At 48.6% G+C, this 101,173-nt stretch overlaps 5 protein-coding genes across 6 annotated transcripts; 1 reads left to right on the forward strand and 4 right to left on the reverse strand.

Annotated features, from left to right (window-relative positions):
- Positions 1–947: 947 nt before the first annotated feature.
- PGAP6 (post-GPI attachment to proteins 6) lies at positions 948–42,553 on the reverse strand. Of its 2 annotated transcripts, none has more exons than XM_067551177.1 (13): positions 42,032–42,553; positions 34,247–34,424; positions 28,428–28,635; positions 26,214–26,347; positions 25,472–25,731; positions 22,767–23,116; positions 17,643–17,736; positions 16,887–17,010; positions 14,462–14,598; positions 9,713–9,891; positions 8,246–8,392; positions 5,383–5,499; positions 948–4,646 (listed from the first exon to the last, which is right to left on the reverse strand). In XM_067551177.1, exons 1-13 carry the CDS (start codon positions 42,135–42,137, stop codon positions 4,350–4,352), a joined length of 2,331 nt encoding a protein of 776 aa, XP_067407278.1. In that variant the 5' UTR covers positions 42,138–42,553; the 3' UTR covers positions 948–4,349. The 2 variants fall into 2 exon arrangements, with proteins under 2 accessions (XP_067407278.1, XP_067407279.1); XM_067551178.1 differs by lacking the exon at positions 948–4,646 and adding an exon at positions 4,666–4,827.
- Positions 42,554–59,561: 17,008 nt separating this feature from the next.
- LOC137155320 (hemoglobin subunit alpha-D-like) lies at positions 59,562–68,148 on the forward strand. The gene is made up of 5 exons (XM_067551507.1): positions 59,562–59,605; positions 60,498–60,557; positions 62,027–62,142; positions 66,270–66,492; positions 67,905–68,148. Exons 3-5 carry the CDS (start codon positions 62,045–62,047, stop codon positions 68,046–68,048), a joined length of 465 nt encoding a protein of 154 aa, XP_067407608.1. The 5' UTR covers positions 59,562–59,605; positions 60,498–60,557; positions 62,027–62,044; the 3' UTR covers positions 68,049–68,148.
- Positions 68,149–78,427: 10,279 nt separating this feature from the next.
- Positions 78,428–79,880, reverse strand: LOC137155141 (hemoglobin subunit alpha-A-like). Its single transcript, XM_067551179.1, has 3 exons — positions 79,727–79,880; positions 79,439–79,643; positions 78,428–79,117 (listed from the first exon to the last, which is right to left on the reverse strand). Exons 1-3 carry the CDS (start codon positions 79,819–79,821, stop codon positions 78,989–78,991), a joined length of 429 nt encoding a protein of 142 aa, XP_067407280.1. The 5' UTR covers positions 79,822–79,880; the 3' UTR covers positions 78,428–78,988.
- A 3,950-nt stretch (positions 79,881–83,830) lies between these two features.
- LOC137155143 (hemoglobin subunit alpha-D) lies at positions 83,831–84,870 on the reverse strand. Its single transcript, XM_067551181.1, has 3 exons — positions 84,729–84,870; positions 84,312–84,516; positions 83,831–84,034 (listed from the first exon to the last, which is right to left on the reverse strand). The coding sequence occupies exons 1-3, from the start codon at positions 84,818–84,820 to the stop codon at positions 83,906–83,908; spliced, it is 426 nt and encodes a 141-aa protein (XP_067407282.1). The 5' UTR covers positions 84,821–84,870; the 3' UTR covers positions 83,831–83,905.
- A 4,373-nt stretch (positions 84,871–89,243) lies between these two features.
- On the reverse strand, positions 89,244–92,368 carry LOC137155142 (hemoglobin subunit pi). The gene is made up of 3 exons (XM_067551180.1): positions 92,240–92,368; positions 90,224–90,428; positions 89,244–89,487 (listed from the first exon to the last, which is right to left on the reverse strand). The coding sequence occupies exons 1-3, from the start codon at positions 92,332–92,334 to the stop codon at positions 89,359–89,361; spliced, it is 429 nt and encodes a 142-aa protein (XP_067407281.1). The 5' UTR covers positions 92,335–92,368; the 3' UTR covers positions 89,244–89,358.
- Between the last annotated feature and the right edge of the window lie 8,805 nt (positions 92,369–101,173).

Consider the following 101,173-nt stretch of genomic DNA (forward strand, 5'->3'; position numbering starts at 1 on the left):
ATGTAAACAGCAGATTTGATCTGGAGTCACTGGGAGACAAACATACAATCCCATTTATAGAAAGAGACCTCTCAGGGCAGTGCTGCATTTTCACCATCACTAGTGAGCGAATGATAGGCTTGGAAGTCAATTATGGAGGATGCTTTAGGAATAATGCACTGTCTAACCTCCTGCGCACTGTCTAACCTCCTGCTACAATGCTGGGAGATGGACCCTGCTCTAGGAGGCCCCCTTAACAACATTCAGTATGTTACACTATAAGGAAGCAGTTTTATTTCGCACCATGACTCTGCCTGCAAGTTCTTATCCAGCAGGCTAACAAATTCCCTCCATGCTCCCTATACCTGGCTTGACTTAAATTATCCCTAATTTTGACCCAGGTATATTCCACCTACTGCTTCATTGACTTTAAAGGGGCAGTGGCTTCTATCTTTTTTTTTTTTTTTTTTAAACAATAAAATAAATAGAACATTTAGCAAGAAACAGATGATGGGGCATGTCAGCGCTAACATACACAAGCAATTGCAGAGAAACAATTCCAGAGTATTATATAGATGTTTGGTCAGGGTTCCCCATATGAGAAGGGGAGATCATGGTTTAACTTTTCTGCCAGTAACCCTGGCAGGAAGTGACCATTTCTTTGCCTGCCTGCTCAGTGCTCTGTGCAATGAGGCTGGTGCCCTCAGACTAGTTTTACTGGATAGTTGTGTACACCACAAAAGCCTCCAGCATGAGATGCCAAGGACTGAATGGGCCACAAAGGCTGAATTCCCTTCTTACCTGCACAGAGGGTTTCTACAGCCAGGAAGAGGGCTCACTGGTGGGGAAGGGGAAACATGCACTATTGCAGAGCTTGTTCTATAGACAGATTACTTCAGCCTCTAGGGCACCACCACCACACAATCTTCACTGGTCCCTATGAAAGAAGAGTGACTCGGACCACAGAACTTTATTTTGCTTTTAATTTGATTTCCTGCCCTAGACATACACGTCTAAAATCCCATTCCAGAAAGTGCAATTGCAGATTGGACAATCTCAAGTACAATTACATTTATTAAATTATAAAAACAGTAAGCTTTAAAATTCATTATATAAAATAAAATTAAACCACAAATATTACAGCAAAATATTAAATCTTTAAATATTGGCATCTGCTCAAATGCTACCCGAGGTAATTGACAAAATATTTATTTTTCCCAGTAAAATGATACAAGATCATTCTTTCCGATCGTAGTGTTGGGGATAAAGAGGAATAAGACTAGCAAAATAACGAGAGATTTATCCCCCCACCCATCCCAAATCTCAATGTGCTTCATAGCACTGAAAAAGATATTAAAAAGGCATAAATTGGAGTATTATTGCTCCATCTAGTTAATACGCAGAATCCTAAGAGGAAATGCAGCACTATAACGTACGAAAGAGTTGCAAATAATGTATTACAGTCCTCTAAGGCCAAGTGCTCAGCTTACAACTAAGTTGTAACAACTGAAGGGAAAGTGCCAAAAACTGGATAAAATTATAGGAATCCCAGAGTGTGTGTAATCCTGCTCCAGTGAGGTACAAAATTACTAACTAGGCATTGCTACAAGAGATGAAAGGAATAGTAAAGACAGAGCCTCAAACCTATAGCAGCATGACAAAGACCTACGGATTTGGGACATTATGTCTCAATATGAAAATCCTGTTTTCATGGTGTTTGGAACAACTAAAAAGTCAGACTGCCACAACACACAGTTTTACCACCCAGCCTCTTCTATACTAATTCATACCACCTGTAGCATGGAGTGGAGAGATGTAAGTGTTTCTAAACAGCTTGCAATAGCCACAACCATTTTTTCCTTCCATCTGTGGCTTTTTCATCTAGGTCCAATGAGCATTAATCACTCATCTGTATGTCTGTTTTAAAAAAAATTCATTTGTAAAGAAATATGGCAACCAATGTGAAGTCCTCATCTCTGCTTTTACTCCAGGAGCAAGATGCAGGTCAACTCAGCTTGCAGGTCTTCCCCCAGTTTACCTGCCCAAATCCAGCCCGGCACCCCTGAAGATAGTTTGTTGGAACTTTAAGTTCGCTGGTGACTGGATTAGTTGCTAGAGAAGGTTAAAGCTTGAGCCTGCAAGCAGCTGGCAACAAGCTGGCCTCCTTTTGGTAGCCACAAATTGCACACACAAATAGTCGCAGATGCAATTTTGCTCCTGTAATTTAGTTTGCTGAGGTGTCTGATCCCCTGGTTGGTACATGTACTTAGACATCAGCATGATCTCAGCTGTGGATGCAAATAATTTAACCTGTAGAAAGGGAGGCCTAGTTAAGGGCAGATTGAAAATCTGTCCCACCATGTTCAACAAGACACAGCTGTCTACTACGTGGGATGTCAAAGTCTCATTCCGCCCCCTCCTCCTAAGTCAGACCCTTTCCAGGACTCACCTACCCTCTCTCCACTACCTACTGCAATCATAAGAACTGCTATAGACACCAAGGGCATTTAACCAAGCTCCAGCAGCTGCTGACCTGACACTTAATAGAAACAGGAGTGAAAAGATGCCAACTCCACAGCTCCTTCCGCCTGCGGGCAAAGCACCAGCACAACGTTGCAGGCTCCGGTTCTTCACTGCCTGAAAAGTTATTTTTAATTCCCCTGTCTCTCATGCATGCTCTCATGACCACGCACCGCTCTGTTCACATTGGGGCCTAGAGGAAACTGCTGCCTTGTGTTTAATTTCTCAGAGTGAAGGAACTAAACCCTCCAAAGGGCGCAGACACACACTCAGATAGAATTAAGGTAAACAAACAAACAGGCCCTAAAGCCTTTAGTTGGTAGTTTCCAAACTTTTGGGGGCAGCTACCCCAGTTAACAACCAAGATGCCAGCTGTACTAGTCAGTGCCCACACCTGCCATTCAGTGTCATACTGTGCATGGCACCCTAACTCCCTGGGATCTTCGATTGCTATAAACCCATCTTGCAGCAGGTATGTGACAAGGTCCAGCTCCATCTCTTCCTTACAGGTAGGTGGGGAAGCAGAGAGCTCCAGTGACTGGGAACCATGACAGGGTCTTAGCAGTGTGCACGTCTGTGTGCACATGCTCACAGGTCAAATCTAATTTCCTTGTTAATGATGCTCTGTACCACAAGAAAGAAACACTGTTGGGGTAAGAACAGGCTCATTTTTTTAAAAAGCAAACCAGGGCTTGTGTCCTAAGGGTACTATAAGATTTGGCGCAAGCCCAAATCCAGGGCTGCCCAGGGGCCTGATCCCAGCCTTGTGCAGTCATGGATTGTGCAAGGACACCTATTCGTGATACAGAAACCTGGCATTCCCCTGCACTGCATGATCTGCCCACTAACTGGAATGCAGCTGGCTGGATTTACAAGAGAATACAACAGGATATGATCATTCCCTGATACTACAAGAGGTGTGCAGACAGCCTTGCCCGTGGAGGGCAGCTTAACCCACATGCCTTCTCAAAGCACTCATGATGCTTCTCACCTGTAAATCTTCCTCACTGGAATCCACGTTGCTCACACAGAGCTGCCACCTGTCACCGAAGCCAGAGGGAAGAAGAGGAAGGAAGACAAGTGCCTGAACATCAACACCCCAGAGGGAAGGAGTATTATGGCAACTTCATGGCTCTCCTCGAATTTACCGAGATGGGCCAAAATAGAAGCTTAAATACTAGACCTCCAGAGTGTCAGATCTCTGCTCCCGCATCCACCTTTTTGGTTCTGGGTCAGGTCTATTTCGCCCCTCTGGTTTGGATGTCACTGAAGTCTCAAGAACAGATACGTTATGGTGCCATCAACTTGGATTCTGAACTATAGCCCTAATTCTTCCTCCAACCCAAGCCCCAGCCTCCTCAGGGCTCAGCCCTGAACACCCCTTGTCAGCCCAGCTGGTAATGCTCACCAAAGAGCAATAAGACACCGTTCACCCACAGGACCCTGGCGTGGGGAGCAGGCCAGCAGTTATAGGGACCAATGATCCAGAGCGGACACTTTGAAGGATGGCTCATTACTGCCCCCACAAAGGGCACACAGCAGTACTCGAGATCCCACCAGCTCCAGCTCATACACAGTTGGGGTAACTGCCTTTTCCATGGCAAAGCGAGGTGAGATCACAGGAATTCAAGTGGAAACACAGCCAGGCACCATCCTGGAGCCCTGTGTGAGATGTTCTGGTGCCGGAGCCCTTGCTATGGTTCATAACAGCGAGCCTCAGCCCGGCTGCCATGGCAGGAAGGGAATGGAGCTCTCGTCGTCTTGGTGGTGTGTGGATGCAGGCTATTCCTTTATTTATAAAGGATATTGGAAGCCCCTCCCTGTTCCATGGAAGGGCACACCAGCATGACTCAGGTCACTGCATAGAGCTCCTCGCGGTCATTCTGGCATATCTGATAGCGACAGATGAGCTTCTGTGACCAGGCCCAGGGCTTCTTATGCTCGTCGCGAGGTGGAAGCAGGAAAGACACACTGCTGGCCACCAGGATGTGCCAAATGCTGTGTGTGTAGTAGTAGTTGTCATTGGTTTCCATGAATGCATACACTGATATGGCGACGAAAGCCAAGGTGATCCCAGGAATGAGGTAGAAAACCCAGCGCTTCCATGAGGTGGGGTAGCAGTTCCGGCGCTTCACTCCGTGGTAAACCTAAAGGTATAATACCAGGAAGGGTTAGAGCAACACAAACCCATCTCTTCCATGGGGACCAGCAGATGCTGTACTGACTATGCTCGCACTGTTACCCGGGGATCCAGCCGGGATGGGAACAAACCGATAACTAAGAGGTCTACACTTCCCAGCAAGAGCGGTCACTTGTACCATCTCGGTCCTGAGGAAGGAAGCAAGCCCAGAGCCACCCCAGCATGATGCAATGCCTGGACCTTTTTTTTTTTTGGTATTCAAGGCTCTAAATTCCTTCAGTTAATAGAACAGCCAAGTGACACACTTGAACATGCAAAGAGCAAGGCAATGCCCAAGTCACCGTTGCTGTATCTTTAAAGACACAAAGCACACATGTAGCTGGCAATCACAGCTCGGCCATGAGACGTGCCAGTGAGTTAGTGCTAACACGGCAGCTGGGCTGAGATCTGTAACCTGAGAATTCTTCAGTTAACGTATGGTAACAAGTTAAGGAAGAGACAGAAGGTGAAAGCCCCTGACTCTTCCCCTGCACCTTCCCCTTCACTAGGGTCAGTGCATCCACAGATCCATGAGCTGAGGCAAGTTTGCCTGAGGTCTGCTCTGCAGGGCAGTCAGAGATCTGGTCCCACTCAGCCACTGCAGCAGCTCCTCCCTGCCGCCACCTTGTTGAAAACACGTTTCTCAAAGGAGTAACAAATGGGGCAAAGTCCCAGCCAGATGCCCCTACCCAGCAGTCACTTACCCATGCCATGATCATGATGATAAGAGCAAAAAGACAGGGGCCCATCATGTTCCAAATGCCTCGGCGGTCCAGCTGCAGGGACATGGCAATTAGCAGGGTCCCCAGCACAAAGAGAACCTAAGCCAAGATGAGAAGACAACACTGACATCAGAAACGTACTGACCAGATCGCCTTACAGAGTGCGACACAGCACTGTAGTCACATGGCTCCTCTGGGTGCCAACATCATAACTCAAACACAGGGTGCCTGGCAGGGAGAATCCTGTGGAGAGGTGCCGGAATCTGGACAGGATATGATAGCACAGCATAAAAAATGTCACTTGGTCCTGGCCAGACAGAAGCTCCAGACCCGCCCCACTAATGTGGCTCTGGAACAGCAGGTTCAGTGCTGAGCACCCTGGGATAATGAGAAACTGGAAAGGGTCAGAGAAGAGCAACAAAAAGCTCCTTGGGGCAGGGACTGTTGTGTGTCTACATGGCAGGGCCTGGCCCAGGGCTGCACTCCACAGCGTTTCCCCACACAGATAGTTGGGAAGCTGCAGGAATGGAGTTCTGAGTAGAGATTCCAAGGGCTAAATCCACGGTTTAGCTCAGTGACAGTGAAGAAAGGAGATGCGAACTGAAGGGGGATGGTACAAAGGAGCTAGGGTGAACAGAACCAGTCCGGAGGGGATGATTTGGCTGAATGTATTGCAGCAGCACACAGGCCCCCCATCAGGCTCTGAGTGCTGCACAAATACAGAATAAAATGCAGGCTTTGTCCCAAAGAGCTCACCAGTGATCCTGGGTGCCCAGCCTGAGACACTCGGCCTGCCTGAGGTGCAGAGCCCCCCAGCCCTGTCTGCACCCAGCAGGGCAAGGGCGCTCTAGCTCTGACTAAGCCAAGTGTCTCACTCTGGGCACGCAAAACCATGGACCACTTTGGAAAGTGCCTTGACCCAGGTCACACAGACTGTCAGTGGCAGAGCCAGAAACAGAAGCCAGCTCTCCTACCTACCCCCACCTCTCAGCTTTCCCCCACAGCCCAGCTTTCTGCTCTGGGGCTAGCAGGAAAAGGAACAGGTAAGAAGCCAGTCTCCAGTCAGTTGTGATAAGCAACTTCCTGCCACAGCAGCTCTCCCCCACAGGTCTCAGCCTCAACATTCCCCTGGATTCTTCAGTTAAAACTGAACTCGGCAGTACCAGGGCAGGAGGAAATGTGCCCTTCTCCCCACTCTGTTAGTTGGGAGGGGGAGGTTGTCGGTGTCTTAGGAGAGGAATCACAACGCTCCTGGTGGGTCAGTATCATTTACAAAGAGCCCAGGATTTACAGTCCTGACTTAGCCACACATTCTGACATTCACACACTGAGGCACTGGTGCAGGGAGAATTTGTTTTGAAGTTAGATTAAAATCCTTTCAGCCATTGTAGAAAAGGTTTTTTTTTAAAAAATGGGTGAAAAATACCATTTCCCCACTTCAGAAGACAGCCCCTGGATCTGGTTCTTTGCTTGGTGAGGCCAGGTGTCCCACCGACAGGTGGGCTGGAGGGGTTAAACCGAGCAGGCGTGTTGGCCTCTCCTAGCTGAGCGAGAAGCCAGGCAGTAGCTAGCCCAAGCCTATCAGCCCTTATCTTTCTGCATGCCAGGGATAGCAGCAAAGCACATCACAATGTGGATATTTGAATAACCAATCCTTAGGCCCCATCCTCTAGAGATGAATGAGGCAGTTCATCCCTCTCAGAGCTGTTGCTTCAGGGTCTGCAAGGAGCCTGAGACAAGGGCTGAGAGGATGGAAAACTGCCTATTCATCTCTAGGAGTTAGAGTCTGAAACCTGCTCTGGAGGGCCAGACACTGGCGCAGCTGAGAGTTCTGTGTGGGGAAGGTCCTGCTTTTCACCCCCTCAGCACAGCTCTGCTGTGGTAGCATTGGCAGGGCCCCTACCCAGACAGATCCCAGCCTGCCTGAGGACAGGGAGCCATGGTCAAAGAACAGGAAGGCCCAGTCTCGCCAAAGAGAAGTAACGGCTTTCCCCCTTAGCCCAGCAGATGGCTCACAGGGTGGCCCCATCATTCCAAACAGGGCAGGCTCATGGCCCAGTGGCAAGGCCATAAGAAGCCGGCACCCCAAGCTGGGCTGTGCCAAGAGCCCCAGGTTGCCTTAACTGACATCAAACCAAGTACCAGGGACATTCAGGGGTTTTACACTTATGAACACTGAGAACTGGCGAATCTTTATCACTGACAGTGGTACAAGGGCACAGAGCAGCACACAGCAGTGGGCAGGTATCCTGCAACGCAAGTCAGCCTTTGGCAAGCCACATGCTGCTGCATCACCCCGGCCTGATCCAAAGCCCAGCGAAGTCCGTGGGAATCTTTCCATCAACTACAGCAGCTTTTGGCTTGGGCCCCAAGAGCACCATGGACTTTGCTAGTTTTGACCTGTTCATTATAGAAATGGGGCTCTCTCAAATCGCCTACGTTTAAATGCAAAAAGTCAAGCCCACAACACTGATGCAGGGGGCAGGCTGCTTAGCCCAGCACTCAGGAAGGCAGGAAACACCAGCGTTGCAGTTGAACATGCAGCCTTAGTGCTTGTCTGCATTAGAAATGTTGCACGGGCTTTTAAACTGATCTTGTGAAACTGATTCCCTTTTGTATAGGGCAGGCCTTTGAGCCATGTTGTGTACACATTACAGGAGAACCCCTCCTTGTGAGATAACGGGAATGGAGAGCCTTCGGGTCTATGGCTGTAGGAGATGGGTCAGACTGGCCGGTGGACCGTGAATAAAGAGCATAACAACAGCCCCTTTGGCACGTGCTGATCCTTGAGTGCTTCACGTTACAGTGTGACGGGTGCTTTGTGCACTGAATGCCCGTTACTCACGTATTTTAAGATTTTCTTCACTCGGGCCATACACAGGATCGTCACCCAAATGGCAACCACGGAGCCCAGGAAGTCGCAGTACTGCAGAGTGTCATAATCCATGATGCACATCACAGCGACTCCTGGCTGGTCACACGCATGGTAGAACTAGAGGCAGGGAACAAAAACGAGGAAGTTAAACAGAAATTAAAAGATGCAGTGCCAAATGTGAAATCCCTGCAAGCTGCATGGAAACTTTTTAAAGACACCATAATAGAGGCTCAATTTAAATATATACCCCAAATTAAAAAAAACATAGTAAGAGGACCAAAAAAGTGCCACTGTGGCTAAACAAATAAAAGGAGCAATTAGAGGCAAAAAGGCATCCTTTAAAACGTGGAAGTTAAATCCTATTGAGGAAAATAGAAAGGAGCATAAATTCTGGCAAGTGAAGTGAAAATATAATTAGGCAGGCCAAAAAAAGAATTTGAAGAACTAGTAGCCAAAGACTCAAAATAGAACAGCAAAAACATTTTTTTAAGTACACCAGAAGCAGGAAACTGGCTAAACAACTAGTGGGGCACTGGACGATCGAGATGCTAGAGGAGCATTCAAAGAAGATAAGGCCACTGCAGAGAAACTAAATGAATTCTTTGCATCAGTCTTCACAGCTGAGGATGTGAAGGAGATTCCCAAACCTGAGCCATTCTTTTTAGGTGACAAATCTAAGGAACTGTACCAGACTGAGGTGTCATTAGAGAAGGTTTTAGAACAAAATTGATAAATTAGAGAGTAATAAGTCACCACGACCAGATGGTATCCACCCAAGTTCTGAAGGAATTCAAATGTGAAATTGCAGAACTTCTAACTGTGGTATGTAACCTATCATTTAAATCAGCTTCTCTACCAGATGACTGGAGGATAGCTATTGTGACTCCAAATTTTATAAAAGGCTCCAGAGGTGACCCCAGCAATTACAGGCTGGTAAGTCTAATTTCGGTACCAGGCAAATTGGTTGAAACTACAGTAAAGGACAGAATTATCAGAAACATAGATGAACACTATTTGTTGTGGAAGAGTCTATATGTTTTTTAAAGAAGGGAAATCATGCCACACCAATCTACTAGAATTTGAGAGGGTCAACAAGCCTGTTGACAAGGGTGACCCAGTGGATACAGTGTACTTAGATTTTCAGAAAGACTTTGACAACGTCCTTCACCAAAGGCTCATAAGCAAAGTAAGCTGTTTTAATGGGTCTGTCCTCCACTGGAGGTGCCTGGTTGATGGCAGCGAGCATTCCCAGGAACTGTGCAGGTTATGCGGAAAGAACACCCTCCTGCTAAGCCTTTCCTTCTCAGGTACAGAGCAGCAGGCTACAGAAGTCTGTCACTTTGGGGGTGGATGCAGTGGAGTGGCTATGGCCTCTGGGGAGGGCCCAACACCCCATCAGCTTGCTGCTGGGTGGCAGAGCAAGCGTACATAACCTACCGTGGAGAAGAACATGGTGTAGGTGTAAACAGAGGCCTCCACCAGGTAGTAGCGATACAGAGCAACTGCAATGGCTGGCAGGAACATGAGGTTACTGAGCGTGAGCAGAAGGGTGGCCAGATTCTGTGAACCGATAGACTGGGCTTTAGTGTCATCCGTGCAGCTCCATCCGCCCCAACCTGGCACACAGCAGAGAGAGGTTACATGCCGCATCGGAAACCAATGGCACGTCTCCAGGGCTTCTATAACATGCCAACAGCTGCCCAAGGATTCCCTAGCAAAGGCATACACAACCTATCCCGTGTGACAAATTCCATATCCTCTTGATCTCCTCTCTCCATATCCTGTGGGGGACCAGCTGCACTTGCTGCATTAGTCATCTGTCTACTCCCCTGCTCCTGCCACCCCAGGCTCTGTTGCAGCAGTTCAGCTGGCAGGCAATGAGGCAGACTGCACCTTCGTGAAGGATTCCTGCACTGGGGCGATTCCAATAGGCAATGCGCATTGGTTGGCCAAGTCCAAACTAACAAGAGACAAAGGGACACTATACTCCTTCCTGCTTAGTCAAGGGTCCCAGCAAACATGGCTCCAACTGCACATCTCAAACCTTCAGCCAGTGACACTCCTGCTCTCAGCCCCAGGAGAAGTGGGGTCTCCAATTTACACTAGCACTGCGCCAGTCCCCAAAGCCCAGTGAACATCCCTGCGGATGGTATTTTGCAGAGGTTTCCATACAGCTCCTGTGCAGCAGGGGCTATCGAGGATGGCTGTAGATGGGCTGCACTGGGTATGTCAATCCCTCCTGGAGGTCAGGGCTCTCTCCACCTCCAGAGTGATTCACAACATGCATTCCCTACTCACTAAGCTATATTTCAGACACTGATCAGTGGCTGGGAGCTCAAAGAGAGAGATTCCCACAAAGCCAGGGAACTGGACTGAAAACCAATGCCACAGTTTACAGACGGGGCTGCGTTCTTGTTCCAGGCCCACATGGCTGCAGCCAGACAGTGAGAAAGGAACTGGCTGGAGTTTGAGAACAGCAAGAAGTTTGGGGCAAATTTCACCTCTGTGTCTGTGAGGAGCTTGACAATCTGAGAAAACTGTCAAGATCTGGAAGGATGTCAAGTAATTATGGCGACACCCCGGACTGCAGTGCGTTTGCCAGCCACTTGCTCTGAGCAGTTGAGAGTTCCAGGTCCAGCAGTGTGGTTTAGTTTTGACTGAAAACTGATTCTGTTCATTGACTGGAGCGTGGCACCCATCCAGAACAGGTTTGTGGGGTGAATGCTCAGTTAGGAATTGCAGAGCTCAGGCTAACACTCTCCAGTATTCATTGGCCCTGCTGGGCCACTCATGGAAAGCAAACACAAAGGTCCAAGAGGTGCAAAATGTTATTTGTTCGGCCTCCATGTTTTCAGAAGACGTGGCAGGTTCACCCAACTCTGCAACTTAGGAGGAAAGTCTAGAAGCCAGTCTGTGAAGTCCAAGTGCTGACCCCATTAGAATACAATGAATAGTGTAAAGAGGCAGTACCTATGTCTCAGGAACTGGCTAAGAGCTTCAGGGACATGGCTCTATCCCATTCACTCTGTAACTCTTGGCTGTTCCCTGACTGTTGCAATATGGCTATCCCACAATGGCTACATGGGGCCTAAACACACAGGCAACCAGCCAAGTCATCCTGCATTTTCCTTGGGCTATTTTCTGATTAAGTCACTTGGGAGTCAGGAAATGCAGGTTCTACCCTCAGCTCCACCAGACCATGTGTCCTGGGACAAGTTACCTGCCTTTGCTGGGTCATCTAGTGCATGGGACATGCTGCCTGCCAGGGAAGCTGGGAGGATTGATTCACTGATATCGCAAAATGCTTTGAGAACAACAGAGCCAACTATGTCTAAAGCCAGTAAGGGCAGAGCACTAGCAGCTGGTGTTCTGCATGGCTGCATTACCCCAGCTGGGCAGTCTGGCTCTTCACCACCACCACCACACAATGAGACAGGCTCATCTGCTAGCTGGGAGGCGACTTTTGCCATACAGGACAGGCCACAGCTTTTACCGCCCTTCCCCCCCTTCGCTCCCCCACTAAGATACACAAACATGCAACATTTCCCTTCCCTAAACCAGCCCCTGCCGAGATGTCCCATGCTGAGCTAGGCTCATGACCCCTGCCTGCAGCCCGGCCATGCAGCTAACATACGGCTGAATTGTTTGTACGAGGGGTTGGGCATCTGAGATTTGTTACTTGAGATCAACTCACCCCAGATGCTCTCTGGGGGAGGCACCTGCAGTCCCTCCAGAAGGCTCATGCAGCCAGCCCAGCCAGGCATGGTGGGCTGCTCCTGAAGTTTGTTGGCCAGCACTCTCGGAAGAGCTCTGCTCGCAGGAGCCCAATGAAAATCACATCTGTGCTGTTCTCAAGAACCAGGTGGAAATGAATGTTGGGTGGGGCTCGGCAGCTCTGACTACCTGACACCCGCCACCAAGCAGGCAGGCAGTCTCCACGCAGTAGGTGATACCTGACTGCTCGCTCCTAACACACAGCTAGGGCAGCCCAGCTTCTGCTCAGCGACGGCATGAACATTTCAGCAGAAGGCTGCTGCGGCTCAGCATTTCCCCGAGGCTGCCTTGTGGGTCCCAGAAACCAATTCCTCCCTGGGGAGGGCGGCCTCAGAACCAGGGATGAGGGCCTCCATCTCCCCTCGCTCACGCCAGCGTAACTCCACCACCGGCAGCATCGGCACTCCGGGGCTAGGCCAGTGCAGCAGAGAACCAGACCCCCTGTTCTGCATGGTCTGTGGGGACAGGAGGTGCCAATCAGCCATCCCTGCACCAGGGGTTAGTGTCTCCCCCACGACCTACCTGGGACCCAACCCCTCTCCCCCACCCGAACAGGCTGGGGGCTCCTGCACCATATCTCCTGTGGCAAACGGCTGGCTCCACCCTAGTGGGTCTCACACTCTTGCCTCTCGTAGTGGGCCAGGGCGTCTCCAGTCACCCCGTCTTCCCCGAGGAGGGGGGCAGGGACCCGGGCCCACCCACTCCTCCAGGTCCCAGCCCAGGGGCCCTATGAGAAGCAGCTGTGCGCTGCTGGCACCGTGTTCCCAACTGCAATCTCTTCCCCTGGGCTAATTTTCTCCCTCCTTCTGGATTCTTCAGCCCGGTACCTTCCTCCTGTCTGCTCCTCCACACAACTCAGCGCTCCTGTACACAACCCAACCCAACTCAGCTCAGCTCGGCACGGCACTCCTCCTCCTCCGGCTCGTGCTCTGTCTCTCTAGAGCAGAGGGTTTTTATCAGGCACCTAGCTGGGTCTTAATTGGTCTCAGCTGCTCCCAACTGCCCTCTAGTGCAGTGTTTCTCAATTGGTGTTCAGCGGAACCCTGGGGTTCCCCGGGAACACTGTTAGGGTTCCACGAGAAAGTGACATCACGCCGCTGAGAGCAGCTGTTCTCCGTGCCACCGAAAAAGGGAAGATGTCCCGGATTTTTCGGCGGAAGGTATTGAGTATGAGTGTAATTTCTCTGCGGAGCCTAAAGGGTTCCGTGGGGAAATTTAATTGAGAAACGCTGACCTAGTTGTTTGTATATAATTTGCTTATTTTGACATTTTTTTTGGCCCCATATGTAAAAATACTGTTAAGAGTTTGGGGGGTTCCACAATTATTTAACAAGTTCAAAAGGGTTCCGTGGCCAAATTTAATTGAGAAACACTGCTCTAGTGACCCTGCCTAGTCTACCTGGAACAGGGCCCTGAGCATTCTGGGGCTTACATACCTCCTTTCCACCACTCTCCTACTGCCCTCTGCCCTTGCTATATCACACTCTTCATCTGGTTAAATTGATTAGCACTGATGCCTCAAGACCTCCACCAGTGCACTGGCTGAGTTTCCCCACCCAGGAACCAGCACAGGTTGCCTGAAGCCAGATACCCCGGGGGCTACATGGCAATTGTGTGACCCCCAGATTGCCTGGCTAGCCTGGCACAAGCGTGAGGAAGGCTGAGAGAGGTTTGGGACTGCTACGCTGGGGGCAGCCGCGCTAGTGGACAGCAGCCAACTAGCCAGGCCTATTTCAGCCCTTTGTAATAAACTGCCCTGGGAGTTATGGAAGAGACCTGCTAGAGCAGGTGTCTGTGCCCGGGCCTCTCACGTCCCTGGAGCAGGCACTGTCACGGAGCTGCTCCCATGGCCATCCATGCACAACGTTCACACAACACGCTCACAAACCCAGCCACAGCCCAAGCGGTCTGGTACCATGGCCTGATGCATGCTGCAGCTCAGCTGCTCGTTAGTGACTATCTCGGGCCTCCTGAGGCCAGGAAACACCCAGAAGCTCTTTGGGGAATCATGGGCCTCTCACCCTGAGATGTGCCTTGTCTTGCTGCCAGCAGCCTGGCCCAGGAGGGCCTGCATTGCTGTCCTTTAGTGAGGCTGAGGGAAGATCACTGTTCTGGTACTACTTTCATAAGGAAAGGGAAGCTGGGCTCAGAGCAGCAAGTGCTGCAACCCTTCCCCAGGTGTTTCAAGCTGGAGGGGACTGTAGCCACTGCAGGGGGGCTAGTCCAGTGCTCCTCACTAGCACAGGGGTCTCTGAGCACTGCCTGTGCAGGGCCTGCACAGGGGCTGTAGTTACACTCTCCAGCTACAGCAGCCCCAGCACTCTGCTACCTGCACAGTAGAGTCCCTGCACACAGAAGTGGCCATGCAGGCTGCCGTAAGGCTGGCCAAGGCTCCGGAGAGAGGGGACTCACCAGCTTTACAGCTGCAGCTGGCGTAGAGGTAGCCATGTCTTCTCAGGAGACTGCACTGTCCGTACGTCCCACAGTCATCAAAGCAGGGGGTGAGGTATGCGGAGACGGTCACTTTGGCTTTCGCTTGGTTACATTCACTGCAGCCAGAGGAGATTCCACTGTCAGATGAGCCTGAACGTGCCGAGGTGTCTGCATGTTAATCCCCTCCCCAGGGTAACACACAGCTTGGAGCCCCTTCCCTGCCCTGAGGCCAGGAGATCTTGGGGTTAACGTCCACCAGGCAGTCCACCCGCTCAGCGTACTGGGCTGCCAGTGACCTGATCTCTGCTCGGAGACTCACTCCTCTCCTGGGGCTGGAGAAACGCTGCAGACCGTGGACACCTCTCCAGGAAGCCAAACCCCCTCCCCACTCCTCATGCTTTTTAGCCGCCATAACTGTCTCCAACGGAGAGATGTGCACAGCTTCCACAGCCTCGTAGACCGCAACGATAAATGGGGGTGGGGAGGGTGTTTGGGGGGTTCCTCAGCTAGCTGGGTAGCGAAACCTCCTCTCTGGGTATCACGGAAGAGCCTGACCCCAATTGACCCATCCCTCCTGTCCCCACCAGGAACCCAAAGCAGGACCGGACTCTACAGAGTACTTTTGAGAGCTCTGGACAATCTCCTCTGAAATCTCTCTGGGAAGAACACTTCCCCCCAGTCCCTGGCTGCACGCAAGAGTGACATTAACATTCCAGCACCACCCCGCCCCAGGTACCTCCCACCTCCAGCTACTTCCTGTTGGTATCCGCAGAAGCACAGCAGGAATGGGAGGGTTGCGCAGCACTCAGTGTGAGGGTGGGGGCTTCTCTTCCATTGACCTAGACATAGGACATGCTGGAGGGTTCTGGCCTGGCCGATGCTTAGTGACCTGCTCACTGGCCTTAATTGGTTCTCAAGGACCTTGGCCAAAGCGTTCAAACCTGGGGGCCTGAATCCATCTGGAAGGGACCTGGGCTGGCAGGAGGTTCCATCCAGGTGCCAATCCATGGCCATGGGACCCTGGTTGCAGGACCCCAACTTTGGGCATCTTGGCCACGGTGCCCCTTTGAACCGTGCTCACCCTTGTTTCACAGAGAATGTTTTGCTGTTGACAGAGAGAAGGACCTGGCTGGGACACTGATTGCTGCATGGGGCAGAAAGGAGTTGATGGGGCACTGGCTGCATGCCCAGCAAGTGGGCAGAGCAGCCATTTCACACTGTGGACAACTTGTCAAGCTGGAGATTGACTAGTGAGCTGGCTGTATGGCAAAGGAACACAATCAAGCTAGGGTGAATCTACCCCAGGGTGACTGGCTCAGCTGCCTGGCTCCCATCCTGTCCATCTGGGCAGAGCAATTGCTTCCCTTTAATCCCATTTCCCCTCACCACCTGCAGCCCCTGCCTCTTTGGTCTCATCCCCTGTGTATGCACTGTTCCTCCACGGTGAGATCAGCAGCAGAGCAGGTTAATTTACACCAGAGAAGTGAAGCAGCTACACATCCTGTGCAGACCAAATTCAGCTGGCCAGAGCAAGACAGTAGACACCCTGAGGTCCACCATCCTGCTAGCTGGGAGAGTCAGTGCTCAGTGACTGGGACATGAGTTACCACTGAGGTGAAGCAGCACAGCCAGCTACCTGGACAGGTCTCACAGAGCCCCATGATCCATCCAGGGCAGAGTTTATTTGACAGTGATTGGATATTTCTGACCAGCAGCTGCACTGTCCAACTCTCAGTGAAGGGACAGTGACTTCAGCCTCTGCAGGTCTCAAACGACAGAGAAATACTCCCAACCTAAGGCTGCAGAGGCCCCTGCGGAGCTGTAGGGCAGTGGTTTTACTTTCATTTAGAGCAGCAGTTCTCAACCTTTTTTTCCCCCGAGTACCACTCGGGTCAGGTACAGTCAGGTCAAGTACCACTTTACCTGACTGTACCTGACCCGAGTACCACTTGGGGAAAAAAAAGGGGGGGGGACTTTCGGCAGCGGCGGGGTTTCGCGGGGGGACTTTCGGCGCGGATTCGGCGACGCAGTACAGCTCGCATACCACCCAGCCTTCTTCGAAGTACCACCAGTGGTACGCATACCACCGGTTGAGAACCGCTGATTTAGAGCATGGATGTTTGCAGCAACTCTGCCCTATCAGGTGAAAGCCAGACTCCATGGCCACTAAGAGAAATCTTTCTTGCTTGCAAGAAAGCAAGCCAGCATCAACCTCCGCCACTGCCTTCTCCAGGTGGGAGCAAAGGGGCATCCTGATCCTGCTTCACGCTAGTGGCTTTCTGGTGCCAGGTAGGGTACCCCGCAGCAGAGCACTAGGCTGCGCAGTGCTGCATTTTGTCTGCATGGTGGCATTTGTCGAGGGGAGCAGAAATCGGGGGTGCCCAGCCAGCCATGAGACACTCACCCCTGGCCCTGTGGACAGACGAGCTGCAGGGAAAGGAACCAGTTGTCCGTCTCTGGGTAGGGAATAATTAGTGTTGCTTCTGTGGAGGACGCAGTCACATTCATAGGGTAGCCCTGGAAAAAAGCTTCAAAGAAAGAGGGTGTTTGCCATTAGTTACAAAATGTGGCTAAGAACTCCCAGGGTCTCCGGAGCTTTGGGGGGGTGGAGGACGAGAGAGACACAACAAGTCCCATAGAAATACGAGGCGGAGACCAATCCCCTGCCCTGCGGAGCAGTAGGAGATACATTCCCCATGGCAGCCTGCATCTCTCCTCGACTGATTATTCCCTCGAGATCAGAGCACACCAAGGAGCCAACCCTCATTACTGGGGATTAGGGGCAATGGGAAAGGCCCATACCCTACACCTGAGCACTCTCCAAGGCCCCAAACCCCACGAAGGACACTGTCCAAAGAGCCCCACTAGTTCAGCTCCGCTGGTCCTCGCAGCATTGGGAGCACAGGTGCAGATGGGCTTGGGTGTCTCTGCTGTATAACGCTGTATGATGCAACCCTGCTCATAGTGGGAGGAGTCAGTGCTTAAATCACGAGGAGCAGCCAGCTACCCACTGCAGCAGCATCCCCGACGCAGCAGTACATGAAGTGCTGCCAGGCTCCAGCGCCAGCCACAACATCCTGCTGCTAGAACCCTAATAGTACATAAGGAATACAAGCAGATGCACGCAGAGCCCCAAGCTGGGTGCCCGCTGTGCCTGTACCTGTGTCGCAGTTGTGTGTGGTATTGAGGGTCAACACTGGAGAGGCAGCACTCACACATGCGAACACGCTAGCATTGCCTATGCTCAGGAGAGTCTGCAAACAAAACACACAGGGTCTGAAACAACATTAAGATGACCCCTCCTCCCAAAGTTACCCCTCCCACATCACCACCTTGCCCCTTCCCCCGACATTACCCAGCTATATCTCCTCACACCTCCCCTAAACGGAGCACTGGGCATCAGAGTTTGTAGAACAAACCCATTTGGCAACATTTCACTGGTCTCTGTGCCAGCCAGGCTGGGACACAAGTAGGGACTCTTGCTAAAAAGACCTATTTGCGAGTCACAGACACCCACGTGAGTCACAGACACCAACGGTTTTGCTGACTTGATGTTCCTGCTCTACACAAATGCACATCATACATCATTTGAAAGCTTAGTGCATCTGCTTTAAGATGAGATGTGATGTGGAGCTGTCAAGTGGTGCTGTTACCACAGAAATAGGGCTAAACAATGACATTATCAGCAAGCTAACATGGCCACTTTAAATTAACTAACAAATGCAAATATTTCAATGACTCTATGCATCATTTCATGACATAAAATTGGATTTCTTTGTGACCTCAAAGCATCACAACAACAATTCAAATGGGAAAACAACATCTAATACTAAATTTCTACCGGTATCATTGAAATATAATAGAAGCGGTGATATTTCTAGTCAATACTGTCATCTTGTTCATCATGACAATCTGTGTTGAGAATGCATGGTTACCATTGCCTTGGCATGTACAGGGTTCTGTGCAGGGAAGATTGTGTGAACCACAGACAACTGGATACTAGGAAAAACTTTTTCACTAGGAGGGTGCTGAAGTACTGCAATGGATTACCTAGGGAGGTGGTGGAATCTCCATCTTAGCGGTTTTTAAGGCCCGGCTTGACAAAGCCCTGGATGGGATGATTTAGTTGGGGTTGGTCCTGTTTTGAGCAGGAGGTTGAATTGATGACATCCTGAGGTCCCTTCCAATCCTAATCTTCTATGATTGTGCCTGTACCAGGAAGGGTGCAGCACAAATAAGGTTATGGAGAAGCTCAGATGCCATTGGCCCTTGAAGAATATAAGAAATAGTTCATCATCCACATTTTTCTAGCCATGTTGCAATAGTGACCCAATACCTGGTTTCCCTTTGTGCAAAAATATCCAAATCTTTGTTTGCCAAAATGCTCTTTTGACATGTTCTTCAAAACTGTCCACCCATGGACAGTGGTTGTAGTGGTACCAGACATGGTGGTAGTTCAGCTGGTGACTTGTCCTTTTTGATGACTAGATTGAGGCATAGACAATTCAGGTTTCTGTGGGATCTCCTTTTCTCTCTCTCTGGTCATTCAGCACTGATACTAACCTCCTTGCTGCAGAAATTGAGGCTTGTCCATCACTCTCCCCCGACATGTCAGATATCTTGATGGGGCGGAAGAAGCTGTGTCCGCTCAGAGTCAAGTGCGCCTCTCACAGTTCTCTCTATTTGTTCTTCACCAACATCTGCTATTTTCAGTAGAGTCTGTTGTACATCTGATGTGACATGCAGTCCAGTAGATATATTGATAAGCATCTGTGGACACAATTCAGGGTTTATCATATTTTTGCTGACATGGTTGTTAAGAGCTGCAACATGCTCTTCATTCCTCTTTAGTGCAGATGCAAGGACTTGTGTGTGGAATGCTTCTTGTTAAGCCACTTCTCTCTCTCACAGCTTTTGCATTTTCACTCAAGACATGTCTTGTGAGGGTCCATCTGACAAGAGCTGGCTTCTTGTCAGTCCTACAATTCCACTGCTGCCCTTTGAGTCTTTGATGACCACTTTCTTTGTTCCCACGTCACTTCAAATTCCACAGACAGAACCAGGAGTCTGACGTACAACAAATGCCCCAGATTCAAAGGCACTGTGTACTTCTTCAGGGAGATTTAACATATCAAGAACGTAGACTGGTACCCACCTATATACTTGGGCGTGTTTGCAATAAAGTATGCAATGCTGTGCATGTAGGTGAAGATTCCAATCATCCTCTCACACTGCATGGACATTTAGCAGCAGTATCTGCATAACCTGGAGAAAATGATCCCAGAAGTTGACTGTAAGAGGGTTGGCATACTCCCATGTCTGAAATTCCACCAACAGCGGTTGCATATGCGGAATCACAACATCATCAAGCTCTTTAACAATATGTTGTAAGGACTCAGTATCTTCAGACTCAAACACCTTTTGAATGTCAGCCAACATTCACCAGACAAATGCTGGAACTACATAGAATCATAGGGCTGGAAGGGACCTGGAAAGGTCATCTAATCCAGTCCCCTGCACTCATGGCAGTACTAAGTAATAGCTAGACCATCCCTGACAGGTGTTTGTCTAACCTGCTCTTAAAAATCTCCAATGATGGAGATTCCACAACCTCCTTAGGCAATTTATTCCAGTGCTTAACCACCCTGACAGTTAAGAAGATTTTCCTAACGTCCAACCTAAACCTCCCTTGCTGCAGTTTAAGCCAATTGCTTCTTGTCCTGTCCTCAGAGGTTAAGAAAAACAATTTTTCTCCCTCCTCCTTGTAACAACCTTTTATGTACTTGAAAGCTGTTATGTCCCCTCTCAGTCTTTTCTTCTCCAGGCTAAACAAACCCAGTTCTTTCAGTCTTGCCTCATAGGTCATGTTTGCTAGACCTTTAATCATTTTTGTTGCTCTTCTCTGGACTTCCTCCAATTTGTCCACATCTTTCCTGAAATGTGGTGCCCATCTGCTTTGAAGTACTGCCTCCCTTAGAATGGTTGCTCTCTCCTAAGTTTTTTGTCTTTCTTGTGTGGTTTTCTCAAGCAAACAATGCAACAGGATGTGTCGCTGGAGAACGTTCTTGCTCTGGTGGCTATAGACACAGGTGAACATGATGCTTTGTCAGCTTCAGAGTCTATTTTCTTTCCTGTGTTCAATATAACTCTGATATATACCAAAATTGACTTGTTTATGTATTTCTGAAAACAATTCCTGTGAGAGTATTGGTAGCAAATCGGCTAAACTAGAAAACTCATCCGGTACCTGCCAATGAATTACTCTCTCCTGGAGTCTGCTGCCTCTGTCACAGAATTCTGTTCAGCACTGTTAGCTTTGGATGGTATAAAACATTTTTCAAAATTTGCAGACAGCCTTTTTCTCTTTGATATAAAACTTTAAGGGGCTAGTATTCTCCATGTCTTCATATACTGTAACTTCCCTGTAGAGATAAAATTCCTAAAGTATATTGCAAGCATTCCCACACTCTCTACCACCATTTTTCATTTTGTACAACTATACAGACTTGTGCTAAATTAAATCTATGTTAGGATCAAAATTGCCATTTTTGTTTAGTGAAGATTTTGATTGGAGCCCAGTATGAAGCTATGTATGATCATCTAACACTAATACTGATCTGTGCATAATCGCCACTGAATTAAAAAGCTATTTTCTAGAATATTTCAACAGCTAGCACTGCATCCACAAGCAATTACAAATTAAAACTGTCTACCAGGCAGACTAAATGTTACATTATATGCATAACAGCTTACAAAAAAGGAGAAGCATTACTTTAGGAACTCATGTATGTTTATATCTGCCCACTATACAGTGCAAACATCAGGCACACAATCTACTGCTACTGGTGCACAACCATCAGTGCAAGATTGATCTGATCAGCAAATTTCAACTGAAAATAGAGAAAACTATTATAATCACTTGTGAGAGACTGACAATTAAGCATATGTGATGTGAACACATTTCATGTCAGCATACTGCAAAACATTGATACTTGCTATTTTTGCCAAATGCTAAACAGCTTCATCATTTCTGGGGGGGGAAACACAACAACAAAAAACTTGCCCATGCTAAACCAATAAAAATCTTCTCATGCGCTGTCATTTGGTAGCTTTGACTAATAAATACCACATTAAGGTGTTGAAATTAACAGTAAAAGTTGCAATCAGTCATTTTGCAGCATTTCTGGAACTGAAAAAGTTACACTAATTTTGGGTACTGTTTCACATCATCTACAGGCTTATGGCACCACTTAACAGCTCCCCATCATGCATCATCTAAATGTACTTAAAATAAGCTCTCAAATGATAAATGATGTCTGTGTACATAGGGTGGGTACAATAAACTCCAAAAACATGGAGTTTTTTGGAGACTTGCTGCATGCCTACCAGTCATGGAACCCGGAGACTGCACCAGGGCAAGAGGGAAGACTAACCAGGTTGGAGCATTAGGAAAGTTGCCACTCAGGTGCTGCCAGTTACACAGCATGCATTGTCACGTGTGTATTACATGCTCACTGAAAGGCTCAGAAGTAGCTGCCTGAGTTGTTCAGCAACATGTCAGGATGAAGCTCCCCCAGAGGGTGGATCTGACCTCCCTGCCCGGCTGTTCATTCGAGTATATTGTTTTGCCAGGTCACAAAGCTGGAGAAATGCATGTGGGTTGCCATCACCCAACAGAGAGGTTAAATGACTTCCCAAGGTCATCTGTCCCTGGTAAAGCTGGGACTTGAATCAAGGTCTCTCAAGTCCCAGATCTATGTCTTAGCTAGTGAACCATCCTTCCTCCCCTGCTAATGTGAACAGTCCCCTGCTTCTCTCAGCTGTTGGGCAGGCTCTGCAACACAGCGTTTTCAGTGATGGCTGGGGTAGGGCTGTTGTGAATGCACAAATCCTTTCCCACTGCCTCTTTCCATTAGGCTGGGCTTTTCTGCTATGCTCTGATGTGACTAAGAGACACCGACTATACAGTTCTTGGCCTCCCCAATCAGGGAACTTTTCTCCCCAGCTGTTCCAGAGCCAGCTGGCAAGACACATTAGATACAGAAGGGCAGATTTTTTAAATTATTTGTGAAACTGAAAGATGAAAAGCAATGAATAGTGAGGTTCTCCCACTGCTCTGCAGCTCCCCATGAACTCCCAGCCTCCCCAGACCTGCCCCTGCAGCTCTACTAACACCAACACTCCCCACACAGCACACAATCAATGTATGTGCATGCATGGCAGGGCAACTATGTAGAGAAGATGCCAACACAGAAGTGACAGACTACAAGGGAGCACACTATACCTGGTTCAGCAGCAGATTCACCACCAGGGTGCCTCCACTGTCCATGCCAGTGTTCAAGTTGAAGAGGAGAAGCGTGGGGAATTCAGAATGGACAGGAACGCTGGGCCCATTTATGACTCTGAACCTCAGAGAGGCAACGTCCAGGTCTTCCCGGATGACGGGCTGATTCTGGAGGCAGAAGGTCCCTAGGTTGGATGCATTGTTTGCAGCACCCACTGTGGGCAGAGTGGTGTTCCCCAGCATTCCTGGGGTGCTAGCTTTGGGACCCTCACCCAGAGCTGGAGTACTCTGGCTCTGGTTCAGGCTGGTGTAGAAGTTAAGGAATGAATTGGTGCTCCCCGGCTTGCAAGCTGCAGAGCAACAAGGAAAGGAGGGACTGTTAGCGTGGCTCAGACCAGCGTGAGCACACAGCGCTGGGATGTTCCCGCTCGTTGGAACGAGAGAACTTTGCATTGGGGTCTGCTAGGCCATCAAAGCACAGCACTGCCAAGCAAAGCAGTTTGATCCTGAGGCCCGAGCGGGGAACCAGGCCTCACTCCTCCAGGTCCAACAGGCTGAGATTTGTAGGGCTGCACACACTAAGTGGGTGAGATGCCTAGATTCCAGGCATTTGAGTGACAGGGCCAGGACCTGTTCGTTATAGCTGTTTTAGACATACCAGCACTGGCAGCGTCTCTTTCAGAGCCCAATTGTGACTGGAAAATCCCTGTATCAGAACCTCTGACCCAGGGGCCGGACAAAGGCCGGACAGCCAGAACTGCCATGTCCCCCCCCACTTGTGAGCAGGACAACATGCACAGGCAAGGCGCTCAGGATAGGGGGTTGCTGACACTTCTCATTATCTGCTCATGTCAACTGGGCACAGGGGGCACTGCCTGGGCACCTGCACTAACCGCTGCCACACAGGAATGGCCCACTGACATCAATTCTGGGCCCCAGGGCAGAACAGTCAATGGCTCCCCTAGAAAGGGATGGCTGAGGTTTACCACCATGGGTGGGGTGGGTGAAGCTTCCCCTGGGGAGGCTTGCTCCACATCCCGCCTCTTCTGCCTGCAGCCCCACTCCAGGCCCTGACCCCTTTCCCACTCAGTACATCCCTCCTTCCCTTCTCAGCCCCCCTCCTCTCTTCCACACCCCTTCCTTTCCCCAAGTCAGCAAGCGAGGGCAGAGGGGCTGACTGGGGGGGAGAAGGAAGAGGGACACGTGGCGAGTGGGCTGAGCGGGGCGGCAGGTGAAAGATGCAGGATGGGGAGCTAGCCTCCCCGAGGGGAAGTTTCACTCCCCCATCCCCCCCCCATGGATCTATCCCATCTGCCTGGGCCCTTTTAAATTTCCAGGCCCCATGGCAACTGACCCCTTTGCCCCACTCCCATCAGCAGGCCTTGGCCCACTAGTGCTGGGTGTCTCATAACCGCTCCATGTGCACAAGGCACCAGAGCTCTCCACGGGCCTGGTGTTGCTGCTGCACTGAGCAAGGGGGTGGGTTAAATCTGCCTTGAGCCCAGTTACAGAACCAGGAATGAACCCCAAAGTGCAGGGGTGCAATCTGAACTGACACACTCAGTGCTCTACCAGCTTTGACAGCAGGGCACCATGACCTGGCACTCGCCGGGGCCAAAAGTGCCCCATTTCTGAACTAAGCTCCTGCCTCCCACCCCCCAAGCTCAGTCTCCTACAGTGGCTAGAGACACTGCTACTCTACAAGCACCCAGGATTATGCTCTTCTCCTGCAGCAGCTTGTGGGATCTCACAGCAAGAGAAGTCAGAGCCCCCACAGCCCTCCTGCCGGGCAGGAGAAAAGGGTTTCTAAAAGCTAATTTGTTAAGAATTTTCCAAGAGTCAAATACTCCACAAAGTGAAACCCAGATCCGAGAGCCAGGCAAGAGACTTTTGGAACCCAGCGAGAGCCTCAGGAGGCCCATAGGGGAGCCACTGGGACCTTGAGAGCATGGGAGCTCTAGCCCAGAGCATGCCAAGGGAAAAGGCCGTTCTGATGTGTATCTGAAATGGGTTCAAGTCTTGAGAGCACTGTGAGGCAGGAGGGGACAACAGGTCGGCTCCCCCACGGACAGCAGCCTCTCAGCACTTGCAGTCCAGAGCCAGACAGGGTTTCAGTCTCCATGGCACCATCCGTTCTCAGCATTTACAATATGTCACTGGTCTGCCCCACGCCGCACTGAGCGCCCCGGCTCATTGCAGAGCCGCCAAACAGCCAGTTTGATTGATTATCGTCTCAGTGCTGGGGGGAGGGGAGGCAGGGAGAGGCTGCCTCTCTGACTGCAGTGCCCTGAGCTAGCCTTTGAAGAAACCTGTGGCTCAGATACCCTGAGCTCTTCTGAACTCCCACCACCAGCCACCCACTCAGCCCGAGAGAATTGGTGGTAAGTACCCGGCAGGGAGGACTCCACAGCCCGCAACTAATCATGTAACAAGCAGCAGCACACATGAAGGCATGACTAGATCCCAGCCTCCAGGAAGCATGAACAGCCTAGCCATGCCAGGCAGCAGCCACTGGGGACAGTGACACACGATGACGTTGTCACATTGCATAAGCTGCCCCACCCTACCTCAGTAAACCTGTTTCCACCCTGTAGGAAGAGCACAGGAGCAAGCCAGCCTGTGCTGGTGAAAGCCCAGTGGAGACATGGCAGACTAATGGGCACACTGGCCCTCGCACACATGGCCGGCGGCATCCAAGAGCGCACCTGTGAAGGAGGCAATCATCTCAAAGGAGACAGTGGCGGTGCCCAGATTCTCTGCCTTGATCTGCAGCCACTTCTCCCATGGGGGCGAATCGAGAACCAGGCTGCAATTCGCTCTCCCCCGGCAGTTGAGGGTTTTCTGGAAGGACTGGGGCAGCGTGGTGGAGCCCAGCACCAGCTGCACGGCACACGCCTTTGTGTCGTACACCACACAGCTCCGCAGCGTGAACCGCATCTTGGCAGTGTACTCGGGGATGAAGATCCTGCAGGAATGGGAGCGAACAACACCTCAGTACATGCCCTGAACACAAGCCAGCCTGGAGTGCTAGGGGCAGAGAAGGTCTGTAGCCCTAGAAAGTGACCACAACCCCCCGACTCCCACCCTGGTGAGTCCAAAGGGGCTTTGGAGCCCAGCACAAGGGCACTTTGGTTTGCATTACTACAGTCTTGTCCAGGATGGTGCATCGTAAAGCCAATAACTGCATCTCAAAGAGAGCCAGGAAGGAGCTCGTGTTTCCCTTTCTTGGGGGAACAGGGCCCTATTTCATACAACCCCCCACTCCCCGACACAGACCTTTTGGCTCCAGGGGAACTATCACAGCTCCAGGTCACCGCCAACATGCAGGGCACCCAGGGGCCCTTGGTGAGATTTGTGCGCGCCTGTACTAGACCAGCACCTGTGGGAGATCTGAACTCCAGCCCCACAAGGGAAAGTCCCGCAATCCCGGCTGCCACGCTTGCTTACTTGACATGCAGCGGCCTCGCAGGAGAGACAATGGTTTGCTGTAGGGGAATGTCCGGCTCCAGGACAGGGACAGCAACAACTCTCAGCACAAACATGTCCGGCTGGAACAGGTAGGCGCATGGAGTAGAAAAACCCTGCCGGGAGAGCAGGAGGGCAGCTCAGCATCAGCTGCCAGGGAACACCCCTCCAAAACCTGCTCTGTTGGGCAAAGGATTGGCCAGTGGAGAGCCCAGCTGTCACCAGGGAACCAGCACCCAATGCCATCCCTTCCTGACTCCCAGCCAGTGCTCTCCTTCCCCTGCCATTGCCTGCACACACAGCGACACCCTTGCCCAAGCGGTGGCAGTACAGCTGGTCTGCCTGAAGGTGCGTCTCACTGCGCTCCATGAATCAGTGCTACATACCCCCCTACCCCCAGCGCGTGCCCCACTTTCTGCGCCTCTGAAAGCCCACATCTCCCCCACTGCAGCCCTGCCCCAAAGCATCCAGCCACTTCTCTGCAGTGCTTCCACCTGCCAACCGTGGCGCACTGCATGTGGGTCTCTTGCCTTAAGCAACAGGCATACCACACAGCAGAGCGCTGCATTCAAGTTGGCCCAGGTAAGCAAGGCGGGTGAGATACTTATTAGCAACAGGCTCTAACTAATACCAAGAATTACTGCTCCTGGAATTGCCCCACCTCCGACCTGCTCTCCTTCCAATGGACGCATTGCCAGAGCCAGGCACTGCTCCACAGCTCCAGCCTGCGTCAGAGCAGCACGCCCCACCTAGCAGGCCATTCTGACACACTCCTGCCTCCTACTGGAGCCTTCAGGGCAGGAGAGGGTGCCAGGAGCAGTTACCAGGCAGCACATCACACAGTGTCTTCACTTTCCTTGGTGGAGTTCCCATGACATGGGGGGCTTGAGCGAGACAGAATGCTGAGAGGCAGAAAGGAAGTGAAAAGGTGGAAGACAGGAGGTGCCAAGCAGATGATGGGATGCTGGCAGCCATGCCAAGGAAGGATGGGATGGGATGGGGAACAGTGCAACAGGCACCAAGCCACCAATACCCTTTTTGACAAGAAAATTTGACTCTGTCCAGAGAAAGTTAGCGCATAGCAAGCATCTCCCAGCAGGTGGCAAGCACAGTCTGGGTCCCCAGCTCTCCAGGCACAGGCAGTCACCCCTCCCAGAACGGCTCATCAAAGAGCAGAGACCATTTGGTGAGGAGGATGCCCTACCGGAGCCTGCGAGAGAAAACAGGGTGAGCTCCCAGGCAGGTGTGCCTGAGCAGAGTGGAATCTGGATTCCTCCAGCAGCCAGTTTGTATTAATGGAAGCTGAGCCTAGCACATGCCACTAGAATCCGCCAAACAGCTGACAACCAGAACCAGCTGAACTGGGCCTGCAGAGACCATGGCCTCTTCCACTATTACACAGAGCAGCCCTAATGCCACCATCCCCAGTCCCTCAGGGTACCTCTCCCTGGTGGAAAGCGATCTCCAGATGCCTCCCTAGGGCAGTGTCTCTGGACCCTGCTATCTCCGGGTAGAGTGGGGAGAATGGTGGAATTTCTCAAGTCAGTCTCTGGCCAATGGGCCTAATCATCTGGCATTGGCTGCATTTTTCAAGTTCTTCCCCAGTGAATGTTCCCTTGGCATCTGCAGCCGGTCTGGCTCCTGCAAAGACTGTCAATCTCTCAAGGGAGATTCACAGATACCAAGGCCAGAAGGGAGCACTGTGATCATCTAGTCTGCCCTCCCACAGAACACAGGCCAGGGAACTGCCCCACAAGGATTCCTAGAGCAGAACTTCTAGGAAACCATCTCTCCTCAGAAGCAGAGGGCTGTAGCTCCCCTACTGCCTTTTGCTCTGTGGCCTGGCGCCCTGGTGGAGGAGGAACCAACTCACAGCCAGGCTGGATGCCAAGTGGGCTCCCACTGACCCAGAGAGCATAGACACGGTCCCAGCGTGTCTGGACAGCTCAAAGTCCACCCCATGCAACCCCAGCCCCGTTCCCACATCTCAGCTGCAAACACCGAGAGCTCAGAACGACTCTCCTATGGCTGGAACACCAGTCCATGCCCAACCCCTGGGGTTCCAGAGAGCTGCACAGGCAAACCCTCTGCCACGGTGAACAGTTACCTTCTTCCTCACTAGAGGCAAGGGCTTCCCTTGCTGGAGGCCTTGGACTGGTGAACGAATTCTGCACTCAGGTCCCTTGCAGCCCTTACCTTCACTTCAATCTTGCCTGCAGCCTCAGGCAGGTGTGCAATGATGAACCAGTCTCCAGCAGCAGGGGTGGTGATGTTCACAAAGGTGCTGTTCTGCAGAGCGGCGCTCAGAGTCAGGGTTCTGTTGTAGGAAGGACGGACAGTCGTGTTCGAGGGAAACCGAGTGCCAAGTGGGTTAATGATGGGAGGGGCTCCGTAACGAAAGTGGCTGCAAGATAAAGCAGGGAAGGATGCATAAAAAACATCAGGCCTGTCCTCCAATAGCACAAACATCTGCAGCAACAGCCAGGCTGGATCAACTGGGGAGCAGAAAGGAGACAGCAGCCTGCTCCCAAGGAGAGCACAGAACTGCAGGCTGGACTCCAGAGTTTGCCTTGCCCCCTCCCTCTCCTGACTTGCTGGCAAATCCTCCTGAGGAAAAGGAAGTGGGAACATTTCATTGGCCTGGAAAATAATTAAAGCAGCAGAATGTGCTCAAGGGGTCTGAACTCAGGGACCACCTTTCCCTCTAACCACCTGTGTCCTAAGCGTGCAAACCGACATGGAGGAGACATTTCAGCCAGCGCAGGACAGAGATCAGAGCAAGAGAGCAACCAGCATGCATCCCCAGCACCAAAAGAAGCTGGTTCCAGACACTGGCACAGGCAGGAAGTTGAGCTGCAATAGCAAAGGAACAAAAGAATTGCCAGGCTGAAGCAGACCCAAGATCCATCTAGTCCGGTATCTGGTCTCAGACAGCGGCCAGTACCAGATGTTTCAGCTGAAGGTGCAAAAACCCTGCAGTACCCTTGTGGGATAATATGCCTCTTTTAAAAATCTCCTCCTAGCCCTAGTAGGAGATGGCTTGAGCCCTAAAGTGGGAGGGTTTATAGCCCTTCCAAAACTATAAACAACTGGATATTCTCATTACCCATTAAGTGTCCAATACCTCTCTGAATCTTGTGAAGTTCTAGGCCTCAACAAAGCCCTGTGGTGATTACCTGTTGTATGAAAGATCATTTCCTTTATCAGTATTGAATATGTTCCCGTTTTAAAGTCATTGACTGTCCTCTTGTTCTTGTGTTATCAAACAGGAAGAACAGAAGCTCCCAATCATCCCCAGACAATTATTTGATTGACTTAAGTCACCTCTTCTCGGTCTCGTCTCTAAGGGAATAACCCCAGTTGTTTCAATCTTTCCTCACTGGAGAGTTTTTCCAGTCCCGATCATTCACACTATCCTTCTCTGAACCCCTCTAATTCTGCAGTTTCCTTTTTCAGAGGGGGTGGCCAGTCCCGCCCATAGAATTCCAGAGGCAGCAGCACCGTTCATTTATATAATGACATCATCACACACCAGCAACATGGACCGGAGGGCTTTACCACAGAGTGCTTGGGATGAGGGAGGTAAGTGGCAACAGTGACAGAAATAAGTGGGGTACTAGAGATGCATCCAGTCTGGAGTGCAGGAGGGAGCTGCATGCATTTCAGTGGAAGAACAGCATAGTGCAGCCCAGCTGGGTCCAAGGGCATGGGGAAACTCACCTACCAGCACCACTCTCTGCCTGAGAGCAAGCTGTGAGAGAGCATTCACAAGGCACTTCCCCAAGCCCCAAGATAGGCTATGGTCATGGACGTGGAGTTATAAAGTCGGCCTAGTGGGGCAGTTACATCGACGAGAGCAAAACTGAAATGTAGACACTTCCCTAGTTAGGTTGATGTAAGCTGCCTTGCATTGACCTAACTCTGTGGTGTAGACTCAACCTAATAGCCTACTTGGCTCTCCTCCCTCACCCCCACTGTCTGGAAAACACAACCAAAAATACAAGAATAACAGTTCAGTGAACTTGTGCCTATGAACATAGGGCAAGCAATGCTGGCGGAGGCAAGTGCAGTTGGTGCTGCAGCTGTGCAAGCTTCCCCTGCTCAGTCACTTAGTGCACCACCATTCTGCATTCCCCACCCCACCATTCATAGCTCAGCCAATGTACCTCTTTTACAACCTGCAGCAGCCACTCCTGCTCCCAGCTCTGCTGATGCATTTCAGTGAGCCTTCTTACAAGCTTGTGACGTGCATGTCACAGCCTGCCCACCCTCCCCCACTGCGCCCATCTTGGGCATCTTGAGAAAGTTGTGTCCAACCAGCCAATGGTTTCACAGGTCCTGAAGAAAGGCCTGGACGCAATGGCTGCTTCTTGGGTTCCTACTGATATTGAAGACCTGAAGGAGAGCTCTTTGTAGATCAAAAACTTGTCTCTTTCACCAACAGAAGTTGGTCCAATAAAAGATATTACCTCCCCCACCTTGTTTTGCAACTCAAGATTAGCATTCTTTAAACATGCGAACTAGAGATTGGGGTTTATTGCATAGCCTGCCAGGCACGGACTATGGTGAGCAGGCCTCATTCCTATAAGTGGACAAACGCCCAATACTTATATCCTTCATCAGCACTTCAGCAAAAAAAACTTCAGTCTTCAAGAGGCTAGTGCATCAACTCCTACATACCAGAACCCTGCTTGCTTGATTCATAGATTCCAAGGCTAGAAGGGACCACTGTGATAATCTACTCTGACCTCCTGTATAACATACACTAGAGAACTTCCTCAGAATAATTCCTAGAGCAGATCTTTTAGACAAAGAGCCAATCTTGACTTAAAAATTGCCAGTTATGGAGAATCCATCACCACCTTTGGTAAATAGTTCCACTGGTTAATTATTCTGTTAAAAATGTACGCCGTATCTCCCATATGAATTTGTCTAGCTTCAACTTTCAGCCATTAAATCATGTAATACCTTTGACTGCTAGATTGAAGAGTCCATTATTAAATACTTGTTCCTCATGCAGATACTTATAAACTGTGATCAAGTCACCTCTTAACTTTCTCTTTGTTAAGCTCAATAGATTGCGCTCCTTAGGTCTATCACTAGTATAAGGCATATTTTCTAATCCTTTAATCATTCTCATGGCTCTTCTCTGAACCCTCTCCAATTTATCAACAGCTTTCTTGAACTGTGGTCACCAGAACTGGATACAGTATTCCAGCAGCGGTCACACCAGTGCCAAATACAGAGGTAAAACATCAGAAGAATAGCCATACCAGGTCAGACTAATGGTCCATCTAGCTCAGGATCCTGAATTCCAACACTGGCTGGTGCCAGATGCTTCAGAGGGAATGAACAGAACAGGGAAAGTTATTGAGTGATCTATCCCGTCATCCACTCCCAGATTGATGGACCTATCCTCCATTAATTTATCTAATTCTTTTTTTTAACCCAGTTATACTTCTGACCTTCTCCCCTGGCAATGAATTCCACAGGTTGACTGTCCATTGTGTGAATAATTATTGCCTTATATTTGTTTTAAACATGCTTCCTATTAATTTTATTGGGTGACCCTTACTTCTTATGTTATATGAAGGGGTAAATAACACTTCACTAGTCACTCTCCACACCAGTCAAGATTTTATTGACCTCTATTATATTCCCCCCCACCTTTACTTCTCTTTTTTAAAATGAACAAACTTAGGCTTTTTAATCTCTCCTCACATAGAAGCTGTTCCATACCCATAATCATTTCTGTACCTTATATGTACCTTTTCCAATTCTATTATATCTTTTTGAGATAGGGAGACCAGAACAGCACACAGTATTCAAGATGTGAGTGCGCCATGGATTTATATAATGGCATTACGATATTTTCTGTCTTATATGTCCTTTTCCTAATGGTTCCTAACATTCTGTTAGCTTTTTTGACTGCTGCTGCATATTGAGCTGATGTTTTCAGAGAACTATTCACAATGACCCCAAGATCTCTTTCTTGAGTGGTAACAATTAATCACTGTATATGCATAGTTGGAATTAGGTTTTCCAATGTGCATTACTTTGTATTTATCAACATTGAATTTCACCTGCCATTGTGTTGCCCAGACATCCAGTTTAGTGATGTCTGTTCATAAGTCCAAAGCTGAATGCGAAAAGTTATCTATCTTGAGTAATTTTATATCATCTGTACATTTTGCCACTTCTATGTGCCCAGCTTACCAACCGAACCAGATCACTCTGTATCAATGACCTGTCCTCTTCGTTATTTACCACTCCCCCAATTTTTGTGGAAACTGACAACTCTACCAGTGATGATTTTATATTTTTTTCCAGGTCACTATTTAATAAAAATGTAAATGGCACAGGGCCAAGAACTTATCTTTGTGGAATCCCACTAGAATCGCACCCCTTTGATGATGAGTCCCATTTACAATTACATTTTAAGGCCTATCAGTTAGCCAGTTTTTAATCCATCTAATGTGTGCCAAGTTAATGTTTCTAGTTTTAATTTTCTAGTTTTTTTAATCACAACGTCATGAAGTAACAAGTGAAATGCCTTAAACAAGTCTATTACATTAGACATTTATCTGTTATACATCTATTATCAGACAAACTTGTAATCTCATCACAAAAAGATATCAAGCTAGTTTGATAGGATCTATTTTCCAAAAATCCATGTTGATTGGTTTTAATTATATTACACTCCTTTAATTCTGTTGTAATGGGACTGCAGAGGGTTAGAATGATAGGTATTACACACGGTGGTCTGTGGAAGCCTGCTATCCTCTCACCACAGTACTGATCACGACAGCACTTGGGGGATGCTGCTTAATAAGCAGCATACCATTCACTGACAGAGACAGATCTATTAAATCATCCAGTCCAATCACAGTTACCAGACTAAGACCTCAGCTGTGCCAGCCAGTGCCCAGTGCCTGCCATTCAATGGTGCATTGTGCCCAAACTTGCAGCCGAGTTTATTGGAGCTGCCCAAGTTCCACTGTGGGTCAGAGTTCATGCAGTTGGCTGGGAGGCGGGTGGCAGCAGTGCAGTAACATCTAGCTCAGAGGCTAATCAAGATCAGGAGAAGCCCAGACTCAAAGCAGCAGCCCCAACAGCCTGAACCTGCAGTGGTGGACACCACCGGCTGCCAGCCTGCTTGTCTGCCCAACCACACGGGATCCTTTGCCTTTGATGAAGTCTTGCAAAGTTACAATGTTGAGAGTTTACAGCTTTCCTGCTACAGCAACACTTCTCATGGAAGCAGACAGGCCCTGTGTGACCCCAAATGCAAGAGGCAGTCAAAGGAGGAGTGGGGACAGGCGATAGTTGTGACAGACCAGGGCCACAAGCATACAGGGAGCATCTCTCTCTCCCTCCTGTTGAGCCTGCTCCACTGTGTATAAACACAGTCAGTGGGCCAGAGAGAGTGAGCAAAAATTACTCTATAGTCTGGTGCTTAGGGCTCCCATTTGTGAGGTGAGACACCCAAGTTCATGTCTCTGTTCCAATGACTATTTATTTATACACAGTGGAACAGTTTCCACAGGAGAGATTGTGTCCCATATCAGAACATCCCACAGCTCTGTGGTTAGGGCACTCTCCTGCAGTGGGAAGATCCAAATTCACATTCCTGCTCCACATCAGGCAGAGGGAGGAATTGAATTAGGGTCTCCCATATCTCAGGCCAGTGCCCTAACAACGGGGCTGAAGCTTATAAGGGACACATCACCATCACCTCCTCATAAAAAATGGTTTTGGCCAAAACTATTTGGTGAGTGTATGTCAAATTCACAAACAATTTCAGTTTGCCAAAAATGCAATACATATATAAAGCGCAACACACAAAGTGAAAAACTAATCCTTGAAAAATCAGGAAGCTACAGTTCAGGCAAATTCCTCTCTGGGCTGAGACCAACCCCAAAGGAATTTAAAGGGGGGCGGAGGAGTTAGAATGGCAGGCATGCCTGGGCTTTGGCACTAGGGGGTGATGCCCATGCATGCCAGGTTATACGTACATGGTGATCTCCATGCTGGTGCACTCAGGTCCTTTTCCCTTGGACGCCTGCAGGAGCCAGCGCAGCAGAACCGTGTCCTCTGGCACATGGAAGCGGAAGAGTTTGGCGTTCCCATACCAGCTGTAGAAGGACAGCTTCTGGGCACTCTGAGAGAAATACTCAGAGACGTAAAGCAGGTCTGGGAGGGAGAGAGCAGAGCATAGGTTAGGGACCTTTCATGCAGATCCTACCCAGAGGAATGCATGGGCATTCTAGTGTCGCTGGAAAGGACCCCGTTACTTCATTGCGTTCTCACACAGTGTCTCACCTCTTGACACAAGCCAGTTAGTCACCTATGTCCCACCTTAGCCCTGCTCATGTGAGGGGGGCAGTCAATACTGTCAGCATCAACTAGACGCAGGTGACAATCTCACTATTCCTGTCACACTGCAAGATCACACTCATGCAGGCCAAGCCTTTGGTAGCCAGGATATGCCAGAAGAGGAGAAATGGGCACCCTCAGCTCTGCCCCGCTGGATAGACATAACACACCCCAAGCAGTCTAGTTATCAGATCACAAGGTGGTCAGGGGAAAAGGGGAGGGACCAAGGACCGAGAGAGCTTGGAGGGACCCTCAGGAAGGGACAGGGAGAAGCCAGCCAGGGAGATGACAATGGCACAATCAGACATGATGGAGGCAGAGAAACCACCAATTAAACAGCCACAAAAGCCCAGCAGGATGAGGAGGAAGCAAATAACTGGGCCAAAATGAGCTGGCTAGACCCAGGAGGATGAGGCTGGCACAGAGGCCCTTGGACGTGGCATGGGGAGGTCGTTAGTGGCTTTGGGGCATGGACTGGACTTTGCATCTCAGTGACTGGCTGTAGAGTCACTAAGAAAAGAGCCACGTCTTACTCCCCTGGATTGCACCGTGGTTTCCATCTCTTGGCTGGCTGCGAAGGTATCTGTGTTTTGCAGTACACTGTCACACTTTCTTTGAAATTTAAGACCACATTTAGAATGACCAAAGTTGATACAATCCTCAGCCTCACCTCTCTCCTTCAAATGCTCCTTTCAATGCCTGACCTTGCCTCCCAGCCCTGAAAGGCCAACAGGACATGGTCAGACACAAGGTGACTCCCCATCACTCAGGAGACTGCACTAGCTCACACGGCCAGGCACTTACTGTCCATAGCCAAGAATTCCTTCAGAGTCTCCTGGGTCGGCCGGGCTCTGAACTGGTGGGCCAGACCATCCTCTCTACTGGCCTGCATATTACACCAGGGAGGTTGAACAGAGCAGTCCGAGTCATGCCGCCCAAGACAGCCATGGAGATCAAACTCAAGTTTCTCTTGCCCAGTAACTAGGGGACACGTTCAGATGAAAAGTTCAACCCTAACCAAAGTTTGCAGGACACAGCAGCCAGGCGCCTATTGTGGATACACAGTACTTAGTGTACATCTACACTGCAATAAAAGACCTACAGCATAATTGCAGCTGGCCTGGGTCAAATGGCTCGGGCTGTGGGGCTACAAATCTGCAGTGTAGACATTTGGGCTTAGGCTGGAGCCTAGACTGGGTGCCAAGGGTTTCCAACTGCAGTCTAGACACACCCTAAATGACCAGTGCTGTCAGTCTTGCGAGCAAGAAACTGGAGAGTCTGTGACTCAGGGATAGCAGCAAAGAGAAAGAGACCAAGACTGGGAAGAGAGCATGGAGGCAGAAAATCAGCAGACAGCGCTCTGGTTTTTGCCCAGATGGGTTGGAACAAGAGGCCCAGGCCATACTATGCCTGCATGGAGCCCAGCCTTCCTAACATCCAGCAATGATCTGGGGAGAGAAGAATAAGGCACCTCTTCACACTCCTCCCAGATTCAATGGCTGTTTCTTTCTACCCTCCCAATTTCCTAGCATCGGAGAAGACGGCCCCTTCCAGACCAATTTCACTTCCATTGGGAAATAAGCAGAGCCAGTGGGTGCTGTTTAGCAATTCAAAAGGCTGTGGCAGCTTCATCAAGGTCCTGCTTAGAGCAGAACACAAGCTGGTCTGGTCCCCTGGCGGTGTTTGGACCCAGGGTACCAGTTGCCTGAGAGAAGCCTATTGCCAACAGAACTCATACATGATTGACAACTCAAAGCAGGAGCTGTCCTGGCCTGCATTTGAGGGATTGCAATTAGACAGGGTAATAATGGGTTTAATTTCTTGGCACATAAGCTCAGACAAGGGCCTGCAGGTGCCTCACAAATCCAGCAAATAAAGCAGTAGCCTAAATATACCACAAAGCATGAGCAGGAAACACTGCTCCAGCTAGCCCTCCAACCCCCTGCCACTGTGGAGAGAAGCCTCCGCCTCCTCCTGTGCCAGATGCTGTTCTGTTGCACGGACTGCCCCAGCCCCTCGCTCGGGCAGGTTCCAATAGAGGAAGCAGCTCCAGCGCCTCTCAAGGCACAGGGTGCCAGGCACTGAGAGAAGTCATCTGCTATTCAGGACACCAGGAAGCCCAGCCACTGACCAAGAGGCAGACAGAGCAGGCATCAGTGCGGGTGCCTATGGCACAATCACACCTCTGAAAAGGCAGCAGCAGCATGGGAGCCCCAGCTACACTGGCACTGAAGTCCAGGCTAAAAAGCATCGCTGCAGACAGAGACTCACACACAGCAATCAGGGCTGCTGTTGGCCGTGCATCCACAGGAGTAGAGCTGGTGAATCTGTCTACACCTGGCTTATTCTGTCATCTTTGTTTGGGAAATTACCAGATTAAACTGGTTCAAACCCCTGCTAGTGAACCAATTTTAAATACAACTGTAGATAAACCAGCGTGACCTGTGTGTAGTCAAAGCCCATCACAGATAGCTTTTATTTTAGGACCATTCCAAGCCCAACTAGGGTGCAGGCTCTCTGTGCTGGCTGTTGTACAAACACAGCAAGGGAACAGCTGCCCCTAAGCGCTCACAGTCCAGGTCAGTGATGAAACGCACAGGGAGATGAAATTAGACGTGGGGAAGGACAGGATAACCACTGGCATGAAAACACACTTCTCCTTGTAGTCTAGCTACATGCACAGCACAGCTCAGCACCTGCCGGACTACATCCAGACAACAGGTCGGGCCAGTGGCATTTAAAGGAGTTGCAGAGAAAAGAGATGGTTTGGGACAAACCATTGTGAGCAGAACTACACTGTACACAAAGTGAGCTGGACATGGAAGCAATTGGGAAGAATGACAAATTCCCAGACAAGTGAGAAGCACCCTTCCCCTCCCCCAGCCTTTGACTGAGCAAGGGGGGAGATCCCAAGGCAGCTCCCCCCAACAGTCACAGCACATCAGTGTGTGGTGAGATGGTGCTTGCCTGGCTCAGGAACAGTGCAGCTGTATGATGGACTGTCTGGCTGTTTAAAATAAGGGAAACCTCACTTCCTTAGCTCATGCCTTCAGGAGGCTGGCTTCCTCATGACATCATCCCTGGAAATGGGGCAGCCCTGCTGGGAAAGTCCATTCATTTGGCCCTTAGAAATTCCCCTTTGGCTCTCAGATCAGAGCCCGATTTCCAGCTGTGTGTTTTAATGCAGGTCTAATGCACTGATTGCCCAGCTGACACCTCCAGGAGTGCACTGTGCCACAGGGTGGGTGGCAGCAATGAGAGAATTGACACTTGAACCCTCTCTTCACACCCACCTGACATTGTTTTTAATGGAGCCATTAGCTGCCTGATGTGTTCTGCATTGAGCTCCCACTGGTTACCCAGTAGTTGTACAGTAGTTGATCTAGCCTCTGTGCTCTCTCTCTCTGACTCTTAACTCCCATGGCTGTGGTACAGCGCAGCCACTCTTGCCTTGAAGAGCCCAGAGTGGGCTGACTGCCATGAGTGCAACAGAGCATTTGCTGTCATTGCTGGCACCGGCTCTTAAGGAAGCTGCTCCTTTCCGGTGTGCCTTTGGCCTGGTTATCCTTTGACAGAATTATCTTTTGTGCTTCCCTGGCTACTCCCTCATTGCTTGCTATCTCTAGTGCAATGTTTGTTCAAGCTGCTGAGCACACAGAGCCAGCTCTTGGTAGATCTGCCCCACCCTCACTGGGCATGCTGCTTGGTTGGTTAACCAACCCAGCCCTTATGGAGGCTGCCACCCACCCTGTGGCACAGTGCACTCCTGCACGGGCCAGGTGGGCAGAGTGCATTACACCTGCCTTCCCCTTCCCCTCCCCCCAAACCCTCCCCCCAAAAAAAACACAACACATGAGAGAGAGAAGCCTCCCAGATTTAGTTTTAGACTGTAAATTCTTAAGACAGGGATTGTGTCTTTGTTCTGCATCCAGCGCCTATAGCACACTGGGGCCCTGGTCTTAAATTATCTATTTATATTGTGGTAGCACCTATTTATGAATACCTTAACCCCAAATGACTTAAATGGACACTGTCTATTTAAACATCATACCTCCTGCTGTTTCTGTGAGTTATAAGCAGCTCTCTAGGGCAGGGTCTGGGCTATCTTGGGGTCAGCACAGTGCCTAGCAGTTCTGAGCACCACCTTTTTTCTTTTTTTTTTTTTTGGGGGGGGGGGGGGAGTGGGGAGACTGACTAGATTTCAAGTTGATGGTGTTTTGTATACACTTTAAATTGAAGATTCACTTTACACGAAAAGGAGCTGAAGCACCTCAAAGAGAGAAAACAAAGGAGACTCCAGCATGAGCCAACACCATTATTGGGTTTCTCTACACTTGGTTCAATGCCACAACTCTTAAAGTGTAGGCAATCCCACCGGTACCATATCTCATGGACAGACCCAGGCACAAACTCAACACAGACAGGTGGTCGCAAACGTCAGAACAATCCCTTCTTCCCCAGACCTAAGATTGGAAGGAAGTGGTCCCATTTCAATGAACCTCTGTTATAACTTGCTACCCTCTGCATCCTGACTCAGGGCAGAGTCACTGCCTTCAGGACACAACTGAGGGCAAGGCAACTTCAGGCAAGGTGAAAATTAGAATGACGTGGACGGCAAGGACAAGGAAACCTGGAGCATTTACACGATCACAGGGGTGAACTACACAATAACCAGCCACAGAGAACAGCAACGAGCAAAAAACCAGAAGACCTGGTTCTGTCCTGCTTGTCACCAACCCACTCCAAGGACAAACTGCTACAGAGGGAGTGACTAGAAGAACTTTCTGTAGGGGCTAGGCTCTGCAGTCAAAGAAACTTTTGTAACCTTTTATCCATGAGGATCTAAGGAGATAGGTCAGTCCTGCCACTTTCAAGCTTAGTGTCTGGCTATGTTTATTTTATTGTTTGGGGCTGCCTTTATTACAAGCAATGGCACAGAGCTATTTGTTTTCCACTGCTCTGTAACAGATTCAGAGAATACAGCCCGTCTGCCCTTTCAGCTGGGACTGCTCTGCGAATCTGCTGGAGTTTTACCACAACAGAAGTATTTGAACAATGATCCATGCTAAGGGATGGCAGCCACAAGACAGGCGTGGGTTTATTACTCCAGCAAATGCTATGCTGGGAGGGTTGGCAGCCCTAGGACAGAACTTTCATAGCATCACTGACATGCCTCCCTAACTGATGAAGTTGAGCTGGAGAATGGCCTCTGGCAGCAGGGAAGGTATGCATGATCCAACTCAGCGTGGGTGGAGAAGGATCTTGCATTGAAACATGGCCTCTAGGAAAGGAAGTATGTGGTCTCAGCAGGGTGTACGCTCCTCCCAAACAGTACCCAAAGAAGGGCACGCATTCCCAGGATGCAGGCCAGCTAAGCAAAGCTAGGTGAGGGGTGCAGACAGCCCACCTGGAGGGGACTTCCCAGTAGAAGTGTTTGGGAAAGCACCTCATATATGACCTGGGAACAACTCACCTTGATCTTTTGGATAATCCACTCCTGAGACTTCTCAGACAAGCTAATTTGTAGCCAAAATAGGGCAAAAAAGAACAATTTTGAAAAGTTTTTGAAATGATGTTCCACATTTTTAGAACAGCTTCTCCATGTAACCTGGAGTGTGTGGAAAGTCTGCTAACACAGGGATCTTGGTGCAAAGGGGACTTTCCTTTTAGCTCCCTGACCTTCAGTGTAGATCATCTTCCCTTCTGCTTAAATGCTCCTTAAGCAGGCTGAGCAAAAGCATTCCTAAAATCTTATTAATTCCATTTCACTGATGAACTCACAAATAGAACTAGTGATCAGTGAAGTCAAAAGCCTCATCTGTTGTACTAACCTTTTACTCTATTGTCACACTTCCACTCCTTGCAAACACCACAAGGCATCAGAGTATGACTCACTCACCATGGAATCTGATTTTGCTAATCAGAGTCTCAACTGATAGAGCATAGGGATGGAAGGTTTTTTAATACACTTGTCTCTCCAATATCCTGGGACCAACATGCCTACAACAAACACTGCAAATAACTTTTACTAGATATCCATTTCCCACTGATTCTGAAAAATCTGCCTGTTGCCTACACAGATGAGGAAGCAGCAGTGGTGAGCATCAGAATGAAATCTCTTACACACCCAGACAGAATTCTGCAGCTCTGAAACTATGCTGTAGGTAAACCATTATAGAGCTTCTGACAGTGCTAATAAAGATAGATTATAGCTTGAGTGACCTTTCTGAGCGGCAAATTCAGTCTAATGTATTTAATTCAGGCAGCAGAACTTGCCAGGTGGAGAATTTGCCAGCACATGCAACAGTTGCAAGGAAATCATGGTTTGATGTGCCCACAGATGCAACTCCTAAATGAGAGAAAGGCAAGCTGCACAAGCCAATGGCCATCACCATCACCAAACTCCACCAATGCTCACAGCATTGGTACAGAAATGTCTGGCTGTGATACCTCTACTGTTGTGATGCCTCCACAGGGATAGAAGTTCAGAAATCGCACCCTTTTCCAAGAAGGATGGCACACAGTTAGCATATGGGGCTTTAGGTCAAGAGAAAGCCACCCCCACAAGGGCCAAGAGCCCAGCCAAGGCAGCATACTCATCTCCTCACACACACCTCTCCAGTGATGACCTGGCCATCATTCAGGTTAAGGGGCTGAAACTGGGAGCCAAATCCCACAGAGCCCCCCACTTCCAAAACTCAAGCACTGAAAGACTGAAGAAAAGAGAACAGCCGCTGCCTCGACTGACGAACTGCTCAGAAAACAGAGCAGTGGCCCCTGGATTCTCCCTGCACAGCTGGTCAACAAGCTCTGAGTCTAGGCCTCTCAGCAGACCGCCATAGCCGCCCCGTTTCCAAGCCTAGGCTGCACTGGCAGCTGGGTGAGGAAAGCAGCACCTGAGAGTCTGATTCCCCTGCTCCAGCCCTGGGGAGAGGCAGGCTGCAGGCAGCGCTAAGCGGGTATTTAGGCTGTTTCCACGGCCGCCCCCCGCCCCCCCACCACAGGGAATTAGTCCAGGCTGTCAGCGCTGCCCCTCCGCAGCCAGCGCCTCCGTTCGGGAGCCGGGACCAGGCACCGGGCGGCTCCCGCTCCCTTCCCTACGGGTGAAGCGCCGCAGCCGGCTGGCCTAGCGTACGGGCTTCCCGGGCCTAGGGCTGCCCCTTGGAGCTGACAAGCACTCGGCCCGCGGGCAGCGGCCGCTGAGCCCCACCGACTTCCCAGGGCAGCTCTCTGGAGACGGGAGGAGCCCCCTGGTGCCCAGCGCCCGCTGAGGGCAGCTGCCCGCCCCTGCTGCGCCTCTGTGCCGGGGGAGCAGAGCGAGCCGGACGGGCAGAGCGAGGAAGCAGGGCTCAGCCCCACACGGCGAGGCCCTGCCGGGCGGACGTCTCCGCTCTACCCCGCCCCGTTCCGTTCCGTTCACTCACCGTGGGGGCCGCCAGGCCGGCTGCTGCGGGCGGCGGGGAGCGAGAGAAGCTGCAGCAGCAGCCGCAGGAGGAGGAGCCCAAGCGCCGGGCCCGCTGCCCGCGCCATGGTACCGACCGGCCGCGCTATCCCGGCATCGCCCTCGCCGCCAGGGGCTGCGGTCGCCGTCCGCCGCGGGACCGCATTGCCAGCCTCCCGCCGCGGCTCTAGGCTGGCTCTGGCCAACGCCAGTCCCGCCCCGCCGGCTTCAGTTCTACGGCTCGGGCTCGGCCGCGCCGGCCCCGCCCCAAATGGAAGGGCCCAGCCTCAGCCAGTTCGGGGCGCGGCGGGAGGTGCTTCCTCAGTCCAGTGAGTGAAGTAGGAATGGAAATGACCCCTACCTCATCGAGCCCCTTGGAGAGACGCAACCCAGAGACTCCCCATACACCTCGACCCCTGAGATCTACCCCCCCAATGACCCGTTGTCCCAGAATGACCCAGCCCGCCCAACGACATCTCCCTGTGCACCCCATACCCTGGAGAGCTCCCCAAAGTGATGACTCCCTTAGAGCGAGCACATCACCCCGAGGGACCTCTCCCCCCCAACCTACACATACCGAGGGCCCCACACAGTGACCGGATCTTGCCCCGGAACTAGCCTCGGGATCAGACGTGTGGGTGTCCCCAGCTCACACTATGATCATCGAGGTGAGGACACACACCAACCACAAGCCCTGTAATGACTACTGCATCTGTAGGTACATGTAAATTAGGTTAGGTTAGTTTAGGCCTTGTCTACACTAGCATTTATGCTGGCAAAACTTTTGTTGCTTAGGGTTGTGAAAAAACACCCCCTTGAGCAACATAAATTTTGCTGGCATAAGCACTTGTGTAGCTGTGTGATGGGAGAGGTTCTCCCACCAACATAATAAAACCACCTAAATGAGTGGTAGTAGCTATGTCGGCTCCCGCTAACATAGTGCTGTCCACACAAGCGCTTATGCCACCAAAAGTTATGTCACTAAGTGGGGGGTGTTTTTTTCACGCCCTGAATGATAAAAGTTTTGCCAGAATAAATGCTAGTGTAGACAAGGCCTCAATTTTGTAGTGTAGACATGCCCTCTCATTCAGAATTGAAGTGGCCTTAATTTGATTTATTTTATTCATGATGAAACCAAATAAAGGCCATGTGAATTCTGAATGAGAATGTCTACACCGGAGTTTACTGCAGTTTAACTAATCCACTTTAAATTCACACCTGTTTTGCATGTGTACATTTTAGCTCTTTTCCTAAAGAAAGGTTGATTCTCATTGTTGGTAACCATTAAAACCTGTTAATTTGCAACTAAGTATAGCTTTTACACTAAATGTGGTGCTTCTTTTTGCTAACCAGAAGGATACACTATGTCAGTACACATTTATTTGAGCAATTATATAGTTTAATTTACATTTATTCAGTCTTAATTTTTACATTTTTTGTCTAAAAATGTTGAATGATAATCTAGAGTAAATAAATGTATGTTTAATTTTTTACTTGTGATTTGTGTCAAACTGTTTGGATGGAAATTCAAATTCAGTTAAAAAGCACAAAACCAAAAAAAATTAAATAAAAGTACCTTATATTTGCTGGAAACAGAACAAAAAGATTTATCAAAAAAGCTTACCAAAGCATGTTTTCCATTTAAAATTTATTTAAATATAGTACTTCCTTTCTTTAATAGTGAATTTCAACGATTATTTCTGGACACTGTCGTTAAAGATTTTAACACTAGTCGAGGTCATCCCCCCACACCTCATTTTTATTCATAGATTGGAAGAGAAAAATTACTTTCCTGCTTTTTCAGCTCAATTGTTTTTTCAGCATTGAAAGAATTAGTAACTGAACTGAACTAGTTGAATAAACTGAAGTGAAGAAAATATTTTCTCTACACCTGCAGAAGAGGCTATTACTGTCAAAAGCTGGGTTAGCTCATCAACTCTAGTTCCAGGTGCTTAACCAGTGACTTCCACCAGTTTAGTGCTTTCTTTAACACTGGGCAAGAAATATGTATTGCTTAATATTTTTTAATTTAATTTAAAATTGTTTTAATATATTAAAATGCATTTAGGCCTTAATATAGGTTTTCAATTTCAAATTTAGTTTTAAATAGTTTTTTTTTTAATAAATCTGTATTTAATTTAAATTTTAAAAAATCTGCTTTTTAAAAAATTGTCAATATGAATCTACTCTGGCTCAGGCTTTACGGAAATTTCTCAGGCCTACTTCCAAAATCTTAGGGCCATTAGTACCATGGCTGCAGCAGTCAAATTCTAGAAAGGTTCATTAGGTTAGAGGAGGTATTGGAGAGCTCAGTTCTGCCCAGAGAGGATGACTGCTCTTGCGCTTGAGTCTTGATGCTGCCAGAATTCATGCATATCAAGCAGAGATTTTAGTTTCCTGATTTAAAAATCAAACATGCACATTCTTAGGTGCTAATATTTGTTTGACTGGCAGAGTGTTCACGGGTGTGTGTGGAAGGTGCTGGGGACAGCCAGGAGAGCAGTCCCAGACTTTTTTGCGGGTAGCAAAAATCCATTCTTTGCCCACATGCAAAAATTTGGGAGATGCGGCTGGGGAAGCTGCAGGACAGGACAAAGGCAGATTTTGGGTTATAGATTGTTGCAGTGAACCATAAATCCAGTATCTTTACCAAATCCATGATTTTTAGTGTCTAACAAAGTTATGAATTTAAGTTCCCAGGATCATGACAGATATGACAAACAGACATATTTTGAGACCATTGTATTTAACGTTATGGATGTTCTGTATGTGAGAGCCGCCCTTTGTAAGCATGAAAACTCCATCCATCTGTGATTTTTAGTGTCTAGCACAGTTATGAATTTAAGCTCCCAGGCTTGTCTTTTCAAAATGTTATGCAAGTTCCCTATGACCTGAAGAAGAGCTCTTTGTAAACATGAAAGCTTGTCTCTCTCGCCAACAGAAGTTGATCCAATAAAAGATATTACCTCACCCACCTTGTCTCTCTAATATTCTGAGACCAATACGACTACAACACTCCATACAACAATGGAAGATATTGAAGTTTGTCATCTGAAATGGAAACTCCACAACATGATGAAAAAGTAAGCAAAACCTACCAGCAACATCTACTTCCTGAGCAAATGCAAGAAACAAATCATCATCTGCAGAGGTCTCACCATCTGTAACTCTCTGACCACTACATACAACTCCAAATATGCTGAACAGCTCTGCAGATGGATTTTGGAGAAACTGAGGAACCTCTTACTGCATTTCACATACTCCAACAGGGACCACCTCAAACAAGAAATCATCATTTGCTCCCATTCACGGGGGGAGGGGAAAAACAAAAAAACAGGGAAGTTACCTGGAAATCACACAAGAAATCCAAAACAGCTGTAAAAAAGCCTGACAACACCAATCCAACTCCAAAAGAGAAAATGGAACCAACTACTGCTACTCCACACCCCACAGAACACTGCATCTAGGAGAAACTATGGCACTAGTACCCACCACATAGACACTACCCAACACCCAGTCATCATCAGTTTATCAACCCTGCTCCTCACTGGAGCTGAGTTATCTGTATTCTAAGAGACTGAACGTCTGCCCCACCACACAACTTGATACCATATTAACGTGGAGAACTGAAGAATTCATCCACTGTTTCTGCCTCCAAGAATTTTCACAGCAATGACGACACCACTCACAATTACCACATACCCACTGACAATCATAAGAAAAAAGAATCATCTGATTGGACACCACAGAGTAGATGAAACCACACTCTTGATCATTACGTTGATTGCTTCAGGAAAAAAATGCACTGTGAAATCCTTAGCAAACATCATGTCTACCATAATCTCTCCACCACCAAGAGGACCGCTATATGGTTCCTAAAATCTAACTACCAGACAGTGATCAAATCAGCAGATAAAGGGTGACATCATAGTTCTTAACCGTGATGACTACATTAATGAAACCAACTGACAACTCTACAATGCCACCTACTGTAAAGAACTCAAAGATGACCCTGCACCACAATTTACTCAGGAATTTAAGATCATCAATTCTTTCCCCAAATGACTCCAAGAGAAACTCTACAAACTCATCCCCCCCAGACTCACCCCAAGGACCTTTTACATGCTTCCCAAAATACACAAACAAGGGAGCCCAGGCAGACTCACCATATCTGGCCATAGCACTCTGATTGAAAGAATATTGGGATTCATAGAAACCATCTTCAAACCACTCACCACACAAAGGGCCAGCTTCCTCTAGGACACAACCGACTTCCTCCACAAACTGCACAACATTAACAACCTCCCTCAGAACACCATCCCTGCCACCATGGATGTCACCTCCCTATACACCAACATCCCTACAATGACGGCATAACTGCCTGCCTCAAATATTTGCAAGACAATGGACAACCCTCAGATAGCCACCCCAAACACATCGCCAACCTCATCCATTTCATCCTCACCCATAAACATTTTACATTCACACAACAAACTCTTTGTCCAAACCATGGGAACCATGGGTACTAGGACGGCTCCCCAATATGCCAACTTCTTCATGAGCCACCTTGAAGATAACTTTCTGGACAAATGTACCACAAAACTAATGATGTACCTGAGATACATCAATGATATTTTCATCCTTTGGACAGACCACTTAAAGTCCCTCGTGGATTTCCACCATGACTTTAACAACCACCATCCATCCATTAAACTCTCTCTGGAACACTCCTACACTAGCATCAACTTCCTGGACACCACGATCAGCTTCAGCAATGGAACCCTACAGAAAACTATATACAAGAAACCTACAGATCACCACACCTACCTTCATAGATCCAGAAACTACCCCAAATACAACAAGAAATTGGTTATCTAGAGCCAGGCATTCTGATACCACATAATAGGTTCCGAGGAGAAAGTCCAGGATATACATTCTAACATGCTCCAAACTGCCTTCACCAAACAAAGACACTCCACCAAAGAAGTAGATATAATCATGGAACAGGCCACCCAAATACCCAGAGAGAACCTGCTTCAATACAGAAATAAACCCCCCTCCAACCACACACCCCTAGTTCTCACCTAACACCCCACACTAGAACCCATACAGGATATCATCAAACAACTACAACCCATACTCAGTGGGACACCATTCTGTAAGAAATCTTTCATGAACCCCCTCTTCTGGCCTTCAAACAACCCCCCAACCTCATCATCAGAAGCAAGCTCCCCACAGACCAGGACACTCCAACTCAAAGTGGCACCAGACCCTGCCAGAATAGATGCAAAACCTGCAGAAATATCTCCACTGCTACAATGATCAACATACCCCATGACAAACCTTTCAAGATTCATGGGTCCTACACATGCCCATCACAACATGTGGGGTACCTTATCCAGTGCAGTAAATGCTCCAATAGCAACTATGTGGGTGAAACCAGACAATCACTGTGCTCTTGAATGAACTTGCACAGAAAAATGATAAGAGACAAAAAACACCCTATCACTTGGGGGTGAACACTTTTCATAAAGCGATCACTCTATATCTGACCTATCAGTCCTCATTTTCAAAGGAAACCTGCACAATACTTTCAGAAGAGGAGCCTTGGAGTTTAAATTCATAACTTTGGAATATACTCAAAATCATGGACTAAATTGAGACGCTGGATTTATGGCTTATTACAACAATCTGTAACTCACTAACACTTCCCACCCCCAATTTCTTTCTCCTCTCCCCTCCCACCCCACATGACTGGAGGAGTGTTATTGGGATAGTTCACTTGAATGATCCCTTGAAATATGTGTGAACTACTTATGCTAAACAATCTGTTCCACCTTGTATTTAGCAGTAACACTCTGAGGGCAGGTCTACACTACAAACTTGCAAGGTTTCAGCTGCACCTCTTAGTGAAGACACTAAGCCAACAGGAGAGAGCTTTCCTGTTTGCTATGTGGTGGAGGTGGAGTTATTAAACTCTGTCTACACAGAGGGTTAAGGTTGGTATAACTACATCTCTCACGGGTGTGAACTTTTCACACCCCTGAGTGAGATAGTTATACCGAAGCAACTGTATAGTGTAGATCTAGCCTGAGTTAGTTTCCCAGACCTGAAGAAGAGCTCTGTGTAAGCTCAAAAACTTGTCTCTCTCACCAACAGAAGTTGGTCCCATAAAAGCTATTACCTCACCCACCGGTCTCTCTGTCTGGAAGGAATTTTCCCCTGCATATGATGGGTTGTTTCCTTTTAATTCTGAGTTCAGTTCCACTACCAATATGGAAACAATATTATCAGAGTAAATATCAACCACCATACTAGTTTTATTCCCTTCTTGATTCTCATTTCTCTCTTTTGTTTGAGCCAGTTCCTAAAAACTGCAGTTTTTTCTATTAATAATCAGCTCACACTTTATGCTCCTGGTAAGTTTACTGGTTGCCTTCAAATGAGTCAGAGAAATTTTCTAGGTGAATTTTTCCCCCTTCCATGGAGGGAATCTACAAAACCTCCACTACCATTGGCACTAATTGGCAATCTCAATAGAAAGGCAATGGAGAGTGAACTATACTCACTCTCCTAGAGAGGATCTCTCCAGATCTGGGCTAAGCCCTTTGGGGTAGTGTGGGAAACTTGCACCGCCTTTACCTATGCCGGTGGTTCTCAACCTTTCCAGACTACTGTACCCCTTTCAGGAGTTTGATTTGTCTTGCATACCCCCAAGTTTCCCCTCACTTAAAAACTACTTGCTTACAAAATCAGACAAAAATACAAAAGTGTTCACTATTACTGAACAATTGCTTACTTTCTCATTTTTACCATATAATTATAAACTAAATCAATTGGAATATAAATATTGTACTCACATTTCAGTGTATAGTATATAGAGCAGTATAAACAAGTCGTATGAAATTTTAGTTTGTACTGACTTCGCTAGTGCTTCTTATGTAGTTGGCTGTAAAACTGGGCAAATATCTAGATGAGTGGATGTACCCCTGGAAGACCTCCCAGGGGCACGCGTACTGCTGGTTTAAAGCCATTGGCCTAAGCTGTGCTCAGAGGTCAGTGTAAAGAAACCAAAAGAAGATGCCTTGAAAACTGCCTCCTCTTGTGGCTCTAATAAGAATTGCAGCAACTCATAACTCAGCATGACATTCTGGCCTCTTTGAAGTCAATGGGAGTTTTGTCACCGACTTCACTGGGACCAAGCTTCATCAGCCCAGTTACAACGCTAAACAAAAACAAACAAACCACCAAATGGACCATGGACATAACTGTGGGGGTGCCCCTCGCACCTGATGGATGTATGTGTGCCTGGTTAGGGCTGAATTGCTGCCTAGCTAACCATACGGTGTCTGCGTACAGGATTTTTCAGGTATTTAAACAGAAGTTCAAACAACATTTCAGAGCTGAAGCTGAGCAAAGAGAGCCTTGTTCTTGAAAGAACATTTTTTTACAAAATTTTAAATATAGCTAGAGGGCAGCTACGCTTATTTATTGAAGTTAAATTCTGAAGAATAAGTAAATAACTATATAAATAAGACAGTGGCATCAGATGCCTTTGAATAGCTCCTATAGAGTTTAAATGGACTTCCCCTTGGTGGCCAGTTTGGCTCCACAAAACATGTTTTTCCTCATCTCCCAATAATGAAAATCTTCGGCTCACTGAAACTGCAACTACAGGAGGTGAAGAGACAGCTCTCAGGCTAGGCTTCTGTGCTGTGCTGCTTTGCCTCCTTCCTTGTCTCAAACACCCAGTACATCTTAAACCAGTTCCCCAGGTGGAATAAACTATACCGGCAACGGATTTTGCTGGCATAACTGTCTACACTAGAGCTTTTGCTGGTATAGCTGCATCCATGGGGGGTGATATTTCACTCTCTGACCGACATAGCTATGCCAGCAACACTTTCTGATGTAGCCCAGGCGTATGTTAAAATGGCTTGCTCCTTGTGGCACCATTGCTCCGCGACTCTGATCTGTCAGTGTGTTTCTCCCATATTCTAGGCTCATCAGGCCAGTTCAAATCCCAAACTTTAAAACAGGATTTCCAACCTTCGCAGCCTGTGGGCAGAACATGTTATTTCAAACTGGCATGGTGGGGGAGTCCCCAGGGAGCACAGAGCAGGCATAGCCGGCTCCTAAGCCTCCCTCTCTCCAGTTCTGATACTGGAGTGGGGAAGGGGCTGTGCTGGAGTGCACATCACCTGCTGGCATATGGGCCCTAGACAAGGCATCCAGCCTGTGGCCCAGAAGTCAGTTGTGATCCTTGAACCTCTAAAATGTGGTCTTGGAGGGCAACTGCATTAAGAAAATGTGCATTTGAGGATGAATTGAAAATGTGCTCCCGACTCCCTGGCCTACACTCTGCAACTACTCCAATCTGCTGCTGTCCCTCCCTCCCTGCTGCAGCAGCTCAACAGTACCCCCACTGAGCTCCTCCTGCATGGCAGGGCAGGAGGGAGAATAGCTCTGCCTGCTCCATGGCCTGCTTCTATGCCAGGGGCTCAACAGGCTCTGGCAAAGAACTGGTCTCCTCCCCCACACAGCTACCTGGGGCATCTCAGGGGAAAGTAAAAGGAGAAGCTGAGAACCACCAGGTAGTAATAGCTGCAGCTCCCTGATTCTCTGCCCCAGGCTTGTGGATACAAGAAAAGTCACCTATCCTAAACAAGTGAAAAAAGAAACTTTGATAAAATCACAGCTCACAGTTTACACAATGAGGCCCTCTAATGAAGCACAAAAGTCACAAAAACAATTGAAGAACGTTTTGGAGGGGTTTAACAATGCATAGTCTGATCCTATTGTCTCAATCTCAGTGGAAATTGGGCTGGATCTAATTAGCAGCAAACTACTATTAACTAAAAATTAATGGTAACTTAAATATAAGCAATCATGACTTGATCACATTTGTAATGTGCAAACAGAATAAAGTCCTGACCAGTGACAGACAAGATAAATAGATATTTGGTGCTTTGAAAGGGCCCATTTCACAAAACTCAACAATTATGAGCCATACCAGCTCAGAGGAAGAATTTAAGCAGAAAACGTGAATAATAATTGGGAATTGTTTAAGAACACTTTATTAGATGTTCCAAAAGCCACAATCAAGGAAGAAGGCTGCATTGGTTATAAAACCAACCTGGGCTAGAGGGTAAGTGAAGGCAGCTATAATATTTTTTTAAATTATCTAAGATATGGAAGCAAGAGGAAGTTGATAGCAATGAATATAAATCAGAAGCTAAGAATTGTAGAAAATTGATAAGGGAAGCAAAGGGATACAAGAAGAAATCTATGGCCAGCAGAGTTAAAGACAATAAAAAGTTTTAAAAATATATTAGGAGCAAAAAGAATTTTAGCATTAGTCCATCACTAGATAGAAATGGTAGAAACATCAATAATAATGCATAAGAGTTGAATAAATATTTCTGTTCTGTATTTGGGGGAAACACATGATGGAGTCATAACATATGGTATCACTTTTCATTCCACTAGTATCTCAAGAGGATGTTAAACAGCAGCTACTGAAGTTAGACATTTTTAAATCAGTGGGCCTGGATAACTTGCATCCAAGCATTTTAAAAGAGTGGGCTGAGGAACTCACTGGACTATTAATGTTCATTTTCATTAGGTCTTGGAATACCAGGGAAGTTTCAGAAGACTGGAAGAAATCTTAGGATGTGCCAATATTTAAAATTTAATTGTGTGATGGGGTACACTCACTTCTAGGCACCTCCTTGTGCCTGGGTCTGGGGATATAGGTTGCCAACAGCACGGGATGTCCCTTATTTTTTCATCTTTGTACAGGTTGCCAGATGGCCAGTTCTTAACCAGCCTGGTTGGTTTTTCCTACTGCCTTGCCAGTTGCCAATGAAATGTGCTGGTTCCTCCCCCTCACTTGTAAGATGTGCACGTGTGCACATATGTGCCATGCTACAATCTTGTGAATACCATGTGCAGGTCACATGGCTAGGAGCTCTGCGGGTGCAGCCCCTGGGTCCAGCTCTGCATGCTGGACCCTCAGTGTGCTGAAACCACAGTGGCTGAGGCTCCCGCTCCTCTCAGTGTCAGGGAAGCAGAGCAGACAGCAGGGAGGGTAAGGAGCAGGGACCAGGATGGGGGAGGCAGAGGTTCCTTGGAGGGGATGTTAGGGGGCTTCCTCAAGGGCGGAGGCCCCCTGGGCAGGGTGAGTGTAAGGGCTCCTCGGCTAGGGGGTCAGGCTGATTGGTGGGGAGGAGCAATAGCTGGTTTCTCTGCATCTTGGAGATGGCTGACTCAAGGAGCAGGGTCAGTGCTGATGACAACTGGTAGAGCAGGGCAGTGTGCGTACAGGCTGAATCAGAGACGAGGGGGAGGGGGTGCCCAGTAGCCCATGGCAGAGGTTCATAATTTGCACCTTCTCCCTGAAAAGTGCTGATGTGCTCAGTTCCTATTGGGAGCTTAGCCACAGCATCCCCATTTGCCTATGATTAAGAGCTGGTCTAGAGTAGAGAGTTTTGTCGACAAAACAGGGGAGGTGTATGCATTCACATGCTCCTCCCAGTGATGTAACTCCTCTGCTATGCCGACATAATAAAACCACCTCACTGAGAGGTGTAGGGCTTATGTTGGAATAGAGAGGGTGATGCAGTGTCAGATAAGGTAACCAGATAGGAGCAGGGGAAAAGCCACAGGCATCCAGACCCTGGGGAACAGGGCAACCCACCAGCATCAGGGAAGCCTGTGGGTGCTCCCTGCAGAGAGCTGAAAGCCATGTCTCTCAGCACCCCACAAGGCCCCTTATAGGTTGGTGGAAGTGCTCCTGTTGAGGACACACTCCACTGACCCACGGAGGGTAGTGTGGCTGTCACGCACCACAGTAATTACTTTTCAAGTGTAGACCAGGCCTTAGTGGATGAGGAATTGGGTCATCTGATAACCTTCCCTCCTGACACATAACTTGATCGGTTTTTGCAATGGCCACAGTGCTCCTGGGCAGTTCAGATCAGCAGTTGCTGCAAAATGCAGTAAGAAATACTCCTGGCAAATGATAATGATAATATCAGGAGGAGAGGTGGGGCAGTGGTGCTAAGAAAACAGTCCCTTATTTTTTAAACAAAACATTGGCAACCCTAGGGATTAGCTCTCACCTGGTCTGGTGCCCCCCACCTCTCTCTAGGTCTCAGAGTGCTCTCCCTTTGTGAGCCAGCCCTCCTGCCAGCTCCTATTTAGTCCTCCCTTTCCAGCATATACAAATCCCACTGGACAAGCGGTTTGTATGCCTTGTCAGGCAGGCTTCCAGTCCAAGTCCAGATTCAGTGCCACTTTCCTAATGGCTTGTTGGGGAGCCCAGGCCCACCACTACTCCTGCAGAGGGACCCTATGCCTAGCAATCAGGAGCTACTCAATCTCAGACCCTGCTGTCATTTTACTGGGCTCCTTCCTACCTAATTTCTTTGTCTCCTGGCCCACCCATCCAGGGTTTACAAGCCTGAGCTGTCTGCTCCCACTGGCTATTTCACCTTTCTCAGCTACTTGCCAGACTCTGAAGTCCAGGGCAGCATCCCAGGGCTTACTCTCACCCTAGAACACTGCCTTATCCCTAGCAAATCCCTTTCTCTCTAGGAAGGGACTGAAAAACTCCTCACTGCAACCCTCTCCTTCTCTCAACTTCCTGGCTTTATACAAGTTCAGCCTGTACCTGCCCCCTCAGTTAGCTTTTATCAGGCCCTCTCTCTCCTCCAGGTGCAGCCTATAAGGTTAATTGGCCTTTTTTAACCTGTTCAGGCCTTTATGGGGTGGACATCCTATCACAGGCAGATTGGGCATTGTGTAATATCATAAAAACATAAGAGCTGCCATACTGGGTTAGACTATGGTCTTTCTTGTCCAGTATCCTGTCTTCAACAGTGGCCCATACCAGAGCTTCAGGGGAGGGTACAAAACAGGATAATTCTGGAGTGTTCCACCCCTATCATCCACTCCCAGCTTCTGCTAGTCAGAAATTTAGGGTCATCCTGAATATAAAGTTGCATTTTTGACCATCTTGGCTAACAACCATGGATGGACCTCCATGAACTTATTCAGTTCTTTTCTGCATCCAGTTACACTTTTGGCCATCACAACATTCTGTGATAATGAGTTCCACAGGTTAGCTGTGCATTGTGTGGAAAAGTACTTCCTCTTGTTTGTATTAAACCTGCTGCTTATTAATTTTATCAAGTAACCTCTCATATTTTTATTGTATGAAAGGGTAAATAACACTTCATTTTTTCCACATCATTCATGATTCTATAGAGCTCTACAGCCCTTTTATAGACCTCTATCATATCCCCATAACTAACTAAATGAGACTCATATCTTTTTTCTAAGATGAACAGCCCTAATCTTTTTAGTTTCTACTCATATGGAAGCTATTCCATACCCTTGATCATCTTTGTTGCCCTTCTCTGAACTTTTCCAGTTCCAATATATCTTTTTGAAATGGACTGGACAAAATATTCATGGTGTGGGTGCACCAAGGATTTGTATAGTGATATTATGATATTTTATCTTATTTTTATCATGTTTGTGGCTTTTTTGACCACTGTTGAGCATTCAGCAGAAGTTTTAAGGGAACTAGCCACAGTGATTCCAAGATCTCTTGCTTGAGTTGTAACACCTAATTTAGAGCCCATTGTTGGATATTATAGTTGAGATTCTTTTTTCCAATGGACTTTATTTTGCACTTTTCCATGTTAAATTTCATCTGCCATTTTGTTGCCCTGTCACCCGTTTAATTTTGTAACTCTTCACAGTCTGCTTTGAACTTAAATATCTTGAATAATTTTGTATTATCTGAGAACTTTGCCACTTCACTATTCACCCCCTTTTCCAGCTCATTAAGGAACAGGTGGAACAGCACAGGTCCCAGTATAATTCCTTGAAGGACCCCACTCATCTTTCTATCTCACCTTGCCCTGGGTGTAACCATTCTCACTGGACTTTCTCTCCATGCTTGCAGCTTTCCTGGGACCAGCTTTGCACTGGCTTCTGATCCCTGCAATGTTCCTGGCCAGTTCCCTGACAGGTGCACCTTTGTCCCCACCACATATGGTAGTGATAGGACCCCTCACTGGTAAGGCATGGCTCTATCTGTGTGTCTCCTGATCCCTGGTAACCCCTCATGAGGGTTCAGGCTGGTCTGGTGTCAGTTTATTGATGCCCTTTGGTGGGTGTGTGGTGAGACTCCTCTTCCTACTTATTTCTGCATCCTCAGAGAGCTTGGGGTGAGGCGGGAGAAGGTGGCTGCTGCAATGGTGACTGGGCACAGGCTCCTGCTGAGTGGCTGATTGGTTGTATGTGGCTGGCCTAAAACTCAACAGCCGGCATGCAGTGGTCACCTGCTCGCAACTGCAATGGGTAGCATTTTGATGCAAAGTTTTGGGGCTACAATTGCCACTTGTGCTCAGGTGTGGCTCTTTGAAGAGGAACTCACAGGGTGCATTCATCTCATCACACCCCGCATAACACCCCCCTCCCTGGCAGGCATAACTCTGAGGGGCACAACTGACCTTCACCTCCTTTGTACTCTCCTTTGAAAGATGTTCCGCTTGTACGTGTTGGTAAGAGCACAAAAATTCCACTGAAAGGCGCAAATCCTTTGAAAGAATGGCCCATTGCATATCATCAAATAAACTTTTAGCAAAAATATTATCTAATACTTTCACAGTAAACATTCTATTATTCAAAAATATTTTAAAAGAACATTATTAAATTTGTGAAGTCAAGCACCCAAAAGTTAGGAAATTAAGCTAGTAGAACCTTAATTAGACCCTCTTATGCACATGCATTATGACACAGTTTTTAATTAGGCATAAGAGGGCTGAATATTTAAGGAATTAGCTGCTAAAATCTAAGACATCTCTACTGCGATGTGTGACCTGCAATTTGGCCAGATTTTCACAAAGATGCAAAAGGCACATCCTTGAAACAAAGGCCACCCCACCCCTACTCCCAGCCAAATTCCAAGTCCCTGCTCCAAAGCTCGGCATACTACTGCTTCTCAAATAAAAGGTTGCCAGATTTTCTTAACATGGACAAAACAACATATGTTTCCCTCTATCTTTTTCTTGGAAATGATTAAGCTGTTTTGACTGAAATTTTCAAATACAATTAAGTCTGAGGCAAACACTCGGTATGGAAAACATTAGCTCAAACAGTTAAAGTCTAGCAAAGTTAGAAGCAACTGAAAAAAAGGTTTTATAATTGGAAGTTTCTGGCAATATTAATGATAGGCAATACTACCAGCCACTCCCATAATGTAGTCAATGTCATTTGTTGTTTCTATTGAAGTGGATACAATAGGCAGAGAAAACAACTCACAGGATCACATTAGCTATTTTAATGCTTCAATTACATCACAGTGTACACTTTACAAGGACAAATATAGCTTGAAATGAATGGTAATTTATATTAAGGATTGTTCCTTTAATAGAACTTCTGAAAAGTCTATTTGATGTCTAACAAAAGAGTTGGAGAAGATAAAGTCCATTTTATGAAAATATTTTCTATAGCAGATGTAACCAAGTTTAAAGGGGTCAGAGTTAGGGCTGTAACTAGCATTTTAGGTTAAAATATTTTGTGATTATAGGTTAAAGTTACTGGGATGTTACTTTGGTTAAAGGACAGTAACAGATGTTGAAATCACATTCATAGGTAATTTCCTTTCTTTTAGTGTTTGTGGTGTTTCAAATATCACAGGTGCAACTGTAACTGAGTTAATGATGTTTTTTTGTCTGGGAATATACATGACAGATGCAACGTTTAAACAGCACATTTAGGAGCAGTATTTACTCATAGAATCATAGACTCTAAGATCAGAAGGGACCAATATGATCATCTAGTCTGACCTCTTGAACAACGCAGGCCACAGAACCTCACCCATCCACTCCTGTAATAGACCTCTGACTTATGACTGAGTTCTTAAACTCCTCAAATCTGGTTTAAAGACTTTAAGGTACAGTGAATCCACCAGCAAGCGAGCCATGCCCCATGCTACAGAGGAAGGCAAAAAAAACCCAGAGCCTTTAACCAATCTGCCCTGCAGGAAAATTCCTTCTCAACTCCAAATATGGTGATCAGTTAAACCCTGAGCATGTGGGCAAGACTCACCAGCCAGACACCCAAGAAAGAATTCTCTGTAATAACTCAGAAGCCACCCCATCTAACATCCCTTCACAGGCCATTGGCATATCTACCACCAGTAGTCAAAGATCAGCCAATTGCCAAATTAGGCTGTGCCATCATACCATCCCCTCCACAAATTTATCAAGTTCACTTTTGAAGCCAGCTAGGTTTTTTGCCTCCACTGCACCCCTTGGAAGGCTATTCCAGAACCTCACTTCTCTAATGGTTAGAAACCTGCATCTAATTTCAAGTCTAAACTTCCTGATGGTCAGTTTATATCCATTAGTTCTTGTGTCCACATTGGCACTGAACTTCAATAATTCCTCTCCCTCCCTGATATTTATCCCTCTGATGTATTTATAGAGAGCAATTGTATCTTCCCTCAACCTTCTTTTGGTTAGGCTAAACAAGCCAAGCTCTTTGAGTCTCCTCTCATAAGGCAAGTTTTCCATTTCTCAGATCATCCTAGTAGCCCTTCTCTTCACCTGTTCCAGTCTGAGTTCATCTTTCTTAAACATGGGGGATTAGAACTGCACACAGTCTTCCAGATGAAGTCTCATCAGTGCCTTGTATAAGGGTACTAACACCTCCCTATCTCTACTGGAAATACCTCATCTGATGCATCCAAGGACTGCATTAGCTTTTTTCACAGCCACATCACATTGGCGGCTCATAGTCATCCTGTGATCAACCAATATGTCCAGGTCCTTCTCCTCCTCTGTCACTTCCAACTGATGCGTCCCCAGCTTATAGCAGAAATTCTTGTTATTAGTCCCTGAATGCATGACCTTGCACTTTATTAAATTTCATCCTATTTCTATAACTTCAGTTTACAAGGTCATCCAGATCTTCCTGTATGATATTCCGATCCTTCTCTGTATGGGCAATACCTCCCAACTTTGTGTTGTTCACAAACTTTATTAGTACATTCCAACTTTCTGTGCCAAGGTCAGTAATAAAAAGGCTAAATAAGATTGATCCCAAGACCGATCCCTGAGGAACTCCACTAGTAACCTCTGTCCAGCCTGACAGTTCACTTTTCAGTATGATCCATTATAGTCTCCCCTTTAACCAGTTCCTTATCCACCTTTCAATTTTCATATTAATCCCCATCTTCTCCAATTTAACTAATAACTCCCCATGTGGAACTGTATCAAATGCCTTACTGAAATCTAGGTAAATTAGATCCACTGTATTCCTTTTGTCCAAAAAGTCTGTTATCTTCTAAAAAAAGGAGATCAGGTTGATCTGGTATGATGTACCTTTTGCAAAGCCATGTTGTATTTTATCCCAATTACCACTAACCTCCAAGTCCTTAACTACTTTCTCTTTCAAAATGTTTTCCAAGAGCTTGCATAATACTGAGATCAAACTAACAGGCCTGTAGTTACTCTGATCACCTTTTTTCCCTTTCTTAAAAATCGGAACTATGTTAGCAATTCTGCAGTCAAACGGTATAGCCCCCGAGTTTACAGATTCCTTAAAAATCCTTGCTAATGGGCTTGCAGTTTCACGTGCTAGTTCCTTTAATATTCTTGGATGGAGATTATCCGCCCCCCCTCCTCCGGATTTAGTACCATTAAGCTGTTCGAGTTTGGCTCCTACCTCAGATGTGGTAATTTCTACCTCCATATACTCATTCCCATTAGCCACCCTACCACTATCCCCAAGCTCATCATTAGCCTCATTAAAAACAGAGGCAAAGTATTTGTTTAGATATTTGGCCATGCCTAGATTATCCTTAACCTCCACCCCATCCTCAGTGCTTAGCGGTCCCACTTCTTCTTTTTTTGTTTTCTTCCTATTTATATGGCTATAGAGCCTTTTACTATTGGTTTTAATTCCCTTTGCAAGGTCCAACTTTACTTGGCTTTTGAGCGATTGTCATTTGAAACCAGAACGGTTTGCCCAGGTGACCTTGGAACTGCTGGTGGGCAATTGCTAGCTGTGCTGGGCAGCTCTGTGCTTCCAAGCTAGTGACTGTGAGGAGACTTCCTGGGCACAACTCAAGGTGTTGCTCTGTCCCAGGAGGCTCTCTGTGCCCCACATGGGATGATTTGGGGAAGAGTCTGTGAGGAAAACCTTGAACCCCTTCCCCTGGACATTTCCACAGTGGAAGGCTCTGGATCCTGGGCATTCACTGATGTAACTGCACTTTCCCTACCCTCAGGCACCTGGGGCTCCCCTGCTGACTCATTATTTCCCAGACTGCTGTCTGAATTTCTCTCCCCTTCCCCTACTTCCCCTCCCTTCCCTTCCACTCCCCCCCACCACAATTGTTCACTTGTCTCTCCCCTTCCGCTCCCTCCAACTGTCATCCCCAGAATTCTGCTGCTGGAAGCTCTCAAGGCCAGGCAGCCCCCCACGGTTGAGGAGCCCCATCGGTTAGTGAAGCCAGTGGTGCAGTGCGAGGCTGGTGAGAGGCCTTGGGCACAGGATGGGATACGGGAGAGCAGCCTGCCCCAGCCCCAAGCTCCCCCATCTAGGAGGCTGGTGTTTAACTGCATGGAGCTTCCTGACTGTGAGGGCTGAGCTTGGTCCCACAACCCCACGCATGGCAGCAGGGCAGCTTGGCCAAGCGAGAAACCTCCCCTCCATGGTAGCAGCCCCTCCCTGCCCCCCTGGTCTGGATCTCAGCAGCCTCCCCATGGTGAAGCCCCCAGTCAGTCAGCGTGATGCACCGCTCTCAGCGTCGCCCCCTGACTGTGCTGAAGTGACCAGCGCTGGGCATGACACAGCCTCACTGAGCCAGGGGGGAGGCACCCTTCACTTTCTAGGGGCATTTTGAGGTGGGGGAAAGCACACACAGACTCTACTGCCCCACTCCAAGTTCCTAAGCACAAGGGCCTAAATGTCCTCTGACCAACTCAGGTTTCACACCAGCATCACTCCAGTAACTTAACTTTCATGGAGGCACTCCTGATTCTCATTGGGCTGAGCAAGTGGAGACTCAGCCCTACGGCACCGGTGCCCTGGACGTCAGTGGGGTTTCCCCATGGCTTTTGACTGGGCCAGAAGTCAACCATAAGAGATGCTGGTTTGAAAGGCCTGGTCTGTGTTTTTGTAGGTGCCTGAACCTATGGAACACAAACTAAACACGTTTTCTTTTCAAAGGGAGGTTTAATGTAGTTTCCCAGGTAACTCTGGTTTCCTTGGTAACCTTGGTTACTGTTCACATTGAGATGGACAGAGTTGTGAATTGGTTTGGGGTCCAGACTGCAGCTGTGCTAGTGGAGGCCCCTGACAAGAATCCCAGCTTCCCACAAGCTTCCCAATAATTCACTAGTTGTCTCATTTTTGTTTTGCAGTTCCCTTTTGGTCAGACCCTCTCCCTCTTTATTCAGGAGAAACAGGAGTCCAGAACTGAGGTACCTATTCCCTCCTCTGCACCTGCAGAGGGCCCTGCTGCTGGCCTGCCCTGCATGGGCTCCCCCTGCACCACTATACTGCAGGGACTGGCAGTGGGCCAGAGGCAGGACCAGTTATCCTTCAGACATTGGCCCCCCTGGAGAAGTGCCACACAAGGGCTATTGCAATCACAGGGCCTGCAGCTGCCATCATGGAGCAGCTTTGCTGTCACTGCAGCTGGGAGGGGAGCATTCCTTGCCCTCTGCCCGTCTGGTACCTCAGTGCCAAGCAGGCTTGGGTGGGAGATGTGGGGACAGAGAGCTCAGTTCATGCACAGACACCTTCTGTTTTATTGCTGCCTGTCCCTGAAGCAGTGGTAAAGAACACCGTAAAACCGTGACTTTCTTGATAGAGTTCTCTGATCCGGGGACCACAGAGAGACAGACATTGGTGCCATTAAACAGCCCAAGGCCAAGGGGAATAATCCAACATACAGTTTGCCTTGGACATCTCCGCAAGGTAAATTACAGAGGCAGAGCTGAGATTAACTCTAAATCGCTGATAGACAATGATCACTGAGCCTAAAAGAATCAGACTCCAGATCTGGTTCTGCATCAAAAAATCTGAATCCAGCTTTTGGGGGCTCTGCTTTCAGAACTGTGTTACCAGTCTTCCACTCCTAGCAGACCTTGCCTCTCCTCTGCATTGTTGTAGGTCTTCTTGGAGGTGAATTTCAGCAGCCTGCTAATTCTCCCAATGTTGGAACTCATCTCCAAGGCACTACTGGGCAGCTATAACCTGTCTGGGATTTGGGAGTTTGAGAAGTACTTATTGTATGCAATCCCCTTGGCTATCACCAGAAGGAGATAGCAGCTTTTGCCCTTTATCACTGCCAGGTGCCTAGTTGTGCATCCCCACCAAGAGATATGAGGTCTTCTTGTTAACATTGGCCTAAAGCTGTGGAGGCTGAGTGTAAATCAGAATACTTATACAATGCGTTCCACCATCCCAGAATGTTCTCTTCATGAGGAGTATTCATTCCTTTGTCTGAAGAGAGGCCAGCAAGCTTATTCTGTTGAAACTTCACCCAAAATCTGCAGATATTTTCAACTAGAGAAGGGCCAGTCTGCAAAGATCAGATTTCACTCCTTTCACCAACATTCAAAGTTGATCAGAGCCAGAGTTCTGATCAGAAAAACATCTCTTTTAAATTGTGCTGGAATGTTTCATTTGGCTTTTCTTATGCTTTCCTATTTGATCCTTTGTCTCCACTTTCTATTTGGAAGTGAACCCTGCATCTCTCTCTCTCCAAAGTATAGAATAAAAGTAAGCCCTGTGTACACAGAGAGACCCCTCCTGTTGAAGGAGTGGTTTCATGTGAAACATTTATGTCTGTTCTTGATAAACTTAACTAGAATGCTTGGCTTCCTCCAAAAGCAGGGGTTGGAAATCGTAACCTAGTCTGTCTGCTACCTTGTCTCTTCACCAGGGAGCACCCTCCACCTTCATGGCTTTGTTCACTGATGCTGATAAGAACAATATCCAACAGATCTGGGCAAAGTTGTTTGAGAATCCAGAAGACAATGGCAAAACAATTGTGATCAAGTAAGTCATTACATTCAAGGACTTCCTGCTGATCTGGGTTTAGTTCCTCCTGTCATTTTAACTCAAACCCTCGTGTAAATATGCTATAAAATGTAGCTTCTGTGCTTGTTTGTAACATCTGATATCATACCTGTCTGTCTCTACTAAACATAGGTGTTGTGAGATAGCTTTAATTGAACCAACTTCTGTTGGTGAGAGAGACAAGCTTTCAAGCTACAAAGAGCTTTTCTTCAGGTCTGGGAAAGGTCTTCTAAGAGGAAAAGATTGACCAGATAGTTTAGCATAAGTAATTAGCACATATTTTAAGGTACCATTCAAGATGAAACGCCCATTAACATTCCTGATGAGTCTTAGGACAAAAAAGGGGGATGAATGGGTTACAGATTCTTGTAAGTAAGCCACAAATCTAGTGACTTTGTTTAAGACCATGATTTGCAGTGTCTAGCAAAGTTATGAATTTAAGCTCCCATTCTCATCTTTTAAAAGTGTTGTGGGCGACAGTGGACTCCACCTTGGGGGAGGCTAGCCCCTTGCCCCTCTCCCACCTGAGGTCATGCTCCCTCATCTGCCGGCAAAGCAACCCCAGCTGTCCCCCCAACCCTCCCCAAGCCCCAGCCAAAGTGAAGCAGCCCTCACTCCGGTTGGTGCCCAGCCAGAGCAGAGCAGCCGGCCCCTGTCCCCCAAACAGAGTGGAGCAGCACCTCCACGCCAAGACTCAGCCAGCGCAGAACATTCACCCCTTCTCCCCGAGCCCCAGCCAGCACTCACCTGGAGTGAAGCAGGCCCCCAAGCTCCAGCCAGCCCACTGGCACCTGGAGCAGTCCCAGCCGGGCCAGCCCACCAGTGCCTCCATTACCCGCCACCCACCCATGAGGGATGGGAAGAGGCAGAGCCACCATGACCCATGCATTTGGCAGCGCAGCAGCAGCGGCCCAATACCCGCCGCCTATGGTGTTTTGCAGGTTTCCTTTGAGGATGAGGACTGATAAGTCAGATACAGAGTGATCGCTTTGTGAAAAGTGTTCACCCAGAAATTATAAGATGTTTTTATCTTTTATCATTGTCTCCCTAATATTGTGGGACTGACATGGCTACAACACCACTTCGTATAGCTGCTGTGAGTATATTTATATAGTGACCCTGATTGCCCATGAGACAGACTTGCAGATAAAGAAGATAGCAGAGGACTACATATTTGGTTTTGCTTCACTGGAAACTTTTCACTTCTCCTTCCCCAGGAAATACCCCTCTGACTCTGTGCTGCTTGAGAGTGGGGCCTTGTCTACACTAGCACTCATGCCGATAAAGCTTTTATTGCTCAGTGGTGTGAAAAAAAACACACCCCTGAGCGATATAAGTTTTGCCAGCATAAGTACTTGTATGTACAGCGCTGTCAGCAGGAGGGCGTCTCCCACCGACATAGCTACCACCACTTGTTTAGGTGGTTTTATTATGTTGGCAGGAGAGCTCTCTCCCATCAACATAATGCAGTTACACGAGTGCTCTTACAGCAGCACAGTTGTACCGATACATGGGCTGATGGGATGAGACAGTCTGACTGCGCTCTGAGCTCCTCTCATCTTCCGAGTATGGTTTTGTTTCCATTAATAATATGAACTCCAGGTTCAGTTCAAATTCTAGCCCATAGATTCTGAAGCTGAGCCTTTGGACTAAAAGGGCAGAGATGCCTGGTGGACAGTGACAACATGCAGCCTTTTTGTTAAACAGGTTAAACAGGACAGAAAGCATGCTCGCTCTGCCGTTTCCCTTTGCTGCCTGGCCTCTGAGCTGCAGCGGATTATTCAAACTGGAAATATGCTTAGAAACAAAGTTAATTAAAAAATATAACTTTTCCTTTCATTCTGCTTTTTACAATGCTGCTCAGCATTGCTGCTCACTGTGCAGGAGGCCTTTCCCCTCCCACTACATTCCCTGGGGACACAGTGAATTTAACAATTGCTGACCAGACCTGTTCCAGGATAATCTGTTCTTCTAAGAAGTTTTGTTAATGGGTGTGGGGGAGGAGAGGCATCAGCATTCACATCACCGTCCCAGTCAGTATCTAGCCCACACCGGGAAGCTAATGATCCAACCAGTGGACCAAATTGATGAATCTTGGTCACGTGCCACCTGAGGCACACTGCACATACACTAAAGAAGAATGGATGTGCAACAGGTGATCTACCAAAGTGAGTGAACAGCTTTGTGAGTGAATTAGTCAGTTGGTAACCTCTGTAACTGAGCGGTGATATGCCAGGTTCTTTGCTGCAGCATTAAAAATGCTGTCCAAGCTGCTGAACGTTACTCTTTGGTAAATTCCTGGAAGCCCATCTGTTCACACTTGAACTTTTGTAATGTCACAGCTGTCATGCCTCAGCACCCTTTGGAACTTGACTAGCAAAAATAGTGGATATTATAAATACAGGACAGGAGTCACACTCTGAGAGGGGACTAGTTCATTCTGAAAGAGAATAATCTGGATTAAGAGGGGGTCCTCGCCCTTCACATATCCTTTGTTTTTTGCTACCTGAACCTACCCGTAGTTTGTCCTTTTGGGCACCCCAGTAAACAGTTAAGCAGCTGTCACGGTTAAGAGAAGAGGCCATTAAATATATCAGTCTGAAAAATATATAATGAGATAAAACCATTTACTGAACCAAAATACAGAGGTTCTTTCAATGTGTATTTGTCAAACTCTGTATTCAGAAGCCTCAATGTAATGTTTTACCCTGGTTAGATGCCATCTAATTGAACTAACTAGAGGCGTAACTAGACTAAATTTTATGACCTATTTTATACAAAAAGTCAAATTAAATAATCTAATAGGGCCTCTCACCTTAAAATCTACGAATCCTCAGCACTGGCAATGTGTCCCTATTAAACAGAATTGCAGAGTCATCACCATTCACTGTCGTTTTAATACCTTGGAAGAGGCTCCAATGACGTGTTTATCCTGACATTCTGGAGTGTAAAGTTTCATGGTGACAATGATTAGCACCAACCTGAAGGGATTAAGAAATCAGGATGGGAACTTTTTCTGAACATTAATGTGGAAATCAGGCTGGAACTCTCAGGAACAGGCCTTGTTGCCAGATTTCCAGTGCTGATGGTCTCAGACATACTGGCGCACCCAGGCAGACCACAGGGACCTGCACATGGGAGCACCTTTGTTTTGGTGCAAAGTAGCCTTGGTGTAAATGGGCACCAACCCCCAGCCTCTGGGAGGAAATGCATTATTGAACAGTCACATAGCAAAAAAGGTTTTTGTTGGCATATATTTCACTGGCTGCTTTTTCCAGATTTAGATGTGGCTCTTCTAACAGTCTTTTTCTGACACTGGTATCTTTTATACCCATCACAGTTTGATCTCTTATCATTAACTCAGATTGATTCTGGAAATTACAGGTCTGACTTCTTATCTTTAGATCTGTTAAAAATTATTTTAAAAAAATCTCTTCCTCCATTTGATTTCTTGAGTGAAACTGAAACCTTTCCAAAATGTTTCATTTCCTTTTTTGTTAATAGTATTCCTCAATTTTTTCTAAGACAGACACCATCACCTTGTTCTCTATAATTAAGTTCAAATGAATTATATAATGAAATTGCTTCAGTACCTGCAATATTTAAAAAGATGGCAATCTTTTTTTTATCTTATGAGTAGATCTCCAGGCTGTCCAAAATAAATCAAATTCTTGTTTAAACCTTTTCCAATGTTCTGCATCATTTTGCAACATGGTTAGAAACATGGAAATTCTTAACTGATCCATCTTATTTCTTCAAACTTGTTTTTCACTGCTGAGGAACGATCACCTCATGTTTGTTTGTTTTTTAAAATTACTTCCAGTTCTCTTTATCACTTCCAATACCATGTGTTGTTTTATATTCAGATACTCCACTAGTCTTAATAATTCATTGCTAGTAATTTAACAACAGTCTTTATAAATACATAGTTAACATATAGACAGAGCATCTTAACTCAGGTCACTCTATCAGTCTAACCTAAAACCAACAGCCTCTTCCCAGTGTCAGCTCCCACACCCTGGGGAGTATATTCATTCTCTTAAAGCCACAGTGGCTTCGTTTACTGATTTGTGATTTTCAGTCACTATTGTTTCTTCCCAATACAGACTCTTCACAGATTACCCTGAGACAAAAGCCTACTTCAAGACCATCCCAACTGAAGGCAACCTGCAGGAGGACCCGCTGGTACGTTTCCATGGCCGGAGAATCATGGTTGCCCTCAACCAGGTAATTGAAAACCTGGACAACTGGAAGCAGGCCTGCAGAATTCTGGACCGACTGGCAGATAAGCACAAGAACGCGCACCAAGTACCAGCAGTGAATTTCCAGGTACTGATGCATGCAGACATCAAGGACATATCATTTTGTTTAGAGATTACAGCTATTGGTTCTGGCACGGGGGACAGATCAGTATCCCAGAAGCATAGCTATTCATATTCACACACTGCGACACGCCTGTCAAAAAGCACGAGGTTAGCATAGGCATGTGCACTAGACATTAGAGTTAATAAAGCACCCATACCATGCAAGTTTGATTGTTTGTGTGATCAAATGTATGGAAAATGAGATGACAGAAGTTTATTACAGTAACTCCTAGTGGCCCCAACCAAGAACAGGGCCTTGTTGTGCTGCGCTCTGAATATACACATAGTAATAGACAGTCCTCACCCAAAGAGCTTACAGTCCACATACACACACAAGATGGACAAAGAAGGGATAACCCCTGTATTACAGATGGGGAACTGGGACTGTAAGTGACTTTCCCCAAATCACACCAGGAGTCCGTAGCAGACCTGGGAACTGACTCAGATCTCTGCACCCACAGTCAGATCCAGACCCACATCATCCTTCTCTCATCGCAAAGTCTTTACAAAGTATTTGACTTAATTTCTCATGAAAAATATTGGAAAAATCCACTTAAATGGGCTTAGATGCAAACACGGTCACTTGACTTGAACCCTGACTCCAGAAGCCTAAACTAAAGGGAATGATCAATGGGCAGGTGTAGATTTGGGGAAGACGCTTAGTGAGTCCTGCAGGGATCAGCATTAGGTCCAGTCTTAGATAACATCAATGAGGATGCTGAAGAGGGAGTAAACAGCCCATCAGTACAATTACAAGTACAGGTGATAGATGTAGAAATATGGGCAGGAAATAACAAAATGAGGTTCAGCCTCCAGTGGTGGTTTTTCAAATGTTTTCTTAGACTGGATCATGTTTCAGTAGAGAGAAGCGTCTCATGGACACCTCCACTCCTGTTCCTGGCTGCAGCCCACCTCACCTCCCATATGTAATTGTTTGACACCCCTGTAACACCCACAGCAGTACCTACATGGAGAAAGACAGGGCCTGTAGAGGGCTAGTAAGGCCAAGAGGGAGTGCAGTGTCTCCAGGGTAAGGGTGACCCTCAGTTCCTTGGCTCCCTCACATCTGAGCCAATCTCTGCTCACAAGAGGTGCTGCTGTCCAAAACCCACAAGAATTTAACTTTGTGACATAAATAGAGAGGTGAGAGGAGGTAATCCTAGGGGTGAAGAGAATGGGGCAGTTGGGGGTGCTCCTGGCACCCTATTACTCCTGCTCCAAGGGGATTGACAACAGGTCTGCCACTCACTGCAGGGTTACCATATTGCACATAGGAGGTTGTTGTGAATAGGTTCCTTTCAAGCTGAAGAATTTACCAACCTTAAGCTTAATGCAATGCTGTGTTTGTGTCTCACTCGCTCTGTGTTCCTTTAACAGAGCATGTTTCAGGTGATCCTGAATGTCTGCAAAGAGCTCCTGGGAAATGAATTCAGCAGCGAGGCGTCCCTCTCTTGGGAGAAGTTCTTCACTCTGCTCTTTGAACAAATAAATGAAAGTTACACAAGCCCTTCCAAGTCCTGAAGTGGCTACAATCACTCTATGGCTCTGGAAGAAAGGAGACTGTTTGTTCCAGGTGGTGTGTATATAAAGAAATAGTTCTAGATGTGATGGAATAAAGGGAGACTCAATAACATTTTCCTTGGTTAATATTTGATTTAAGAACATGAGAACATAGGAATTGTTAGACAGCCTGCTGGTCCAGTCAGGGTCCTACCTCTGACAGATGAAGAAAAGGATAAGAGTCCTACAGTAGGCAGATGTGGAATAATCTTCCCTCCACATTCATAGATTCCAAGGCCAGATGTGACTATTGTCCTCATCTAGTCTGACCTCTTGTATGACACACGCCAGAGAACTGCCCCACAATAATTCTTACAGCAGAGCTTTTTGAAAAACATCCAACCTTGCTTTAAAAATGGTCAGTGATGGAGAATCCTCCCCAACCTTTGGTAAGTTGTTCCAATGGTTAATTACCCTCACTGTTAAAATGTACATTCTATTTCCAGTCTGAATGTGTCATTGGCCACCCTGTCCATAGTGTGATGATGTGGTCGGTAGCACACACTGACTAACACCCTATCTTGTGCTTTATCTGTTAGGACATTGATAGGTAAGCATTCAAGATCATTTTCTATCAGCTATCAGTGACTTGAAAACAGGTAACATAGCCACTTCCCCTTCCCTTTTGTCCACTTGATCCTTCCAAAATAAGTTATAACCATTGATTTTTACATGCTAATCATAGGAATCATCCCATCACGTTTCAGTGATACTAACTTCATAAAATTTATGCTAATAAATGAGTAATTCCAGTTCCTTTCCTTTGTTACACAGGCTCCTAGCATTGGTTTATAGGCAATTCAAGAATTTCTTTTCTTCATGTCCTTTGGGTCCTTGATTACTTTTGTACTCAGCATCTCCATTTTGTGCTGAGTGCTCCTATCTCCCCTCTCTTTACCCTCCCCTTTTGTTTCACAGACCCATAGCCAGATGCCTCCATCTGACAGCTCGGATGCTGTGATTAACTCTGCAGGAAACAGGATGTTCCCTAGAGATTAAAAACCTTTTTTTGTTGTTTTTTGTTTGTTTGTTTGTATAGCAGGAAGTCATCCACCAGAATCCACCAGATATGCTTACCTCATGAAGTGGAGAAGATTCTCTGTGTGGTACCAGCAGAGGAATCTCCTTCTTTGCAGGCTTTTATAAAGCTTACTATGGATCACCTACTCCACCTAGCAGGGAAAGGGCTCTCCATCTGTTCCCTGAGAGTTCACTTGGCAGCTATTTCTACATTCTATCTTCCTGTAGAGGGAAGATCTGGTTTTTTCCCACCCAATTACTACTGGATTTTTAAAAGGGTTACAAAGACTTCCCACTTCTAAGAGATCCCATGCTTTCATGGGGTCTAAATGTGGGTTTGAGCTCTAAGGGGCCTGTCAAAGGGTATTGCCCTCCAGCATGCCCCTCTGGGGCCCTGCGTGTGCTCCTGGCCTCAGTTTCCTCCACCCCAAGGTGTTCTCTCTCTCCCAGCGTTCACATGGCTCAGCCCTCCAGCGAGGTCACTGAGATCAATCCCTCCTCAGGGTAACAAGTCCAAACAAAAGTCCCAAAGGTTCTTCTGGCTTTGAGGGCTCCTCTGAGCCCTGTTCCCAGTCTCTCTTTCTCTCCTTAAACCAGAGGCCCCAGCTCTCCTTCTTGGAGCTGGGTTGTGAGTTAGCCAGTAGGGCCTCAGTCAGCTTCTCTCTCTCTCAGCTGGCCCCTTTCCCCCAATTAGTCCTCAGCCTCAGAAAGTTCAGCAGGCAGCCTTCACCTGCTGGTGCCTGCCCTGCTACGACAGCCTACTAGGGTTGCCAATTTTGGTTGAATGTATTCCTGGGGTTTTCATCACATGAGAGTAATTAAAGATTATTCTTTAATTCCTGAAGACTCCAGGACAATCCTGGAGGCTTGGCAACCTTAAAAGATGGGAGAGGGAGGCAAGAGTTTCCTCTATCACTATCACCTAAGTCCTTGTATATATATTGGATCTTTCCGAACCCTAAAGGGCCATACCACGCAACAGGAGTAGGTGACCACTGGGCTCCACTACTCTTAATGGGCTGTTCTTCCTCTAACTTCCGCCCAGCTGCTGCGCACAGGCTCTGACAGTCACGCTGGGCTTCTCCCAGTGTATGCATTGTCAACGGCAATAAACACACTGCTCTCAGGTCCAGCTGGGCACCCTGATCTCTTCAGTTACCCAGGTGTCACTGCATGATCAATTTGGCACTGGAATGGGAATTGATTTAATGACACTGACTGTGCTGAATAGGCCACAGAGGATGGATCACTTGATGATCGCCTGTTCTGTTCATTCCCTCGGAAGCACCTGGCATTGGCCACTGTCGGAAGACAGGTTACTAGGCTAGATGGACCATTGGTCTGACCCAGTCTGGCTGTTCTTATGAGTTGGCATAGACGCTAGGTTCCGCTCCCAGAGCTGGGCTGCCTCTGCAGGGGCAGTGAGTGAGAAGGAGCTATTACTAACACACAGAGCTATGGCTGGGAGTAGGGTAGATCGGTCCCAGTTCCCCTGTGTCAGAGCAGGTGAGCCCCACTGAGCCAATTAGATGGTGCAGGGCTGAGAGTTAGAGGAGGAACAGCTTTGAACTTGCCAACAGGTCAGATTTAATCAGAAAGCCCTGAGACCAGGCCACAAAAGTCACTCTACAGAGCAGAGCCACATTTCAGAAAGGACTGTATCACTCATTATTGTGGCTCCTAGAACCAGGGAGAATTGGCCATCTTTGTAATGTGCCCTGATACTCTATTGCCTGGGTATTAACTGCACATGTGCTGGAACTTGTCTGGTCAGGGCTTTGATGCTCAGGTAATTTCCTTCTCGTTGGAGCTGGCCTCACTCCAGTTCAAAGCAAAGCTGGTGGCAAAACCCCCTCAATTCTGGAATGGAGTTCAGAACCTGGGCCGGATGCAGATCCGATTATTATGTTTGCTCCCTCTTTCAAGCCCTGGGTCAGATAGCACTGACCTCCTACGGGTTCTGCCCCCGATCTGTGGCTAGGGCCTATCTCTAGGTTTGGTTGCTTGGTTTGGAATCTGTTTGGAGCCAGCTTGGCACGGTTGGTGGTAGTGGAATGAATATGAAGCAGTTTGATGGCGCCATCTGGTGGCAGCAGCTGTGAATGGTTACACTGTCATTTGGCACATCTGTTCTGATGGCCAAGGGATGGGGTAACAGCAGGAACGCGCATCTCACATTGTGGTGTTGCTCATGATCTAGCTGAAGCTGGGGAAAAGGTGATGTCATTTGGTTCCCTCTCTGTCCTGGTCTGGTCAGGACTTCTGTCAAGAGCAGGACAGTGAAGGCCCAATGCTGTCATCCCAGAGCCCCAGGAGACAGTGGGGGAGCAGCCGTGATGGTGCAGCTGCCTCCTTCCGGTCCAGGCATCCGGTCTCCCACTCACTGACCCCTGGAAAATCAGGTAACACAGCCTTCCCCTGGCTGCCCTTCCCCACCCCCACGCTAGGGGAGCTGCCATGGGCCATCCAATCCTTTCCACCTCCCACCCCCATCACTATCCTCTGCCTTCCTCCTTCCCCCCACCCCCTGCACCTCCTCAGCCTCCTTCCTACCCTCATCTTCCTGCCCCCCTCAGCCTTTCTCTTGCCACCTCACAACCTATAGGGAAATGGCAGCATCTTGCTGGCTTCAGCCCCATTGATAATAATGGGAGATGGTGAACATTTTAAAGAAGGGAAAATTCATGACTTGGTGCCTTTTGTCCTCTTTTAATGACACAGGTAAAAAAACACACCCCAAATCACTAGAGTTGCAATAAAATAATGAGAGTTGGCCATACTGAGCTCATCCCACCAACATTCACCAATCAAAACACATTCCGGATATTTCAACTATAAACGTTTCCTCCCATTTCTAGAACCGTTCAGCTCATTGTCATGCCAACCCATGATTTACCAGGGGCCTGGCAGACCTCTTAGCACAGCTCTTTTTATTTAAACAATCCAGTTTGTACCAGTCTATTTGTCTTCCATGCATCCATTGAGCTATGTGAGCCTGTCCTGTGTGAAGCACTGCATTCTGGTTCTGCCTCTCACTGGCTCAGACTATTCTGTCACTTCCTGGGCTAACATATTGCCCCACCATGCAGCTAAGATTAGATCAATCAGGCCTTGGTGAGTTGCAGCACTGAGGAAGTTGCGAGGTGTTTGGAAACAGCGTGGTTCTTGGTTAGGCTCCTCGCCCTCTTGGTAGCATTCTCCCTTTTGGGTTAAGGCATTAGCTTACCTGTTCCTGGACACTACTTGATGATGAAATCAAACAGAGAGAAGAATAATCCTCAGATCAGCTGTATTTGGTTCTTTGAGCCTTACAGATATTCAAGGTTCTTATGGTCAGAAAAGACTTGCACCAGGTGTCGGGCTTCCTCGAGGTGATGGTGCCCACTCTTCAAAGGCTGATTTAATTGCAAGCGGTTCTTTATATCTACTATTCAATCATTCTGTTTGGTGGGGGTGATTTTTCGGGATTAGCAGGTGCAGGGATGCAAACTTTGCTGAGGGCCATGGCACTGATGGCTGCACTAGATGCACTGGCTTCCACTATGAATGTCTGTGCTGGGTCCAGGTGTGCTAGAATGGGAGTGGCGGTGAAATCAGCCTGGAGCTGTTTGAAAGCATAGTGAGTTTCACATCTCCAAAAAATTTGACAGCCTTGCAGAAGAGGTTTCTCATGGGGGTATTTGCCCTGAGAAGCCTGGATTGAACAATTGGTAAAAATTGGCGAAGCCCAGGAAGCATTCCAACTCCGAGGGGAACTCCACAGGGCCATCCACCTTCTGGGGGTCCATCTTAATGCCATCTGGGGAAAGGGTATAACCCTAAAATTCTGTGAAGGGTTGGTCAAAGGTGCATTTCCCAATCTCACATACAGGCCATGCTTCTGTGGTCTTTCCAGGGTGGAATGAACGTGGTAACAATGCTGCTCCGGGTTATCTGAAAACACAAGTATGTCATCGAGATAGATGACTAGATGCTGGTCCAAGGTGTCTCTACAGATGCCATTCACAAAGTGCTGAAAGGTTGGAGGAGCGCTGGTCAGACTGAATTGCCTTACCAAATATTCAAAGTGCCCGTAGAGGATTCGACAGATGGTCTTCCATTCATCTCCTGCCCTCATGCGCACTAGGTTGTAACCCCCTGCAGGTCCAGTCAGGTGAAAATTCTGGCAGACCTCACATGACCTAGCAACTCTGAGATCAGGGGCAGGGGATACTGGTTTCCAACCATCACCTGGTTTAGGGCCTGATAGTCTGTGCAGAGGTGTGCCATTCCATCCTTTGTCTTAACAAAAAGAATCAGAGCTGCTGCTGGGGAGATGGAGAGCAGGATGAAGCCATTGGCCATGAAGGGCTGCTAGTTCCAGTTTGGACATTGGGGGAACACTTTCCTGCATCACTGGCCCCGAGGACAGAACTGACCCATCTATTGTCTGTATGAGCATTGATGTGGGCTTTAACCAAAGGGGAATTTGTAGCACTCGAGCAGCTTCAGATTCTATGAGCTTATCAGAATCAGAATCAGAATCCCAGAATTGATTGGGGCCCACTGAGGGGGAATCAGGTTGGCCACATCCATGGTACATCTATACTTGGAAGTGTGGGGAGGACCTGCGTGTTGTGGATCGGGTTACGCACAAGGGTGGGGGGAGTTCCGGAGCATAGTACCCTGGTGGTGTCCAGGCTGCTTCCCCGCACACACACATATGGCCTGGGCTTGCTCATTTCCCGATTCCTTGCTTGTCGAGATGTTCAACGGGCAAGAGGTGAGGTCACATCCTGGTACTCTGCAATAAAAGCATAAGTTATTATGCCATCAGTGTTCCTTTTCACCCAGGGTCAGGTGTTGGCAGCCCAGATCAACCCGCATTGGTTCGTAATTGGGCCCTGGGGTTTTCAACATAGGATGGGGGTGAGGCGGTGGCATGCTTCCCCTCCTCTCCTCCTTTCGTTCATGCAACTGATCGTCACTACAGAGAGAGAGGTCAGTAGAGCATCCAAGCGGGCTGGGGTCTTGATGCAGACTAGCTCCTCCTTTACTTCCTCACTAAGTCCACACTGAAACTGGTCATTGGGCTGCCTTGTTCCACTCAATGTTGGCTGCGAGTCTCCAGAACTGGGTGGCATATGAGGCAGCTGGCCCCCAGCCTTTCTGGAGCCTTTGCAATGAATCTTCCGCTGATCAAGTGCAAAGAGGGTCATAAAAAATTGCAGGAACCACTAGCAGGAGGGCATGCTAGCCGGTGAATGCTACAGGAGGGAGGAGGCTCAATCCATTGCTTCTCTGGCTAGAAAATTGATCACTAGTCCCACCCTGGCCTGGTTGGTGGGATGTATTCTAGGGTGGAGCATGAGGAGATGGCATTGGTTTAGGAACTGCCTGAACTTCTGGTGGTCCCCATCAAAATGTTCTGGTAGTGATACTGTGGGACCCTGTTCAGAAGGCAGTGGACCAACCCAAGACTAGAGCATGGACTTCTCTCCCTGGGACCATGCTAGCTGCTTGCAGAATGTCTGATTTTCTGCTAGGAGCTGCAGCACTTGGGACCGCAGCACATGGCTCTCGGTTTTGAGGCAAGTGACCCGCTCCTGCACATCCAGTACCCCAGGAGGTCCAGTGGACGGTGGTAGACCCACACTTGCCACATCCCTCCTAAGGGGCATCTGTGGAGGGGGTCAAAAGTGGGTCGGGGCAAACTGTAAGGGACCAAGGCATAGGCGGTCTGACCTAGCAGTCCCAGCTAGGCTGGTGTTCACAAATCAAGGGTGGCCACGAGGCAGTAGTCAATAAGCAGCGATCAGAGCAATCACACTAGAGCTGGGATCAATTGAGCAAGATTGGAGTCAGGCTGAGGTGGAGGTGGAGACTGGAGATCAGACGGCAAGGCACAGTCTGGAGTCGCAACGAGCCATAAGCCTGTGCAGTTGCCTAGACAACTTCCTGGGGCACCTTTCTGGGTTAAATAGTGCTCGGGGCCAATCAGAGGGCTGCAGGGACCCTGTGGATGGTACTCCTTGTGGTGCCTAATCTCCACAGTGCTCCTTGGATATGGCGCTAGATGGGCTCCCAGTGGTGATGTGGGAATGTCAGCTGCCCTCGGTGCTGCAGACCTGGGTCCCAGTCCCCTGGAGCCAAATGGGCGCAAAGCGCACATGGAAAATACTGCACTATTGCCGTGGCTTTCTATAACCCACTGGCCCAGCCCCCCTTGGATACTGTGTGCAGACCTGCTCACCCCATTTCAGAGAAGGATGATGAGAATGATCAGGGGCTAGAAGGGATTGTTCCCTTGGAGAGAGGATGGATAAGGGGGGGCAGGATAACAGACTATCAGATACTGAGTGGTCTAGAGATGGTAGATTGGGAGCAGCTGTTCTCCCTGTCCCCTGGTAACACAAGAACAAGGGAATAGTCAATGACAGCACAGACACTCCTGAGTCCCAAGCGTCAGGGGATTCAGAATGTGCCTTGGTGGGTTGTCCAACCTCCCCAGCTGGGCTCAGGCCCCATTTGTCTCCCTTTGCAGGGGTTCCAGCAGGACGCTGAGCTCACTCACTATGCAGAGCCTGGCCATGTCCAGCAGAAGCTGCTGAGTGGGTGTCTTTGCCCACTGGGCTGCCTCTCTCCTTGCTGATGGGAGAGCAGGTTATCTAAATGGGCAAACAAGCAGATGACCCAGCCCCTGGCCTGTGCCTCTGCAGCATGCCTTGGGATGTGGGCTCCCACGGGCAAAGGGAGCTCCTTAGTAACTATTAGAGAAAGCCTCAGTGACCCTGACCTCCTGCACAGTGCCAGCTCCTTCCCACAGGATGCACCCAGCTGTCTGCTAAGCATGTGGGCAATCTTTGCAGTCTCACTGTTTGGAGAATGTGTACAATCTTCCCACCAGCCATGCCAACAGTCGCTCAAGCTCTCCTCTCAGGTGCCATCCTGCTGAGCACTCCTGGAGGTGCTGAGCATTCTCTACCTCCATTTACCCTACAGGGTGCACAGCCCAGGGAAGGATCAAGTCCCTGGAGACTATCAGTTGCCAAGGGCTCCTGACCACACCCAGACAGCTGGGCAGTGAGCTCTCGCTGCTCCTCTATCAGCCACTTGCAGCATGCGAAGAGCTGCACACCCAGAATATCAGGCACGCCCTGGCTGGCCGCATGGACAACTGGGCTCAGAGCCATGCTGAGTGTTTGCTTCTCACTGCCTGGTGCTGATTCAAATTCTGTTAGTGCTTTTTTACTATTCTAGGCCTCGCAAGGCTTCTGAACTGAGATTCAGAACCAGTTTGTCTCTATCTCCAGCACCGCAGTTAGATGCTGTGACACAGGAGCACAGGGCCCTTGAGAGCATGCTTCCAGAGAGGGATGCTCTGCTGGTGCCTCTTTCTATGTACGGACAGGAATTCAACTTATCTCCTGCACAACAAAATCCTCGTCACCCTGTCTGTGACCCTTTCGTGTTTGTCTGTAGTCTCCCTTAGCTCCTGGTTTTCAGTATCACATTTCAGGGGCGGGGGGGGCAAGGCAGTGCTGGCTATTACAGGAGAGGGTGCTGGTCTGTTATCAGAAGATGGACTCCTTCCCATGAAAGCTCTCTGCAAACTTTTCCCATCCCCCATGTAAGAGCATATAGGTTTAGCTGAAGCCGTTGTGTGCAGTGGATGTTGGGTGCAGCTGAAGCTGTTGGGTGCAGTGGGAGTTGCTGATTTCCTGTTGCAGGAGAGCAAGGCCAAGAGAGGTTAACATGTGACTTGCCCTGGGTCACACAAGCAGGCTGGGATACAGCACAGGTATCCTGTGTGCAAGCAGTCAAAGATCCTTGTAGCACAGGAATACTTGGATAGAAAACTAGATGGCTGACACTCATATCCTCCATGCTCTGCTGGCTTTGGGTTTCTTACATAACTTCACATTATGCACCTCATTGCATGCCAGTGTGTAGGGAAGTTTTGCCCTCTGTGAAGTTTACAAGGTGAAGCTCCTTATGAGCTCCTTGCTCACTTATTTACTGAGGCAGTGCTCACCAGGTCTGGAGTTGCCTCAAAGTGCTTAAACCTTCTGCGGCCTCATCCTAACCCTTGAAAATCCTGGCTGGGTCCTTCCGTGCATAAACACTGGAGGGCTGTCTTGTTCTCTATGGCTCTGTTGGGGGGTGCTCCCTACAGTGCAGGACCTGAACTGCTTTCTGGAATAGCAGTTATTCATAATAACCTTGGATCCCCACCGCCCTTCTCTGGGCACTCCCCGGAATCCCTTGGGGTACAGGAGTGACCTTGCTGATCCCCCTGGACCTGCACACTGCTCTCATGCCCCAACTACCCTGGAGGGATATCCCAAGCAGAAGCCTCCAGCTCAATACGGGATTTGAAATGGTGCATTGCAATAAAGGAATCTGTCAGAGCTTCATAGGGGACAGCTGGTGGCTGCTCGGGAAGGGGCTGGCACGGAGGCTGAACAGAAATCCATGCCCCTTCCTTGGGGAGGCAGACCCCAGGGCAAGGCGCTCTGAGATCAGTGGGGCCAGGGGGACAATGTCTCTCTCATCCCCTTCGCACAGACTTCCCCGTGCCGAACTTGGGCGCAATTCTAACCTAGTTTGACCGGCTGCACTCTCACTGTCTGCCCTGGGATGGGCTCGGGCCATTGCCGTGGGGCGCGGGAGGGAGGGACTTGGCAGAAGCTTTTGCATTTTGCTCTGGCTTCAACGTTGTTCCTCCGTTTCCCAGCGCCGCTCCCCCTGGGTCTGGAGGCTCGGGCTGCGTTTGCATTAGGTATGTTTTACACTTGCCGCCTGGCTGCGTCGGAAGCAAGGACGAGGGGCTTGTCGAGGGAGCTCCCGGGCCATGCAGCCGCCCCACAGGCTTCCCCAGAGGGCTGGATCTCCCGCCCTCAGCCCTCCTCGGCTTCGCCTGACCGCGGCGAGTCACAGCCGAGGCTCTAGACAGGGCACACGCAGCGCACATCCTAGCCCGCCCCCGGGTGGGGTCCCCGTCCTAGGTGGGGTCCCAAGGGCGCAGTAGGCCAGAGGACCCGGCTCCTTGCCAGAAGGGACGGAGCCCAGGACTTCTCGCGGTCAGGCTGCCCTGGCCCGGCAGGAAACTCCTCTCTGGAGGTATCAGCCCCTCCCGCGGGCACTGCCCGGTTCCCGTGGACAAACCAGCCCCGACGAGTCCGTGGGCTGGCGGGCTGGAGGCCGCGGGCTGGGGCGCAGCGCAGAGCAGGCAGGGCCCGTCTCCGGCACCCGGGCGTCATTGCCCGGCCAAGGCAGAGCCCGATCCCGCACTCCGTGCACCAGGCTGGGCTCCTGCGGGCTGTGCGGGGCCAGGGGCGTGGGACCAAGGGCGTCCCCTCCCCACGGGAGGAGCCTGGTCAAACAGCCGCCAGGCAACGGACCAGCTTCCCAGCGGGCCCGATCCTGCCGCCACCCAGTCCATGGCCGGGCCCCGCACCTGGAGCGCGGGGCTGCGCGGTGAGGAGCAGATCAAAAGCCAGCGGAGGAACCGCCGAGCCCCGCTTTAGAGGCGGGGCTCCCCAGGGACCGCGGGGCCAGCGAGAGGCGAGCCCGGGGAGAGGCGCAGAAGCTGCGCGGTGCGGGGCCGCCGGCTGGGCTGCCCGGCAGAGACATGGCCGGCGCAACCCGCTGGACGGGTGTTTGGCAGCGCCAGGGGGACCCTGCCCGCCCCTGGGACTGTGAGCGCTGCCGAGCCGCTGCTGTCCACGCCTTAACCCGCCCGGCGGCCCTCTGCAGCCCCCCTCCACCCCCCGCGCCGCGCAATGAGAGCCGGACAGCACACGGGGCGCGCAAAGCAGCGGGTTTTATTTCAGATCATTTGGCTGCTTGGCGGGCGGTGCAGAGGGGCGGGCGGAGCCCAGCCCGGCCGGGGCTGCCGTCTAGCGGTACTTGGAGATCAGCACGGAGGACACCACGGCCATGAACTTGTCCAGGGAGATGTGGACCTCGGGGGTCAGGGAGGCGTGGCAGTGGATGGCCATGACCACCAGGAAGCAGTGGCTCAGCAGCTGCAAGACAAGACGAGCGAGTGAGAGCAGCCGCGCGAGCCCTGAACACCCCGCAGGGCTCACCGGGCACAAGCCGGCTCCCGCTGCCCGAACCGACCTCAGCTAGCCCGGCGCCGTCCTTCCGCGGGAGGGGACTAGGCAGCGCCCGGCCCAGGTCAGTCGTGGGGCGCCCCCAATAACCCAGCAGCCCAGGGGAAGGGGCAGGGCCCAGGGACAAGAAGGACTGGGGGCGCCGCACAGAAGGGAGGCTGGGGGGTGCCCCGGGATGGGCGGAGCAGCGGGCTGGGACCCGGGGGCGGGAGCTTTTCCCCGGTCACTCACTTTGAAGTTGACGGGATCCACGCGGAGATTCTGGGCGTGCAGGTCGCTCAGCTTGCTGAAGGCTGAGGCTATGTCATCGATGTGGCTGACGGCGTCTCCCAGGGCGGCCATCACCTTCTTGCCGTGGACCCGGATCTGGGCGGAGCCGTGGTGCAGGTCGAAGTGCGGAAAGTAGACCTTGGTCTGGGGGTAGGAGATGAACATCCTGCAAAAGAGCAACCCGGGTTAAAGGGAGCCTGGCCGGGCGCAGGGCGCAGGCAGGGCGCGGGGGCCGGGCGCCGCGGTTACCTCTCCAGGACCTCGGCGCCATAGTCCTCCAAATGGCCGCACACCTTGCCCCACAGGGCCTTCACGTTGGCCTTGTCACACGCGGTCAGCACCATGGTTCCAGCTGTGCAGCAACAGTCCCTCTGGGTACCCCGCCTGCAGCCCCGAGCACACTTATATCCACTCCCCACGGCCCGCCCCGCCTCTCCCATTGGCTGGCACCAGGCCCTGCCAGGGGCCCCCCTGGGCTGCTCTGCCGGGGGCGTGGGGCTCCTGACGCCCTGCAGGAGGCACTGGGCCCCCACGGAGAGAACGTGACCCTCGGCTCTCCCCGCTGCCCTGCCTGCCTCCCGGGCATTGCGCAGCGCCCTGCACAAGGCAGAGCGGGCCTGCCCTTGGGGCGCACCAGGCAGAGCAAAGGACAGGGGAAGGCGCATGTCCCTCATGCTGGGCCTCCACCTAAATAGGCTCCGGATCACACAGGGCCTGGGCCACCAGGTGCCCCTGGGCTCTGGGAGTCCCGGCAGCTGAGGGATTCCTCCGGCAACTCCACCTAGCGCCCTGCGCCGGTAGCGACCTCCCCGGTCCGCTGCCTGGAGGGCTAAGCAGAGAGCTGCCCAGGGTGCTGGGCTCCTCCCGGCTTGGCCGGGGCCTATGGTGAGGTTCCCGCTGGCGCCCATGGAGCCCGAGGCGGCAGAACACAGGCCGGGGAAGGGTGGCCCACACTGCTAAGGAGAAAGTATCACAATTAGAGTAGTGCCCCTCATACACACTGACCCCTGAAATACCTTCCCCCCCTTCCCTCCCTCTTCCTTAAGAACACAAGAATGGCTTTCCTCCATTTCTAGCCCAGTATCTTGTTTTCTGACAGGGGCCAATGCCAGATGCTTTAGAGGGAATGAATAGAACAGGGCAATTATGTCATCCAGTCCTGGCTTCTGGCAGTCAGAGGTTTAGGGACACCCAGAGCAAGAAGTTGTCTCCCTGACCCTCTTGGCTAATAGCCACTGATGGATCTGTCCTCCATGAACTTATCTAATTATTTGTTGAGCCCAGTTGTATTTCTGACCGTCACAACATCACCTGGCAACGAGTTCCACATGTTGACTGTGCCTTGTGTGAAGAAATACTTCCTTCTGTTTGTTTTAAATGTGCAGCCTATTTCATTGGGTGATCGCTGGTTTGTGTGTTATGTGGAAGGGTAAATCATACTTCCTTCTTCACCTTCTCCACACCACTCATGATTTTATAGACCTATATCACATCCCTCCTTAGTCGTCTCCTTTCTAAATTAAAAAGTCCCAGGCGTTTTAATCTCTCCTCATATGGAAGCTGTTCCATTTCCCTAATCACTCTTGTTGCCCTTCTCTGTATCTTATCCGAGTCTAATATATCTTTTTTGAGATGGCGGGGACAAGAACTCCTCACAGCATTCAAAGTGTGGCTGTTCCATGAATTTCTATAGTGGCATTGTGATATTTTCTGTCTTGTTATCTATCCCTTTCCTAATGATTCCTAACATTTTGGTTAGCTTTTTTTACTGCTGCTGCACACTGAGCAGCTGTTTTCAGAGAACTATCCACAATGACTCCAAGATTTGTGGCTTGAGTGGTAACAGCTAAGTTAGCCCCCATCATTTTGTATGGATAGCTGGGATTATGTGTTCCAATGTACGTTGCTTTGCGCTTACCAACACTGAATGTCATCTGCCATTATGTTGCCCCATCATCCAGTTTTGTGAGATCCCTTTGTAACTCTTTGCAGTCTGCTTGGACTTAACTGTCGTGAGTAGTTTTGTATCATCTGCAAACTTTACCACCTCACTGTTTACCCCTTTTCCCTGATAATTTATGATTATGTTGAACAGCACTGGCCCCAGTACAGATCCTTGGGGGATCCAGCTATTTACCTCTCTCCATTCTGAAAACTGACATTTATTCCTACCCTTTGTTTCCTATGTTTTAACCAGTTACTGATCCATGAGATGATCTTCTTTCTGCCCCATCACACATTGTCCCTGCTATCACCCCACACTGCCCCTCATACACTGTCCCTGCTATCACCCCTCACTGCCCCCTTCACCAGCAAAAAATGGAAGCAACCTTCCTTCAGTACAGCTGTCCTGTTGGGAGCAAAGGCAGAGGCTGCAGAGCAGTCATGGTTTGTCCCAGTGTCACCAGCCCTGGTTTATCCCAGACAGTCACCATTCTGAGAGCAGTTTGGCCTGCACAGTAGTAAGATGTCTGAGTCTCTGAATTATGGGACTCAAACTTCCCATCTGGTGCAGCTCCACTATGGGAAATTTGGGTCCCACAATTCAGCACGTTCTGCAGATCTACAGACATTGATTTCACTATAGTGGACAAGTGCTAAGTGATAGTTACCATTTAAGATAGGTCCTAATTCTGTCCTTAGAGGATAGTAAGGCTCAAGGATCTCAAAGTAAAAAATTCAGCCTCACCACTGCACACTCTCCTCCCCAGCCAAGCAGGTGAGGAGTGTCAGTTCTATTTTGAAGATGAAGAAGCAGGAGGCACAGAGAAGGTAGCGGGTCAATCCTGCAGCTACTGATATCAATGGGAGTGCAATTATAGACTCTAAAGTGTCCAGGACTGGGCCCTTTGTGATTTGCCTCAGGTCACACAGAAAGACTGTGGCAGAGCCAGAATTGTGGCAGAACCTTGTCTCCTGGCCCCCCCCTAGTCCCTGCCTTCACCACAAAGCCTGCTCCTGCCCTGGCCTCAGCATCCCCGCCAGCTGTGTGTGTGTGATAACAGCACACCCTGCTGCATGGGGTGCTCCCACACTGACTTGGCACTGGTGTTCCACTCATCACCTCTGTGTTTTTCTTTTTGATTCTACCGGTCGCTTCTGGAGTAGAGAACCCCAAACCCATGTGTACTTAATCTAAACTCTGCTCCTGTTGTCCTGCCCATTTCTAGGAGTGGCCCTAAAGTCTCCCAGGAGCGTTTAGATCATCTTCTTGACCCCCTTTAGTATTTTAATAAGGACATTGTGTGCCCTCATCTTCTTCTGATATCCATCTCTAGATCATTACTATGAGTCTAACCCTGGTCCATTGGGACCCAAAGTTGTGATGGGTGAAAGGAACTGGCAGTCCTGGCCACTTCCCCACATCAGAGCTAGCAGTCAGTAGAAAAACCAAGCATTGATTGGGCTTGTTCCCAAACACCCAAAAACTTTGTAACAAAAATCGGCCAATTCACCTTGAATGTCCCCTTGACAAATGTGTTAACTATGTACGCTAAACAATCGGTTCCACCTTGTATTTTGTGGTGACACTCTGAGTAAGCTTCCCAACCCTGAAGAAGAGCTCTGTGTAAGCTCAAACGCTTGTCTCTCTCATCATCAGAAGCTGGGCTAATATATTACCACCCCACCTTGTCTGGCTAAAAACTTTGGCAACATTTATATAAATAAACAGGTTAAGAAGTAAAGACTTTATTTTGTGCCCAAAGTCATATTGGTTCCATTTCTTGTTGGTATTGTTTGATTTCCTTGACTCATACTCACAGCCAGTTGTCTAGAGAAAGCCTTCTGTATTGCAAGTCAACTCTCCAGCTAAATCAGGGTTCCTTTTGACTTAGCTGCCTCCTACCTTACACACATTATTTTATCAAACGCGTTTTGAGGGAAATGTATGTTTCCCCATCCCGGAGCAAATAAGTCACGTTTGTTGGACTTTGGAAATGTGACACTACCCTCTTGAAGCAGAAAACAATAGAATTTAAAAAAAAATCCTCACAGTCCCGCAAAGCTGGTGTGTTATGCAGTGTTTATCGGGCCAAGTTAAATGGGCATGTTTTCTCCTCTAACCCCAGCTCGACTTATCTTTCCTGAGTCCCTTGGAGTATTCTTTCCCCCAGACTTCTCAGGGTAGCGATTTTCTTATGACAGTGGGAAGAGTAATTAACCCCTGAGTGGCCGTCAGGCAGGGCGTTTAGGACAGGTGCTCATTAAGCCCTTGGGAAGTTTCATTGAGCCCTTTGTCAGCCTCATTTGTTTCACACAATGCAGAGTCCAGTGACCTACAGGCATGTCTGAGTGCTCCGCCTCCCGACACACACACACACACCTCCCCCCAATGAGACGCGGAGACAGAGCTGAGCGATTGGCATCTTTATTGGGTCAGAGCCCAGCCGTGCCCGTCGCTAGCCCGCCGGAGCCGGGGCAGGCCGTTCACCGGTACTTCTCGGCCAGCACAGTGGAGACGGCGACGAGGAACTTGTCAAAGGCGACATGCACCTGTGGGGAGTACTCGGCGCCCAGGTGCACGGCCATAACCACTTGGAAGCAGTGGGACAGCAGCTGCAAGGCAAAAGGCACCGCGTCAGCCGGTTCCCAGCGGAGCCGGGAGCGCAGGGGACAGCAGGCACCCCCCGGGCAGAGGGGAAAGGAAGGGGGCGGCTGAGCCGGCGCCCCCGGGCAGAGGGGAAAGGAGGGGGGATGAGCCGGCGCCCCCCGGGCAGAGGGGAAAGGAGGGGGGGATGAGCCGGCGCCCCCCGGGCAGAGGGGAAAGGAGGGGGGGATGAGCCGGCGCCCCCCGGGCACCTCCCCCGCGCCCCCGGCCCTGGCCTGCTCTTGCCTTGAAGTTGACCGGGTCCACCCGCAGATTGTAGGCGTGCAGGTCGCTGAGCTTTGACAGCGCCGCGCTGAGGTTGTCCATGTGATGCACGGCGTTCTCCAGGGCGGCCAGCACCTTCTTACCGTGGTGGCGGATCTGTTCGGAGTCGTGGTGCAGGTCGAAGTGCGGAAAGTAGACCTTGGTCTGGGGGTACACGATGAACATCCTGCGGGGGAGGAAGGGCAGAGACGGTGACTCCCAGGACCACCTCCGCCTCCCACCAGCGCCCCCGGGGGCCAGGGAAGCCGCGCGCCCCGCACAGCCCGGTCCTGCAGCGCAGCTGGGTCATTTCCAACCCGTGCCTGCCAGCTGCTGGTTTCCTCCCGGGCCACCTGCCCCCGGCCCGGCCCGGCCCGACCCAGCCCTACCCTACCCTACCTCTCCAGGGCCTCGGCCCCCCAGTCCTCCTGATGGCCGAGCACCTTCTCCCAGGCGTGCTGGATCAGCATCTTCTCGTCGGCGTTCAGCATGGCGGCGGGCTTGGGTCTGCGCTAGGCTGGCTGTCCGGATCTGCCCGCCGCTGCCGCTCCCTTTATAGAGCGGGCCGGGCAGCCTCCCTCCCCTGGCCCCGGCGGGGCCGGCCCTGATCTTATCCGGGCCGCCGAGGCCAGTGGCCTGCGGCTGGGCAGGCGGGGGAGGCGTTACAGGACAAGACAGCTACCGCCTTCTCAACGGTACCGGCCGCGACCCGGAGCACAGCTCGGGCGCCTCTCCCGGGACCCCAGGCAGGGAGCAGGCGAGCACCCCCCGTGCTCCTGTGCCCTGAAGGGCCTCGGAGTAGCCCGACACATGCCAAGCCTACACAAAACACCCGAAGTACCCACTGTCCCCTCCCCAGACCCCGCCGGACACAGTTCTGCATCATGCTGCAACCTGTTAACAAGTCCTCCACTGAGCCATTGGTATCGTGGTCAGCCAGAAACCCGAGCCTGGATTCGTCTGGATCTGGCGCAGAATCCTCCCTTTGCTGCTCTGGAGCATCACAGAAGCTCACCTCTTGGCCCCAGAAGGTAGCACACAGGAGGGGGCTAGTGGATTTATACTAGGGTGAGCTGGGTGTAAATGAGGAGAATTTGGCCCATCACATGCACATTTGTTTTGCTTCAGTTCCCTTGTGTATTTCCATTGGGACTGGGGTAGGGGGTAATAGGCACCCATATAAGAAAAATCCCCGAATATTGGGACTGTCCCTATAAAATCAGGACATTTGGTCACCCTACATAAGCATCTTTGGAAAAAGAAAACAACATACCGTTCTAAAGGAAAAACTCAATGCAAAAAATAAATGTAACATGTCTACTGCTTCCTTCTACTCTATAATTACCCCTTCACCTTTGGGAGTCTACATGATGTATGTGCAGGGAGCAAAAATTCATTTTTAATTGTGTTTGCTGGGTTGGAGCTACAAAGTTAGGGCTCCCAGTCTACAGGGATGACCAAGAGAGGTGTGCACAAAGATCAAGGGAAAATAAAGCCTTTTCATAGTAGCTAAACTGTTAGTAAATTTGCAGCAGATTTTGGAATAATTTTTTGAGGAATAAAAGCTGCAGAAGGCAATCAAGAACATCACCATTTCTCCCCTTTTTTTATTTGGACATTTGCCTATGCAATTACAGTAATTAAACATGCAAATTAGGAATATCACTGTGTGAACATTTTGTGTGTGCAATAGCTTTTCTAAATTATCAGGAATTCCAGTCTCGAAAGTATATTTGTTATGTTTCAGAGTCAACAGACCACGGAGATAGTTCAAAACTCTCAAAGCTGTTGTTTCCCAACATTGGTTCACATTTGCAATGTTATTTTCACAACTGTAACTATTTTCATGTGTCTTTCAATGAAAACTTGCATTCTGCAGAATCTGAAGCTGAAGATGTCTTGATGGCCAAAAGAATAACTGGGTTCAAAAAATGAACTAGATACGTTCATGGAGGATAGGTCCATCAATGGCTATTAGCCAAGATGCACAGGGATGCAACCCCATCTCTGGGTATCCCTAAACCTGTGATTACTAGGAGCTGGGAAGGGAGTACTAGGGGTGGATCATGCCATAATTGCCCTGTTCTGTACACTCCCCCTGAAGCTCTGGTACAGGCTACTGTTGGAGACAGGATAATGGGCAAGTGGGACTATGGTCTGACCTGGTCTGGCAGTTCTTATGTTCTTATGTCATGGGATCCACCAGGCCAGGAGTTTGTCAAGCTTGGTTCAGAGGAACCACAATCCATAAAACCAGCCTTCTTGCTTGTAAGCCTTGTGAAGGGCCTTGGTGTGTATAAACCCCACACTGGTGGTGACAGGGTTAAGTGGAGACCAAGAGCCCAATTAGCCTATTCTGATACCTGGAGGAGATACAAGGAATGAAGGATTAGACCCAGCTGGGAAGAACCAGACTGGATGATAACCATAAAGCAGTGGTCCCCAAACTGTGGGGTTTGGTTTGTGGTGTGCCCCCCATAGGTGGGCACAGAAGAATGTTCGGGGGGGCAAGCAAGGCCTGGACCAGCCCTTATGTGGGGTGGGAAGGGAGCACCACCCAACCCCGCTCTGCCCCCATCTCGGCCATGGCGCTCCTGGCTTGGGCCCCAACCTCTCTCCTAGTTCCTGGTCTCACTCTCAGCCCCAGGCCCCAACTGTGCTCCCAGATGGAACTGGGCCCCAGCCCCAGCTGCAGTCCCAGGTCCTGACTGACCCTGGCTATGCTCCTGGCCCGGGCCACAGCTCTGGCCCCCAGCTCCTGGGGGACTGGGTAAGAAGAGTCATTGACCAAAAAAGTTTGGGGACCACTGCTATAAAGGCAGGGCCAACGGGAGGATGGGGAGAGAAGAGCTGCTGTTGGGAGTGTATACCGTGGGTCTGGCCCTGAAGGGAGAAGGCAATAGGTGTGAAGGAGTTCCAGGAGGCTGCCAGAGGAGCTGAGGAGACACTGAAAGTAAGGAAGCCCTTCAGCAGCAGAGTGGAGAGAAGCGAAACTGGATCTCTAGGAGGAGAGGGTCACAGGAGCTGAGTTTGAGGAATCGCCTGTAGGAGGGGGGAATGGTAGGAAGCAGGTGAGGGAAACAGCAAGGGTTCAGAAGAGAGAGATTCCAACCACTTCATACAGGGACCCTGACCTAGAAGCCCCAGAAATCAGTGAGCCTTGTTCTCCTGCCAAACACAGCAAACCTTGAAAGAGTGAGCCATATCTGAGGGGGCTGAGGGAGTGTTGACCCTTGCTTCAGGCCTTGTGATAGGTCAGATTTTTTACTGCCCCAGGAAGGGGTGGAACTCATTAATGTGGCTTGACTGGAAGGCCAGGTCACCTCTACAGCAGGAATCGACTGAGGATCATAAAAGGGAAACTGAGTCAGAGTGCCACAATGCTGCATCCTGGTGTGAGGTGGTGCTGAGGTGGTGAGCACAAATTGTTTCAGGCCTGATGCAATTGGGATTCTTTCCATCGATTTTAATGAGAACTGGATTGGGCCCCAATGGTTGTTTGTTTACGTCTTTACCTCTAGGTGTTCTAGTTCTTTGTATATCATGATAAAATCTGGTTCTTCATCTTGGGCCTCTTCTATTTCCAGATCACTCTGAAATTGGCACTAATATCACAGTGAGTGTTGTCACTAGACACTTCACTACTCTGGGGAGTCTGTACAACTCAGCATTTCTCGGGTATCACAATTAAAATCATAACCATGCCTATATGTTGGTGTTAGTTCTCTGTGAAATCCTGCCCTGTGCCCTGCAGCCTTGGAATCTCTTATTCCTTGTCTGTGTTGGGGAAGTCAGCATGTTGCCCTCTGAGCTGGAAAAGAAAATGGGGGAAAGGGACTGGATATGGATACAATGCCTTTCATCTCTGTGTCTCGAGTTCCACTCCAGACTAGGCCAGAAGCCTGGGTAGGCATCCTGAGAACTGAGGATGGGAATGCGATACAGAATTTTTAGTCTCGGAGTCACCACTGACAAAGTCATTAACCTCCAGCAGTTGCATGGTGACCGGTGTACAATGAGTTAGGAATCTCAGACCAGCTCTTACAGGACGAGGCATAATGGGCAACATTGCTGGCAATCTGACTAGGTGATGGAGAATCAATGAGAGTGCCTCTCTAGGCCAGGGCAGGGTGGGATGCTGCTGCTCATCTGAAGATAGATGATTTTAATGCTCAAGACTGTCAGTCTGGCAGCTCCCAGCAGCACTGAATTCACTTGAAATATAAATGTATAAAACAGAACCAGCCTCTGAAGTCCCGCTAGAGAACTTTCCTCTCTGCTTTCACACAGCATCCCAGCTACACTTGTACTTCCGTGGCTTTATCTAGCCAGACAACTCAGCTGGGGAAGGGGGGTCTTAGAGATACTGCCAACCTGGCTCAGCCCAGAGTCCTCTTAGCCCAGGATTCTGCCTCTGGTGATGGTCAGCACCAGAAGGTACAAAGATCCCTGCAGTGGCAGTTCTGGAATAGCCTGTCCACACAGGAGTTTCTTCATTAGAGGTTGGCTTATTCCCCGAAGCAAGAGGGTTCTATGCTTTAAAATGTTGGGTTTTTGGAATCCCATCTAATGTAACTTCTCTTCATCAAGGAAGTGTCTAATTATTTGTGAATCTGGGTAAGCTCTTGGCCGCAATGAGATCTTGTGGTAATGAGTTCCACAGGCTAATTGTGCAAATAAAAAATTCCTTGTATTGATTTTAAATTTCCTGCCTTTCAATTCAATGTTCCCTGGTTCTTGTATGATGAGAAAAGGATAAATAGAAGTGTTTATTTGTTGTATGTGGATTGCAGATAATTATCTCCCTTAGCCTTCTACAGTGAATGTCAGAACACCCCTTCCTTTATGAACAATGATGTGTGGCTGGAGCCAGTGAAGATTGAAGCACAGAGACCGTGGTGACCAATTGGACTATTTATTGGCTTTTTGTTAAGGATAAGACCCATGTGTGGGGATTCATGAAGCATGCATGATTAGGGGAGGGCACCCCACTCCAAGTTGTCATGCCCTCGCACTCCTCACAGACAGTTCATCTATACTTCTCAGTCAGCACCGAAGAAATCTGGGACAGGAACTTGTCCATTGCAGCATGAACTTCTGGGGTGAAGTCGTTGGGAAAGCGGGCGGCCAAAGAGCACAGAATGCAATGGGAAAGCAGCTGCAAGAGAAGGGAACAGGAGGAAATCAAATGGAACAGCCTGAAATAACATTCCTCTGCCTGGTGGGACTCTGGCCTTTGAAGAATCAAGCAGGAATCTCCTTGACAGTTACACAGAGTCGCCTCATGTGGATATGAGCTATTGGCTGAGAAATCCACCCTCTGCCTTCTGGACTGGAGAAAAATCATTGCTTAACACAGCTCCCTCTTTCCCCTCCACAAAAGGGAAATACAAAGTAACCATAAATAATCCTTGCATTTATAGAGGGATTTTCATGCAGGAATCTCAGCCCTTGACCAAGCACAGTCAGTATCATTATCCCCTTTGTAGATGGGGAAGATGAGGCACAGAGATGATGTGACCCGCCCAAGATTATACAGTGAGTATAGGGCAGAACTGGGAACAGAACCAGATCTGCTGATTCCTAGACCAGCACGCAGCCACCTGGACAACAACTGCACTCTCAGGATGGAGAGTTCCCAGTAAAGACAGGAGCCTTAGCGAACCCAAGAGAGAGCGGCCAAGGCCATTCTGATTAAAGTGACGCTGCTGCCATGCTTCCAAGGCTCAGCATGATAATAGCTTCACCTCTGATCTGCAAGGCTTAGTTCCTGCCACGCTCAGCACTATAGGGGGAAGTGCTCAGCATTCAAGCTACCATCAGCTGATGTGGCCTGGGCTCACTGACCCATGGGCTCTCTTCACCCTCTGCACTGCATGTGGGGATTCACTCACCTTGAAGTTCACTGGGTCGACTCGGAGGATGTAGGCATGCAGCTCACTGAGCGTGGCTAAGGCACCTGTGATGTTATCAATGTTCTTGGCAGCCTCACCAATGGCACCCAGGACCTTGGAGCCATGGCCATGAAGCTGAGCGGAACCTTGGCTGAGATCAAAATGAGGGAAATAGGTCTTGGTCTGGGGGAAGCTTGAAAAAAGCCTGGAAGAGAACATTAGAAATGGCTTCAGTAATGGAAGTTGCACTGAGCAGCTGACACAGTCCTGAGAAAGGGGAGCTGTGATTCTGGATAAACACTCACTCCTGCTCTTCTAGTCCAAAGCACTAGAAGTGATAAAGAATGGATTAGAGAAGATTTGTGGTCCTTAGACTGTCAATGTACTATTGTAACTTGTACTAGACTGAGTTGAAATGGTGCTGGAAAATTCAAATGTTACAGGCTGGCAGTTCCACAGGAACAGTTTGTAACCTTATTTCTTTATATTAGGAAAATAGTGATATCAAACCAAATTCACCTCTGGTATAACTGCATAAATTAATGGAGTTACACCAGGGATGATTCTGGCCCACAGTAAATAATCAGATGTAATGGGAGGCTAGAGCCAAAGTTAGATTTACATGCTGAAAAGTATTTGAAAAGCATTTTAAACTTAATTTATTTTCTTCTTTTAACTAAATAATCTAATATCTCCACACAGCCACTTGCACTTTCTGTAGTATATTTTCTTCAGTGGAACCACGTTGTTTTTCTTAATGATAGTTAGCAGAATCTATAACCCTATAGTTAATACTCTATATACAGAGATATTTCATTGTTCAGAAGCTATACATCCAGAAAGGAAAATCAGAAGATTTAAAATTAACTGGTTGAATAACAGAAACCGCCTGGGACTATTCTTCGCCTGAAGAAACTAAGCCTGGTTCAGTCAGCTTCCAGATTCTTTCCCTCCCTTTGTGTCAGCTTGCTTAGCTGATTAGCTCTGGGTGAAGTTCTATTAGAAAGGGCACTGGGCTCCTCAACCATTGGGTGGGTCATCCCCAAACTTCAGCTTGGTTCATTTGAAATGGGATGTTTGGGGAAAACATCCCCTTTGCTTAACATAAACTTCACTTCACTTACCACTTAAAACACAGTTTCCCAGTTCTGCCAGTAAAAGGCTATCTCGCTGTATTACAGCAAACCTCCATGCATCTAAGAGTCAATGTGGCTTGAAGTGATATACACTTCCAGGGGATGACGTCTTCTGCTAATCTGCTACATATCAAATGGAATGTTGAGACCGGTTTCAAGCTATCTGATTGAATGCCCTGCATATTATCCATCCTCAAGCACTGCCCAGTACTTGCCAAGAGAAATTGCATTACTCACATCATAATCCACACATCCATGCCTTTTCTTTTCATGTTCAGGTCACAACAATGATAATCTTTGCACTTGGCATTATCTGGATATTAATTACTGTGTGGAGTCACTCTCCTGAACATCTTTCAGCTGGCATTAATGGAAAGTGCTATAGAAGTGAATAGAAAATTATATTCTTTCTTTAGGGGTTTGAAACCATCCAGTAGGATTTGAAAGCAGGGATATTATTCTCTGTTAAATTCTATAGCATTTTAGAGTAATTTCTATAGACCTCTACTACGTTCTACTAGACTTTCCATGAGGATTATTGTCCAAGAAAAGCTGATATCCTCAATCATCAATGTTTGAATGACACACTTTAAAATTTGCCCACTCAAGGAGGCCCAGTAGCCAACCATCATTGTCTCTAATTTCCCCAGGTCTCTGAATTACAGGCCCATATTCACCACAGGCAAAAGTAAGCCCAGCTTCATGACTGTCAGTGTTGCTAGGCCCACCTACACTAGTGGTGAATTTGGCCTACAGAACCTAATGGCCTGAATCAGATCTCATTCACACAAGTTTCACACTAGACTAAGTCCACTGGCTTCAAGGAAGTTACATTTGATTTACACCCACAGTATCTAAGCAAAGATGCTGTATTGCTTACCTCTCCAGCGATTCTGCCCCAATGGGATCAGTTTGGGCAGCCACCTTTCCCCAAATGGCAACCACTGCAGCCTTCTCAGCTTGAGTCAGAGTCATCGTGCTGGAGTTTGTGAGATCAGTCTTTTTACAATGGCAACTTGGACAGGTCTGTGACGATTGCCTTCGCAGCCTCAGTTATAAAGGGGAAAGGGAGAGCAGAACTTGGCAGCTTTCCATTGTCATTGGTCACTTCTGGGACCCACCCAATGACGTGGGGCTATCTTATCTCCCTGTGAAACAATGCCTTGCCCTGCTCTGGACTGTACACTGGGAGGTTTTATCAGTTTCTCACATCTTAACACAGCAATGGGATGGCCTGGGGGAAACGGACTAGCTGCAGGAGCACATATGAGCAATCAAACAATATTGGGGAATCATAATGGCAAAGTGGAAAACGTCAGGCCAAAGAGCATGGAGGGAATCATCAACGTGTTTTACAAACATGCTAAAGGGCCTGGAGAGAGGTGAGCATGAAGGATTGCGGGGTATTGCTGTGAGAGATTGGGGACAGATCAGGACGTGCTAAATGAAGACTCTGGGTGAAATCCTGGCCCTGCTGAAGTCAATGGGAGTTCAGGGCTTTCATCCTTTGTTGCTCCTGAAAATAATGATTTACTAATTACACAAAGACATTACTATGTAGCAGTAATAATGATACTTTGTACAAACACACACACTTATCTTGTAGAACTGAGTTCCATAGAAATGTATGTGTGTGTGTGCAAAGTATTATTATATACTACACATATATATCTACAGAATGCTTCTCATCCCTAGATCTCAAAGTGTCTGGACCATGCTGCCTCCTTCATACAGCAAAACAGCAGGCACCCAGAAATCAGTTTCTGAAACCTAGACTTCATTGGAGTATCTCTCGAGAGATCATTGCTGGAGTATTTGATTCTGTATTTGATTCTCATTCCTTAATTTAGCACTATTATTTATTTCTTATATTGTGGGATAGCACCCACAGCCCCAGTCAGGATTGGGACCCCATTGGGTTAGATGCTGTACCAACACACAGGAAGACACTGTTCCTCCCTGGAAGAGCTCACCGTCTAAATACACAGAAACAAGTGAGGTGCGGGGGAGTGAATGAGCAAGAAGACAGCTCACATCTGGCTAGAGTCACTATGCAGACAAGAGGGGCTGGAGGAATTGCCAGGCCCTGCAATTAGAGCTCCAAAGAAATGCCGCATAGGAGAATAGTGATGGTGGGATTGCAAGAAGGAACCCCGTGTCCCTGTACTTGTGCCTGCAACACGGGCTATAGCAGTCCCACCTGCCATCAGGATGAACTTATAAAAGCAATACTCCCAGCTCTCCTCACCCTACGAACTGACAGCAGGGCACAGACAAGAAACTGCCACAATCAGAGAAGAGACTTGGACCAATGACTTTGGCCAAAATGCAACCCCTTGCCACAACTGCAGTGTGATGACTCATATATAAAAGGCAGCTCCCAGCAGCTGCCCTTTCCCCTAGAGATGGTCACTGATCTGCAAAGATCTATAATTTGTGAAGAGGGTCGGGAGAGACGCAGTACAGCCCATTCCACCTTGTTGGGATATCATGCTTCACTAGGAAACTGACTGAACCACAAGGTCTTTGGGGAATAGGTTTAAGCCCAATGGCTGCTGCTTTCTGGGAAGGGTAATTCTGCCTTACCGGGGACACCTTCCAGGGAACTAGTAATACTTGGGCCTTTTGTGGGTCTCAGAGCTTGTCCATGTTAGGGAAATCTCCACTAATCATAGAACAATAGGGTTAGAAGGGCATGATTACACCTGTGCAAGCCCTAATGGAGACACGCTGCACCAGTGCAAAGTGGGGCTTGCCTCAATGTGACCTACCCTGCAAGGGCTTGCCTAAACTACTGGCTTTTGTGGTGTGAGGCCGCACCAATGCAACCCCAGTCTGAATGCTCTGCACTGCTGTGAAACCAGAGTCAAGCATCCCAGTGTAATGTGTCTACACTGGGAGTTTGTCCCATTGCAGATTTCCCCAATCTAGACAAGCCCTCAGCTGGCTCCGTTTGCTCCTTTAAAAGCACCATTCAGTCCTCCTTTAGCTGTGGTAGATGCAGAGTTGGAAATGCTTCCCACTACCTGCTCCTGGCTGCTAGTTTCCATGCCAGCTAACTGCACAGGGATGCCCCTACCACTGGCCAGGCAGCAAGCTCTGTGCCTATGCTGTGGCAAGCATTGCTGCTCAGGTCTGTGTAGGCGCATATGAAGTTCTGCTGCCCCCAGAAGCAGCATACTTAGCCGATGTCTTCAGTTAATGGGGAGAGAGGCTGCTCAACAGGAGGATGTTCCCTGTGTGAGTGCTGGAGCCCTAGCAACAATGACTAGTGCAGTGAAGGCTGGTGGCCTGAATGTTTCCATTCTGATCAGGGCTGCAGTTGGCCTTGACTCTCCAAACCCTTCACCATTGGAATGAACATTTCCTGGGCCTGATGTCTGCCTGTGGCTTTTTGTTGTAAGTTGGAGCTCATTATAATCGCCATATTTGGGGTCAGGAAGGAATTTTCCCCAAGATCAGATTGGCAGAGACCCTAGAAGTTTTTGCCTTCCTCTGCAGCCTAGCGCATGGAGTCCCCTTGCAGGTTTAAACTAGTGTAAATGGTGGATTTTCTGTAACCTGAAGTCTTTAAGCCATGATTTGAGGAATTCAGTAACTCAGCTGCAGGTTAGGGGTCTATTACAGTACTGGGTGTGTGAGATTCTATGGCTTGCAATGTGCAGAGGTCAGACTAGATGATCATGATGGTCCCTTTTGACCTTAAAGTCTATGAGCCTATCATAATAAAACCTTGCCATGTTTTTTTGACCCTCCCTGATAGTATAGTGGCTGGAGTGAGATGCTAGTCGGGAAATAGGCCTCATTGAGGAGAAGTGCCTTTGAGTCTTCTGGGTAGAATTGGTTTTGACTGGGCAAAGGTACAAACTTCTGAAAATTGCCCTTTGTGCTTGTGAAGTAGGCTTTGAATGAGGACTGGCACCTTCCGGATGGCTGAGTTAGCATCATCATCAAAAACAGCCTGGACCCTGCCTCATACAATGCGCATGGAAAGGACTCTTGGGAGCCCTTGGCACATTCAGTGCACTCTATCTGATGATGAGTGGTCCCTAGTGGCTCATGCCAAATAAAACCTTATGCATTAGGGGGTACATTCCGCCCCTGTCACCATGGAGAGGCTTTCTGTAGCAGCATGCTGGGAGTGGGTGAGGGTGAAGCATGGATGGGTGGGGGAAGTGGTAGTGTTGGGGGCAGGTGATTGCTGATGCATCCTCTCATCTTCCCCAGTGCCCTGTGGGCCGAAGTAGCCTCCAAAGAGAGGATCTGGCCCAGCTACTCAGGCTGGGCACTGGGCTCAGCAAGAGGCCTCAGTGCTGTAAGTCAGTCAAATGAAGCAGGGGAGCCTAGTGCCTTTCCAAGCTGCAAGCACAAGGTGTTTTCAACTTCTTGGCATGCATGCCTGGCTTCGTTTGGGCATTGGAAGTGCTTAGCTGCACTGCATAGCACTTCCCTCGGGATTTCACTTATTACAGGCCCCCTTTCTATGCTTTTGAAATATTCCATACCTACGTTCAAACAACAGTTAATCAGAAGCTAGGCCCCCCTTAACTCTGCTCACTTGTGCATATGGCAGAGATCTTAATTACATAATCACATACTCCAGTACCCAGGGAACCTCTGCTTCATACAGTGGGTGAGGAAGGCTGCACACAGTACCGTTACTGAGACCACTGGCATTAAAAAGCATTTATTTTCTCTATGGTAATTACATCCTAATTTTAAAATGTTTTTAATAATGACATTATTTGTAAATGGACACTTAATGCTCATGTATTTGTACCCATGAGTACCTGCTCCACTCACTGCATGCTACAATCTGTACAGAGGGCCAAATTCTTGTCTCAGTCACAAGAGTAACTCCATTTTCTTCATTGCAGATGTCACTGGGAACAGCACTGGCCAAGAATGATGCAGGTCTTCACAGGGTCCCTCACTCATTCACTGTTCACTGTCCAACCTGTGCAACAAAGAGGCAGGGGCCCTGCAGAATTCATTGTCTGTGATCACATAACTAAGGATTGGACCATAATGGGCACGCACAGGGGTCAGAGGTACAGTTGGAGACCTGAGTATTGGTGCATCTGACACTTGGGTGCTGAGCCGTGAAACTTTATTTAATTTCATTGCCATTTTTATGGAATTACCATCATGTCACCAGAAAAGGCAGAGCAGAAGAAAAGAATACGTGGTTTTTTTGTGAGGAATTCACCCATGTGCCACTACATTGGAGAAGGTTGCTGGGGTTGTGTGTTGACATCACAGTGCCAGAGCCAATTACCATCACGCTATGGTTTGCTGTCCTTTAAATAGTTAAAAACATTGCCCTGAGTGCCTGGCCTTTGTCCCCAGTGTGATAGGAAGCCTGGTGAGAGGGGAAGGATGGTTAAGTGATTAGACTGCTACCCTGTGATACAGATGAGCCAAAGTCAAGTTCTGCTCCTGGACAGGCTCTTTGGGTGAGTCAGTCTCTCTATGCCTCAGTTCCCCATCTGTAAAATAGGAATAATGATACTCAAGTTTCTCTGGCCTGTGATATAGAGGTGGTCAGACTAGATAATTATTATGGACCTTTCTGGCTTTAAGATCTGTTAACCTGTGGGGGCCCCTCAGTCTCTCCTCTTGAAGCTGTGGCTAAACAATGAAAGAGTGTTTGGACCCTGGGTCTCTCACTTCCTAGATGGAAGCCCTAACCACTGGACTACAGATTCATTCCAATTTGCATGCTCTTTCTCTCTGCCCCAACAACTGTTCTGCTGTGGATTAATACTTAAATAGTCATTGGGTGAGAGAGAGGGAGAATTGGAATGACTCTGAGTGATCAGCACACCCCCCAATCCCTGGGAGGTGGGAGACCCTGAGTCCAGATACCCTGTTACAATGGCTATTTAATTATTTATCCACAATGGAACAACTTTAACAGGAGACACTGCGGGACCATCCCACACACATCACTCTCTCATAGCCCTGTGGTTAAACCATGGTCTTGAGAGGGGGACATTTCTATTCAAATCCTTTCTCCTCTGCTGCCAGACAGGGGGGAATTGAACCTGCTGAAGGCTCTAACTATAGGGCTAAAAGTTATAAGGTGGGCAGGACCTCCTCCTCCAGTCATTTTGGATGGAGTAAGGCAGCTGCCCAACTCATTCCCTCTAGAAAAGCCTTAGGCACCTAGGCTGCCTGACTCCAGGCAGCAGGCTCCCATTTGCGGCTCACTAAGCACAGATAGGCACCTAGCTCTGAGTGGGGTGGGACTTAGCTTAGGGCAGATGCTTACCAGCGGGGTGTGTGCTATCTCAGGTGGCTCTACACCTAGCATGCTGGCTTTGTGGCTCACATTCTAAGATGCCTGGGTATCCCCCCCTTATTGTACAGGGGATGGAGGTTGCCTAAATCCTTTGGGATCCCACCTTAAGTGACTTGCCTAAAAAGACTCAGGCAGTCTGGTGCAGGGCAAGGAACTGAACCCCACTCTCCCAAGTTCTAAATTCTAAGCTAGCTGCCTCGCCACTGGACCAGTCTTCCTCTCTTCCCAGGAACCTTGCTTGCTGGTTGGGGACATAGTCACTACTGTGTAGCTCCACTGTATTTCTCTGTGCTTTTTTGCCATACCTTGCATGGTGGGAATTTTTACAAGAAAATTTGTGTAAAGCAGTTACATTAAAATAAAACTCAGCAAACTGTGACGGTTCCAATTAACTCCTGACCACTAGAACTGCAATGAGGCAAGACGTCCAGTGAGCAGAAAAGCAAGGACAATGCTTTATTTGCTCACATCTCAGAAGACGTGTGTGTATAAATTTAGGGATTTCTATTTGTGGGGACCAAGAACTCAATTTTGCTAATGATCCTGTGGAAGTAAAGAGTGCAGCTGAGCTGTACTGATAATGCATAACACCTACACAGTGTGCTAGGTCTTCAAAGCACAGTATATATTTTCTCCCATGAGGTCGAACTTAATGATTTATGTAAAGATTTCTATACATGGAAACTGCAAGTAGTCAAATTAAATATCTTTAAACACTCAGAGTAGTTTGTGTGTGTGTGCATGTGAGTATCAACAGATGGAAAGAATACCTTGTTACATGTTCTATATATTTTACATATATGTTAACATATTCTGTGTATGTTAGTTCAAGTTTTTATAATCCCTGTACTTGTGAATCACTTGTTTCATTTTGTTAAGGTTAGTAATGGCCACATAATATGTAGGCAAGAACACTTAACACAGTCACAGCCTGATATATTTGCAGATCAGTGTAGTGAAACCTATTCAGAATAAACCATTTATAGTGAAGCAGAATTAATCTTAGATTGTTCTGTGCATTGCAAGCTGTAAATGACAATTGTTTCCAGCAAACCTCTGTCAGTCAAGCCATTCTGTGTTAAGAAATAAATAAATAACAGGACCTGCTATTTACAACAGCTCCATAACCTGGGTAGGTTGGAAGGAGCTAGCACGAATTTGCAGCCAATGCTCTAGTTTAGCCCCCAGTCCAAGATTCTCAAAGCATTTTTTCCATCCAGTCACAGTTTCTGGAGGAACTGAGAAATAAACTGAAAGAAGCCCAAGTGAAGAAATCCTGCATGTCAATTTTTAGGAAGCATAGCATTGATTTGGGGTCTCTTGTACCACCATGTCACTTAACAGGCAGACTGATAGAAGTGGATTGTCTCACTTTTGCAGACAAAAGCAGGCAATGAGGTTTATGGATCCCCTTCAAAGTGAGGCTTTTTCTTCCAAGTGCTTTTCACCACAGTCTCAGTGACCAATTAATATCAACACAGAACTGGATTTCCAATGCAGCTTGATAGATCAGAGATAGTAACTTCTGCAGGATCTCATCTGTGGCACTGTCAGTTGATTCCAATTCATTTCAGCTCCAAATAATTTTAGGACCATTAAGTTTTGAAAACCAAATCTGGAAAGTGGAAACCAAAGTGCGGTGGTTTTATGGTGTGGTTTCATGCTCATCCTCAAAGTGCTGTGTTATGGCAGGCACTCACCCCTCCCCTGCAAATTTCCTCTTCTCAGGAGCTTCTTCTCTGGTCTGAAGGCCCCTGACTGAGCTTTCATAAACTAGCTGCTCCTCAGCTAATTAACTGCTGCCCAGCCACTAGGCAGCTAACTACTCAGGTGGATCATTCTCCTTAGAGGAGCCTGTCTCAGGTAGGCTGGCTACCTGACCCCCTGACAGAGACCAGCTACCCTGTGACAAGCTTATTAGACATTTTGCTTTGACTACAGTCTCTGCCAGATGTAAATGACAAACATCTCTATAATTTCTTATCTTTTAAAATTAATATTTTCCTTTACAGAAGACAAACTGGGAAATTTTAACACAGTTTTGGGTCACAAAGAATGCTCTTTGGAGATAATATGCCTGCTCTTTAATCACTCTTAAACAAATATCTCACTTGGGCAACATCTATTCCTGCTACAATCTTTATCATCCGCCTCACAGAGAATGGCAAGGCAGATAAAACACTCAGCAGAGTATGTCCATCCACGCCCTGGCCACCCATTTCTCTCCGTATGCAGCCTCTGAAAGGGGATCCTGCAGAGCTAAATCCATATTAAGCATGTATCACTTTGCTGTTCAGAACCTTCTCAGTCTTTGTTAAAATAGCTGTATATAATAAATTGATACAGAGTAGTTTTTATGCAGTGTATCCAGATAAAAATACAGGCCTTTTAAAATGTAATAATTTATAATGGACATTGTCTGACCCCAATTAAAATTCCTGAATATGAATTGGAAATTGTTTGGCAAACAGAGAACTGAAAATACACATTAATGGTAAGAGGAGTAATATCAAGTGACCTACAACAGGCAATAATGTTTTAATTCATAATCTAGAGAAAGGTATAAATTCAACAGGGCTTGCATTTGGTAAGAAAAGCTAAATCAGAGGGTCAGATCCACACTGCACAGTAATCCAGAGAGATCATAACAGTGGAGTTTGGGCAACAAGATCAGTTTTAATGAATACATCCAAGGAAAAGAAGTAACAGCACATACTTGTCACATTCTGATGCAGGAGATTCCCCCCTCCCCGAGATTTCAGTCTGGAAAATATATTAAATGAGTCCTATTGTAAGCATCACAGGCCTTGAGTTGGGGAGAGGATCTGGAGGCATTCCTTCCCATGGGTGGCTGGTATATTAGCTGTTGGCAGGAGGCACAGACACAGGACTGAGGGAAGGGAGCTAAGGCATGGAGAAAGAACAGGTGATGCTTCTGTTATACATTAGTCAGGGGTGTGCTGAAAAGATGGCCACATGGACTTGTGTACTCTGGGAAATCACACTGTTATAACGTTAATTAGCACATTCAACATTTAGCATACACAAGCACTGGTGTGTGGAAGTTTGTATTAGGTGGTTGTGGCTAACCCCAGCTCAGGGTAGAGAGTCTACAGGGAATTTTTCTCCATAGCTCCCACCTTGGCCTTTCTGCACTGCTGGGTCATGTGGGAAACGGTGGAGGTTAGCGCTGCAGGGCCTGGGCCGCTGAATGGCGTCCTGGAGAATCAAATGGGTGTTAGAGCAACGAGCTCCCTGCCGGCAGAGGGGCGCGTGTGTGCATATGGGGTTATTTGGGTGAGCCAGAGCCAGCGGCCCTGCACGGATGTAGGGTCCCGCAGGCTAGACTCGGAGCTGCAATGTCTGACCGCAGCAGGTCCCAGGCTCGGGGTGGGCGGCTGAGCCCGGGCAGGGCAGCGGGGTGCGCGCGCGTGTGTGTGTGTGTGTAATAACCCCGGACGGAGCCCCAGACTCCTGGATGCACGCGTCTGTGCGGGGCCTGCGTGCGGC

This window comes from Emydura macquarii, unplaced genomic scaffold (assembly GCF_026122565.2).
Source record: "Emydura macquarii macquarii isolate MOO-44397 ecotype Brisbane River unplaced genomic scaffold, CSIRO-AGI_Emac_v2 contig_1348, whole genome shotgun sequence".
NCBI classification, from domain to species: Eukaryota; Metazoa; Chordata; order Testudines; family Chelidae; genus Emydura; species Emydura macquarii.

What these genes read in the sequence shown, in the direction of transcription:
- LOC137155141 (XM_067551179.1), bottom strand. Translation starts at nt 79,821, where the DNA reads ATGGTGCTGACCGCGTGTGACAAGGCCAACGTGAAGGCCCTGTGGGGC. An exon ending in GGCGCCGAGGTCCTGGAGAG is followed by an intron (nt 79,644 to 79,726) that starts GTAACCGCGGCG and finishes GCTCTTTTGCAG; the next exon opens with GATGTTCATCTCCTACCCCC. An exon ending in TGGATCCCGTCAACTTCAAA is followed by an intron (nt 79,118 to 79,438) that starts GTGAGTGACCGG and finishes CTTGTCTTGCAG; the next exon opens with CTGCTGAGCCACTGCTTCCT.
- PGAP6 (XM_067551177.1), bottom strand. Translation starts at nt 42,137, where the DNA reads ATGGCGCGGGCAGCGGGCCCGGCGCTTGGGCTCCTCCTCCTGCGGCTG. An exon ending in ACACCATGTTCTTCTCCACG is followed by an intron (nt 8,393 to 9,712) that starts GTAGGTTATGTA and finishes CCCTGCCTCTAG; the next exon opens with TTCTACCATGCGTGTGACCA. An exon ending in TGAAGAAAATCTTAAAATAC is followed by an intron (nt 5,500 to 8,245) that starts GTGAGTAACGGG and finishes ATCTTGGCTTAG; the next exon opens with GTTCTCTTTGTGCTGGGGAC.
- LOC137155320 (XM_067551507.1), top strand. Translation starts at nt 62,045, where the DNA reads ATGGCTTTGTTCACTGATGCTGATAAGAACAATATCCAACAGATCTGG. An exon ending in GGCAAAACAATTGTGATCAA is followed by an intron (nt 62,143 to 66,269) that starts GTAAGTCATTAC and finishes TTCCCAATACAG; the next exon opens with ACTCTTCACAGATTACCCTG. An exon ending in TACCAGCAGTGAATTTCCAG is followed by an intron (nt 66,493 to 67,904) that starts GTACTGATGCAT and finishes TTCCTTTAACAG; the next exon opens with AGCATGTTTCAGGTGATCCT.
- LOC137155143 (XM_067551181.1), bottom strand. Translation starts at nt 84,820, where the DNA reads ATGCTGAACGCCGACGAGAAGATGCTGATCCAGCACGCCTGGGAGAAG. An exon ending in GGGGCCGAGGCCCTGGAGAG is followed by an intron (nt 84,517 to 84,728) that starts GTAGGGTAGGGT and finishes CCTCCCCCGCAG; the next exon opens with GATGTTCATCGTGTACCCCC. An exon ending in TGGACCCGGTCAACTTCAAG is followed by an intron (nt 84,035 to 84,311) that starts GCAAGAGCAGGC and finishes TTTGCCTTGCAG; the next exon opens with CTGCTGTCCCACTGCTTCCA.
- LOC137155142 (XM_067551180.1), bottom strand. Translation starts at nt 92,334, where the DNA reads ATGACTCTGACTCAAGCTGAGAAGGCTGCAGTGGTTGCCATTTGGGGA. An exon ending in GGGGCAGAATCGCTGGAGAG is followed by an intron (nt 90,429 to 92,239) that starts GTAAGCAATACA and finishes GTTCTCTTCCAG; the next exon opens with GCTTTTTTCAAGCTTCCCCC. An exon ending in TCGACCCAGTGAACTTCAAG is followed by an intron (nt 89,488 to 90,223) that starts GTGAGTGAATCC and finishes CTTCTCTTGCAG; the next exon opens with CTGCTTTCCCATTGCATTCT.